Source organism: Nipponia nippon, unplaced genomic scaffold, assembly GCF_047370975.1.
Source record: "Nipponia nippon isolate SJK-2023a ecotype South Korea unplaced genomic scaffold, ASM4737097v1 scaffold_2, whole genome shotgun sequence".
In the NCBI taxonomy this organism is placed as follows: Eukaryota; Metazoa; Chordata; class Aves; order Pelecaniformes; family Threskiornithidae; genus Nipponia; species Nipponia nippon.
Window position 1 is genome coordinate 63008192 of NW_028262336.1, and position 144179 is coordinate 63152370.

Sequence of the window (144179 nt, forward strand, 5' to 3'; positions counted from 1 at the left end):
ACTCCGGGAGCTTTCTGGCATGACACTGCAGAGTAACCTTGTATGTTACAGGGATTAAAGGGACTGAATCATCTTTGCATGCAGTCTGTGACTTTCAAACAGATATAAAGAGCTTGCATTTTATTTGAATATACTTCTCCAGGTCAGAGAAGCACCAAGCAGACACTCCCGAAGCTGTCATCAGTAGCTTGTTATTTTCTAGAAATTCCCTGTTTATTCAGTCCTTCTGTAATATCTGAAAAAAACCCCAAACAATTCCTCCGAGAGAGATGCACCTTTTAGACATTTATCCACCACAGAGTCTTGTGGATGCTTAAGCAATACATTCCTCTGGCAAAGAGCTGACCAGAAGACATTTGGACCCTTCCCAATCTGGTTTCAAGCTTGTCAGCGCTGGTCTAAAACAACACAACCAACCTGACACAGATTGACCTTGTTTTGAGTTGGGCTTGGACAACACGGTCTCCGGAGAACCCAGCCAGCCTAAATTTTTGTAGCATTTTAACACCCATTGGGAGGGTCAGGTCCCACTCGAGGCAAGTACCACACTGACTAGGCAGTATCTTCAGGGGGTTACTGGCAATTACAGGCAACGGTAATGCTGTTCATGACTGCTACTGGATTTTTAGGCACTATTATTATCAGCCTTGTTACCTACTGAAAACCTGCTGTGTGTTCAGCCATCAGCTTTCTGTTGGCAACCCTGGCCTCTGACCCTCTGCTGTCCTGCAGCCATGGTTGTTGCAGTGAACTGGGCCTTTGGGGCTCTTTTCTGCCAAAACTCAGCTATGCTCTAATTTGCCTTGGAAGGAGTTGCCATCTGGATGATTAGCGTGGGCCATTTTCTAACCACTGTCTGTGGGCAAAACTAACCAAAGCCACAACTGCTTTTTTTTTGATGCTTATTGCGTTGTTTTTCCTTCACGGACTGGATGGACGGTCGGGAAAATGCAAACCAGGGCTCTCCAGGGTGTATCTCCTGCTGGCTGAGCTAATGAAGCGATGTTTGTTGTGGTAAGGTTTTTCATTCCTTTCAGCATCATGCTGCACTCCAACCTTTGCATCCCAAACACCCTCTGTAAGAGCGTCCTGAGCACCCACCAACGTGCCTGCAGCCTTTGCTTCAGCCAAAGGAACAAACTTGACCTGATAGGGCTGTAGAAACCTTGTCAGGTGAACGCAAACCTGAACTTCAAAACAAGAGCCCTTCCCTGCAGCTCCTACTCTGTTGGATTTTCATGCTGGTGGCTCTCCAGCTATGCAGTGCACAACCTGCCTTCCATCCAGTAGATGCCTGCAGTGTTACTGGTGCCTACGCTGCCTGGCTGAGGGCTTACCCTATCCTCTACTGCCTGAGCACCAAGATGCTTCAAGAAGTTTGAGCTGAGCTCAGGCATAAGACACCCAGGATTCTCCCCAAAGTGCCTGAATGAGGAAAAATAACACACCCATGCTTCTGATGAGAACCACTCAACCATCTGATCAGTGTGTTCAAATAGCTGAAAATCAGGGAGGAACTAGCCAAACTGCACAAATTTTGCTTCTGCATCCTTCTTTCTGACCACCCCATGAGTTTTTAATACACAAACCAAACTGGAGAACGAGCACGTTCCCATTTGTTACTTGGCTTTGAGACATCAGATAAAACCACAACAGTACAATACTGTCAAAGCCACGCTTGCACCTAAAACCAAGTTGACTGAATGGCACGTAGCTACCACTCAACAGTCTTTACAATATTATTTCTTTATATAAACTTACTTCTGGCTAAAAAATGCAGCAACAAAAAGAGAGGTGAAAATATTGTTTGCACAAACTCGAAACAAGCAGCAAGTCCTGATGATTAAACAGCATATGCAAAGAACCAAGTGATTTTTAGCACAAGAGCAGTAAAATATTGAGGTGACAGATTCATTCACATCGAAGTTAAACCATGGTTTCCGTGAGGTGTGTCCATTTTATAGTTTGCCAAGACAACCATCACTTCCACAAACTGCACATGAGAGAGAAAGGGAGAGGGACGTAGCGGGCAAAGGACACACCACCCCCTCAGGATGCACAGGCCCATGCCAATACATAAACCTAGCAGTGACCACTTCTCCCCCTGCCTGGTTACTGCCACATTCTCTTAAATTCCTTCCAGTGATGGTTTTTCAGGGCTGAGAGATATTTCATCCAGTTTTCCCATTTCTCATTACCCAAAGGCCACCACTTGTCTACACTTTCTAGCCAACATCCTCAGTACATTTTGGCCACGTAGGGGATTTCCCCTATATCATGGGCAGGGAAGATGCAGGGAGAAAAGACCCAAGCACATGCAGAGTGGGGCTGGAGACCAGCTGATTTAGGTCACACCTGCATGTCCTACACACACATTCCTCCCTCTTCTGTAATTGTCCTTTGCATTCCTCCATCACTGCCTCCCCTTAGAGATAACACCAGCTTCCTTGGCTTACCACAGCCTCCTCACCAGCCCTTACCACCCTCCTTTTCCTGGGTTTTCCTCATCAGCAGGTCCTAAAGTGCCACTGTGGTGGCCCTGGCCCCTTCTGCTGGAAGTGGGAAGAGGGGGACACCTGGCCCTTTAGCCCGGAAGCTTGCTCTGAGCTAGGGCGATTATTCCCAAGCAGCGAGGAGAAAAATGAGGAATGCCGGCTCCCTGCTGTAGAGCACATAAGTGCCAACCTTGTTTCCACATTGCAGGGATATAATAATCCCCTTTTCCTGGGAACACGGGCTAGGATCTGGCAGTAACTTTGCTTTTGGCCTCCTACGGTTGAATTAGGGGTCTGTAGTAATAAAAATAAATACCATCCCACCTTGGTAGCACTTGCACCTTGTTTTCCTTAAATTTGTTTTTACTAAAGAGTGCCCCAGTAAAGAAGCTGCAGATTAAGCTCACTTTCTACCTGGTCCCAGAGGTGCCTCTGCAAGCAGCATCCACTTTTACTGCTCTCAACTACCAGCCCATGCTCCCAGATAAACACCAGCCCTGTTTCGAGGTCTTCCGCTCAAAACGTTTTAGTACTTCTGTTTGCATTGCTGCAGGATGCCCACGCACCCATCGCTGACCAGACTCCCCATGTAACCATGGGCTTTAATCGTGGAAGGGATTGCTTTGGCTACACAGAGGCAGATCAAGCTCTTCCAAATCTGTAATGGCAGTAGCCGCTTTCACCTCAATCTGTAAAAACTCAGATTCAGTCAAGAAGAGGTAAAAACAAAGTAAAACTTCTTCCCAGAAGCAAAATTCACTAGTTTTTAAGAACACCTGTTTATCTCCATTAATACCCTCCACTTGCTTAATTCAGCCTTTTCATCCGACCACCTCTGTCAGTCACCCAGGTGAATCCTCTATTTACCCCTGAAGAATCTTTCTCCTTCACTTGGCCATTCACATCCCAGGGTTTATATATCTAGGAATGACAGAAACATAATTAAAAGATTTTTTTATTAAAAATCAACATATTTATACATTTGTACATTCCACATACTGCTGTATATGTTCACCAACATAACCATTAAGTCAGAAAGCATTAACAGTACAGATTTCCATCCGAACAAATTTACTGCAGGGGAACTTCAGTTTTGTAATCAATCAGACATTACAGAATGTCATTAACTTCTTTTCCCTTTAAAAGTAGCAGCACATTTAATTATCAGTGCTCACAAGGCATAAGCCCCAAAGTGCTGTACAGCAAGAGAAAAATTAATTAGTAAATATAGGCAATAGGAGGAAAGCTCACAATGAAAATGTATTAGTTGCTGCCTATTACAAACAGCAGGATGTTAATAAAACACTTAGAGCTATGCTGAATAGAGACCGCAGCAAATTGGGAAGAGTAATAAAATAAAAGGTTACTTCTTGATACAACTGTATAAAATAAAATATTTTTTACTGTCATTCAGGATAGGAGTGCTGCAGAGAACAGACGTTATAAAGATTCAGCAGAGTCAGGATAGCGCTTGTGTTCAAACATGCTATAGAGGTCTCGGAAAAGACAGGCATACGCCATCCCTACCACAGCTGACATTATTAGGGTTTCATGTGGTTGATGTGACATTTTATTGAACAAAGGCAGATGTGCTCAGGAGTCTACCCAGAACTCAAGATTTACACCCATGTCAATGAAGTGCCAGAAGAGTGACGTTAATCAGGTAGCAAAGGCTGGGAAGTTTGTGGAGACTGGGCGCAGGGGGAGGGCAGAGAGGAGTTCTCGTTGTAACGCGGGCCCCGGTGCACACCCGAGCCACCGCAGAACGGGCTGCCCGAAGAAGCCAGTTCGTAGGTACCTGTGGTGCGCTCCGAGCACTGCGTAACAAAACCCAATGGCTTATTTTCTCCAGACTCTGAGATCGGTATTCTTGTAATGTTATCAATGTGATAACTTATCCATTTAAAGCAGAGAAATGAAGATATAACTGAATTCTTTCTCATAAAGGTACAGCCATTAATCTTATTTCGAGCAGAGTGCCAGATTCTGGGCATTTTTTTCTCATTAGTATTTTTCCTCTCTTTTTGACTTAGAGAGGGGAAAAACTGCATATGATGACATATATACATCATAAGTAATTTTTATGTGAGGAAGCGTGGAGATATGGAAGAGTAGAAAAGGGTTTAACGAGTGCTTTTTGTATGTATCAGCCACTGTAACGGAGGATGGCTAAAAATAAAGGTCAGAGCTGCAATATTTCTGTAATTAAAAGCTACATGTTAAGCAAATGTGCCTCAATATCTGCAAAAGCATCTGTGTGAGAGACTAATCTCATTTATTATGTCCTGAATCACAGACACACTGTCACATTAAAAAAAAGATCTGTACTACTGCTTTGGTTTTCACACATGCAAAGTTGGAGGAAACTCATTGGAAAAAAAAAAAGTGAGAGAGAAATTACAAACACAAATCATTTAGCAAGAGCTAAATTAAGAACAAATATTCTGACAATCTCCTCTCTCCAAGGGCAGGTCTAAGACACTACATTCCCTAACTAAAGAGACAAAGACTGCATCAAGCTTAAACTCCCAGAACCCATTTAATTTCCAAACTGGAAGGATGGCCAGAGAAATGTTCCTCCTTCCTGCCTCTCCTCCTTCACATATCCAGTCGGCAATTACGAACCAGATTACCATTCATTCCCTCCGTGCTGCTGCAGCCATACCAGAAGGATTCAGCACAGTAGCAATGCTGCCCCAGCGCTTCAGGTACACAAAACAAGAATGAGCAAACTGCCAGTCTCCAAATAAAAGAGGAATGAACTCAGGTTCTCCAAGGTGAAGTTCTCTTACCCTAGGGGTGTTGTAGTTGTCCTACCTAAGGCAATCTGAATGCAGACCTTTCATAAATTTCCTGGTGATAAAGTACAGAATACCACGCACCACTCTGACGTAGGCTGCCATCTCCTCTGGTCGAGCATTATCCCAATTGCTCAAGCGCTGTACACACGCTGGAAGAGCACCCTCCACCTGCCACCACCTCTTGCTCTACCTCAGCCTCACATTGGGTTTTTTTGCTTTTTCTTTTTGTTACCGTGGGCCTTCCGTATTAATTAATCCAAATGAATTCTAATACAAAATTTAACAAAGAAACAGGTAACAAAAGTATGAAAAAATGACAATATTTTGTCAAATGACAATGTCAACATTTTAGGGGGGCTATAAGAATTAGATCCCCCAACTCAAATATGAGTCACCCTTTTGGTCATCTATGATTGCAAATATGCTACCTTGCATTACTCCGATTTCTGCATTTGCTCTGTATGTACAACTATTGTTACTGCTGCATTTTAGCCAAAGTACAAATCTGAAAAAAATACCAAATATTAATAAAGAACTGTTTGATCTTTTACAGCCATACCTTTTCATGCAATAACAATTAAGAACTTTCTTGTGGTCTGGAATGGTATGCTCTCTACTCCATTGCAACACTAGTTGACAAGACTACGTTCTTAACTATCTAGTGGCTAGAATTAGTCTTAATCATGGAGAGTTTTAGATGCTTGTTTTAGTACCTCCTTATTAGACAGGAACAAAGCATACTGAGGATGCTTGCAGCAAAAGAAAGTATTTCTTATGAATCGCATGCTACTGTATGCAAAAGGCTTATCAGGTCTTCGTAAAATCACTTCCTCTCTACCAGCAAGTATTTTGAGGGCAGGGGACTCCAAATTCGTCTATGCCATCATTGCCAGTTGTATACACAATGTTTGCAAACCATGAATACAAGATACAGAAGAATCTGCTCATTCCAGTGCAACACAGGAGGATCACTTGTGCCTCAGTTAAGTCAGAAATGCCCACATTTGTCTTTTTTGAAAGTGCCCTTCACTAAACGTGGCTTACATGTCTTAGTAGAAAGCGCTACAAAATTCCTGCCTTGGATTTTATTTATTTTTTAAAACTCAACACAACAGCTATACTTTTCTAATTTTAAACTCAGGAAAGAGAAAGATCCAAAGGTCTTCTGCTTCAAAGACAAAGAAACGGGTAGTTTTTTCCGTGGGATGTTGTCTGGTTGCCCCTTCCTGGAGGCCGCGCTATGCTTGCAAGCCTGTTTCACAAGCCAGCCTTTCCGTAAAAGGAGACCTCTGCCGAGACTGCATCTAGAAGATCCCGTGCAGATACCCCATTTTGCTGAAAGTCTCCGCTCTGATTTGGAACGCTGAAACAGTGAGCAGCCGTACTAACTCAACTGCATGCTGGTCAGTAAGCTTGGTATTTATTAGAGCTTTACAGAATTAAAAGAAATGCTTTGACTTTGATATACTTAACGTTTATTTAAAGTCATCATTTTTGAACATCTCTTGCGGGAAGCTGCTTCTTTTAAATGGATTGCTTTAAAATGGTTTAATAGCAATGCAAATACTTATCAGGGTACTTAAATAAAGGGGTTTTGCTGTTATTTGAAAAACCTTAGTTTACAGAATGTTTTGTAGAATATTACAAATGCAGTACCCCTGTAGTGCACCTTCGTAGATTTCTTCCCAATTATACCTTCTTTCCGTGATTTTGATTGCACAAAGTCATCCACAAGTATTAAAACCTCTTCTTGTGGAGTTCCAATCTGCTGAAGTTATGTTATAGCAAACATTTAGCACATAACCTGTACACTTACGTATTGGCTACATCTTTATCCTCCAAAAAACTCTAGAATGACAGAAGATCAATTTATTCAACTGTATGTACAGTATATTTGCATATTAATAAATAAATCAATCCATATTAAAGTTAAGGTCTCTTCCCCCATATAAAAGTGACTACAGTCTGATCAGACAATCTTTGTTTTTTCTCTTCCAAGCACAGCTGTGTGACTGAGGCTATCAGTTTCCACCCAGTTTATTACAGTAACTGTAGGACTAGAAACCTAATGGACCAGCGCTTACATTTAAATTCTATATAGCGGGGGGGGGGGGGGGGGGGAGAGAAGTACTAAAAAGTGCATCAAAAGCCAACAATTTGTAGAGCAAAAAACAAGTTCACACTGTGATCCTGGGGAAGAGAATCCAGCCCAAAAGAGGACACGCTGCAGCAAACATTATAACCAACGCACATTTTTGTCTTGATAGTAAGCTGCATGATGCCAGTCTTGTCACATAATGTTCCAAAGAATTCCAACTCCAACAGATGCCATCTCCACCTCTACAAATTTATCAACACCACATTCAGTGCAAAGTGACATTTCTTAAAATAACTGTTTGTCTTGTCTCCATAACATTCATCCTTACTGTGAAGAAAAGGCTCATTTTCTTTAACTGTTCATTACTATATACAGAAGAGCCTGTATTTGCACCTCTCCATTTCTGGTAGTGAATTTCCTTTTCTATCTACATTCATTAGAAATCAAAAAGATAAGTGGTGATATTTCGTATTTACTGGAAGTCTTCCCATTAACCCAAAGACTAGCCATTCATCCTGATTAATACCTAAAGTAGCTGCACTTTGTTCTTTTTTCCGGCCCACTTTCAATGGGGTATAAGTCATGGGAACCTGTGGGACCGGAACGTATTTCAAGTCTGATTGCTGGAGCTGGGAGAGTGATGAGTCACGTTTGAATTCAGATGTCTGTTTGCAGCACAGTGTGTGTGGACCATACCCCCATTTGGGTATCTTACAAATACAGGCTCGCAGAAAGGATTTTGGCACACCTGACAGACCTTTTTGTCCGAAAGAAGAATTGGAGTTCCTTTTTGTTTAACCTAAAGAGAGGGGAAAAAATCCAAACATGAATCTAGCAAGAAAAGAAGGGAAATTCCGAGGCATATCATTTCAACTGTACCAAGTGGACAAACCTGGTCAATGATACAGGCAGCAGTAAAAGACAGCTTGAACTATTTATCTTTAATTCAATTTCCACATTCATACTCATTTATTTTCATGCTTCCTTTTAAGTACTGCTTGTTTCTTTTTTTTCTTTGTTTGTTTAATGAAGAAAAGCACTCACACATTTAATGCAACTGAAAACCTGATGCAGCTTCCTAAACAAGGTCACAGGACAACTCCACAGCAAACTGAGCACTGATGCATTTTTATTCCACGTTCTGCTGGATATACCGTCGTTAGGGTTAAACAGATTGAAGAATCTGCTGGGAGCTTTAAGCAACACAGCTCTAGCTAGGAATAGACGAAAGCTTCACAAGTGAATTTACCACTAACAAAAGCTACTAACAAGCTTCAATTAATCCTAAGTGCAGGGTAAACTTTTTTGCAAATTATGACAGGTCTCAATCCTAGTGAAAAGAACGCTAACTCACATTTGTTAAAGTTTCTGCAAGAACTTTTTTAACCTGTAAATCCCAGATTCACTTTCATTCAGCCCAGAAGTTCACCAAAGTTGTTCCTATTTCAAGGCCCCCACCTTCCCTTTTGCTTTACAGAGAAAGCATAAAATTAAGTTTGAATCTAGTAGTCATGGCAAAAAGCTAATAAATACAGCAAGTAAAATTGCCAAGGACATGAAGACATCTTTGTCCTAATTCTTCAAACTTCTTCTGATTATTACATATCAAAGGACTTAATTGTAAAGCTTCAAAGTGCCTCTATTTAAAAATAAAAGAACCAAACCAACCTACCTTCTCATGTTTGTAGATTAAGTTTTCAGCTTGTGCTAACCCAAGTGCAGCCTGAGTCATTCTTTTTGTATGAAGGCTTTGCCTCACTGCTCCAGCCAGGAATGGGGAGAGGAGCTGCACTGACCAGCTGTCAGGCACCAGCTGCAAAACTAGAGCCGCATCAAATTCAGCAGCGTGGTTATTCAAGAGATCCACAGCAGCCACGACTAGTGCACAATCCGAAGTGCCTGGATTTAGATACACTGACAGCAGCATATGGAAAAGCCTCCGTCTGTATTGCATGTCTCTGTTCTCAGAGTTCCATATACAGTATTCTTCAGCAGCATGGAAGTCCTTTAACTCATGGACAAGGATATGCAAAGCCTTCTCATGTTCTTCTAGTTTTCCATATAAAATTGCACTTTCCATATGAAGGTCCATGCCCTGGATTTTGTCTGTTAAATGAGAAACAAGGCAATATTTGCTTAGTGGAGATGACAACTACTCCCTCTCCCAGAGTCAATGCAAACAAGCCCACAGAAGTCAGCTCCTGCTATTTTTGCAGGGGTGGTGGCAGCTATAAAGAGGACAGATGTTTATAAGTTCAAGAATGCCTAGATGTATGGAAACACATCTCTAACAAAAGAGCACCACAAAATACGGGAAAAAGAAATTACTAAATAACAGGTGATAAAACCAGCGTCACTGCCATCTTTTAAATTCTAGCATGTCAGTCTTGCACATTTCTGCGCACACTGCTACCATGTATGACAAATTGTAAGACGAAGCCACAATATTTTTAACCTCTGCTTCTCCCAATATTATAGAAAATTAAAGAATAGTTTAAAGTCCATAAAAGACAATAAAGATCAAATAGTACTTCCCTTTAAGAAAAGGACACTACAAACCCTTAATCCAGTCTGACAGTTTAAAGTTAAAGTGTCAGCGACAGGCAGGGGGAATGGCAAGTTCATCTGGCATTTCAAGATAAAGTAGAAAATCCTGTACTTATTGTAAAGGTGATAAAAATTTGGCATAGGCCTCTGTAAAAGCTATGGAAATACAATGTTTTTCTCCCCAAAATATTTTGGTTATCAAGGAGGAACAAACTAGTATGCATTGATCTCACCTTCATGTAAGGTAAGAATTGTCATGTAAGAAATCCTGTATTTTGGAGTACGTGGATTTCAAGAGAATAATCCATCTTGTAACTCTTGCCCTTAAAAATTTGGTTAAAAATTAAAAGATGAAAAAGAGCAAGAGTTTCAATGACTATGTTATATTTGTACATTATCTGTCATATAATGTTTTGCTGACTGAAAAGGCAAGGGGATATTAAACCTTGGTAAATTATTTTAGTTGCTACTTAGCTATTTTTATTTCCACATCTGCTGGATTTTTCCACTGAATTTAAGAAAAACATTTCATATCTTTCAGTACAATAACATGTTATTTCCCTTTCATCCACTCGTTCAGTGGATGAAACATTAAAAATTAGTCATTACAAGCACTGGCTGAGGAAAAAATTTAGCTCAACTGCTGCTTGCCTTATACCAACAGTAAGACGTACGTTGCACTTCTCACCCAAAAAAGATGCTCATGTTTTTGTTTAGCATGAACCCCAGCTTTCAGGGTGAGAATGGGTTATGGACAACAAACAACTCCTTGGTAATCAGATTCCTCAAAGCTTTGCTTCAGTTCACTGAGGAACAAACTGCTTAAGAAATAAACTTCTAAGTCTTCCATTTCCAAAAGATTGTCACAAGTTACATGCTCACCATTAAAAAGAAACCGACTATAAATTAAGAAGATAATTGTATGAAGATATTTTTTTCTAGCTAGTTATGGTACCCTGTCTTTGGTGCAGTGGCAAACATACCATTGTACCTGATGAGCTATGGGAGATGAAAGACAACACTAACAGATATGCTTTCTAAATTAACTTGTGTCTGTTAGAAATACAGATGGTAAGCCTATCAACCAAATACACCTAGAAACCTCAGCTCTCCGTTTTCTAACCTTATGAGGACTTTCTTTCCTGCTGGAACTGACATAGAGCATTTATAATAAACAACATGCATCTTACCCAAAATAAAGTGAATCCTATAAAGATCAGATTTCTGAAGAAGACTGCGTAGTTTAAACAGCAGTTCAGTTGTTTCTGTACAATTATCTGTGGTCACAGATTTTAGCTGAAGTATTGCCTCCAAGTACAAGACAGCTAGATGAGTATGGTACTTTTCTTTCTACAGATTAAAAGAACAATGTTAGCTCAGTTTACAAAGACAACTCCTTCTCCCCACCAATAACAGTGATGAATATTTACATAGAAATGTTTTTTAATTCATTTATTTAATTCAGATTAATCAGAAAGTCTTTTGTTCATGCAGACAACTTATTCAGACCAGCTTCACAAAAGACACTATACCTATAGTATGGGATTCTCCGTTTCATTAATACAGATATTTCCAAAACGTAGACATGAAACATCTTATTCCTAAACCCCTCTTCACCTTAAATAAAGAAACTCTATAAATAGCTTTTCTTGTTCAAAAACTATCTCCTTTCAAAAGTTCACCTAAAGAAAGTCAATGCAGTAAAGCAGATCTCTCTCCTTTGAGTACAAGTACGATCTCCGCTGTGTCTTCTCCTTTTGTTTCCCTTGTAAAATGAGTAATTTTGATCTAACTCATTCTTCCTCATATTCAGGTATGTTCTTTGACCTTTTCTATTTCTGCAATAAAATTTGAGAAAGCCACCAGAGGCAGACAAGCACTCTGAAGGCACAGTGCTTTTTGTGTTATCCGCTACCCAATATTCATCAAAACAAGTTGATGATTTGACTGTTTGAAACATTCTCACTAAAGCATTCACAATAATCTAGTACTTTCTAAATACCAAATCAATTTATAACCCAGCTGTGGTAATGCATTCACTTGCCTGTGACACCAGCCTTTACTAGCAGGTAGATTTAATTATAAGTTATTTTTGTTACAAATATTCTATACAAGGCACTATGTTTAACTCAAAAAGTTTGAAAATAATTCATGACATCAGAAACTAGTACATGCATCCATCATGGTGTCACACACCTTGACGTATTTGCAATAGCGTAAGAGGGAAACCATTGATCTAGCATGTGTTTTTGAAGAATGTGAACTAGTGAACTGGTCCCCAGTTCTGCCAAGTTCTTTCAATGTTCATTTTCTTGCTTTATTTGCAGGTTCAAGTAACTTCTCCTGTGCTTAGAACGCCTTGTATCCAAGTACCATAATGTTTGGCTGCTTCTGTGTTGTGCTTAGAAACAAAAGGTACAAATACGACTTCTGAACACATCTTTTGGCCATTCAACATCTAGAGCGGTTTGGAATTCTACAGTGAGAGGTACATGGTTTAATTCTATCATTAATTGCTCAAAACACTCCAGAAGGCCAGAATAAAAACATACTTGTAAACCACTGAATTAGCAATATTAGTATATTGCTGCCACAGTGCAATAGGATTAGTAGTTGCACAACTGTTTTTCTATGATCTTACCAGATGGGAGGTTTGAGCCTCATTGGTGAAACAGAAAAGTATGCAATAATCAGATGTAAAAAAACCCAAACAAGCAAACAAACAAACAAAAAAAACCAAACCCACAAACTCTGAAGGGAGGTAAGCAACTGTCTTGCCATCACAAGAGTTGAAAAGTTAAAAATAATGCAGATATTGGCTCCTCATCTTCTACTTTAATCTTAAAACCACTCTTTCCCTACTCTGAGTACATCTGAAAGCCTTCAAATTATGCTTATTTCTTCTAGACTTTGGCTTTTTTCAGACTTGTTCATCATAGTCTGCATTCTGAATCCTATACCTGTTTTTAGTATTCTTGTAGGACTCACCTCTATTTTTCTTTCCAATACTAGATGTTCTAGATATTTAACACGTGCTTTAGAATATTTGTTAAGGCAATTGATGATGTCATCTGGATTAATGTTGTTTTTCTCCTGTTCTTCCAAAGGCCTTTTAGTGAAAATCTGTACGCCAACCTAGAGAGAGTTAATTGCATTTAGGAACTCAGTGGCAACCATTTTATTACCTTTTTATTTTAAATACTTATTTAATAGCACTATCAGATTAATTAGGACATCACTCAGGAAGATAAACAACACAAAACCCTGCTCAACATTACTCGGTGCTTATTGTGATCTCACTCACTCCTATCTCCACTGCCTCAATTCATAGCCTACACATTGTCCAGCCTATAAACCTTGTGTTGGGCACAGCCTCCACCAGCCACAAAAAGTATTGAACAGATCTGCGTAACAGCAGAACAAGAGACTTCAGCCTTTGCGGCAGGAAAGCGTAAGTTAGAGACCAGAACGTTTACAGCCTTATCAAATGTGACGATAAACACAGAGAAAGAGACTTCTATAATGACCAAACCAAAAGTTTAGAAATCTGTCATTGCATGTAATAACTGAGGTTTAAATTAATACAAATTAGGCAGTGACAAGTTCCAACAGCACAGACTGTCTGATACAGCAAACATCCCATTTAACAGCACACCACACTAATGGATGTTACAAAATTATTTTTTTAATTTTGGTGGATTAAGTTAATTCTTGTAGCAATGAGGTTTTGCCTTGAATGAAGCCTATTTACTTCACATCCTAGTGTACATAGCTATCACCTGTTCCTGGAATCCTTTTAAAAATGAAACAGCAGCAACAGTTAACCTGTTAGGTGATTTTTTAAATTTTTTAAGATCTGAAAATTATCTTGCTTAATATGGAGAAAAAACAGAAGACATGCTGTATCTTTCATTGTACAGAATGACCTACACTTTGTTTTCAGAAGAAAAAGAGGCAATTATCACTAGCACTTGTTAACAGATGGACTTAGAAGAATTGAGAAACCTAGAAGTTTTAGTCATCTGTTGATCACTATTTAACTGGCATTAAAAATACTGCAAAAATGATCCAATTAGCTATCAAGATGGAACAATGTTAACACCCAAACACCAGTGCAGGGAAATACTTTATATTTATGATGTTCTGTGAAAAGTACATCACACCAATCACAAACCTCTTCATTTTTTTGTAAAACCCATTCAGAGTATTTCCACACTAGATCTTGGTCTGAGCAGAATGTAAGGAAGTCTACTATATATTCGTAGAGATCTGAACGTGTAGAATCTTGAATGTCTCCATCAACTATTTTCACCCATAACTGCAACAAAAACACACACAGATTAAAGTGCTTAAAACACGTATTAGCTCTTCCAACTCAAAATTTATGTGAGCTACTACAACACTTAGTATTAGCTACTGGTACTTGTGGAATTAGAAAGAGCTCCTGGGAACACCAATGGCAAGGGATCTTGCTGGTCACTAAGTTTATGTCTCCTCTCCATCACGGGCTTTTCTTGCACCTGCCATATTCAACTAATTCAGACAACATATCATGTAGGTTCTCATTCTGAGAGTGATTGGCTGAATGCTTCAGGAGGAGGCACACTAATCACAAAGAAAGCTTTTGATAGAAGTTCTTTTCTCCAGTGCATGGTATACTTTTCATGTGTTCTGTGTGTGTGCAAGATTAAAAGCAAATGATACAAACAATTTCAAAGAAAATCTGATATTTTTGCTCTTCTTTCATTTTGACTGAAGAACTTTAAGTACTGTGTGAGATTATTTTTATATACATTATAATTGGAATTAACAGGTGCCATATCTAGCAGACCAGGTTAGCAATAAACCTTGTTCCTTGAAACAAAGAAAAACATCTTGCACACGACAAAGGTACATACTGGTTTTGTTGTCCTTACTGGTTTTCTGCTCAGGAAATTACTATTTGCACAGCTGACTTGAATGCATTTGACAGTGTTACTGTGATTAACATACTCAAAAAGCCACACAGTAAGGCAAACTACTTAAGGTATTGGATATGGTGCGAGACATACATGCTATTTACTGATCAAAAACATATTAATTTTTCTAGATGAAGTTTGCAGACAGGAATAACAAAATTATTTAGTCTGCAGTCTACAGACCACTGCTGGTCTTAGTGACATCAGAAGGGCAGGTCCCTAAAGGGATTACTAACCCAGCTGAAACCCACAGGTCTTGCAGAATGTGTTCACTGTCCATCATCAGATAATGAAATAAACTCTCAGTTGCTGTCAGTGTCTGCCATGAGATTACAATACTACTTTGCTGTGTGTATACAGAGTAATCAGCACAGAATATGTTCCTGAAGTTCCTCAAACACCTTTTTAAGTGATCTCTTGATTATTTTAGCACTTCTGTCCATCTTTTAAGAGTACAAACATATGTTCTGGTATACACAGTTTTGCTTAAAAACTAGCATACAAGCCTCTAAATAGCTGTCACCTTCAGTAAGCTCTTCAGGTTTTTCCATATCTAGCATATTAATTTACTTGACAAAGCCTCAGCATAAGTTTCTCTCATATATACACATCACTACTTTTCAAACAGGTAAATTAGCACCTCAGATTTTTATCTCAGAAGTAAACTGGGATTTTGGAATGGTTTACAGATGACACTAAAAGTTTTATTCTAACCTGAAGTGCTGCAGCATCCTGGCCATTGTAGTGATACAGGAGACCAAGGGCAAAATACCTGTATAGAAAGAGAAAATAATATTAAAATCGCTAGATCTTTCCTACCAACTTCATTATGGTTTGATTAGCACAGAATATAACAAATAATTGCTTACAGCCACATGTCTGTAAGCCACGTCTACACTTGAACAAATGTCTGTAAGCTCTTTTTCAGAATCAAAGAAGAGAAGTTCTGTCCTAGAAATGTGTCTGTGTCTAAGGCAGTTTCTAGTTACCAGTTCCAACTTAAAGTATGTGTCAAATTACAGATGATTCCTGTACTGTTCTTTGAATTTTATAGACAGACTTAACACATGGCTCCAAATAGTACATATTCCTCCAATAGTTAATCGGGTCTCATTAAATCAAATTTTTATGATGCTTTTACTTAAAACTCTGTTTTACCATCAGAAACATTTTTTTTCTTTACTGCAGCATGAAATCAAGTCAGGCAAGGAAGAGCCTTGTACAGTGCCATTACAGAGGTTTTTTGTGTACTGTAATAAAAATACAGCTAAGGTTCTGTAACAGCTGTTCTCATGGAACGATGTTCTACCATTCACATTTGCAAAAGTTTGCCATGCAAACCATACTTACCAAGAGGATTTAACAAAACACCTGAAATAAATGAAACGACCCTAAATCTAACCACAATTAAAGACTCCTTCTCACCACTGTAATTGCTACTACTGCACCACACAGTTTAAAGAAATTAAATCCAAGACAGAGACGCTACCTACAACTGGAATTTGTATTTTACACATTTACTATCTAGTGTTTCCTGCTTAATGACAGTCAATTCTCCACCTGCTGGCATTTCCGATTTGAAGTCATCTGAAGTCATCGTAAGCAACCTACTTTTGGTGAATCAGTGGGAGCACAGAAAGTATGCAATTCAAAAGTAAGATCTCTTTCCCTGAATAAGCAACTACGATTTTAAAGCCACTAGCTGGTTAATAGCTTCTACCTAAGGTAGTGCATGCTTTAAGGCATCTTTTCATTCTGTCCGAGTACCGCTACTGCGTCCATTCAACTGTCACAAGGGCAAACAAATTTTTCTTCCCCTCCAAATTTGTACCAATCCTTTATTTTGTGTTGGACACAGAAACTTTCATTGAGAACTCTGTATTTACCAGTGTAAGACAAAATGCATTTCCTTTACCTCAGACTGTCAACTAATACCTTTTCATCAACATTTTTAAATGCTGACAAGTCAGGCCAAGTTGTCTTTTGGACCTCAGAGCACAGAAACTACAAGGATTTGAACACATTGCTCTAGAAGCCAACAGCATTTAAGACAACTTTCCCTCTGGTCTCAAAGGTGCAATACTCAAAAAATCCACTCACTTTTTGTGTTTTTCCAGCCAGGCAGCACTATCTGTTAAAAGACAAAAGTTCTCTGAAACTAGCAGATCCAGCAGGCTTTCATGATTTGCCTCTGCGTACAGCTTGAGTAAAGCTGTGTCAATATCTTCCTTGTAGCCATTTGCAACCTCAGTGCTGCGGACTTCATTCAAGTAACTCATGAGGAATCGTTTGCATTTTGTCATCTTCTCCTGGTCCCCTTGGGTCAGCTGGTTTAGGTCCGCATACTCATGCAGAGGGGGATGAGACCGTATAAATGAAGAGGAAGTAGGCAACAGGAAGGGGTAGAGAGAGATCAGCTCCCGGACATCAAGCTGGCCGCTTCTGCAATTACAGTGTCAAACTAGATGAAGCAAAAAGAAAGAAAAAGTATACATAGGCACAAAAAAATAACATACTGGGAATGTGTGCGCACATGTGCTTAAGAGTCAGGACACTAACACCGTGTCATGGTTTCTGAAAGTTATTGCCTTCTGTGCTGGAAAAATTATATATAGAACAAATTTGGAATTTTTTTTGCTATTTCTAACCAAACTTGTTTATCATTCTTTTTCCTCCTCTAGATCTTGAAAGCTCTGAGAATTTGGAGACTGGCCAGCCTTTTGCTTTTGACATCCCACAGCTCTTCTGTGGCACAGACAAAAATCAGCTGAATAGCCTTACTGCAGTCCTTAAGACTGTCCTAGACTTCATCCATACATAATGAGAGCTAGTCTTCTGATGGAGGCAAAAAAAACCAGAGAGAGTGAACCTTTTTAGGCAAGCCACAAAGACTGTGCAAGAGTAATTCTGTAGCAACAGCAACTTCCTGTAGAAAACTAAAGCTTTCAGAACACATGTTTGGATGATGAAAATGTTTTCCCCAACCCTGAAATGCACCAGATTCCTCCTTCAGCTCACTTCTTAAGGACATTCTGAAAATGAACCATGGATACTGATTATGCATCCGTCTAACCAATAAGTAGCTGTCTACTGTACAGGCATAGGTCTTGGGTGTACATCTATGTCAGATACTATGGAGTGGCTTTTCCACTTCGCATAGGAAGGGCACCTATACTTTATCCAAGAACAAGTTGTAACAGAGACATGCTACACAAGACATTTTGCTTTCAGCCCAGACTGAAGAAATTCCGCCAGCATTTGAAGAATGCATGTTGTGACAGAAGAATAAAAGGAGAAGTTTTTTCCACACATGGTAAACAACAACTCAATTTTCACAGCTAGAATGACTCCTTCTCCCAGACCTTGCTTTAGAAGAACAGCAAGAAATTAGGATTTATATTTTATTTCACTGTCAAAGTCATTATTCAGAATTAATCTTTAAAGATAAGCATTCCTGAAATGCAGGAGATACTGTTGCTGAAAAAAAATCAAAATGAATTGACAGTTCTCTAAGAGAAACCCTGGTTAGTTATCTATTTTGTTGCAAATAAAACTTTTAAAAAATAGTTCTTATCTATCCGGTGATCAGCAACCTCAAAAAGACTTTCCCCTCACAACCTTGATTGCAAAGAACTCCAAAAAGAAACAAGTTATAACCATGGAAATAGATGAAGCAGCAGATTTCTGCAGGCAATAAAGTGTGAAAGAGCCTCACAAGCAGGCTCACCCCTTCCCTACTGTTATAACGTAACTAAAGCAGCGGGCCATGCCCCAAGTTGCTCACTTCTTGCCAGAGACACAGTTCCAAAACCATCCAGGAAATATGAATTAGTAGGAAGCATCACCATGGCAACACCTGTTTGGAACTTTTGCAAAAAATACATACTGTCCTTTGGCTACAAACATCTATACCAGAAGAATGAAATTCTGAGAGACAGCAGCAACAGCAAATTTAAAAGCAGCAAGTATCCTGTTCCAGAACCTAGTGACTGCAAAGCATGGGAATAGCAACATGAACAGTAGAGGACCACAACAGAGAAAAATTTGAACCTGGGAAGCCTTCCTGTGAGAAGAGGTTTGAATAACAAGTTCTTCCGATTTGCACACGGAGCTCCTACTGCCTAAAAACTACCTCTACACTAGAAAGGTCAGCCTCTAACCAAGAGTAAAGCGTTCATGTCTACTTTGCAGATTTCTGCAGCTGAAATTTCCTTTTAATCCCTCTTTTCAGACTTGATATTTGGTTTTGAAATTCTTAGATCTATATTATGATGGAACTCACAAGTAGATGAGGGCTTTTTTTTAAGAGGCAGAATAATCAAGAAGTAGCAAGTTCTGTCAGCGGCGTGGCCTGATGGTTCAAAGAGCATTTGGGCTTTCAGTATGAACTTGTTACAGTAATCCAACTGCAGCTTTGGCTAGTCCAACTGCTTGTGAAAGTTTAAGACCTGAGGACCACCAGATAAAATATATTACGAGATATATTACACTAGAAAATTAACCCTATTTAAAGAAAGATTTTTTTTTCCCCCTCCAAGGTTCTTCACCAATTTGTTTTAGAACAAAAGGTAACCCGTAACTCGAATAACATCAACAGGCTACTCAAAATTAGCGCAGAAGCAAGAAGTCTTGATAAATCCACAGAAATTCAAGTATAAACACTGGTTCCCTTGCTGGCTATGCTGTCAAGTATTTGGAGATGGCCTAAGCTTGAGATGGAGGCTATGACCATGGAGACAGATGAAGAAGTTAAAATTGCTATATTTAACATGCCACTTTTAATAAGATTTAAAACATTTTCTAACTTCTACAGTAGCTTCTGCATTTTTTCATCTTACCATCCAACTTTTCCTAGATGAGGAAGTAGTCAGCTACTTCGCCTCTGAACTTCACTGATTCTGGCCTTAATGACCATCTGTTTCCAAAAGGAGACTCAAAGCCAGCTTCCAACTCAGGCTAGCCCAAACCCTGGGCTGTGAATCACCAGTGGTTCTCTCAGCAGGTCTGACTCAAGCTCACGTTGTACAGTTTTGCTCTCCCCACAGCAATGCTAATCAACAATCAAGCAGTCTCCTGAAAAGCACAGTATCATCCAGAACAAACATCTTCAGAAGAACACCAAATACTAAACAAGAACCCCACCTGCATGAATGGTTAACATTAATCTCAAGGCTTATGGCTCCTGGGATCTGTGGATGTCTTGTGGCTCTTTCCACCACATTTGGAGGAAATGGTTTAGGAGCAGCTACAAAGGACCTCATGTCTCTTGAAAAACACATTTGAGTCTTCAGCTTCTAGCATCTCAGGTTTAGCAAAATATAGCTAGCAACTTATCACAAAGCAGAAAACAGGCTCTTAAGACAAGTCAAGCTCTCAATGTTAAGAGGCAACTTCCCTTTGAGTAATTCTGCATTAGGTCTTTCTGGGCTTCATACATACAAACAATGCAATAGGCAGAATCTACAAGTTTTCAGGAAACTTAGGTCTAAATTCAGACCCTTAAATTTACAGATACCAGAGATGTCAAAGAAGCCTACATGATTTAGCTGTTTTGCCTAGATCCCACTGGCTGTAACAGAAGCTTATATTCTTGAATCACATTTAAGATGCAGATCTCACAGAGTCTTACTTCTTATGTCTCCAGGTATAAGTACCAGCAATTTTTTAACATTTCCAGTGTAGGAGAGACTTCAGCTACAAGTCTCTCTATAGCCTTTCCCAGGTGAGACAACACTGTGAAAAGTGTTAACATTTTGATTTGTTAAAAAGAGCAACAAAGTTTAGGAAAGTTCCAGTATCTGGCATGTCAGGTTGCAAGCAACATCTAACCAGTGAAAGGATGTAGCCAAACACACTGGAGAGAAACAGTTTCACTGTGACAGCTACCAACATCTCAGCAAGACACCTAGAATTCAAGGAACGGCCTGCTAAGCACCACTGTTTGGTTTAACTGCGTGTGAGCCTCCAGCGATAGCATATGAAATAGCAAAAATGTAATATATAAATCACAACTACGTAACAAAATCAAAATTCTGTTATTGCTTGTGACAGAGTTTATCAGACCAAGGAAGCCCCACTGTGACAGCTCACTCAGTTTAAGGTTAACAGATCCAGCTGAAGGAAGTTCTCCTCCCTTTGTGGAACTATTTGAGTTTCAATAAAGCCACCACTTCCTTCCTTTCTGTCGACGTTCTTCAGTATTCAGAAGTATCAGTATAACCAAAAGGAACTTGGCAGGAAAGTATTCCTCTTAAAGGTTTCAGTATTTAAGAACTATGAAGTTAAGCATGTTATAACTGTATCTTGACAAAGTTATCCAAGAAGGATTATTGAAGCAAGAAAATGAGAGCTTTAGTCCAATATAATAATTTCCCCTGGTAGCCTGTAACTGACAGGTATTTTCTGGGGAGTGAGACAATCTCACTTCATATTTGGCCAGAAGTAGACTCATGTCACATCAAGTTATTGGAGGTACTGCTGCCACTCTGTTTCACTGCTAAATCCATCTTTTCTCAGATAGGTCCCAAGTTTCCCTTTGCCATTTTAAGGCTGAAGTTATTTCTAACTAACACTTCCTTGAAACACCTGCAGAGCAACACATGGGGATGGGAGGAAGTGTTTGCATAGACTGCCATTATCTTTCCCGTTTTTCCTCTGAGCATCAGTAAGTCTAAAATGAACAAGATTGACTGAGTGTATATTGGGGCATAACCAGATATTACTGGAACTGGGTGTGCTCACCAGGGCTGAAAATCAGGGAACCTGGATTCCATAAGGAGTTCTTCAGAGTCACCAAAATACTCTGAAATGACTATATACTCTTATATGTGGCTGGCCAGAAGAAAAGCACAGAAGCCTTATCTTTGCTTTCTCCCCCAGCAGACCTCAGCAATTCATGAACAGTTGTTCTGCTTTGGAGTCGCAGCTTTTAGAGGAAGGGAACACCCTGGGATGCCGACTCAGCTCCAAAATTCATGCCTGGACAGCACGTTTTCTCATGAAGCACGTTTCTTTCTATAGAGGAGCTCCCACAATCCTATTCATTAAAGCTCATTTGTCAGATGGACTGCTAGTTGGATGGAGGCTGCATAACTGATCTCTGTTCCTTCCACAAGGTGCTGGAGCTCCCTGCAGGATACTTTTCCCCCTTTTCACTGCTTTTAAAAGATCCTCGGGCTACTACCAGCAAGGCAGGGCCCCCAGATTAGAGCCCACAGGGAATTATTGCCAGGCAGGGTGGAATAAAATGATAGAAAAAAAGCTGAAGTGTCAGCCATAGTCAAGACAGCTGCAGAGCTATACAAGCTTGGCCACCTAACCACACCTAGACAACGAAGACACTTCATAGCCAGTACAACCTCAGCAAGCTATTTTACCAAAGCTGGCCACACTGAAAAAAAAGTCCACTGGAAAGCCACGTGGAAAGGCTTTGTGGGAATGCTGTAAAGGATTCCTAGCTACGTACAGCTGGTACTTCTACTTGAGATACACAACACAGCAGTGATTCAGTCTGGTGTTTGGAAGATTACAGGGAAGAAGAAGATTGCAAGTTGGTCACTAATGCCAAAAATTACAAGGTGATACAGAAGGTGATTGTGGCCAAAACAAATTGCCACTAAATGCTGTTCAGGCCTTTCCTGTCGTTTCCTAAGCTTCACTCAGTGTACCCTGCCCATTCAAGCCCAGTGTCTCCCATTATCCTGGTGAGCAGGAGGCAAAATGGTGAAGTCCCTCATCACGTAGTAACTTTCCCCAAAGCTTTACTTTCCTTGATACATTTCTATAAGCCCAAGGACAACTTTTTTCCTATACTGTACACTGTACAATATACAGGAAATTGTCTAACCTTAATCCTTTTCCATAGGCTCTAAACTGATTTAAAGTGAATTTCAGCAGATAACAAGGAGAGTTATTTTATGTGGTCAGCACAGATTACTAACTCTGGACAGTACCCCATCACAGAATGAAGCATGGCTAGCAGAAATGAAATTATCAGGTAAAATAAAGGTAACGAGCAGCATTTTTTGCATGAAAGTGGAGTACCAAGGTCAATTTATAAACAAGTGACTGCTGAAACAGCTAAACTGGGAAGGTTAGTACGGACCTCAAGAACAAATAATCTGTCTTCTGGAAAAGGCCTAGCAGAACAAGTGTTAAAACAAATTCAGCATCAGCATCCTTGAAAAAAATAGTGCAATTGTGTTAATAATATTTAAATTGTAACTTTTTGTTGAAAGGTTTTTTTTTAAAAAAAAAAAACACAACAGGCAACGTTCATGCTGTAAATCACAGCACAGGCTCAATAACACCTTGACCTTCATGGGCATAAAGTAAAAAAATCTCCACACATACAACACTCAGATTACAGGATTACAGCTTTAATGTTACTGTATGTTAGCATACCAAAAAATCAGTTGCATTAACTCTTCAATTATAAACTTGTTTCAATGTTACTCTGTTTTTATCCCCAACAAAACCATTTTATCACAGTGAACTCACATTTGCATCAAAAAACATTCAAGCGATTATGTTTTTAAAACCAAGAACATGAACTCCTTATTTAAAGAAGATAAAGGAATAAATTTCTTGTCACACAATTACCTGAAGAGCTCTTTTGCTTCAAGGAACTGAAGCTGTGCAAACTGTATAAAACCTGCTTGCTGCAGGATTCGTTTGTACATTACCTATGAAAGAGAAGGGGGAAAAAAGGTTTATTATATTTGTGAGGAGTTATTTACATAGTGCTAGTCACTGCTGTAATAACTACCTGCCAAAAACACTGAACACATGATCTTCCACCAGACCTGTCAAGGTACATGCAAAATAAAGCCTTGATCCTCTATATTTTAAATTGGATGTACCTGAATATACTGGATCTGCTGCCCAGACTCAGGTTCTTAGATAAAAGTGTGTGAATACAACACTGTTCACAAGTACTTACTAAAAGCAAAGTCAACAAATAGCAAGTTTAAGTTTTCTTATTCAAATAATGACTTATCTGACATCAATCTGATTTGCCTCAAGTTTTTACTTGTGGTATTTGCAAATGTAAAAGCCAGTGGTCATCGTTGAAGTTCCCCATGATTCAGCAGACACAAAAAAAGATTTAAACTCAAGGGTGGCCCCGCTTGACCACACACAGCCAACTTGCTCCCCGTCTCACCTCAACCAGCAACCCTGCTGGTGATTCTCATGGTCTCATCCCCAGCTGATCACCATATTTCTGACTTTCTGCCAGTTTGGTGGGTTTTTTGTTTGTTTGTTTGTTTGTTAAGTAAAAATACTTCCAAAGCAGTTCAACTTATCAATATGCAGTACATTATACAATGTACATAAAATACAGTTAAAAAGAGGAGCACAAGCAAACCATATGAAAAACTGTGTTATGAAGCTTTACTGTTGAAGTCATGCCTAAACAGAAAAAAGTTTACAAAAAGTTCACTAGAAAAAGAACACAAAACTACTGTAAATGCTCACGAATATACAGCTTTTGTTTGTTTAACAGCGTACATGAATGCTGTATTAATAACAGACTCCCATTTTCAATGAAAATACCCAGAGAAACTGCAATACATTAGCAACGTATTCCAGGCAGGGACTGCTAGAGTGTCAGGCCTCAAGCAGGATAGACTGATATTCTAATCGGTGATTTTTCACCTTGATTAAAGATTGTGGATTTACCAAGAGAAAAGCTTGGCTTAAGTCCATTTAGCCTGTGCAAGCTTTGCTAATGGATTATCTTAAGGAAATACTTAATCTTGATCATTAGCAAGCCATTAAAACCTATTGATTTGTAAGGTTGTGGGACTTTTCTTGCCTCCCCAGTGTGGGGGAGAGAAGGGGAAACAGAGGGAAATGCTATCTGGCACACCTTTTCAGACAAACATAATATAAAAATAAACGAACAACACTTCATGACATCTTTATATTAGTTAATGTTACTATGCTTTACATCCAAGTGTACTAATTCAAAATACAGTTAACTAAAGCTAAAAGGGAATTTAATTACAGTAATAAAGTAAAACTACCTCAGGTGATTAATTCATAAAATATCAAAAATATTTGTGATTTACCACTGTGTTATGACATCAATAAATGATCATCTGTGAACTGATGAATACCCATCTGGTCACATTCTTAAGGATGCTGGTAAAGGATTTCAATCTGCAACTATCTGCATCTTGTGGCACCATAAAAACTTCAAAATCTGGCCTCAAACTTTCCAGGGAGGGTTGAAGTACAAATATTTCTCACCCGGCTAACTAGTATTGAAAGTAGGTTGTTTTTTAAGTCTGTTTTCAATCTTTGCAATGGAGTGACCACTAATATTTACATATTTAGTGAATTAGGATATTGGAATTAAGTTTGAATTGATCTAAGATACTGAAAATACTGCTTTAATTGTACAGCTTAGTCTGTACAGCAATCTTTTCAACTAAAAGTTGAAAAGAGCTTGTTGATAATGTAAGTGTAGGCCCAAGGAATTGGTTTTAAATTTGAACTGATTAAGTGGTATTCACTTTCATTTAAATATTGACATATCTTCACTTGTCCTTAAAGTCACACAACAAAACAGCAGTAGAACATCTACAGACAGATGCTTTCCCAACTTTTTAAAGATGCAGTGATGAGATAGGGAGTATCCAGGTTGATTTTTAGCTGACAAGATTAACACTAGACATTAAGATGTCCTGTGGTAAAGATCATGGAAGCAACAGACCAGACTGTCTGTGGAATATTCAATATCCTCTCTTTATCACGGGTTTTTAAAAACGGGCTAGACCTATATGCCAACCACATGCAGTTAACTTTTGTTTATGAGAGAAAAAACATCTTGAGTTCTTCCAGACCTGTTTGCCAGAATACCGCAATAGGCTTCTTTTAAAAAGGTACCAAGTTACACACAGTCAAAGTTCAACACATTGTTTATTCCCCTATAATTTTTGAAGAACCACCATAGGACTCGTAGTGCCTTAGGGAAATTCTATATTGTTGACTGAATTCACATTAAAAAACTAGCTACAAAAATATGAAATAAGATTTGTATTAATTCGTATCTGAAAAAGCGCTAGAAAACAGAAAGATGACTGCTGAAGCTGCAATAGCTATAGTGAAGCCTTAATTTTCTTAACTGCTAGAAAAAAACCTTTCTAAAATGGTCAGAATTACCACCTAGATTGCCAAAAAGATTTTCTTCTAGAAAGTCACTTCAGCCTTTGGTCAGGTTTGCGTCCAGTTAATATGTTTTTTGAAACTAAAAAGAAATGAGAAGGGGGGAAAAAAAAAAAAAAAGAAAAAAGAGAGATACCTATGCAAGATGTGTGTCAATCTAATCAAGGTCTTCTCTACCATCAACCATGATTTCTGCAAACTTCAGCTGTCCTGAAAAATTAATAAGTAGTATTCAGTCATTTCATGGTAGTATGGTAGAAAGGCCTTTGTGTACTTCTACCAAAAATGATATCCAGCAAAGCCGTCTCCTTGCAACACTTTTCCCTGGTGGTTTTTACCTAGCAGTAATTCTTGATGCTCAAAGACAAAGTAATTTTCATCTAATATGGCAGAGATAAATTTGTAGGCTGCAGGGACCACGGGTTAAGTAACAGGTTAGAGCTAGTAATGCATGACCTGCTTCTTTCCAATAACTAAACATTGGCTGTACAAATAATTCTGAGTACAGTACTTTACTGTTTCAATCCCACTATCATTCTGCATTACCACCATATATATATATTTATGCTGACATAATACTGCTGATATAAAGAGAGAGAGCACGCACCTGTGTACGCATGCAATGACAATGCAGTATTGAACTACAGGAAGAAAACCCATGTAGTCAAGAACTGTCCTACAATGCCATGACTGAGTTCAAGTCACACATAAGATGGCAACAGCCATTGCAAACTGCAGAAATTAAAGCAGCATGTGGAAAAGGGGGCACTATACTACATGTACCAGACAAGTACTCTCACTCTTCTGTATGGATAAATTATAGTGGCTGGTTCAAGTGCCTTAGTGCCAAAACTATGCGTTCTTTCCCACTGCTCGTATAAAATGGCAAAATAAGGCCTTGAAAGCGTCAGATACTCAGGAATCAGTAAAGTTTGCAAAATAGATATCCAAAGATATCTATTAGAAGACACCTATTATCTATCTATCTAATGTCTAAGATATCTTCAGATAATAGATAAGAGTTAGAAAGGGGTAACTACGTGATCAGTTAAAGTATGCCAAAAGAAATGTCTCAAAAGACTTGTGTAAGGCTTGTAATTTGGTTGAACTCCATCGGATTTATATTATGCAAGACTACAGTAAAAGTAAGTCTGATGTGCTTGTAATAAACCTGTAACGACAGCATTAAGTATCAGAGGCACACTAGAAAGCAAGCTCAATGTTACATTTCCAGCTACAGATAAGCTCTGAAAAATTGGCCTAACGACTCAACAACTAAGACAAGTTGAGTCATTTTAATAAGCTTGTTAATATCAGTCTGTAAATACAGCCCAGAACTAGAACAGGCTATTTTGCTTGCAAGTAATATGTTTTCTCTTTTTCAGCTGTAGCACTGACACAAAGTAACTGAACACCCTTAAAAGCACGTTAAGTTAGAAAGAACTTACAATATTCTTGGAAACAGTAATTTCAGGAAGACAGACATTGTGCACATAAGACACGTGTGAACAGAAAGTAACTTATCCTAAAGACAGAAAAATCCTAAATGCAAGAAAACTTAGGAGGAATGAGATTCTACATCACGTATTTTAGATAATGAATTGCAGTTCATCCTGTGGCAAAACACAGAAAGACATCTCCCACACTAAATCTACAAAAACTGGAAAGAAATAATTGGAGAATTAGAGGTCATCATACACAGAAGACATTGCTTAGATCATGCATCCTGTCCTCACAGCAGGATTTTAGTTTGCTTCTTTAAACAGCTTGCAAAGGAAAAGTTGGAAGTGAAGATGCAAAGCAAAACATGCTGGAACCTGAACTCTGTATTTGCCTAAATACTTTTCAACTTCAAGTACTTCAGATAGTTGTACCTTAGCAAAAGGATGGAAACACTTTTTTGGCCAAGCTTTTTACTTCCAGCAGCCTCCCAGCTCTTCATTCAACAGAGAAGTTAAGAATCAAAATGAAAGCTGATACAAATTTCATTTAATTTAATGACTACTTTTCAAGGGCCTTAAACAAAATTTAAATGATAATGAATTAGAAACTTCTTAAAAAAAAAAAAAATCCTGATAGACTGAACCATTTTGGACCACTGCAACTCTGTAATTTCCACAGTCATGTTCCAAACTTTACATCTTCCTAAACAAACCGTCAGTAATGCAACAGATACCATTTTAATGGCAACAAAATGCTCCAAAGTATATTAAAAAACCCAAACAAACCAGATTTTGTGGGTTACAGATCAAATTTTGCTTTTACAAAAGGAAAGAAACTAAGTCAAATATTCATTCACCTACTTCGTAAGTAGAGATTTCATGCTACTTTTTCCACGTTTCAGTCTCTAAATGACAAACAGGAACAAATACAGTAGAATATGTATTGTAATATAAACCAGAGGTAGAAGGAAATGAGTATAAATCTCTAATCAACACACTAATCGAAGAGTTACTAAGACACTTTGCCACCCAAAAATCTTAAAGATTCAGTTACACACCAGTACAAGTACTACTTGCATGAGTTTGGAACTAGGATGTATTTGCTTTAGATTTCCCATCACTTAACTTCGAAGTTGTACTACTGTGGAGTTTAGGCTATGGTGAGAATCTCCAATAGAAAAAATAAAACCTAAAAATTCTGATTTGAAATAAAGCATACTTTTTAAAACAGCAATAGCAAATAATAACTGAACCTAGTACTAAGAAAGCATTGCGTGGATTTTCTATTACTAGTTTTTCGGTTTTGTTTTGTTTTCAATTCAAGTTACACACTTGAAAAAAAAACCACCACCAAAACCACAGCAGAAGAACAGCATTCAACCCTGCCAACGTCACAGCCGTTACAAGCACCAGCCAATTCAGCAGCACATCTATTTCTTCAGGCTGAAACCATAAAAGGCATCAGATTTCTCCTCAATGTAAATTCCTCCCCCACCCTCTCCAGTCACTTGACCATTGGTATACATGGCCCCACTGTGACATTTATATTTTCATGAAAATTAAAGGAAGGACAGACCTGAAATTTCTCTTTTGGAATATTCCTTCGAGCTCCTTTTGCTAGAACAAGGGCTTCTTCCACTCTATGGCTAGCTAGAAGATCCTGAATCTGTTTTTCCAAAGGTAGCGGCACCAAGATATACACACCCTTATTAGTAGCAACAATCACCTTTCCTGGACAAAGCAAACAGACCTATTCAGTTTACGTTCTCCACAGGAAAAAAAAAAACATTTCAGAAATAAGCTTTAAGATTTACTATTAAAGATAAAAGAATCTAAACAGTGTTAAAGTTCCAAAACTCATCTTTGTTGTTACCATATTTACTAGACAGTACAGTTTACCTGTAAATTGCACCTCAGAAATACAGAGATAATGGTAAATTTATTTATTTACAGCAGGTTTTGTTCCACTCTGAGTAAATGAAACTGGCTACAATCTCTCATGATGAACTAAGCTGTCAAGGCCACCACTGAAACTATTGCCCAGATTCCAGGGAACAGGGACTTTTAACTGCCAGATATTTCCACAGGCTTACATTAGAAAATTGTAAGCTATACCTCAAAGGTAGCAGGTACCATACAGTTCATAGTGATAGAGTTTGTAGCTTTCCTGGAAAAAAAATAGCAATGCAATGTATGCCACACTTAAGAGTTCTTAACTGAAGAACAGATCAAAAGAAATTTTTGTATTCTTTGTTAAACAATTCTTTATGAAATATCCCCTTTTAAACCTCTTAAACAGATATTTTAGAAAGGAATACAAAAGAACAGTTTTTAAGATGTTAGAACTTTGTCAGGATAGCCAACGGAACAATACCTGTAGCTCACAATTATTGACTCGTAGCATTAAATTAACGTTGCTCCTTTGAAATAAATAATTAAGTTACAAGAAAAAGCTCTAACCCCACAGACTCCTACTCAACAATTAACTTGACAATTAGAGCACATTTAATGAGCACACATTTTGTAGAAGCATGGAATTTTCGATTACTAAAGTTTTCCTATCATAGTTTGCAGGAATCTAATCAGGAAAGCATTTACAATAAAAGTTTCAACAGTTAACGTGCTTGCTAGATATTTTGTTCAAAAAACAAATGGAAGTGACTGTGCTCACAGTGGTGGTTGTTTCAGAATTACTGATGCAAAAAAGTGTCCTTTTTAATACCTTCAAAGTCCTGTAGAATGTGACCTTCTTTAAAAGGCAGTGTTTGCTTTTGCTGCTGGTCCAGCATGCTGTGCACTGTAATGAACTCATCATCAAGAGCAACCACGTAAGGAAAGCACAAAGCTGCTCCAATCACGTTCTCTGACCAGTGCACAGGGGCACGCTGTGAAATGCCGTCTACAGTTGCAAACATGCCTGCAAAAAGGGAAAAACAAAGTACGAGGCTCAAGCTAGTTGAAGACTGTTGTTTTCCCAACACAAAGCATGGGTACCAAGGTACAGAAATAAAGTCTCAGAAGAACAGATGCAGTATCAGGTTGCATGATGACAGGACATCACACCTCCCTGGACCTTACAGAGCTGTTGGTTAGTTAAGTTCAAATTTTTTTTTTCTTTCTCCTTCACCACAGAAACAAACACCTAAAACTGAAAAGAGAGGAATACAGAAAGAAACTAGCAAGAATCATTCAAGTTTAGTAAGTTTCAGGTTTTTTTATAAATATTGTAGTTTGAATTCATTTCAAAACACTAATATTTAGTGAGACCCAGCATTCAAACAACACTGCCTGGGTAGGAGCTGCAGACCTGCACTGCCTGACCTATCTGGCAATACAGGCATATTTGTTCCTTGCAGTGTCAAATGTCTAAAGAGCATTTTAGTCAACGATCATTTACTTATACTTCTTCACTTTTGCTACAGCAAAATTTTCACACAATGAGGGTCCAGCTCCTTGGGATGAGTCACTTCCTTTGTATAAAGCATATTTTATTAAGCATATTAAGCTCTTCATAAAGCATATTTACGCTTTGTATAAAGCATATTTTCCCAAAAGCCAAACACAGAGTAAAGACTTTTTTTAATATTCCAATGATACCTCCTATGCTGTCCTCAAAATAGCCATATTAAAAACACAAATTAACTGAAGATTTCTTTGCCACTATCTTTCCTCCTGTCTATTCTGTCCTCCTTCCTTCTCCTAGCTTAACAGAAGTTTGACTTGCTATTGGACCACACACCACTGGTTCTGTTTATGTTACCTGGTATTCCCCACTTGTTCCCGAGACATTAATTGAAGAAAAACTCCAGTCAAAGTTTTCAGACCTAGTTCAGTAACCCTTTGCCAGCTGCGCCATGCTGAAGCACTATGTAAACTTCTGTTCTAAACACGAACGCATACCCCTTGAAACCAGTATTCTCATGCCATTAAAAAGACACGCCCATGAAAACTGTTCGTCGGCAGGCATGAGCCACTTGACAGCTGGTAGAATAAGTCTGAGCTCTAAAGGACAGAGGAGATTAAAAGATTACGTTATTCAATTTACAAAATCTCTTCCAAGCAGAGGATAATGAGGTAAGGGTAGCTGGGTAGGAGGACCATCTTGGGGCACGGGGGATAGGAAAACAGAAGGCTGTAGATTTTTACAGAACTACAGGTGTAGAGACTAAGCTTCTGCATCCTTTATAGCAGCCTTGAAATGATCAGCCCTTTCCTTTGACTAAGGATGCAACACAAAATCAAAATTTCACATCTGACTATCAGGAAGTGATGCTATTTATCACTATAATGATCAGCTTTTCAATCAGAGACCCTTAAAGAAAATACTTTTTTTTTGCCATAATATGTAATTCCCAATTTCCCTACTATAGATCTTGATATTCTTACAGATCAGAAATGGTATTTTATGCCAGGCAGACTGCACTATCCATTTTTAATGCCTTCCAGTTGTTACTCTGTACTATAATCCCATTTCAAAAAGTTGGAGAAAACTTGAGTTAAATCCATAGTAAAACCAGTAGTAAACTCAGGGCTAATTATATTTGAAATACTAATTCTCAGAATTTTCTATTTCTCTGACAGACATTCTCAAAAAATATTTTAAAAACCTGATTCTAAAACCTTTTTTTTTTTATTTTTTAAATGACAGAGCTCTTTTTTAGGTATTTTTAAAAAATCCTTTATGGAAGTGAAAGGGTATGCAGAGCAATGCACAGTACTTTCCCAAGTCAATGTCTTTCTACATCCCTCTGCCCTCAATAGCTAGGGCTTCTGAGGTAGAATGATTCATTTTCTGTCTTCATCCAGCTCTCACCTAAGGATAACAATAAACATGACAACTACAATCACAAACCATGGCCTTTTTATAGTACAGGAACGTGTTTGATGAAACTGAGATGAAGCCAGTAATCAATTCTGTATTAAAAATGCATACACTCTTCAAAGGTTACAAGAGCTACCCAAAACACAGCTACACTGTTTTCAGCACCAATAGATCTAGAAATTTATAGAATCATAGAATAATTTAAGTCAGAAGGGGTTTCTGAAGGACATCCAGTCCAGCCCTCCCACACTCAAAAGCGGGACCAGCTTAGACCAGGTTACCCAGGACTTTGTGCAATAGACTGTAAATTTTGTTTATTTGTTTAAAACAAAAAGTTTCTCAGTGAAAATATCTGTAAAAATGCAATAAAACTTCTTTATTATTATTATTACTTGTTTAAAAAGCAATATGAAAACTTTCAGTTCTCAGAAAAGTTGACAGCATGAGGAACACTACAAGTGGGTGAAAACAAGAAGGGAACATGCTGGTTACTGTTGACTACCCTGCTTTACGCAGTGTCATCAGCTATGAGAAAAGGCACTGCATAACCTTCTATGAATCATTTTGCTTAGTACCTGTGCACTTGTTATAAGTTATAAGGCTCAGTTCTCCAACTCCATTTGTAATCTACTCAATCACTATACAACTGTTCCAACCATGCACCACTGAGAAGAGTTTATTCTGGAAAAGCAAAAGGAATAAACTAAAATTAGGTATTTAAAATTTGTATTCTTTTACTCATTAAAGTCATGGAATAGTTTAAGCAGGAAGGGACCTCTGGAGACTGTCTAGTCCAACTTCCCTGCTCAAAATAAGGTAAAGCAGAACAGGTTGCTCATGACCTCACCCACTCAGGTTTTGAGTATCTTTGAGAACAGAGACTCCACATCCTCTCCAAGACCCGTTTCCTGGTTTGACCATGCTCACAATGAGGAATTTGTTTTCTCATGTTTACGTAGAATTTCCTATATTTCAGTTTGTACTGACTGCCTCTCATCCTTTCACTGGATACAATACCACTGAGCAGTCTGGCTCTGTCTTCTTTACCCTCCCCACACATGTTGATAAGATCTCTGAAGGCATTTTCTTCTTCAGACTGAACAGTCCCAGTGTTCTCAGCCTCTCCACATGAGGTGCTCCAATCACTTAGTAGTCCTTCTGGTCCTGCAGTGGATTTGCTCCGGTAAGTCCATGCCATTCCGGGAAGCCCAGAACTGGACCCAGCACTCCAAACGTGGACTCACTAGGACCGAGGGGAAAAATTGCCCCTCTCAACCTGCTGGCAGCACTTTTTCTAATAGAGTCATTTAGGTTGGAAAAGACCCTTAAGATCATTGAGTCCAACTGTTAACCTAACACTACCAAGTCCACCGCTAAATGTGGCCCAGTAGGCTGTCAGACTTCTTTGCCACAGGGGCACATTGTTGGCTCATGGTCACTTTGCCCACCAGAGCCCCTAGGTCCCTCTCTGCAAAGCTGCTTTCCAGCCAGTCAGCCCCCAGCCTGTACTGGTGCATGGGGCTGTCCCTCCCTAGGTGCAGGGCTTGACATTTCCCTTTACTGAACTTCACAAGGTTCCTGTCAGCTCATTTCTCCAGCCTGTCAAGGTCCCCCTGAATGGCAATACAATCCCCTAGTGTATCAGCCACTCCTCCCACTTTTGTATCATCTGTAAACTTGCTGAAGGTGCACTCTGCCCCACCATCCATGTTGTTAATGCAGATGTTAGTACTGACCTCACTATGAGCCCCCTGGGGTACACGACTAGCGACTGGCCTCCAGCTAGACTTTGTGCTGCTGACTACAAACCTTTGAGCCAGGCTTTCAATCCACCTGTTTCTCTAGTTCATTCTTCATCTGTTTGTCTACATGGGAGATAGTGTCAAAAGCCTTGTTGAAGTTCACAATATCACTGCTCTCCCCTCATCCACCAAGCTAGGCATCTAATCATAGAAGACTATCAGGCTGGTCAGGCAATTTCCCTTTTGTAAATCCATGCTGATTACTCCAAAGCACATTCTTGTCATTCATATATTTAGAAATAGCTTCCAGGATTTTCTCCATCACCTTTCCGGGGATCAAGGTTAAGGCTGGCCAGACTGTAGTTCCCTGGATCCTTTTGCTTGCTCATCTAAGGCAGAAGTGAATGCATTTGTTTTCTTCCAGTCCTGAGGAACATCCCCTGATCATCATGACCTTTCAAAGATAATCAAGAGTGGCGTCGCAATGACATTGACCACCACCCTCAAGCATTCATGGGTGCACCCCCATCAGGTCCCACAGATTTGTCTGTCCAGTTTATTTAAATGTTCCATAACCCAATCCTTCTCTCCTGAGGGCAGGTTTTTGCTGCTCCAAATTTTCCCACTGGTCGTAGGGGCTGAGGATTCCTGAAGGAAGGTCATGCCAGTAACAAGTGAGGTAAAGAAGGCACTGAGCACCTCAGCCTTTTCCATGTCCTTTGGCACCAGGTCCACTGCTCCATTCAGCAGTGGGCATCCATTAGCCTTCCTTTGCTGCCAATATGCTTGTAGAAGGTCTTTTTGTTGCCCTTCATGGTGCTCAGCAGAGTCAATACCAGATGGACTTTGGCTTCCCTAACCCCATCCCCACATGCTTGGACAGTCTCTATATTTCTCCCAGGTCACCTGGCCCTGCTTTCACCTCATTTACTTCCTTTTTATATTTGAGTTTAGTCAAGAGCTGCTGGTTCATTAATGCAGGCCTCCTGCCACATTACTTGTTTTCCTGCTCATTGGGATGGACCACTCTTGAACTTGGAGGAGGTAGGACCACACCCCGTGACCAAAGTCTGCTGTCCAGGCTTGTGGTCTTTTTGCGTTGTTCCCTTCTCTCAGGATCCTGAACTTCACCATCTTATGGACACTGCAGCAAGGCTGCTCTCCTGACATTCACATCTCTAACCAGGTTCAACAGAGCGCACCCCCTCACCAGCTCCTCGGTCACTCGTGTCAAGAAGGTAACACCAATGCCCTCCAGGAATCTCCTGGACTGCTTGTGCCCTGCTGTGCTGCCCCTCTAGCAGGTACTGGAGTGGTTCAAGTGCCCCCTAACAACCAGGGCCTGCAAACATAGGTTTCTTCCTGTTACCTGAAGAAGTTAGTCTTCTTCCTGATAAGGCAGTCTGCAGCAGACACTCACCGCAATGTCACCTATGTTAGTCTGCCCTCTAACCCTAATCCATAAACTCTCAGCTGCCTCCTCCTTTCTCCCAAGGCACAACACCACACCCTCCTGCTGCTCTCATGTAATGGGTAACCCCCACCTCAGCTGTTAACACATAGCTGTGCTGATTTCCCAGAAAAAAAATGAGAGCACTTTCACCATCATGTTGTTTTGTACGCACTTTTTGGTGTGCACATGCCTGAAGCAGGGCCTCTTCAGCCCTGTTGGTTGATTACGAAGTCTCTCATCCACATCACCCTGCATTCTTCGTTTGCCAACTCAGCCTACAACCACCATGCCTAGCTTAAATCCTCCTCATGAGGTTGGTCAGCCTGTTCACAAAACCACTTTTGCCTCACTTGGCCTGGTGGATCCCATCTCTTCCTTAGATAGGGATCGATAGTCATAAAAGCCAAATCCCTCATCACCACAAGCTGTGCAACAAGTTGGTGACCTGCACAATCCACCCACTCCTCCTCAAGCTGTTCTTCCTCACCAGCAGGACTGATGAGAAAGCCTCCATCTCAAATATGAGGGAGTCTCCCACTACCATTACTCGCCAATTCCTCCTGGTGCTACTGCATTGTACAGGCTCAGATGATTTGTTGGACAGAGCTTCCTGCTTCTCATCTGCTACCAGAGCACTGAACGTATTCTGTAGATGTAGATCTGCAGGCAGAGAAGGAGAGTTCCTCCTTTTACAAGAAGTCACATGTTTCCAGCCTTTGCCATCACAGAACAAGCAGAGACTCAGCCTGCCCTTCCCTGAGTACAGTTGGGGGTTCAGGCTCATGCCTGGGTCCTGGAGAAGATTCCATTTCCTTTTTGTCATCTCTCATGCTGCGCACTCTGCTGACCTCCTCCTGCATCTCCTTTATGTGGCAACACAAATCCTCAACCAAGCACACATCTCCTGCAGGCAAGGACAAAGTTTCCCCCTGCCCCAGTCTCAGCAAGAGGCACCAGGCACTACCTTCAGCTCGAGACCTGAAGAGCCGCACCCTCCCTGGGAGCCTGGTCTGAGTCCAGGCCTTTGATGTTTTGGGGTAGTTGCTCCAGCTGGTGCTAGGAAGCGTGCCCTGTGCCAATAGGCAAGAACTGTTTGCTGAAATTTTAAAAACTTAAAGCCTCTGTACAGCAGGAAATCTGATTAGAAACATGCAACAAGAGCTTCACGAAATGAAAAACTGAATTTTGGTAAGCAGAGTTTCATACATAATCAGAAAGAATTGATTTTCAATTCTGAATGAACTAATTACTGGGCAGAATGAAGATGCATCAAAAATGAAGTTCTTCCTTGCTTTCAAAGAATGAGCTACATACTAACTGCAAGCGGAGCCAAAAAAAGTACCAAACAGCTAAGTCTATGGATCAACTGTGAACAATTCTAACAATGAGTTTTAAATGCAAAGAGTCCAGGTAAGGAAAAAGGTTACATACCCAAGAAACTCAAAGATGTTTTACTTTATGATTACCATTTTAAGCAGTTGCTTTCTGCCATTCTAAATTCCAGTCTTAACTCAAAAGCAAATTAATCTAGATAAATGTCACTTCAAACACCATAAAGCCAAATATATTAATGCAGAATACATCCACATCAGTAAAAGAGGCTGAATTTAGCACAGATGCTCTACCAAGTGCCAAATGAATATGTCTTAACCAATAAGACACAGAAAAGCAAACTAAAATTAGAATTGAAGATTTACATCAAGCCTTTTCAAGTTCATTCACTTTACAGCAGAGGCCTACCTCAAATGCCAAGATACACAACGCTTATATATTATAAAGGTGCTCAATCATCTTCACAACTTCAAAAAGAGACAAGTGTTAAAGACACTAAGAATTTTACTGAAGAACAGCAAGATGGATAATACTAATCAAAACAACAGTGGGGAGAGAATAGAGAACAGATGATTAAAGAAAAACCCCACAAGCTGAATTACACAAGGAAAAACTATACAATCCATAGCAAGCAGTCTTTGTTAAGGTTTCTGAGCTAGTACAAGGTAGACTTTGCCTGTATTATGAGAAAAAGGGAAGTTTGTAGTATGTTTAGAGCTGCAGAAGTGCATTTCCTTAAGATATCACATATCTGATATTTTAACCCCAGGACAACCTACTTACACAAGGATGTTGGATTTTATGTGTAAAAGTCTTATTGCATAGCTCACTTCCAGGACACCAGACAAAAGCAGAAGTCGGACTAAATAGAATTCTGCTTTCTAACTAAATACAATTATGCTTTTGAAAGTGTATCTATTCTTCTTAAATCAAAAAAGAAATGAACCACTTGAACAGAATCTGGTTTGACATTCCTAAAGAGATAAATAAAGATTAAAGTAAGAACAGGATCTCCTTAGAAACACGTCAAAAGGGAATACTTCCAGACAGTCAATTCACAAATTTTAACTCTCATAGCACTACTACAATGGTTAATGTCTACAAATACATGTCGACATTTCGAGTAACTAACAGTTTTAATAAGAAGTGGGCAACCAAGATGACTTAGAAAAGCCCTAAGGCTGAAAAAACAAGTTCATCTTTGAACATCTTAATTTTCTTAAACAGATATTCTAATGAGTCTCTACTTGTTTCAAGAAAAACTGGTGAGTTGATGTACATCTCACATTCTGGTCACAAGACAAAACGCCAATATAAACAACCGATTGCACTCTTGCTTTTCTTTGGAATGTATATTAAAAAACAAAACCCCATGCAGATTCCTGGGTTAAGGACCTAAATAGTTGTGATCTTTGTGTCATGCTATTCCTAATGCGTCAGGGAAGATATATAAACCGCATCTCCTAAATGGAACAGCATGAAAGCATTCTGCCTGTGGCCTGTCAGCTCTGCGATACTGGAGCTTTTCCAAAAAAAGCTCAAGATTACTGACCTCGCAGCATATTGTTGATTTAGACAGATTACAGCAGCAATAGTCCTTAAAATCATCTGTCTATTAGACAAGAGCATTATTTCACATGATCTAACTTTGGTTTTGCAATAAACTATCATTTTCTGTAACATGGAGCTGAAAAATATTATTAAAAAAATTAAACAAATGGGAGCATAAAAACTGGGTAGTATCTGACAACACCTACAGTTAGGACAGAGTTTACTTCTACAGGAGTTAGGATACAGTTGACTTCCACTAACATTTCTTACTAGCACTGTAGTACAACATACCTATTTGTCAATCTGTTACAATCTATCAAATGGACTTCGCATGAACTCCTCTGAATAGCAACTGAGGAAAAAATTAACTTGTCTACACTAGTTTAACAATTTTATAGCAACATGGGGACCCTCAAAGCCAGTCACTACAGAGAGGCTATCAGCCTCTGAAGTTTCACTTGGTACCAACCAATTTTTTTACTCCGGGCTGCAAGATACTACTACCGCTAGCTGTCTATACAGAAGTTAAGCTTTCTACAGACACAATTAAAATACAAATAATCAGATTTTTGTGCGTTAAATAAAGCAGGAGAGTTATAATAATACCTAGTACCAAAAATTTACCATCTACCTTTTTATCTCAACATCCCAGTATAGCCCTGTGAAGAAAATTATCATTATTGTGCACAACACTGAATTAGTTAAGCTTTGCTTCCTGAATTGAGAGAAATTAAGAGAGAGAAGTTAAAAAAAAAAAATCACAAAAAAAATTTACGATCCTTAGTCTCACCTAGGCCTCCGGGGCCAGCCAACAGAAACTCTTGTCTGCCTATCCGTTTCACAATTGGCCGTTTCTCATCACTGCAATAAGGAAACAGATCCTGGGAGATGCCAGTATTATAATTCAAAATGATATACTGTGTAGTAAGTGCAAGACATAAGTAATAACCATCTACAGCCACAGCACAGGGTTGCTCTGGAGTAAACACCTCCTTCACTATCTGGACTCTGTCTTCAAACACCATGAACATTTGAATGGTCCGCCGCTTGACCGAGATAATGCAGACTTCAACACAGAAAGGGTCCCCACTCACAGGGTTTTCATTTAATGCAAATGTCACGGCTCCCTTGATTCTAGCACCGGTGGGGACAGGTTCCAAGTTCATCATGTTAACTAGTGTTATTGTGTTGTCACAAAGCACAAGAAGCCTGGTGAGGGCAGAGGCTGCTTTCAACTCACTCACAGGCTTCTTCAAGCCCAGGTATTTATGCAGTTGCTTGGTGGCAGCAAAAGTTATTTTTCCAGCCGTTGAGATCTTTTCATCCAACAGAAAGTGATAGATAAAGCAGTCATTGGTTCCAATATAGAGGTTCTTTCCGCAACACTCAATGCATTCGATGTTGATGTAATTTTTGTCTCCCATTAACATCTCCCGCTCAACAGCAGAAACGAGCTTGAAAGCTTTAACACTCATTGTGTCTTCTGGGTGATCTGATCAAAGAGGAAAAAAAAAAAAAACCAGTATTTACCTCCACACATATAATCAAATATCAGAGGTAGTGATTTAACATTCACTAATACAAAAACTTCATTGTTGCATTCTTTTAATAGTCTATACTCTATTTCCAGCCTGATTACACAAGCCAGAATGAGCACATTAATAACCACAGAAATGAATTGAATTGTATGCTTCCACTTCAAGTCTATTCCGAAGTAGATTCACAACAGCACTCAGCTATTTTGAAGTGATGCTTTCTCCACAAGTAACCAGCATATTACTGGCTCTCTCAGATACTTGGCACTGCAAGTGGTTCCTGCCAGTACTTAGTGATTCACAAACCTGTCACGTACAGGTTTATATCACCTGCACATAAAAAGATATAAGCTTTGGCTCCCAGATTTCTAGAGAAGCCACAAGGCACTTCGTGCTACAAGTTAACATCTCGTGTTGCTTTACACTCAATTTGGGCCTACTAGTACATAGTCTCTTAGAAAAATATCATAGACATATTCCATTTTAACACATACTTTACGTTCCTTACTCTCCAGCAATCAGAAACACATAACTTTCAAGCCACTTAAATAATAATTTACACAAGGTATCATCCAACTCATAATAAAAGTTGTTGGTTTGTAGGGTTTTTTTAAGCATCTGCAGAGTGGCTGTCTTATTCAGTGCTACTTACACATTCTCTGTATTGGACTATATGCACCAGCAATTATAAAGCACAGTCACACAGCAAATTTGGAAGCATGGTCCATAAAGCATTCATTAAGCTCAAGATACAATATCAGGGAAATTAAAAGAGTTTCTGCTATCTACTATCACAGCCATTCCAAAAGTCTGCCTTTAAGTGCTAAGCAGCACTTCTAATATTCATTCTACAAACTATACCTACCATTTTGCAATCAAGCACTGTCAAGGGACAGATACAATTTATGAGGCAATTATTAGTGTTTTAAAAACAGTCCGTGTAATTTTACTGTACTCCAGACTTATGTTATTTTCATAAGAAACCGGCAGGGAGCTGTGCTCGACACTCCAAAGAAGAGCAGATGAGAAATTGCTGACCTTGTTTAATCACCTTTTAATTTGTCATGACTGGTCTGTAACCATCACTTAGCCAACACAGGGGAAGACACAACACTGAACATCTTGAATGGATTTAAGAAATAACATATACAGTTACTTCTAGTCCACATACACATGGAGACAAGAAACATCAAATGAAATTTCTGTGGACCAACAGAGAAACCAACCTCAACAAGATGTTCTTGTAAACAATCCAGAAACTAAACATAATCAAAATGAATTTAGTTTCAAATTATTACATCCAAAAAAACCCTTTGCTTTTGCAAGAGAACACTAAAAATCATGGCAAAAAATTTCCAAAACTGAGTGAAAAAGAGTAAGGTACACAACTCACAAGTAACCACTAAATAAAATTAGATCAAACTAAGAATATAGCCAGAAGCAAATCACGTTACAGAGAAATAGCAGTGATCTTTTTTGCCAAGAACTTCCTACTTTTTTTCAGAAGTTAAAAAGATTTTAGTTTGGGCTTCCATGACATTTTCAAATTGCATCCTCACCTGGGGTGTAAATTAGCGTTCTGACCTTCAACAAAAAAAACCCAAAGCCGGGAAGTACTAGAGAAATAGCCTAAGGTAAAATGATAATGCAAGTCTCTGGCAACACAGTCATGTTATCCTCCAACGTTATCAAAAGAAACACGGCACATTAATTTAAAGAGGGCTGCCCAAAGGTTGACTGGCAAAAAACTCTCAACCATTTTTAAGAGCCTGTGTGTAGCCAGAAGTGATAAACTCTTGCCTGGAGAGGTTAGGCAGCTTTCGTACCTGAAGCTGTCAACAACTTAACGTCCTGTAGCCCAAGGTAAAAATGTTAATGTATGCCAATGGGGGAACTGCAGATTTTTGCTCTTGACCAAGATGTGCTAAAAAGCTCCAAAAAACTTACTAAATGAAAGTACATGAAAAGTATAAAAGAAATCAAAATAGATACACAATCCCTGACCAGAAAGAACAAAAAATAACACAGTACTACATAAGTCTGGTAGCAAAGAAATTAAAACATTCATGCTAGAAAAAAGCTGTGAAAAAAGCTTTTAAGAACAACCAATGTCAACACACATAATCTGCATGTGATTTTTTTTTTTACATTTATTTTTTTCTCGTTTAAAAGAGCTTAGAGGCCTACGCGCACTGCAAAAAAACAGGTTCTGCAGAACGTGCTGTTCCCTTAAAGTGCAAGAGGCCCCCCCGGAGTTACAACTGGAAGTCAGTACGCTACTTCTTAGATGTTCAGAACTCCGGAAAACAAGATAATGGGGATGTTTGCTGTCAAAAAAACAACCAATTGGCAAGCAAATTACCAGTCCGCTACACGTTACCTCCTGAAGTGCCCCAACAACCCCGCAGGGGCTCACTCGGGCACGAAGTGGCAGGCAGCTCTGCCCCGCTGTCGGTACGCGACCCCTTGCTTCGCACTTAGGTTTTGCTCGCCGCCGCCCTGCAGACCAGCACCCGACCCACCTCACCCCCGCACCGCCCGCTCACGTAGACACACTGCTACGCCCTGGGCAACCAACTGCCCGCCAGCCCTAACCGCCCTGCCCGTGCGATTCCACAGACCCGAGCTGCCGGCCCGCCCCAGCCCCCGGCAGGACGGGGATGCGCTTCGGCCCGGACGCGCCCGCACCCCGCCCGGCGCGGCGGCAGAAGCGGCGCCGTTCACTTCACCCCCGGCCCCTCGCAGGCCCGCAGCCGGACCGGGCGGCGCAAAGCAGGCCCGGCAGCGACCGGCCCCCGCGCCTCCCCGGCGCGCCCGCCTCCGCCCCGCCAGGCGACGGAGCCTCTCCTCCCGCTCGCCCTCCCCCAGCACCTGCCAGCGCCAGGCGCCGCCGCCACACCGGGAGCCGGGCCCGCCGCTTCCAGGCCTTGCGGTGCGGTGCCGGCGGCCGGGGCCGGGCCGGGCGCCGCCTCAGGCCGCGCTGTCAGCGCCCAGGCCTCGCGGCGGGCGGGACGCGCCGCTTCCGGTGTGGCTCAGGCCCCGCCCTGCGCCAGCGTCACCGCTTCCCGGAGGGGAGGGGCGAGCAAAGGGCGGGGAGGGGGCGCCAGGGCCCTTCCGGTCGCGTGGGGGAGGGCACCCGCCGTCCCGGCACCACGGGCTGGGGGTGGGGCCTCAACGAACCCCGCCCATCGCGGGCGTGGCGGCGCCGGCGCCGCCGTCAGCGCGCTTTCGGCGGCGGTGTGAGGGGCCGAGCGCCGGGCGTCCGCGCTGCGCGAACAGCGCACGCCGCGCGCAACGTGGGCGGGACCCCAGAGACGCGTTTATTGTTTCCAAACGCTGCGGCTCAGTCGCTGCTGCCCGCGTCCCGCCCTGACGTCCAGAGGACGAAGGCAGGCGGAGAAAGCCGCCCTTCCCCCGGCGAACCAGGCCGTCGCGGGGGCTGCGGGAGGCGGGAAGGAGGCGCGCGCGGGGCAGCAGGCTGCACCGGCCGCCGGCAGGCAGACTGCGGCGCTGGCCGTCAGCGTTACTGCGTTGCTTGCTCGTACGCTTCCGTGATTTCTAAACGTTCAAAATCTGAATTCCTGTTCTCGGAAGCGCTGCACGCAAGGTTACATGGCCACGTACATGCGACGTGCTCCACGGGCATGTATTTTTCTTGCGTCACGCGTGTTACTTGTTGCCTGTGCCTCGTAATTCTGTAAAATCCGTCAAGTATTTCAAATTACGTTGCGATTTTACGTTGTAACGACGACACGGTCAATTTACCAACGAAACTGTTTGTAATTCCCTGTTCTGCTTCGAAGCGCGCGAGCAGGTGACTAACTCAGGCAGCTGTTTCACTTTGCAATTACGCAGCAGCTTTCGTTATTGCCGATGACGAAGCGCTAACTGAGAGTTACCCCTCGCGCGGGCAAGATTTCAGATCCCCTTTGTTTAATTCGGTGGCACAGCTCCTGCGTGCCGCCGCGCAAACGCCCCCTACTTCTGTGTGCTGGCAGAATTATAACGGAGGAGATCGGCCGTCCCCGCCCAACGGCACCAGCCGGGGGATGACTTCACCTCACCGGCAAGGCGAGCCTCCCTGCGGCCCGCCGGCCGGCGGCGGAGCCAAACCGACCGGGGAGGGCGCGCCCCCAGCTTTGCTCTCCCCGCGTCAGGCTGCTCACGTCGTAAACCGCCTCCCGCTCCAGAACATGACGCGAAAGCATTCTTTGGGGCAGCGCGGCTGACCGCCCGACGCTCTTTTACCAACGGCAGAACCGGGACAGCGCCCGCTCTGCGGCGCCCTGAGGTCACGCGGCCGACGTCACTTCCCGCGCGAGCCCCCGCCCCGCGCGCTCCGTGCGGCATTGTGGGAGGCCGGAAAGGGGTTGCCGGGGGAGGAAGATGGCGGCGCAGGGTAGAGGCCGGGCGGGCGGCGGCAAGGAGGAGCGGGGTCCGGGGCGCCCGGAGCCGGAGCTGCTGCTGCACCCGGAGCTGCTCTCGGAGGAGTTCCTGCTGCTCACCCTGGAGCAGGTGCGCCGGGCGCCGCGGGGAGCCCGCCGGCCCCGCAACGGCGGCCCCTCAGGCGGGGCGGGGGGGGGCGGCGCGGCGCCCGTCCCGGCCGGCGGGAGGGGAGGCCTCCCGGGCCTGCGGCCCTGCTCATTGTCCTGCCCCCCCCCCCCCCGCTGTAGCTGCTAACGAATAATGGACCCAAGTCAGCGGGTCCCTGCGCCAGGGTCCGCAGACAGTAAAATTATCCGTAGAAAGACGATTTTACTCTGTTTACTCTCAGTTGCCACGTTGATACCCGGTGAATTAAGGAAGTGCGTCCTACATAATCGGTCAAGCTAATGCTTTAAGTATGCAAACCTGAAAAAAATTGAGTTTGAAAGTGAACAGTTTTGGACTGTATGAAGCTTCAGTTGATGTGATTTGAAGTACTTGTTACTGCCTTGCCTGAAAATTTCAGGCGCGTGAAACAATAGTAATCAAAGTTTTAGGTTTTTGTATGAGTTCTCTGAATTTTTGTATGCTCTTGTCCACGTAGTTTGTGTGGACAAAAATGTACAGGTTTTAGGCCCACCTCGGAAGTCATGAAGTGTTGCCAAAACCAGTAGTGGCAGAGACTTGACCTGCTTTCAGTGACCTCTAATTTGTAGGAAGTTAGTGGGGTTTTTTTCTCTTTTAATAAATTTGGCAGAAGGTACCAAGAAATTTTGTTTTCGCAACCCTATACACAATTAGAAAGAAAACTGGTGTTCTGTTATAACTGACAGTTACTGGAAATCTCCCTTTGCAGCTTATTCTGTGGGAACTGGGGAAGGAAGCATAGCTCTACATCTGTAAGTTTGAACTGCGTTATGTTCTAGTTGCCTGTTTTTTAGAAGTGTGAAGAACAACTCTGGTATTGTAGTTGGATTCAGGGAAGTGTGTTTAAGAGTGCATGAAAACATCAGTCAGCAACAGTATGTCTATTACAACTTTTTCCTTTTTTTTTGCTACTATTTTTATTGGGAAAAATTGCAGGGTTTTGGATAGGGAGGGGCTGCAGTGTTGACCTGTGTGGGCAAAGGTGATGAACTGCCCAGTATTGGTCGCAGCTGGATCCAACTGTCTCTGACACTGATGAAAACAGCCGATCACACCAAAATTTGAAGCAGAAGAGCTCATGGCACCTATGCTCAAATGCAATTAACAAAAAGCAGCAGCCACCAGGATCAGGAGGCACAAAAAGACGCACAGGAAGAGGCACGTGAGGAGATATGTGAAGAGATGTGCCTGCAGGTAGTGGAAAAAGAAACCAGTATGCACTGACCCAAACATCCCTTATTTTCCGTTGCCTCGCTGAAGGGAGGGACCGAGTGTAATCCACACGGAAAACAAGGGAAGTTGACAGTAGGAAGGCGGGAGACCAGGCTGTCATCGGCACAGGGCAGTTCATGGCCTCCCCACACCGGTCACCCCTGCAGCCCCCTCACTTCTGAAACTCTGGCATTTATGCCCAATACACTATCGTAAAGTGGCTTTTGAAAAAAGAAATTATGCCACTAAGATACTTGTGCTTTGAATTTGTCATAATAATAACAACTTTTTTTCTGTTCCCCACAGAAGAATATACTAGTCGAAAATGATGTAAAGATGGACAAAGATGGTCTCACTGATCTCTATATTCAACATGCCATTCCCCTGCCTCAGCGTGACTTACCAAAAAGTAGATGGGGGAAAATGATGGAAAAGAAAAGGCAGCAAAATGAGTTGAAAAGTGAGAATAAAAGGTAATTTAGCTTTTATTGGGCTAGACTTGGAGAATTTAGGACAATGCATTTAGTTTAATCTTTGTTTGCCTGATTAATGAAACTGGTACGGCTTTTGGACATTACTACAGTTTACAGAGAATGCTGTGTCAGGTCTCCTGTGTCAGAAGTGTTAGATTCTACTACTGCAATAACAGGAAAAAGAGGAAGATAATCTTTTGTTGTCATCCAAATGTTATTAATGGTATCTAGCTTATAGTCCTTCTTTTCATAGAATGCCAGAATGGTTTGGGTTGGAAGGAACACTTAAACGTCATCTGGTCCAACACCCCTGCAGTGAGCAGGGACATCTTCAACTCGATCAGGTTGCTCAGAGCCACATCCAACCTGACCTTGAATGTTTCCAGGGATGGGGCATCTACCACCTCTCTGGGCAACCTGTTCCGGTGTTTCACCACCTTCATTGTAAAAAATTTCTTCATTGTGTCTAGTCTGAATCTACCCTCCTTTAGTTTAAAACCATTACCCTTTGTCCTATCACTGCAGGCCCCACTGAAAAGTCTGTCCCCATCTCTCTTATAGGCCGCCCCCTTTAAGTACTGAAAGGCTGCAATAAGGTCTTCCCGGAGCCTTCTCTTCTCCAGGCTGAGCAACTCCAGCTCTTTCAGCCTTTCTTCATAGGAGAGGTGCTCCATCCCTCTGATCATTTTTGTGGCCCTCCTATGGACCGGCTCCAGCAGGTCCATGTCTTTCCTGTGCTGAGGGCCCCAGAGCTGGACGCAGCACTCCAGGTGGGGTCTCGCCAGGGCAGAGTAGAGGGGCAGAATCACCTCCCTCGACCTGCTGGCCACCCTGCTTTTGATGCAGCCCAGAATACAGCTGGCCGCCTGGGCTGCGAGCACACCTTTCTGGCTCATGTCCAGTTTTTCATCCACCAGTACCCCTAAGTCCTGCTCTGCGGAGCTGCTCCCAATCCCTTCATCCCCCAGTCTGTATTGATACTGAGTTATTGGTACATTTCAAGATACTTTATAATGAAGAAAAAGTACTAATTTTTTGTTTCACCTTGTAATTGTTAAGTAATAATCATATTTACAGTGTTTAAGAAAAGTACCAAAAGCATGTTTAATTATGCTTCCTTCCTGGACAGGATTGGTCTATTCTAGAGTCGGGGTGTATGCTGCAGCGGTTTTGCGTGTCCAATTCAAAACTAACATCTACTTTCTGAAAGAAACATTCTTCCTTGTTTTTAAAACCTTTGTACTTGGTCAGAAAGCAAAATCTTCCTTAAAAGTTTATTTTACTGAATCTCTTCTCCTCCCGACATTCCCCCTGCCCAAGACTTTGACGTGTGATATGTATGGGCAGTGTTCTGATTTAGCTTCAGCAGCAAATGCTAAAGGAAAGGTGGATGGAAATTATTATAGGTTTGCAGTATTACAGCTTGTTGATTTCTTAAGTCTGTTTTAGCTTTACTGAGGTTTCTAACTGGGAAGAGCTAAACAAATTCTGCCGAGTGTTTTGTTTTTTTAAGTGGCTAGGGCACTGAGTTATCTTGTTATGTCAGGTTTTTTTCTCCTGTGTGCATAAAAGGTTATAGTACCTCGGATTGTTTACAACTTGCAACTTGAGGATGAAAGAATAAGGTTAGTGTTGGAATAATAAGAAACTGTTGGTGTGCTGAAATAGGTGCAAAAGAATTTTTTGTCAAAGAAATAAAGATAGGTTGGATGTTTTTGAGGGAAGGAGGCAATGTTAATATTTAGATGGGAGAATGACTTCATCAAGAATTTATATATAGAATAAGTTTAGGTGCTCTTATTTTGGTACACTAAAATTCAGTAGTGGTTAAACTTATGTAGTATTTGCTGGGCAAATAGTAAGTAAAAGGAGGTATGTTTCATTTACCAGTGTGCTTTTCTTTATCAGTTGCTCTTAGCACTTAACATCTAGCATGCTAGGCTTAGTCTTTTGCCCTGTTGTTAGACAGTTTTAAGCTTTTCCAGCAGTTACTATTTTTGCTTGTATTACATCTTTCATACTTAACAAATATGCTGGGAAAATACTGTCTAGAAAAGTTAATCTTTTACTGCTAGTATTGCTAATGCCAGAGAAATGGCAGAAATAGACTTTCAGTAAGTAAAAGTTGCACAGAGAAAACTTCAGTTTTAGTATATTCACGGAAAGAATCAAAGAAGTTCAATCATCTTTTTGGATGTTAGAATGTTACAGTTTTCCTCATAGTTGTGTGCACCACTGAAGCAGAACTGGCACGATGCCACTGTGCAGAGGAGGAAGTAGAACTTGGCTTTCTTGTTTTTAAAAACAAAATTCCTAGGTATTGTGCAGCTGTAAGTTATGTGCGAGTCAGAGGTGGGAGCTAAGCGCTCTGTTAGTTCGGTCTAGAAGTCAGATAAACTGATTGATCGTATGAACAACAGGAGCTTTCTGATGAGTTCCTCTGTGGAAAGCACAGCTTTGCAACATGCGCTGGAATTAACATGAGGCTTGGAGACTTGATCAGCATGCCTCAGTGTGTGTTTGCATGCCTCTAGTAGTTACATGTAGGAGGTAAAAACACACTGAAATTTAAAAGTCAGTGTTGAATATCCTGTTTAGTTTTACTGCTGGTGATTGATGGCATGTCCTAAAAGACTTGCTGTGTATCAGCTGAGCTGCAATAACATGTTATACCTCAATAATACAATCAGTTATCTGCGGTCACAGATGATGGTTTCTATGTCTGATTACTGAGTATTTCAGCTTGCAGACAATCATATCAAATAAAACCAAATGTAATCTATCCAGCTTCAGACATTTCAGAAAGTATTTGTGTTCGGGGACAGTTAATTTTGTAGATCTATAAGCTCATCTTGCCTGCTGGAAGAAAGAGGATGGTATGAATCTCAATGTATATGTAGTTTCTGAAGTGCCATCGAGCCTGAAGACTCTCACCTGCAGACTCTGCAGGAGCACTGTGGCTGTGCGTGCTCAGCTGTGGCCTTGGCAGAGCTCATCATTTCTCCTTAGTTGCCTGAGAGGCCACTTCGGCATCCTCTGAGAACTGCTAATGTGCTGATAATATTGAGTTCAGTGTAAAATATGGTACTTCTGACCAGTTTCAGACATTCACAGGTGATCACCTGCCTGTTTTGGTAGCAGGTGAATATTTAGTATACTCAGGGGGTGGCAGCGAAAACCTACACTTCTCTCTGGTTTTAGGGTCCTACCTTAAGTACCAGCCTAAGCTAGACAAGAATAGGAGGATTTTTCATTAAATTGTCCTCGTAATCAGAAGTTTCTCGGAGGCCAACCTGACTACATGAGTAATCATGTGAAACAGGGGAAACCCAGATTGCTCATGTAGAGAAGCTTTTGCTTCCTCTAGTAAATCTTGTATTCTTTACCATGCGCTACAAAGTAAACAATAGGATTAGAGCATGCCCTCCATCCAGCCAGGCCCAAAGTGTGGCTAGAACATTCCTCTAGGATGTAGGAGATGCACACTGAAATCTAGGTTTCACAGAGAGTGTCCTGCAGGAGGGAACACAATCCCAAACTGGTTCTTTTCAGCTGTTAGCTAGCATCAGTGTCCTCCCTCAGAAGAATGCTGGCTAACACGAGTCCTGCTCTGAAGCTTTTAAGCTGCCTGTACTTTATAAAAAGGAAATGAATGTCACACCCAAGGTTCTGTGTTCTTCTGTGAGCCATGTATCTAAAAATTAGATGTGACAGTTCTTGATGATACAGCGTCCAAATTTCTTTTGGAACTTTCCCAAAGTGTTTCTCTGGGAATGTTATCTGTATTATAGCATGTGGTCATTAGTACAAGTGCTACAGTTATAAAATTCAGTTTAGAACAGATAACAATCCTCCTAGAAGTGCAGTTATTTCCTGATTTGCCAGTCCTCACCAAGCTGAATTAATAAAAAAAAATCTCCAAAGGAAAAGCAGACTTCTTATGTTAAGGAAGGTGACTGAAAAAAGGCATAGATTTCTTTTCTTTCACATAGTTTGTAAACTAGCTTTCCAAAAAGGCTGCTGGGGAATGTGTTCCTTGTCAGGAGTGTTGAATAAATTCTTGGACAAAGCCAAAGTGAGCAAAAAGTATCATGCTTTATTTTTGAAGTGTGTCAGCTTTTTAGACTTTTCAAGTGAAATTATGCTCCTTAATTTAATGGATGTGTTAAATACTACTGTTGTTTCAGTAGTATTTAACTGAAACAACATGCCTGGCTGAACATTCCTGGTCTTGGAAGCTAATCTGATTTTGTAGAAGCTCTCCTGGAAACGGCATCTACTACTATTAAGCCAAAAAGTTGTGTCTGATCTCTTGACAAACAAGTCCCAAATGAATTGAAGTTCTCTCTTTGTCTCTGTCAGGTCCGGGAACCCGATGAATAGAAAAAGATGAGGATTATGTGACATATGTTGTTGTCAACAGATAGTAATGTAGAAGCAAATCTGAATAAAAGCCGAACTTTCTCTTGCTCTATGAGCTCTTAAAAAAAATTAAAGGAGTCACAATTTAAAGCAACCCCTGGTCTGGACAGAAATTGTGCAAGCTATGTGTAATTTCTTAATATGTGAGGTTTATGAGCAGCTACTAATCTAATGTCATTCCAAGTCAAACAAGTGGAGTCTCTGCTTATGGCTTATTTTAAAGGCTGTTTAGATACCTAACATCAATATTGTCAAATTCATTAATTACAAATTAATGAATATATTTCATTGTTGAAAACAGTGTAGTTCAACTTTTATTCTCCTGTTTAATATAAGATGACTAAACAGTAAGTGTGTACTGAAAACTGAAGTTTCTAAACAGGAATATTATATAACTTAGTGGTGGTTTGGTTTTTTTTATTTGTTAAATCTGCACTTTCCAAACACTTTCTCTTTGTCATTCTTGAGCAATGCTTTTTTTAAAACTCTAAATTTGTGTAGTGAATGTGAGCTATGATAACCTTGTGCTGTATTTTTTGGCAGTCAGGATGTTTTCTGATACTACTGTTTTGATATTAGCTGGATAGTATTCCTTTCAGTTGCTACTAAATTGGCCAGCTCTGACTACACATAGGCTTAAAGGCACAAACTATTTAAAAAAAAAAAAAAGTCATTAAATCAGCTTAGGGTTCCTGTTCAAAGACAGCTTATTTCAAAAACAGGCATGCTTTTTTTGCTTAATGTTTTCATTCCTTGTTTAACAATCTTTTCGACTATCTTAACGTTATGATTTTGAATAAGAGTGGAAACGGGGAGATTTAGAAGCGTCAGAATATTAGATGCGGTTCTTGTAGATGAGGTGGCACACATTTTCTCAAATATTCACCTTTCGAAATACTTAACAGCTATTACCTCTTTAGTTATTCTGGAATAGCTACAGTGGTATAAGCATACAGTCTTTGGTCATACAACTGTAATTGTCTGCCTGGAAAGTTCCTCACACAACCCTCTTCACTGAGGAACGCTGTTCCTCACACAACCCCCTGCCTGCTCCCCGCCCCCCCCCGCCTTTGTATTTTGGAATCAATTTCTGTTTCCTAAGTTTGGAGCAGCTAAGAGCTTAACATTAGCATTTTGGGATATATTTTTACTTTAGGCAAGACTAAATTAATTTTCACTACTCACATCTTGGATATGCTATTTTTAGACCATTTAGCTTGTCTTTCTGAGAATTTTATAATTTGTATTTTCAGTGTTACAACGGTGGAAGGTTTAAGGAAACGGCCATTAATTGTATTTGATGGCAATTCAACAAGTACAAGCATAAAGGTGAAGAAGACAGAGAATGGAGCTGCTGATCGCCTAAAACCTCCTCCAGCTGGAAGCACCACCAACACTGTTAGAAGATTATCCGTTCCTTCAAATGCCTCAACATACATTTCAGCCTCCAGTTTATCAGAGGACGCTAAGCTGGGAATGAGGAATAGTGAGGCTAAGCAGAACAATATTTCAAAGACTAACAGCAGTGTGTTGGCTAGTCTGAAGGTGTACCCTTTGTCTCCAGTAGCAGGAACTACTGTTGTGAAGTTAAAGAGAGCCGTTCCAAAAGAAGAATCTGATTTGCCGGTATGTACATCCAGTATCTTGTTTTGCAGCTTTTTTTTAATTGAAACTTGCAGGAGCCAAAGGCAGACCTTTGTAAGCATTTTCAGGATTATTTTACTTTGGAGTAATAGTAGAATCTTTATTTAGAAACAGGCAAAAGAGTAGCTGGTTTGGGAAAGATGAGAAGGAAAGAAATGAAGTACTTTGTACTTGTCCATGGGAAACTTCTGTGTGAGAGAGGTAGCTTTGTAGGAAACATGCATGTAATTTTAAAATGAGTAAGTAGGTAACACTTGAGGTGGTGCTGGGAGCAGTCAAATAAAACACAAATGAAATAATCCTACTGGTAGGTCTGAGAGAGAGAACAGGTATTATAGAACAACATGAACAGGCTTAAAGGGAGGACAAGTGGTCTGTTTTCCGTAGTAGGGAAGAAAAAAACAGAATGATAACATTTGTAACAATCACACTTTAATGGTTGAGTAGAACAAGCTTTCATTTGTCAAAGTGAAGGAAGAGGTATTATGGGAACTGCAGTAAGATGCTGAGAGCCGTAGAATATATCCTTGGAGGAAGAACGCCATCTGTTTTAAATCTCACATAGGAATTGGCAAGATAGAGGAAGAAACTCGGTGTGAAAATCTGGAGAGCTGCCTAGATTGTGGGTCTGAATGAGAAGCTATAACAACAAACCATACTAGTTGAAGTGAGAGGCCAAAGGTCAAGTGCTCATTTTGAGCCATGGTGATCTTAATCAGGTACCTGAGCTTCTATAAGATGCTGAGAAAGACATGCTGAGATCTTGAACAGAGGGATGCTGTTCTCAAGTAGAAGACTGATAGCGAGCTGTTAACCATAAAGGTAAATAGTTATCTTCTTTCTGCAAGGTAGATTTAGCTGCAAACAAATTTTCTGTAGAGAAGAGATCTACACTACAGACGGGGGCAGAATGAGGCTGATGAGCTGAAGTGATGAGAGAAAAGCTAAGGCAGGATATATGAATTCAGGAGGGCGTATCTTTGAAAGTGTAGGTAATGGTGCCAAATGTAGCTGCCAGTTGGGGAGACGGAAGAGTGGTTATTTTTGACAAAGGTGTGATTAGTCTTTAAGGGCTTGTCAGTGAGCAAGGAGTGATGGATCATCTGTTTAAAACATGCCACGAGGTAGGGATAAGTCTTATATTTGTGTTGTATTCCTTCATAATACAAATGAAGGAATTTTCACATTTCCACTGGAGTATGGGAATGTCTGGAATAAGTCTTGGGCTTCAAAGAAGAAATAAAAATACCTGTTCTCAGTTGAACTGCAGGGGGAGCTTTAGATACACAGTGTGCAATTACATTGATTAACATTTTCCCAGGACACCAGACCTAACTTCTGTTTTCTCAGTATTGCCTCATGAAATGCTTTCTATTAATCTCTTCTTAAAAAAACCCTTTCATGAAAGAATGCAGGTAATATCCTGGCTGCATGGATTGGTAGGTTCCATCAGACTTCTGTTAAACATGAGCACCTAAACACATGGCTGTTCTGAAAGACAGCTTTAGCAGCTTTTACAAGAATCATGGCTGAGGCCCCAAGTCAAATTTATGCTAGAGAAGTGTCTTTCCTACTACCAGTATCACTACCTTATTTTAATTTTTAAAACTCTTCTAAGTACTGGTCAGGTTTGAACCTACAGAGCTTTTGAAACTTGTTTAGTATACATCTCACAGCTTCTTTGTATTTAATTTTAATGTTTTGTAGACACAGTGATGAACACTTTTAAGTGACACTGTATAACTGACACTCAGAAGCTATGACCTCTGACACTTGACTTTCTGTCTTAGCCACAGTTTATGTTGTTCAAGTTAATACCGGCAAGTTCGGTCATGCCTTGGTTAATGACGGTGAGACACGTTTGAAGTTAGGCAAGTGTGTTGTATGGATGTTATTTTACTGTCTGAGATTAAAGAATGTGGTATTGAATAATAAGTGATGCAGCCAGGAAGAATCAGTATACTGGGCAGATGGCCGTAGAGTGTAAAGCCTGATATATTTTTAGTATACAGTAATGACAACTGCCTTTTCAAGCAAGTGGCTGTTCTTTGACTTTCAAGAAAAACTGAAGTTCTTGTGCTGAATAGCACAGAACTATCCTTCTGGGTCTAAGTCCCTTAAACCTTTCAGTGGTTGCAATCCACAGGATTGCTGTAAATAAACGAATACTGAAACTCTTAATGAGAAGAGAGATCTCCAGATTGTTCTCCCTAAAGCAGTCTGTTGCAGAATGTTCTTGAAAACTCATATACCTATCTTTACTCTGCTTGTGTGAGCTATTAAAGCTCTAATTTCTCAGATTTTTTCTTACTTTAGATGGTGAAAAGGTAATTATTTCACCACTTCAATCTCCCATTGTTTTACTTTGGGCTTACTTGATTTTTTTCTGGTTTCTTGGGATAGGGCTTGAAAGATGAATTCATCTGAGGCTTTGGCAATTATTTCACTTTTTTATACAGGTCATTACAAAGGAAGACCAACTTTTCCTTCTCTTTTTCCAATGTTTTTACTATTGGACAGAAGTAAATTGATTTCCTAGTTGTATGTTTGTTTTTTCTTGTACGATCCCATTTCAACACGTATTTTAAGATGGCAATCTGAAATAACTTGAAGTATGTTTTGACACTCCAATATGTACCTGTTTCTAAGCTGCATAATTGAAAGATATTTTTGCATAACTAAGTGTAGGATTAAGAAAAACCAAAAGACATATATGATTTGCAGGTAGTTAAATTCATTGGCTTTATTTTTCTCTTTAGAGAAGTTCTGTGATATTTAACTATATCCACAAGATGGCAATAGAAAGCTGTTGTAGTATCATATAGCTGAGCATACAGCAATAGTAAGTACTAGATTTGAATATGGCAGGTTAATAACTAACTTCCACTTGCACAGTATGTCTAAGAATACTTATGTATTTTCTTGCATTCCAGAATGACCTGAAGCCTACGGAAGCAAAGAAGAAAATCCAGCATGTTACATGGCCATGAAGTAGCTAATGGTGCTTGAAACATAAATGTTACTTCCATATTTTCAAACAGATAAGTCATATTTAAACAGTTTAAGTACAATTCTTTTTAAACCTTACAGGGATTCAGATTGCTGTGAAGTTTTAACAAGTTTAAAAGTTCCCTGTTGTAAAGCTGGAGTCATTATCACCGGTCACCTTAAGAGTGTCTACTCTTGTACACCAGGTAGTTCATCACTTCTTTAAAAGGTGGTAATATTACAGTATACTAAACCCCACACTTTTAGTTTTCAAGGTTATTATAGTTCATCTCCTGCATGTCACTACGATTCACACATATAAATATATTTTTTTTTTTTTGTTTCAGTAAGATTCAGTTTTGTTCCACTTCTGGTTAAATAGTTAAAATAGCTATTGAGATTCAGAGTGATCCCAAGAGCCTTCTTGGCTTCAAAAAGATAATCCATTTAGATGAGAAAACTGACCATTCTGCTGATAAGATAGTCTGAGACAAAATTTTTTCCTTTTTGTTGCACAGAACAGGAGTGTAGAATTTACGGTGCAAGTTAGGTTGGTAATAAGAGATGAACTATTTAACAGCATTACTTCAAATTGAAGTTTCTCTTATTGATGTACGAAATAAGAAATGCACAGATGGAAGTATGTTTAATTAGACTGTTTGATAGGAATCTTTGAGAGGAAGTAGTGAATGGATTAGTGCCACGTTCTCTTAAATACACAGGCATGTTTTACACATGTATAAGTGTAAAAATGTGCCCATGTAGCAAATTTGCTTGTTTTCCTCGTTACAATCATGCTAATAAAATACGGCGAAAACCTGTGGAATGCAGGTCAGTGCTTTCTCAGCTTACTAACAGTTGGAGAGGGACAGGAAGACAAAGAAGTACCTTGAGACCAGTAGAGTATGTAGTTGCACTCAAAAAAAAAAAAAGCCAAACCCACTAACCTGTTTTCCCTTCCTTTGATAATTTAAAGTGGATGTTGGTTTTCTGTGAAACTTGGTGTTTCCTGTGGATTATTGGTAATGCCTTATAAGGCAGAAATCCAGTTAAAATGATGGAAACATTTTTATTAAATCTCAGCGGCTCAGGGTGAAGCCAATTTAGATCCATTTTAGATATAGGTGGTAAATAATAATAACGCTCCCAGACTTAGTAAAACAGAAACAAAAAAAAGAATCGACTTCTGAATCCGCTTAGTTAACCCACTAAAAGAAGCTGTCAGTAGTGATCTGAAAGCTTGTTTACATTTTTAACATTGGTTAATATTGAAACCAAAAACTGTAGCGTAATTCATTACTGACAGAAGTTCTCCATTCACTGTTATGACATAAAAGGCACTTCTCGAATGCTGTAAAATGGTAAGAATGTGTGTTTTGAAATATTGTGTGCTGTTTCCCTTTTACTAAACACTTGTGCAGTTTTTGTACTTGAGTACAGCAAACTTTAACGTAATGTACATTTTGTATGTAAAAAGTTGTCTTTTAAGTAGCCTTATCCTATTTAAATAAATTCAATTAAAAGCGAACAACGTAGTGCTGACTTGTTTTTGTGATGTAGTTAAGCTTGTTCATTTTATATGATTCTATTTCAGTGGACTTGAAGTGATTAGAACTTAAGAAAAAGCTTACGGAGTAAAAGGCTCGGTAGCTACTTCGGAATTTTAGCAGCAGTTACTATCATGTGAAGTGCTGGTCCTTGCACTAGTGTGACAGTCTGGTAGGAGTTCTGTTTTGTGGGTGGCTTCTTGGCAGTGGTTTAGAGTCTAGGCTATATTTTGTTGTAGTTCCAGTTGCTAGGAGGACGTGTGTGTTGGTATGCGTTAAGGAGTGATATGCAGAACTGTACTGGAATAATAGCATGATGCCGCTACTGCGTGGTAACAGTCTTGTTTTCAGGCTGGTATGCTTTCCAGCCTTGTCACGTTTCACCTACCTTTCCCCAAAGCTGGGACCATTTTGTCATCTATCGTAGCACTTGTGGGGGCGAGGTGCAAGCCATGCTGCTCTTACTATTCCAGTACCCCCTTAGCTAATAGCAATCCTTCTTCTCTCAGCAAAGTATTAGAGCAGAGCTGCAGTGTGCTGGGTGATTGCCAGACCCCAGAGGAGAGAGTGAGTGAGTTGCTTGCCCTGCTTTGGGAGGTGTGGATATGAGGGGTTTTTATGGCTATTCTTTACGATAGCCTTCATCATAGAATGAAGTCAGCAAAGGATAGAATTTAGTCATTCAGTGAGATCAGGTTAGCACGGTGTGCACTTCAAAAATGTCAGCCAACTAAGTTCTTCAAATGGTGTACAGTAAACCAAATCTGATCTGATGCATCTATTTCACTTGTTGAATTAATGAGAAAGGAATGACCTGAGAGCACTTTACACTTGGTACAAAAAGAGACAAATTCAAGAGTGGTGGCAGGAGCTAGGAGCAAACTTTCCCTACCCAGTTGCACACAGAGTAAGTATATTCCTAATTCTTCTTTCCACATCTGAAGATTCCTGTCGGGAGTGTGACATTACTTTCCTCCTCTTGCTAGATACAAATAAATTCCATCTGGGAGGTGTACCAGGATCGTACATTGCATAACATGGCCATATTTCTTGAAGTTTGCTTTGGGAAGAGAGTTATCTTCCTTTGGATTGTTTCCTCTTGATTTTATTGTCCTGCCAGCATGCTGCCGCTAACAGTTGCCTTTGCAGAAAACAATTAGCAGGAATGATGCTAGAGCAAAGGGTATTATGTGTTGCAATACAGAACAAAATTAAAGCATGCCTTGGTATAGAAGTTAAGCTTCTGACTTTTGCAAAGATTAAATGTCTTTTGAGTTGTCTTGACCTCCTTGCTTGCTGAGAACAATAATGTTTTGGTTTTGAATTTAGAACCGATGAACACATTTTTATCAGCTGCAGCCAATTCAGTATTTTCATACAGTTGTTCAGTTTTGCTGATGATTTTCCCACTGATTTTGGTTAGTAGAAGACTATGTTGTATCAGCAGGGCCCGTATGAGCATTGTGTAAACCCCACAGTTTCATGACTGAGTGCAAAAAGGGTTGTGTTTGTATGGCTCTTACATTGTGTTTCTTCAGACTGAAAGCATTTTATTTGTAAATCTCTACCATGTAAATACAATTAAAGCACAATCACAATTTTGTTTTAAATGTTTTTATTTTGAAAAATACAATGTGCAGTGTGTAATGTCAACTAACTGTAATACCGACACTGTCTATCAGAACTTGTACTTCACACAATGATCAGCTAGTCATGCAATAAAATATGTACCTGTTATGAAGCGCTCCCACCTCAACTGTTTTACCATTCTCTCTTTATGGCATGGCACAAATCCTTCTACATTGAAACACCCTCTACGTTCGCAGTCTTTCTACACACTTGACAGCACACACTGGTCACATAGCTCAAGAACACTGAAGTGAGACCGCAGCCTTACTGAAATTGAATGGTGTTTGCCATAGATTTCAGTGGGCTGAGGGTTTCACCCTGAATATCCATCTATGAATGTATTGTGCGTGGCCATTGTAACCCTTGAACTATATCACTTGCTTGTAACTGAAATATTTAGTGGAAAGAAAAAAAAAAAAAGTGTGTTATGTCAATAACACCCAAATGGTTTTGCATCTCAGGTTTTGCATTAGTTTTGGTTAGCTGTAGAAATCTTAAACACCAACACCGCTACTAGGGATTTTGAAGTTGTTTTCCCTCCAGGTTTGGAGAGCGTGAAGAAAATGGTTAAGTAATGTTAACAGTACAGCGAAACACAGAGTGGCAAAGCTAGTTCCAAACATCCGTGTATTTCAGACTATATATTGCAAGCACGGCTTTCCTCCCCTCTCCCCACCTCTTATTTTGAGCTTTAAATATCCTTCCCGCAATCAGGGCAAAGGATGTCATCCCTTTCTGTGAGGAAGCCGCGGCCCACTAGTGAGAGAGAGCACTTCTTACAGTTAAAGCAATCATTATGCCACTGCCGTTCTTCAAAGGAGATGTACTTGGTTCCTCCGAGTCCTGTTTGAAAACCAAAAGCATTCTGTTACAAGAAAGGAATAGCACATCAGCCATCGAGCGATGCTATGTCAGACTACCCTCATGGATTGCTGCGGAGATCCGACGTACAGCAGTGAAAAAAAATGCCATTGTGACAAATCTGTTTGTTGCTGTGCTAATTTTGCCACCCTTATTCTGTAGCAAGTAATATTTTCATCCCCAAATAGTTCTGTTGCTTTCAGCTAAGTTAGCGAACTAGGCTGTTAGCTGGTGACGGATGATGGCAGAAATGAACTTTCAAGGGATGGCACTATGATATACAGCAGAAGAAAAGGGAAGCAACTGCCCCTGAACAGAAGTCTGATGATAGTTTTTTACAGAATGTTTTATGACATCCGAGTAAATTAATTTTGTTTTGTAAAAATGCATTTTGATTCATAGCTTTGAAAGAGGGGTGCCTCAAGAAAAGAAGCAGGTCAGCAAACTGCAAAAAAAGCATTCAAGAGTGTGAGGCTATGGAGGCTATCATACGGGGTATTGAAGTTGTACAGGAAAAAAAGAGAAAAGGGACAAATGTCTCTTAATACTAATTCTCTCTTGCTTAACCTCAGAAATGACAAGCAATTTGAATATGATGCATTGGAATGACTAGCTGGAAGTCAGTGAAAAGATTCACTTGGGCATATCTCTTACCTGATGAGAGGGGGTTTGGTTTTGTTTTGCCTTTAGTAGCAACATTTTGAAAAAACAGCATATGATAGAAAAGACTGTGATATTCAAAAGACAAATTCCTCTTTCACACGAACAGAAAACAGTACCAGTGGTGTTATGCACTGACTTTTCTAGGAGCTATGCAATCGAGTAGATGTTAGTGAGGGACAGGCGCAAGGGCAGAGCAATGACAAGAGAGAAGATGGTCCAGATATAACTCAGATTTGCAGTCTTGGACTGTATGGATCATGCTGTTAAATGCTGATTACGCCAAGGAGGAGGTTATATTTTTATGCTAAGTGTTTCATAGTAAAGCTGTGAGCAGTTGCTCCTTTAAGTACTTTTGTACTGGAAAGCAGTATCTAAAAGCCTTGTGATTTCTCAGTTGCTGTCCTGAAAAGTCAGGGAAGAAATGTGCTGTGCTACAACAGGAGTAAGCCAGTTAGACACTTTCTGCTGGCGGAGGGACTGTTGTTGCTGAGGTCAGGGATCCCTCTAATGAACGCAGGTGGGATGAAGTACAGAACATGCATGTCCCACTACACGCGTAGCTCTGTTACTGTGTGTCCACCATGTTCCGTGAAAACTGGGTGAAAAGGAGGAAACTTCAATTTAAGGACCTCTTCCATTCTTTTTGTTAGGCACTCGAAAGGCATCATAAGTATTTAATTTCATGTGTCTTGAATTGTATAGTGTCTTGAGTCTCTCAAGTTATTCAGAATGAATTATCAAACCATTTTTAATATTAGAAGCAGTTCCTTGGAAAAAAAAAAAAAAAAAAGAAACCAACATTTAAAGGCGCTGGCGATAAGAGACCTACCACTGATGGGGTTTGTGCATCCAGCACACTTTTTGGCGTAGAGGTTGCAGAAGCAGCTCAGGCAATATGCAAACTCATCCCTGGAGGTAAAGCGTTGTCCAGACAACTGCTTCTTGCATCCAGTACAAACGAAGCACTCCTTATGCCATGGCTGCTCCCGGTAAGTAACGCCTCCTGTAGTGATAGCCTGTTTTATGGAAAGTAAGACAGAAAGTGTTTTCTTGAGGGTGGCAAGTTTGTGTCTTGATTTGGTAGAGAGGAAGGGTGATGAGGTTTTTGTGGGTGGGAGGAGGGAAAGAAGGCTTAACAGCAGCAAAGTCATCCTTTTAGCTAGAGTTGACCTTGAGAAAAGCATGCAAGTGATTCATTATAATTTCCTAATTTATACAAAGAAGCCCCATACTAAAAGTTCTTTATTCTCCATATATTGTATAATCTCACTCTCAGTTGTTGTCTTTGTTTGTAAACTAGTCTTTGTGTGTTGTTTTCGTATGCATGGGCTAGGATTTGTCTCACCTCTGTTCCTTCACCTGTCCCGTTCTTCATGGTGAAGGAGCTACCGTATGTGTTTCAACTTCCCTGTTACTTTCCTTGGCAAAGACGGTTTTATTTCAGATTTTAGTGGAAGTCTTTGCTTTCTGCTTCTCCTGACTTTGTCTGGGGTTTTTCTCTTATAACAAGTTGTTGTCTACAAAAACAGCTCCCCTGATGTTAGACAAACTGAACTTGTTTTGATCCTTTGAGTATTCCTAAGAAGGCTGTAAAATTGGACAGTTTAATTTTTCTTCTTTTTTTCCCTAAAGGGAGATTCCCTGGGAACCAGGCTTGTATGTGATCATGCTCTCTAATATGTGTATTCATCCGTGTCTTTGCCTCTTTCCCAAGTGTTTTTGAGCCTGTTCTCAAATGTGGTTAAAATTGGACACTAGACAGAGTTTTTAAGATACAGAACTCCTAGAAGCTTCAGAAAATTGATGGATGGATAGGAGGTAGTAAAGGTAATTAGGTATACTTTAGGTCAAAGGCTGAAAGAAAAATTTAGCCTTTACCTACTTTGTTTTGCCTGTGCAGCAGCAGCAAAGATGCAGTCGGTTCTGGCCAGCGAGTACGTCTGACCAGACTGCAGCTTTGCTTGCCTGGACGGGCAAACGAGCAGGTAGCACACAGGGAAGAAAGTCTGGGTAGCGCGGGCACAGGTGGTGGCTGGAAATACGCAGAGGGTAAAGGGAGACAGAGGAAAGAGTGGCAGCGGGAAAGGGAATTTACTGTGGATATAGCCATGGTTTTGATTGTCTTTGCCTATGCATATATCCATAGGGAACTGGGATTTGTTAGTTCCAGAAGTGATGAGATGATTCTTTTCAGGAAAGAATTCTAAAATTCTTATCAGTGTCTGTGTATGGAATTTAGGAAATTCACAAATGAAAGGTCCTTGGCCTAGAAAGTCGTACTCCTGAGCATATCGAGTTTACTAGTGTTTATTTCAGGAACAGCATTTGCTCTGTGTAAAGCTTATCTCTCTGTCTTGAACTTCATTAGAATATTAAAAATTATCAGTGTTAGCTCATCTTCAGTCCAGTTGAAATGTTTAGGTATATGATATATAATGGCTTGTATTGGAATGAGGTTATTCCACTGCAGAGTTTTTATGTTGTTTTGGTTTGTTTTTTTAAAACGTGTTCTCTGTATGCTTTCAATACAATGGGATCTTTAACCCTGAGTAAGAGAATTCTCGTCATAGTAAATGCTGTGCCTGGTGCAGGATGGGAACTGAAATTATATCTCTTAAAATCAGTTGATTCTGAATCTTTTAACACGCATAGAAAAATAAGATATTCTACCTACTTGGAGGTAAAATGGGATGAACTTCAGTCCCTTAGGTTTTAGGTAAGTGAAATAAGAGCACTACCTTCTTGCACTGGACGCACTGCATGGCAAACTGCTTTTCATAGCAGGGTACGCAAAAGTTTTGATTGTCCTTGGGGATGAAGCTCTTTGTCCCAATAGGCTGTTGGCAGCGGTAGCAGATAAAGCAGGTCTCGTGCCAGCTGTTGCCCTTGTATTCCATCTTCCGAGTACCTGTAATGAGACCAGAGCATCAGCTGAACTTCTTCTGGCTGAGATGGATGCAATTTGTAGCTCTTGTTTGCCTGACAGCTAGCTGGCTGTCAGTCGATAAGCAGTGGAGCTATGAGCTAGGGGCTATTTCGTGTTCCTACCAGCTTTGCATGGTACGGGGTACCATTTTAAGTTTTTGGAGAGTGAGTGGTTCTTCTCTTCCTATAAAGAAGAGAAACATTTACTGCTAATAATGAAGGCTTAGGACACCTTTTTGTGGTATTATTAGAGTTAATAATGAATTCTAATGCACAGGAAGATTCCGGGGAATTGGCGAGACACCAATAAGGCCTGGTGTTTGTGCTGAGTGAAGGTAAGGCCATTCCTCATTAAAGTTTGACTTTGTTCATTCCAAGTCCCTTTTGTTTCTTTTTCAGACAGCTGCAAGATACCTGGTTAATTCCTGGCAAGCTTCTTGCCTCCCTTTCCCAATAAAGTATAGTCACTGTCTGAGGCAAAGGATTATTTCATATCTGCTCTGGGGCCTTGTTCCTGTCCTCATTGAGGTCCACTATAAATTTGCAATGGTTTCCAGGTCTGCAACACCTATCCTAAATGTTTTTCTGTCTCTTAAAACCTTCACTAAGAAAGAAGCTTTCTCTCTGTCCTCGCTTGTATTTAAACCATAGTTGGAATGTGAAAGGAAGAAAAATCTTTAAACAATCCCTTACTGAAAAGCAGAACAGTGGTATGGTAGTTAGGAGCTAAATGTACTTGTCTAGAATGAAGTTTTAGGGTACAGATACTGTACGTGGCAGACTGAGTCCACTGTATGACAGGTGGACCCTGAGCCCTTCCAGGAAATTGAAGATGCCCTATTATAGGGACAAATTTCTTTGCACGCTATATAATTTCCTACGTACCAGTGAGTCAGAATATTTGACACTGGCCAGAAGGGAAAACAAACAAATGATGCTCCTACAGTTCTGCATTACTCTTGAAGCCTGTAGCAACAAACGTGTTGTCAAGTGCTTGGAAGACTAACAAGCTGGTCGTGGTGGCTAATGATGAAGAACTACACTAACTCCTTTGATGCCAACTCTCCCCACCCCCGTTACTGCAGGGTGAAGTTTTACCATTTTTCCCTTCTCAAGCATTAATTCCTCTTTGTTTACTAGTTGCGTATTTTTCTTCTTTTACTTTTTTGGTCTCATTAAATTCTGCCCAGAGGCATACTGCAGGATTTTTTTTTTTTTTAAGAATTGACTTGCAGGAGTGTAGTAAGTGAACTGTTAATTATCTTTCTGCCTGATGCTTACATGCTTGAATATTTCTGATCCATTTTATTAATGGACACCGTTTAAGAATTATGCCCTCTCTGTGCTGGTAACTTTCTATATCATACCAAGGAGCAAATAAATCAGCCCTTGAAGGAATGATGTTCTGGAAAAAGGAGATGTGGATAATTTTCTCTTAATGGTCTAGAATTTTATTTTCGCATTTCTAGCTGTTCTCTCTTTGGGATTGTGTTGTCACTGAAACTCAAGGCAGGGGGAGCCTTGTTTGTTAGCTGCTAAACTGAAGTCAGTGGGAGTTTAGTTTGCAGAAGGACTGAAAAGATCAAGCTTGTAATTACTTTAGTATTTAATGGGCATGTCATGATAATGCTTTATTAAATCTAAATTGTACATTTAGTGGAGCAAAGCAAAGGGCAAGTGTAGCATTAACAGTCTCCATAAAGGGTATCCAACCACTTGCTGGTTCTTTCAAAATGAATTATGCTTCAGACGGTGATCATAGTGCTCTGGTGTAGCTCCCGTACTAACACGGAATGCTGTGTAAGTAGAAAATACATGCTGGGTGTGCTGCTCTCCAAATGTGGTGACACCACGGCTATCTTGAGTAAGATAGATGCAAAGCTTCATAAAAATGGATTTCTTCTGTTTCAGATTATAAGAGAAGAAAGGGTTCTCTGAGTTGCTGTATCCAGCCTTCATTACTACTTATCAATCTATAGCTGGCATAATAGGCAAAAAGAGATCCGTTCGGTAAATAAGCACACTCATCATGGGGGTGAATCTGATGAACAATCTTAAAAATATATACATATATGTAGTTCCAACTTTAAAACTAGCACTGGCTATTCCCAAAGATGTCAGTTGTTAGTGCTGTATTGGTAAAAACAGATGCACATGGAATAATAGAAGGAGATGCCTAAACTCAATCATGAATGGATAGGGCCATCTGCTTTTAAATATCATTATTGTTTCTATTTATATGTCCTATTTCATCATCAAGCCATCATTTTTACACCTTAGGTGCACAATGTTGTGGTTTTCAGCTTTTGTCTAAGATGACCCATGTCAGAACCAGCCAAGGAAAAATTTTACTGGAAAAAGTAACTAGTAATTGTTATGGAGCATGTACATGCATTCTTCAAATTGCCTTTTAATATTTTATTTCTGGACCAATATTCCTTCCACTTTAAGCCCTCAAATCATCACAGAATGCTATAGTATTGACATGAGCAGATGAGGTTTTAGCAATCTATTACTACAACCTCATGTTTCATGTTGAAAAAGAAAATAGCTCTTTCCTGTTTCTTCATATCTTTGTGCTCAAGAAAGACATTAGAGGCACTTTGACAAATTTTTCATTTTTATGGTAGAAGCTAAATTTAGAGTAATTACATAAAAAGCTAAATCATGAATTAAGTAAGCTGTTAAATTTGCAAGGTGCTTCTGATCTTCAAGCAGTGGAAGCCAATCAAGACAGAGTACAAAGTTGGGACTGGACAGAAAGATCAACTTTAGTTGTCCAGCCATCAAAAGCCTTTTAATGAATACTGCTGTAGAAAATTATAAATCCCATTAATAAAAACACCAAATGAAATAAATACTAATTTTCAAGAGTAATCTGCTTCATGTGAATAACAGTTCTATCATGATCCATTATGAAAATAACATGTTCTGGTCATGGAAATGACTTACAGTGCACCATCAACTGTATTTTACAAAGTTCACCATGACTTAGCAGAGATAGTCAAAGAAAAATATTTATCACAAATGTTGCTGAGTTTGGGCTTGATATTTAGCCTAATCTTTTCTTAATCCAAAAAGTGAGCATCCTAACCTGGCATAATAGTCTTCTTGCACTCTTTACATTTGGAAGAGTATTCATTGGAGTAGCAATCAGTACAAAGTAGGTGCTCCTCCTTTGCAGCAAAAGGTTTGTCCACCAGTGAATTCTTGCACTGGAAGCAGTGGAAGCAGGTTTCATGCCAGTGGCGGTCCTTGTAAGACAGATCCTGTAGAAATCCAAAACCACAGAGTAAGCAGAATGAATAGTTTGCGCAACGGGAAGCTCAGAGAATGCAAACACATCCAAATCTGAACCACAGCCAGGAGCTGAGGTTAATTCACACAGCTCAAGAAAACAAAATGTTCTGATGAAGGTGAATTTATTTTCCTATGATAACCAAGAACAGCTCATGACAACTATTGACCCTTTTCCAGTTCAAGGTAACCTTCATTTTTTGTATGTGGCAGAGGAACAACGAGTTTCATTCAGGTATTTCCTTTGAGAATAAAGCCCCATTTTTGAGTCAGATTAAAACTTGTTAACCTTATAGGTATAATAGACTTCCCCTATTTGTCTTAGCTGTTGCTGATTTCTAGGTCATTTCATAGCTGTTCATTGCTGGACAGAAATCCTTTTCCCAATTACTTTCCGGTATTTATTCAGTTCAACAGATTTACACTAAGGGTGGAATTGATCTGACCTCTGTTCCTTTTTTTTTCCACTGCAACTAATTTTTACCGACTCTTGTGTTTTGGTTTACCTACGTTTCAAATGTGGATCAGACTGGAAGACGAGAGATCACATTGTACCTGCAGCCAGTGATCCAGAACACTCTGGCCAAGGGATTAGCATGGGCACCTAAGTATTTAAAATACTTTCCGCAGTGGTACTTCTATTATTTTAAAAAAACATTCCTTCTAAAACTTGTGACCTAAAGGGATGGATTGTGCCTTTTAAAATTTAAATTAAGGTGGCCTAATCATGTAACACTTGAACAGTGTCTTTGCACTTCAAACAAAATGGAGCTTAGATCATTACAAGAAAGGGTGTCTACCCCAAAATATATAGGCCTCAGTTTGAGGTGGGAGTGTGAGGGGCTAGTATTGTCATGAATGAGGAGCATAAAAATGTGGCAGAAATAACTTCTCAGGTTCTAGCTCAAGATCCACTATGTATTAATTACAAGCACTGAATTTATCTGGTTAACTGAAGGAAAAGAATGAGTTGTAGAATATCAGTTTTTTTAATTGTGGAAATGGAGGCATCATGAAGTGTTCAAACATCATCTGGCCTCAGCTGCTCTGTGTCAGTCAGTCCAGTCACAGGTAACTCCAAATGTGCAATCTTAGCCCAGAGCAAACAAAAGATACTGCGGATTTAGGCTAACCTAAAATAACCACACGTTATGTCTGCAGGAGCCTTGTCCTCATAAATAGCTAACAGGAAACACTGAAAGAGTTTTGCCTAGCTCAGCTGATGTGTGGTAGCTTGTTAAACTATAATAACTTCAATCAGAATTTGACCATGCAATAAAGACTTTTTGTTTGGACATCTGCACTACTCACCTGAATTTCTTAAATCACTGTGAGTAACAATTGGTGCCCAATGTGTCTTTCGTCTCAGAGGCTGCACTCCACGATAGACTATCTAAGCCTTCTACTTTACAGCTTTTGGACAGTTGTTTATTTAGCTTGTCTGTTCATTTCAGCTAACTCCTTTCAAAACAACCCGAATTTCTGACTGTAAAATTTTAATCTTTTCTAATAGCAAAATGAAAAAAACCCTTCTTTGGAAGTTATTTAATTTTTTTTCTCTTTAAATGAAATTGAATAGCCTAGATCTGATCTCAGAAGGGGAATAATATTTTCAACAGAAAAATACAACGTACAGCCAACAGAGTTTTCCAAAATGTGAACTTTGCCTGCTAGAGAATAGAATGACAACAGATCTGTTTTTCTTTCTCTGGTCTCTTTCCCACTTGATGCCTTTCTTCTCTTTTTGCAATATTCTGCAAGCTATTTTTTATCTCTAAAATTCATATGCTGTTATCTGCTTTTGTTTTGCCTTGTTTTATCAATAAAATTATACCCTGGAGAAGGTGTGTGCATTTTAGAAGAGGAGTAATGAAGACAAGGATTAGGTGTCAGTGATGAAAGGTTTGATCCTTGAGTCAGTTATGGCAGCCTGTATGGACACTAGCTGGTAGGTGAAAGTAGCAGATATTTCATCATGGCAAAGCCATGAAGTGCAACTACAACCCAAAGTACCCAAGATACAGACTGACTTGAAAAACCCTTAGCTACCTGGATGATTATAACAGATATTGACATCAAATGCAGAGGGAGCCCAAGATGTCTGGCTTTGACATGCCTGCAGCAGAATAGTAGACCAATGAAATGGATATTGCTTTCTCTCTCTGAATCTGTCACATCCAAAGCAAGGAAGTTCAAGGTACTGATGAAACTGTTTCTGCATCATGATTGTTCTTAGGTCAGTGTAATAAAGTCACCAGAAGTCAGGTTTGGTCTATGTTAGTGTGTTGTGTATGTAACCGGAGCCTTTGGCTTGTACAGAAGCTGTGGCTGTATTGATCTGGAACAGATTCTACACTGGAGAAGTTGCATGTGCAAAACTGACTTCAAGCTTGTCTGACTGTTAGGCTGGTCCTCAGTTAAGCTGAAAGAACATTAGGTTTACTCTAGGCATGTGAGCTCTAGGTTACACTAGCTGATTGTAACCCAAATAAATCTGTTCCAGCAGAAGGTACAAGTGATATACAACTGATTCGTGTTTATTGCATGGGTTTCCAGGAAGAACTAATGACGAAAATTACTATTGTGGACTCAGAACAGGAGTGTATCCTTAAAATATTGATGAGCATGACTTCTCAGCCGCTTTATGCAGCCTGAGGGCAATGAGTCCCTGGTGCTACATATTTTAACTGTAGTTTTAAATGCAGATTCCTGTTGCCTAAAGGAAATCTGGAGAATGACTCTTTTTCGATCGATCCATGCATCTATCTATGAAAACTGACAGCCACGTGCTCTTGTTAGATAAAGCACACATAAACACGGATAAGAGACTGAAGAATTACCATAGATGATTGAAATTTGAGAAGTGGAACAGTGCTTACACATATAGAGGTGCATGCACACAGATGCTCATGGACATGGTCTGTCCTGTACAAGTGTTTTGCAGCTGAAGTGCAGAGAGCACCAGACCAGTTCCAGATGTGCTACTAGTGAAAAGAGAAGGCGAAGAGGGCAATGCCTGTCTCTGCAGAGCTGCAATAAATCCTGCAGCAGAATTTGCAGGGAGAAATACTGAACACTTCATTCAGTTACATTTCTTCTGAACATGGAAAATAATCCTTCCCTTACCTAGTTTCATTTGAAGATAAAAAGTAGCTAGATTAGCAAAACCTGAAACTACTCAAATTTGAATGGGTGCTTTGTTCAGCCTGATCTGAGAGTCAGCCTCAGCTGAAAATTTCAGCTTGGCATTCCCTGGGACAACCAAATGAATGGTGGATGTTTCTCAAATGGATACCAGAGAGTGGGGCAGGTGGAGGTCCTTTGAACATGCTCAGATGACTGACTGTAAGAATATGGTGCAAGCAAAACTTAATGCAGATCCTATTTCTATCCAAAACTTCAGAGTCATCCCCAAACCCAAACAGGTGTGAAACTTATGGTTTTGAAAAGCCTTTAAGTGCTTTTTAAACAATTTTCTTTTCACTTATTTTCATGATGTCATCCCCAAAGAAAACTTTGTCAAGATAACTGTTTTCAACATTGGCAAAATCACATTTTACAGCTCCTCCATAGTTCTCTATAGTTTTGATCCAACATGGTTTATTGGGCCTCTAGGATGGGACTGCCAGTGACTCCTTTTGCTTTTGAACTAGAAGAGCTCCAAGACTAGAGTTACCAGATAAGTGGGTTAAGCATGGACTCCTCATGCCCTGCAACTGCATTGCCTTCTACTCTGGCTTTCTAAGTCTGAGTAAACTTAAGCCATTATGTATTACCTTTTCTCCTCAACTGGCTTTCAACAGGGACCCAACAGAAGAGGAAGATTAGAGAGATTGTTACCAGAAGAGTAACTGTATACGTTTGTCCATGAATGAAGACTACATCAGACGTTTTTGCTGGCCGCAATGCTCTTTTCAGAAGGTTAAGCAGGGGAAATGGAGTATGACAACAAAATGCTGTACAGATTTTAGCCATGTACACCCTGTAGCAAAACAAGTATGTTAGACCGGTACTTCCCTATCAAAAGCATGTTTAGAAATGGTAAAAATAAGTGATATTGTGCTGAACCCAGCACCTTAGGTATATGAGAAGAGATGAAGGTATATGCCTCTTACCATTCCACTTCACAACAACTAGTCTGATGTTCAGTAATGCACTGAAAAAGTGTTGCAACTCATGAGAAGGTTTAAACATTAAAAATTTGAAGAACAAATATTTTCTCCACTGACCCACATTACTGGAGGCTTTATTTTTTTATTTAGTTTGAGTGTAAGACCGACCCTTTTGATTAATTTTTGGCCTGCGTGCCAACACAGTAGCTTTATCTCACAATCCACTTTTAATTTCATTCTTACATTTTGCAGAGAGTTTTCACCCCCTCCTGCCTGCCAAGGCCGACTTGTAGACTGCATTAAACACTAGATTACTGTAGGTATTTCCTGTATTTGTGATGGTTTCTGTGCCACAGGGCCTGCAAGGAAACTATTAAAAAAGCCAAAATCAACTGAAAGTCACATTTCAGCAGTTAAGCAACTGAGAACATAATGGATGGATTTCCAGAAAGAAGCGTGAAACTGTAGGTGTGGTGAGTGTTCACCAGGGACGTAGGCGATGAAATGCCAATTCTTTTTAGAAAGAGTAAATTTCTATTAGAACCTGTTGGCATATGGATAATGTGTAATAGCTGCGAGAGAAATGGCATCGTGTTTTTCTACTGCCTGCCAGTGCCTCCTGCCACTCAGTATGTGATGCTTTTAATCTGTCTGTGAAAGTTTCACAAACATCAGCTAGAATTGTTTACAGCTAACGAAATGGCCTACGTCCAAAGGTGTCGTTCAGACACATGTTGTCATTCAGGTGTTTTTTTAATGCAAAAAAGCATTTAAAATAAAGAACAAATTAGTTATTATTCAGTTACATTCACAGTTACCCATAAATTACCATAGGAAGACTGAAAGATAGTGAAGCAAATTCTCTCCTGATTTGAATTCAAAGAAAGCTTGTCTTCAGGATAGTTGTCTAACGGGCTCTCTGTGCCATAGCTAAAAATCAAGGTGAAAATCTGGCATCAGTTTGGCCCTCTCAGAGCCCAGTGCTGTCAAAGTTGGAGTATTACCAGTGTCTGAGCAGGCTTAAGCTCAGCTCAGGTGAGATGATGCTATGCAGCAGTGCTGATACACTGCAGTAGGGTCAGAGGCGGAGAGCTGGCTGTCCTCTTGTTGACAACTGTTTTACTTTGGTGTACTTTGATTGGTTGTTTTTGTACAGTATGCAATGTGTAAAAAGATATTTATAAAAAAGACATACATATGTCTTGTGTATGTATGTATGTGTATATTTCTTATGTGTTTATATACCTATGTATATATATGGTTTAATGAGGAGCAGAAGCATGATTTTTTGTGGCTTTGTGTTGCATGGCTGAATTATGCTGAGTCCTACAGTGCACAAGCTTTGACTGAAACTTATCTTGTGGCTGAGGCACTTATAAGGGCTCTCTAAAATGTATTCTCTAGCATCTATTACTGTCATTGAAAAACTACTCTAGTTTTCCTCTCAGTGGGAACATTAACAGGATCTCTTTTTCTACCCAACCATGTGTTTTTTTCAGAAAACTTGTAGGAATTTAAGTTTGCAACTTTTATCCATCTGGCAGAATTTGGTTAAAATTGGTCAACGGGTTCAAAGCTGCAGCATAAAGCATGGACAGGCACAAACAACAGTCACAGAAACAAAAAAGGACACATTTGTTTCTGGTACACTTTATAGCTCTTTAAGAAATCTTTATTTACTATCTTATAGTTGTGTTTTCCACATATAGTTCTGGTTCTTTACATATATAAAATATTCTTATACTGCAGACAATTAGGGGCTTTTTTTTCTATCTGCTATTGGAGTGTGTCTTGCTTAAAAGTACAGAAGAGCAGTATATCGGATAACACCCACACTCCCTAAATCCATAAATCTGGGTTGAAAAGTTCAGCCTGATTAATTCCTGAATACTTTGTCCGAGATTTGTTGAAGCTGGTCCAAGTTTTTAAATTCTTGAATATCAACACATGGAAATATCTTCTCAGGGGATTAGAAAGAGACCTTAAAACAAAAGCACATTCTGGAATGGGGCAGAAATATTTTGCTTTTTCAGGTCAGGCCAGCTGTATCTCTTCTCTAATCTGAATATTTATGAGCTGTAGGAAAGCTGGCAGTTTTCTACCCTCTTACAGATTATTGCCAGTTCTCTGTCATGATGGTGAAACATTCTCACCTTTTTAAGGCTTCTGAAAGGGGCTTTCCTACTGATTTGCCAATAGGGTGGGATAGATCAGTTCGGAAGATATGAGACATTTATTTTTCCTAATCTGAGTAAGCACATATTTTTATATCTCTGAACTAGTGACAGAGTGGTAGTATGAGTAATAGGGACTAACTGGTCTTCTAGAGGTATGGATCAGCAATGTAGGAAATCAAACGTCAGACCTCCTCATACCGGTTAAGGAGCCCATGGCTATGCAATGCAAATTGCTGTTCTAGTACAAACTCTTGTCAGTGAAACTCTTGGCCAACTTTGAACAGGGCAATGTTGTGCAAGGAGGATGTATATTCGATGAAGTCTGTCTGTAGCAGTCCAACAGACGCTTCACTGGATGGCTCAAATATCATCTCTCTTCATTCAGTCAGAGTAAAACTGACATGAACTCCAGTTTTTTTGGTTAATTTAAAAGAAATGCAGGTGGTCACACCTTATTTGTACCAGGTAGGTGTTTCCATGCGGTGCAGCAGTGCATAGCTCAAGCAAGCAAGGCCTCTGCTTTGTCCTTTCCAACCTTTAGTTAGCCTCCACTATCATCATTCTGTATTTAAAAGGCTAATTATTCTGTGTTCCCACTGACTTATTACTTGGGTCAGCATTAGCCAGATTTTTGTGGTCCATGAATTGGCAGCTTTTCTTGAGTATGTCTTGTCTCTTGATGACAACTGAATTGTGGTCACTGCAAAGCCAGCAGTGGCTTAGCTCCCTCTGACCCAAAGGTAGGCAAAATCAGCTTCTGCCACCTTTCCAGATCCCAGCTGACCCCAAGGACAGTAGGACTCTCCTAATGAATTAGAGATACTTTCCAACATCAGATCATCCAATGCCTTATGGGAAGAAAGGGGTGTTCTTCTATTTCTATTTCTATTTCTATTTCTATTTCTATTTCTATTTCTATTTCTATTTCTATTTCTATTTCTATTTCTATTTCTATTTCTATTTCTATTTCTATTTCTATTTCTATTTCTATTTCTATTTCTTTCTATTTCTATTTCTGTTTCTGTTTCTGTTTTTATTTCTATTTCTATTAATATGCCTGGTAAAGAAGGGTTTGTCAAGTGAAGTGGTGAAAAGCAGATACAGGGGTCCAGAAAGCATGGTATCCCACCCAAAGAAACCCCTAGGTAGCTGTTAAGCTGGACTCTTCCAGGTGATAACACCATGTCTCAGAGCTCTGTATCCAGGCTACTCTGTCAAGATTTCTGTAACAAGACATGAATCTGGCATACCTTGCAGTCAGCGCCAATAGGTTTTTTGCATTCCTCGCAGGTGTTGGAATAAAGGTTTTCATAGCATTTCACGCAGTAGGGGCTGTCCTCCCTTAGGATGTACTTCTTACCAAACAGGGACTCTTTGCAGTAGTGGCAGTCAAAGCGTTCAGTCATGTTGGTGTCTGGAGTCCAGCTGTCCTGTCACGAAGGCAGAAATAGGCACGTGTCAGACTGAGCTACACTTGACCCAATTCCCCAAGAAATTTTGTCAATTCCAGTTTATCACATTGTACCTCAATTTTAATTCACTTTCAGTCAGAAAAATGAATACAATGGGAAGAAACTGGACTATAAATTTTGCAGTGCTGGGTAATGAAAATAGCCCATCTACTTTAGCCATCCACTGACCCATCTTTGACCAGAGCTAGTGTTGGAGATGAGAGAGTGTAGTAAATCCTGAGTTTAAAGAATTGACATGGGATTTGTGAATGGGATTTGACCAATAGGTCCGAAGCAAGAAGCTTTCTCTGTAAGGGATGGAGGGAGCCAAATACATTAAGAGGATAAGCCAGTTAATCTTCAGAAGGAGCAACATCTCCTCCATAAGGCAAGACAAAGGTCTGCATTGATGGTAGAATTTAGTCATGCACAGGCTATTGGGCACCACTGTTATGTGCTTCTGCTCCTTCCTTCTCTACATTCTCAGTGAGCCAATGCCTGGCCATCACTGCCCTGCAGTGAGAGATCAGCGCTCCATCTCTGCTCATGCACGGGACTATGGCCACTGTTAACAGCAGGAGATGAGGGGTTGGTGATTGTATATCTGATTCTTCTCCAACGCAGTTGAATGAGTTATCTAATGGCTGTAGTGTACTAGGACACAAATGGGAGCTAGCTGACTTGGTTCAGGCAAATGTCAAACAACAATTACGGAAGGGGAAAAGCAAGTAGAAGAAACTGCTTACGATGTATCAGCTTGTCTGAATTAGGGACAACTGCTGTTTGCTCCTCAGGTCTTGTTATGTCTCCAGCATTTTCTGGATGCACACACAAGCAACGATCACACAAATGCCTTCGATTACTTGCATGAATGGTCATTATTGCCTGGGACAATTTATTTTGGGTTTCGTTGGAGTCATCAGCTTCTTTCTTAACCTGAGGCTTGCAGCATGTGTTGCACCTGAAATCTGTTTGGAGGTTACAGCTGGAGCAGGGCATAGCTGCCTGCTTAGGAAGGGGAATTTCCCAGGCGGAAAGCACATTCCACCTGGACTGCACAATCTTCACTGCCTGCCAGGCCCCATCTCCTCTTTAAGCCACATTTGATCTATAAAGCCTTAAATGTTTTGGGTACAAATGGCTTAAGTGGCAACCTCTGTCTTTCACACACAAGTGACATTTACAGCAGCTGCAGTCCTTTTGCCAACTTCAGCTCTCAGCTTTAAACAAAAAGTTGTTACTTGCTTAGTGTTTTTGGCACAGGTTGCTTGATCGTGCTTGATCCTCTCCTGGCTGTGGCAGTCACCCTTAGGGCATTCTGAAATCCTGAGTTCTCCTCCAGGATTTCAGTTTTTATTATTATCTTTTATTCCTCATAGCTGGGGTTTGATTAAGGTTTTAAGGAAGTCTGAATGGGCAAAGTTTGTTTTGATGGTTGGAAAGCCTTTTTTTTTTTTCCTTTTTTTTTTAATGCTTGGTCAACTGCTGGATTGTGTGGTGACTAGCACAGACTAAGGGGCGAGTGCTTTTATATGTGTGAAGAAGGTAAGTGATGGCTCAGCTGCTGGGAAGCCTTTTGAACTCCAAGTAATTACTAAAAAAGAAAGAGAGACAAACTACCAAACCCCAAAATGTGCTTGGAAGAAAAATCCTGACAGCTGGTCACCTGTGCTACTGACAACCCAGAAGAAGTAGCGGTCCAGCTGCTTTGACCCTACAGATGCTCTAGGAACTAATTAACTTTCTTATCCCAAAGGGGAGCTAAGAGTGTGTTAGGTTCTCTTGGTCCTTAAGGAGTAGAGAGGATCATAAGGATTGATAACAAAAAGACGGAAATTAAGAAGACTTATGCTGCAGAGAGAAGTCCAATGACTACCCAGACTTCCCCTCTAGCCTGTCTCCAACAGCAGTGACTAGCAATGAAAGTGTAAGGGAGGAGAACAGGGCCGGTACAGAGCGACCTTTCCTTAATAACCGCTTCCAGCAAGTTGGTCTCCTCTTGAAGCAGAGGTGCAGTCTTTACCACAACATTTAAAAGGTGATGGTGAATTTATTTTCCCCTCCGTTTTGAGTCTGTTTATACCCCCAAGCTACATAACACCTTTGTACTTTCCCATGAAAGAACTAGAGGGGACTTAATTTCCTTCAAGGAGTAATTTCAGCAAAATGAATGGAGTCAGACCAGTATAAACTGGTGTGTGTATGTATCACTGAGTCTGAAAGGAGTGGTAGTTACAGTCCAAATAGTCTGTATTTAGGACAGAAATCTGTACTTTTTACCAGACTTTATCAGCTATTTTTTCCAAATTATAAGATTTGGTTGCACAGTTAATTTGCATTATTACTGTTAAAGTGTGAGCAGGAACCATTTATGAACTCGCATTTTTCACCTTTCTTCAGAATTAGTTTTTTCTAGCCCTGAATTAATAGATGTGTGATACCAAAGAGTGAAAAATTTCTCTGCAGTCAAGATGTGTAAAAGCAAAAAACATAGGGTGTGATTCCTTTACAGGTTTATACTGTTTCTGTCCTCCATCCAAAGTTGCTAAATGTAAAAAATACTAGTTTAGTTGTTTGTGACTGGAAAAGGACTCAGATGTGGATGTTCTAGTCTCTTGGTCACAGGAGGTTTCTTTTGAGTGCTGTATTATTTTCTGTGTGCTTTTCACAGGGGCAGAGGCAAGCATTATTTAATAGAATAGTCACTGTCACTATTTTAGAAAATACCTGGGCATTTTCCTCCCTGTCCTGAAAGGGATTTAGTTTTGTTAAATGTGGTCTAAGATTGTCACAGTGGATATCCCCCCCCCTTGCCCTGAGAAAGGAGAGGCGGACCTGATTTCTATGTCCCAAACAGATTTAGGGGAGAACTCTGCTCTATGAAGACACTGAAAGGTCAGCTCTGGATGGGGTTCGAGGCACAACTCCAGAGAGCTGAGAAATTAAAAGACAAGAAAGAAAAGTTTCCAAGATCTGCATTTTGGTTTTAGTTGCGCGAATCTTTTATTGGATCTGGCACTAATTTCAGATCCAAGATCTCTTAAAGCGAGGAATTCAATTTCATGTGGTTTCATTCAGAAAGCTGGAATTCAGGGTGAAGCATCCCAAATTCCAGGCTGTTTAGATCTGGGCCTTGGATTGGCTCTTGCAATCTATAATGTGATATTTTGAGGATATTTGACAGCCTTTTTCTTCTCTGGAGAGAAGAAATTAAATGTAAAGTAATCACAGAACCTATCTACTGAAGAATTAGCAGGCATGTTAAAAAATTCATTTCACTATTGTCTTACAAACAAGAAATGCAAAATCACACTGAGCAATGTTTTTGCCTGTCACTTGGTGCACATGGTCCTCTGCATTGCCAGTCCATTGGTTCCTGTCACATACAAAAATCATGCTTAACTTAGTGCAGATTTTATGCACCCCTTTGGGCTTTAAGAAAAAAACAAAAGACTTTCACAGTTGTGGATGGACACAAATTGCAATTCTGTGTCCTTGCCATTGATCTATTTCTTCCTCTTGTGTTTGATACTTGTTGACTGTAAAGCTTTGTGGGCCAGAAGCTCATCTTTATTATACCTCTTTGCGGTGCAAGGTCTTTAGATTTTATCGCAGTAGTCATTTTATACTTAGGCTTTTTCAGATTGCTCTCAACATTATCATGAAGGAGAAATTGATTTTTCTGCCATACAGTCTCTCTCCTACAACATCAGACATAACAAGTACATCTCCAAAAGGAAAAGAGCTTTCCATTGCATGCCCAGAAGAGAAGTTGCAGCTTATGCCAAATGTTAGCACTACCCACATTGTGTCTTCCAGGAAGTAAGAATTGGCAAGCAAACTGCCAAAAAGTTAGTAGGCTGACTTAAAAACTATGCTTCTTTCCCCTTCTTTGCTCAGTCAGTCTCATTTTACTAGCAGTAATTGTTAAAGTTATCATATTACCTCATAAAAATTAGGGCTTATAATGTCATTAAGAAATCATCTGGCGTTCCCCCATCCCATGACACTGTTGAGTACTGGAAAAGGGGACTAGCTGCCCCAGACCTTGCCTGCTTCTTCAACTATGTCTGCAAGCCTAATAAGAGATGTTCTGTGCATCTCTCATTTCAACCCCTTTTAGGGCCTGTTGGACACTGAGAGGTACAGATGCACACACACAGGGGAGAGAAAGAAGCCAAGGGGCACTGTCTAAAAAATGTAGGAGTTGTTTAGTTTATTCAGTGAAGTGAAGCTCTGATCTCCTGTTGTAACAGTATCTGGAGACACAGAATTAAGCCCCTGTTGATGCCAAAGGGGGACTTGCTATTGACCTCAGTTAGGTCAACAGGGCTGGGGCTCTACCTGTGCCCCTGGAGCAGGATGTTCTGTCAGCCACCTGCGCAGGAAATAAAAGGTCTTCGGAGACACCCATCTTCCTCCAAGATGTACACACATTTCTCCCACCTGACTCTTTTCCAGAAGAACTGTGCACATGAAGAATTTTCTCTCTGTTTATTTTCCTTCCTCTGAGAAAGGAAGATTTGTGTCTGGCAACTCCAGTGACATAAGCCATGCAGGTCTAGAGCATCTGGAAACAATTTATGTTAATGTTCCAAAGGGTAAAATGCAAAGATTTATGATATACTTTGCAACTATGAACTAGCAGTTCAAACTATGCTGGTCTTTCTGGCAAGAGGTGATTATTTTCCTGTAACTTAGCAGCTATTGCCACATTTGTTATCTATCATCTTGTTGCAGCAACTGCAAGCCACTCTTCTAAGAGCTAATAATTTTTTCCAAACCAGGCCATAATGCCATGCAAGGGGAGAGGGGGGAAAGCTAATTTTATTTCTTTTTAATTTACTTTAGGAAAAGAAGAAACAACCATTTGCCAGTAGCACTGACAAGAAGAAAAAAGAAGTTACATACAGTCAGAGTTCACCTGGACTTCAGAAGTCCCTGGAGTAGATGCGCACCACAAACACCCAAAGCATACACCCTGTGTGTTTAGATTTATTAAAACACATTAAGAGACAGTAGCCCTCTTTCTTTGTCTGGGCAAGTATAGCTTACGCTTTTCTTCATGGGATCAGTGCCTGCAGATACCGTGACAGAGCAGAGGGAGAGCAAAGGGAACCTGAGCGCTTGGAAGGTCTAGCTGGCCATAGGGCAGGTGTTGCTTGCATCCTTGACACTCCAGCAGCGGGCTCCTGGCCATGGGGAGCCAAGCCAGCTGATTCAGAACAGCCAAGTCTCCCTCCATGGGCCACAGAAGGACATTTGCTTCCTTACGCGAAAGATAGCCAATGCAAAAGCTAACCAGGTGCTGAAAGGCAAGTGATGCACAGCTCATCCTGCAGGAACTCCAGCCAGCCACTCTTCTCCTTCCATAGGCCCTCTGTCCCTGCCAGTGGCTACCAGGTCACTGCTGCATGAAGGTGCATTTCTTGATTAAACAGAAGAAAAGGAAAATACTTTTGCAAGGTTATTGAGATACTGAAGCTTATTGCTACAAATGTTCTTCATGCCATCATCTTTGTGTAGGTCCTTAAAAAGGGAAGTCATGATTACTGTAGGGAACAAGTTGTTGGGTATCCCTGTATCCCATGATCTGGGGTTTATGATAAGCTTGTAAATACGACAAGGATGCTTAGACAGATGCAGCTGTACTCGTTAATTTTTTAAGTTGAGAAGAAAGTGGAAGCCTTTTTCTCTTGCTGCTGCTTCTATGGAAGAACAATCCTGTAGTAAGCCCATCAAAAGAATTTGGCGCCCTGTCTTCAAGAAATCAAGACCTTATAATATGTCATTGCTCTCTCAGAACAGCCCTGTTAACAAGCCCAGGCTGTTTTACCAGTGGCCACATTAAGGTTAGGATATTAGAAGTATCTAATTATAGAGGTGTTCATTGCTGCTTCTGAAGGTTTTAAGCTCAGAGTAGATATTCATAGATCTCCTAGAAGCTCCCCAGCAAAAGTCAGGAGAACTTGGTTTGATATTTGAACATAATAGTAATAATAACAACCAACAAAAATCAAACCCAAGTAAAGAAACCTCTTCCTAAATATCCCACTCAGGCCTTTCTATATACATGCTAAATATTAAAAACTATTACAAAAAGTTCGGGTTTTAATGGACTTTATTTAAAGTTACCTTTCTTCAGAATCACAGCTAGGTTTTTCCAGCAACTCAGCTTCCTTGTACATGGCTGACTTATTTTGCCTATGGTATAACATTCCCATGTCTCTTTTTAAGTACTTTAGAGCAATTTTCTGAGCAGATGGACTGCATTAACACATGCAGATAACCAAAGGATACCTGGTTCCTGTCTAGATTGCAGTCAGCCTACCATGAATTGCAAAGTGGATAGTCTGCTATTTAAGACTGTTTTCCTTAACATAATATTAATAATTAAAAAAACCAAACCAAAACAAAAATGTTTCTCATGTAGTAAGGCTCCTCATGCGCCTGGCTAAAGTAATCCCAGTTATAGTAGTGGAGAGGGAACACTGCAGTTGTGGTTTCTCTGTGGTTTGTTGTGTTTGGCAGTCAATAAGGATCTTCTCCAGTTTAGAGCCACTCCAGCAGCGGTAGAGCAAGCACCAGTGGTAGTATCTACAGGGGCCACAGAAGAACTGAGCACTGACACTTTGAATGTGTACCCCACACAACTTACACTATGATTATCTGAGGTTGATATTGAAATGACTGGAGGATGTATGGCCTTACCAACATTCCTGCATACATTTCAATTACAAAAGGAGCCTATTGAAATAACACGGCTCATGTCTCTTAAATCTACCATAGCAAGGAAAAGCACAGTTCAAGCGGAAAGGCTTGCTCTTATTTTCCATTTTAAAGCCTTTTGAAACTGCTGTCTTCCTTCTTTCTCTTGCAGAATAAGCAAAGGCTTACTCAAAGAGAAAGACCAAATACTTGATATTACTTAAACATAGAAATTTATATTTCTAAAAAGAGCATTTAAGCAGATAACAGAAAATGATAGAGGAGAAAAATAGTATAAGATTAATAAAATCAATTGTTATCTCTGGCCCTACCCTACAGGAATAATGTATAAGCTAAATGACTGCAGACACTAAACTCCAATGGAGGTTTGTTTTGCTAGAAAATACTTTCTTTCTCTTACTGACACAAATACTGCTAATCCCAGAAAAATTAGGCCCTAAGATAAAAATATCCAGAAAACACCACGTGCTACCGTGCAGTGACATTTCTGAATTCTCCTACATTTTTGCAAACCTGCATAACACAACCCAGGGCACAAAACCAGAACAATGTCCCAAATATTCTATGTTTCCTTCTTTCTAGAAAGAAGCAAAACTAGAAGGACCCTATGGAGGAAGAATGCTTTGTTATTTGTCCTGGCCTCTAGCAGAACAGCTCTGTGTCTCTGCCTGGTTCTGTTTACAGAGGCAAGACCACAAAGCCCCTTTCTGTCTAAGATAATTGGCATGCATGGTGATTTGAAGGATCAGTTAATGTACGTCTTTCAGCTACTGTATAAAACTACTGTAGCAGTGAATGCCTCAGGGCTGTGAGGCATCCATAATTCTCTGCTCGGCTGCTCTGCCGTTAGCTTTCCAAAACGTGGCAAAGGAGGCTATGTAAACCTTAGAGGTACCCATTCAGCTGGGCACCTTAGCAAAATAGATTGATTACACCTGGGTGAAAACAGTTTGGTCCAATTTGTTTGCTGAGGTTTGGGGCTGGAAACTGGACACATAGAGCAAAGAGATCAGCTATTAATGTTGAGTCAAAGTACCTGTGGTGCATGAGAGATGCGGGAGCAAGCACAGAAAGCCACAGAGAGCCTGGGGACATGGGCATAGGCAGTCTTTTTGCAGGTGAGATCTTTTCTAACTGAAGAAGGAAGATGTTGGGTCCATGGAGATTCTACCATGGAGAGATGTGTGGCATAGTATGGAGGAAGAAGAATTCATCGGAGGTGCAGTACTGGTCTCCGAAGATACTTTTGGTCTAAATCTCAAGAGTGCTTCAGAGCAATGACAAAACAGGGGTAGGGAAATGCTTACAGATATTTTACGGTTTTATGCAACTCACTACTTTTATCATGCAAGATGAAATAAGGAGTGGTGTATTTTGAGCCCTTGTGCCTGTGCTTGCCAAGAGTCTAGATCTCTCTCCCACCACCAAAAGTGCAACCTTAGGGCTTGCTCTGCTGTGGTTGATAGATTTGCAACTTTAAAGTTGAAAATCTGCTGTGAAAGAGAGAGATGAATATTCTTATATCAGTGTTATGCTCACTTACATTCCTCTTACAGTGTATTACTGTATGTACAGTAGTCATTTAGCATCCTCGTTAATATTATCCAATTTAATATAGAAGGGTATGTGAAAAGGAACAAAATGAGGACTGTAACTTTTTCACCTGGCATGAGTGTTACGGTGTTCAGCCTTAAAAGAAGCCTCGAGTGGTTTTTAATCAAACTCTCTCTATATATATATAGCTAATTAGTATTGTTGAAATGTTAATGCTTCAGTGGCTGTCAATGTATCCAAGATTTATTTCCATGAAACCTGTCATTACCCTGCCATTTCACACCCTCACTTGAGGTGAATCTGCATCACAAATAACTGTGCATATGTAAATGAAGCATTAAAATTACACACTTAGAACTAATCAGTCTGAAAATGCAAATTATGAGATCGCCAATCTCTGAAGCAGTACCCAAGTGAGGGAAGGTGACTGCCTACAACACTACACCATCCAGAGTTTCTCTGAAGATGCTCAAGACCAATTTATCTGTCAGAGAAACATGAATGAGCCTCAGACCTGCTTGTAACTAGTCTGTGGGGACCTTGCAAGAGTGGCAGCGTGCTGGCCAGCAGCAACAGGCATTGCTTCAGTTTTCAGCCTGATTTTCATGGAGAAGAAGCCATGTCCTCTGGCTAATGGTGTTAACATTTATCTGACCCTCCCTTAATTCTGAAGGCCCTGACTCCTGTGAGGCAAGGCAAGCAGGTGAGGACAACAGCAGGTAAGACTTGGCTTTTGGGCTCAGGACTCAATGCCCTGGAGAACTGAGCCAGGAGTCAGTCATGTGAATATAGGTCTTTAAGCCCTCCTCATCCCTTTCTTTTGGGATGAAAACTTGAATTCACAGTGCAATGCGGCAGAAACTCTCACCAGCCCTTACAATTGCAGGAACTGTACTTTGCCACCAACTTTTTTGGGTTTTTCGGCTCCTGATATTTAAAGTATGATGGGATCCTGGAGGACTGTGTTTATGTGATTGAAAGAGTTGTCTAATTTTTTTTCTAATGCAAAGTGTGCCAGCTGGGAGTGCTGATGTCTGCCTGCATAGATATGAAAGATGTGATTTCAGACCTCCCTAGACTTCCTTAAAAAACCATATAATTGTAGGTAGGAAGCAGAGCCTTATCTGTATCCCAGTACTTTCGTTGAGAATCATCATTACGCGCTCTTCATGGCAGGAGTTTTGCATACACAATGTCTGACACAACATAGCCACTGCTATGTGATAACAGATCTCACAAAAATTAGTAATAATTTTTCTGTAAAACCCAACCACCTGGAAGTGACTACTTGGTGCTTGCATGCGTAGCCCTGATGATTCCTTCGGGAGCACATTTGGCAGAATGATGAGAGCCAGAAATAAGTATATTCTACCCCAGCACTTCTGCCATCTTGGGATCTTCTAAGCTTTCTCAAAAGGCCTCAAGAACTGGTCCATCCCTCAGCCTCAGGTCTGCTAGTCAGGTGGAGATGTCAGGTGGGAGCCCCAGGTAACTTTCACAAATATGATTTCTCAGCAACAGCGGTTTGTGTCCTTTCAGCTGCCCTGCTCACCACAACCACCTGTTGGCTTGGAAGCCAAAGATCATTATCTATGCTATGGCTAGGGTAAAAGATAGTTTTATTAATGCTCTGGTCAGATTTTGCATAGAGTAGTGCCGCTATGGCACTGTTTGGAACTGAGTTTTCAATAAATATAGTACCACATATCCTTTTTTTTTTTGTTTTCTCCAGATGTGGTCAAGAATATAAACAGCCTCTACTGACAGAGCAGCCTTTAAAGTACATCCTTTCCCAGTTTTATGTACAGGAGCAGAAAACAAACAGAATTTTTTTTTAAAGAAAATAATAAAAAAAAAGACTATTTTGCTACCTTCCACAACCACATGCCTGAAGCAATCATTTTCAAAGTTTACCATCTGGCTGATAAAAGGCACAGAAGATTTTAGCCAGAGAGCAGGTAGTCCCATAAATGTATGAACTGATGAAAATAGGGTTCATAACAGAAACCAAACGGCGACCTTAGTTATAGCATTCCTTCACATTCGGATGCATGCGAGTATCTAATAACACACACCCTTCTGTTGGTCCATTCTAGGACAATTCCTATTTAAGACAGCGTACAAATATGTATAGCCAAGAATAAATGTTATAGCTACTGACCATGGCAATGTCAGTGTCAACCAGCAATCAGCAATCTTAGTTAATATGCCTCTAGACAGGACTCAGGGGAGTAGCAATAACAGACTGATTGCTGCTGGTATCTAGATTTTATAAGGTTTGCTTTCTTGTGACTGTGTGTGTGTCTCTGTACACAGCAAAGATGAAATATGCAGGTATCTGCTGAACTAAATAAAAGCCGTGTCCCTTTAGGGAAGCAGAAAGTTTAGAACAGCCATTAATGCAGACAATCAAAGTTAGTATTTCCTTTATTATGTACACAGAGAAATCCATGATAGATGGCATACATTAAGGACCTGGGTTATTGTGGCTGCACACACATGCACGCAGAGAGAAGCACAGAAGGAAGGAATTCAGAGCTATTAATTGGGATTTGCATTCTAATCTATTCTCTCCACGTAAAAAGAAGAAATACCATGCTGATGGCTCCCCGTTTTTCCCGTACATAATCTGTCTCCAGGGTTTGCCTGCAAAAAGGAAAGGCTACCTTTGTTTCATGTGCATCTGCTCTTGCTACAGTGCAAAAATGCTCCTTTGTTGAGCTCGGCAGCAAGAGTGCGCACAGAGGTGTAAGGAATCTAAGACCCCAGCTTCTACTTTTTATCACCTTCCCAGTGGATTACACACGCAGCACAACACAGTCATAAAAAATAGTTACACATGAAATGACCCAGCACCTCATCAGCTCGCTGATGTGTCACTATATGGACGGACATGCAGCAGTAATTGCTCTGATAAGAAATTTGTCATTTTCTCCTCTTCACACCCCTTGCTGTGTGCTCAGGAGAACGGGGAAACGGCAATCTCTCTCCTCGCATCCTGACCCAACAACCCACTGGGGCATTAAACAACCCTCTCCTCCTCTCTGCACCCTTTGTTTAAAGCGACACCTTCAAAGATATAGTCCGCTGGTAGTGGGGAGGGAGGGGAAAAAAAGGGATATTTACTTACAGAGCAGTAGCGGGCAGTTAGTGTCACCTCCTGGACCAGGGACAGGGGGTCACATCCATTAACAGATACCTAAAGAGCACACCGGCCTGCTTGCAGAGGAGAGCTGTACAGCTAGCCGGGGCTTTCTGCTGCCTGTGAAGAGCAGCTCTTCCGATTTCAGCTCTGCAGTCAGTGTTGTGTGGAAAGAGGCTGCTGCCTTCCCCAGCCTAGTGAAACCCCTCTCTATCATTTTACCATATAAGGAGACAAAAGCATCGGAGACACTCATTCTTTTAGGCGCTCTGCAGCTGGCATTCGACACTTTCTCTATTCCAAGGGTGTCGATACTTCCCCCTCCTAAACATCTTGTCTTTCTTGGCCCCCTTCCTAAAATAAGGCTCCCCTCCCCTCCTCCAGCCTTTGTTTCTCTAAACCCCTGATGCTTATTAATAACGTAGCTTTGCTAAATCCGAGGGATTGCGCTTTACAGGAGGAAAGGTTTTACAGCAACTCAAACCCAAACATTTGTAAGGCTCTTCACCTGGCTGAGAGAATGAAGTATTTGGTTAAAATTGGTATGAAGCTTTATAGGCTTTGGCTGTTTTGCCTGCTGTGACTTAGTGCCTTGCCCAGAGAAGAGTGAAACAAGCTGTCTCTCTTCTACTTCGTGGAGAGGTGTGCATTTTTCTGAGGAGCAAGTGTGCAGGCGTTTCTTTATGAGAGCTCAGAGCCCATTCTTGTTTCACTCCACCCTTCTTTCTTTCCAAGTTCCCCCATAGAGAGGAGGAAAAAGAAGAAAAGCAGGGGAAATTAATGAAACCAAAAAACCCCCTTGTGTAAGAGAAAGCCAAAGGAACAGATTGTTTCAGCACATGCTCAGGACCCAGCAGAGAGCCCTGCCAGTGGGCACATGTTAGAGGGGGAACCATTAATCCTCCTATAACCAGGAACTAATTTTTCTGCTACAAAATCCAATTTCATCTATCAACCATTCTAGCAGAAACACATTCTGTTAATCAAAACAGTGAGGGTCCTGGGAAACCTCCCAGAGGGAAGAATTTGGATCAGAAGCACACGGGAGATGTCTGCTTTCTGCCATTTGAGAGGTAGGGTGGGGAGGCAGTTCAGAGTGATACTTCAGTAACGACTGGTGCTTGCCAAAGGGAGGTGCTTTAATTGGAATGCTTTCAACCTTAAGAGAAACCAGTAGGATAAAAATGTAAAGCCCATTAGCCCAGAGACAGTGTTGCTGTTGTTTTGCATCCAGACGAGGTGAGGGAGTCCAGCGTCCGTTTGCGTTGGACACTGGGTGGTGGTGTTTGGGCAGTGGTGCAGGTGTGCATATGGGCTGAATAAGGGTTTCTCCTGCAAAACAAACTTATGCCAGAACCCTGACCTGTACTTACTGTCCTCTTGTGCACCTGAATGGTAGTCAGATTTGGAATGGGGATGAAATGTCTGTCTCAGCTCTACTGAAAATCTACAAAATCACAGACAGAATAAAATGGTGGGAAAGGGCCATTCCTAGTTCTTCTACAAGGAGCAAAACCTTCTTTACAGATGTGAGTTATTTTGATGAGCAGCAATGCCCATGGGTCGATCTGGCTGCTGCTGCAGCCTTTGCAGTTACTCTTTCAAAACACAGGCATTGTGCACTGGAGGACTGACCATGGACATGTGGGATTAAGGAATTTGATTCCATGGCAATTAAAGCTTATTTAAATCAAAGTTGCTGCACTCCCCAGCCACATGTCCCTGGCCTCTGCCTTGCATTTCCAGTGGCACTGGAAGATGAGTTAAACCAGACAGTGAGCAATTTTCAGTGAACCCTTAAGCTACCATGGAGCTACACCTGTGTCTTGGGAGAGCTGCTGGTTGGGTTTCCAGCCCCATCACTGGCTTGCTGGATGCCCTTGGACAAGACATTGCATTTTTCTATTCTTTAGTTTCACTGTCTGTACATATAGAACTCAGGACAGTCAAACTCTTGTGTGAGTTGTTAGCAAATTTACAAAGGAATAGTAAGTGCAGAATAATAATAACAAAAATTATAATGTTTCTTTTAGATTAAATTATTGAACAGTGACAACAATAATCATTAATTTCCATCTTCGTTACAGTTCTTACCTCAGCTCTGATTTAGAAGTGCATGAAAGAAGAAAAATGGGCCCTGAAGGCGATTAGATTTGGACTATTTGAGTCAGTTTATTTCCAAACCTTTCTAAAACAAATTAAATATTCCAAACATGTTATTTGATTTTTTTCAATTTCCATGATATTTCCATTTCCCTATCCGTCCATTGACAGCCACTGCAGCAACTCTGCCAGAGATTTTTTGATGTGACCTGGTGGAATACAAGTGTTTTCCACAATTACAAGTTAAAATAAATACTGGTTCCAACTGAAATGGTTTAGTTTAACTGTTTCAGGTCATGGGTTGACTTTAGGAGATAAGATCGGTTTTGTCTGATTTAACCTAACATCTCTGACTCCTTGAAGGCAGAAGAGCCTTTGCCGATTTAAAACCCAACAATCTGTGGGCTCACTATGCGACTTGATGCTCAGGAGACACATCAGGACTCCATGGAGCTGCGAAAGGGATGAGGGGGAGTTACCAGGCAGCTCCTTCCCTCATCCCATGATGTGGTGTGTGCACTCCATCAAACACTACTAGGCATGGCAGGGGCAACCTCTGACCTCTTATTCTCCTTCAGTTGGTCCACGCCTGCTCACTTTTTATCTGACGAGTAAATATTCACCAGTAATTGGCAAAAACCCCCACACCCTCTTTCCCACCAGCATCGAATCCACTGAGGGGAAGAAAACCAATTTTCCTTAATGATAATTAAGGAAAAGGAGATGGGGAGGAAAGAGCAAGGGCTTTTTTCACTGGCAAATTTAATGTTTAACTAAGTAAGCCAGCATAGATCAGCCATCTTCAAGGCTTCAGAGGAGACAATGAAATGAAAACAAGGGGCAATGTTTCTAACACAGTGCCTACATTTAAGGTTGAAAACGCAAGTACCATTCAGTGCCATCCTGTGATTTAGAAACATACCCTATGGCTTATAAATTTCTCATCTATGTAACATTTATGTAGCATATAATGCTTGCTCTTCAGTGGCCTGCGTGCTTTAACAGGTTTAATTCTAATGTGGTGAAGGCCATACATCACATATGGGAAACAAGATGGAGAAAGTATCATTTTCACAGCAGGATTTCTCAATGGTTTTACTAATCCTTCAGAAATCTCACTTCAGCTACTGGGTTGATGCAGGAATAACTACCATTTCAGCACTTATCTCCTTTTCTGGCTGAAAAGAATGAACAAAGAAAAATAGTGGAAAGAGATGGCTGGAGGTGGAATATTTCTATTTCCCCCAGTTTGAGTCACAGAAAAATTTAATGTCTCTGAGAGGGCAGGGGAGGTGGAAAGCTACACTTTAATGTTTGAAAATGGCTAAGCTACTGACTGATTCCTTCCACCACTATTTTATCCTGGAAACTGTTAAGTTACTTTATCAGAACTCAGCAAATCCCTTTCTGATGCTGGGACCTGTATAATACAAGCTTCCAATGAATATGAGAGGATGCATTAAGGGGAACTGCTATTTTTGGCACTACTGCTTAGGAAGTAGTATAGACTCATGCAGACATTGCATTTTAATTCATTAAACCTAAGATAACAGCCAGGCAATATTACTTTTTACTGAATTTTCATTCTCATAAGATGTTCTCAGGTACGTAGTTTTCCCCAAGCATATGAGGAATATACAAAGGGCAAACAGATCTTTTTTAATGTCTGTTTTCTTCCTTTCTTCCCCTTGGTGACTAGATCCTCAAGTAGAAATACTCAGCAAGTAAGAAGTATCAGAGTTTCACAGACTCTGATGAAGAAATGATGGACACCTTTGGACAACCCATTAAAACCCCTGCAGTCAAGGCAGCTAGGGAACTTTACATGAAATGAAAGTCCGTGTGTTTTGGGTTGATGCAAAACTACTTTTTTTTTTGGGGGGGGGAGAATGTTTCTTAAATCGATGCAAAAAGCTTAGTGTTTTAGAAACTCCAGTCTAATCTGGAAAAAAATGTTTCCATGTTTGGTTTCTTAATGTGTTTGAATACTTTTCACATACAGTCTTAAAAAATTTCCTTCAGTGAATTTAGAGAAAGTTGCCATGGCTCAGTAGCACTGAAGAACTTCTGGTTTTGTACAGGAAAAGTTATCTTCAGAAGGATAATATATTGCTATGTGATAAGCTACACAATACTGACTCAAATTCAAAGCTGTTTCTGTGATAGCATGTTCTTGGGTGGAACTGAAAGCAGTTTAGACTGCTATGGTCAGTTTGAACAAAGATTTTGTTCAGTTTTTAAAGTTAGTCAGGACCTTCTTTTCTATCCAGTTAGCCCCAGTTTCATTCAGAGAAATCTAGCTCCTGAAAAATATGTCTCCAAGGAAACGTGGCAGTGAGACACCAGTCAACATGTGGTCCGCTGCTGTCTGTGTAATTGCACCTATGCCCCTTTCTCCATGGACAACTGAGATGTAGAGATAGTTTGCAATGGATGACCCAGGCAGAAAGACAGCTACGATGTCGCTGCTGCTTTCCTCTATCTCAGCTCTGGTGGCAAACAGCTCTTGACGCCTATGAGGGGTCGGGCATGAATTGAGGGGATCACAGGGGAGAAGAGTAGTGGTGCTTGAGGAACGAGGGGACAGAGCACATCAGAAGAAGCTTCAAGGAGCAAGCCAGGGTTTTAAGGAACTGGTATCTGCTAAGCAAAATCTCTCTTGGTGATGGTTGAGTTTTCAACAGCTTGGAAAGCTGAGGTACCACATTACAGAACTGACAGGTCCTTCATTGGGCGAGCAGCATTGTCAGAAGAGACATCCCAGGTCTTCATGGATTAAAAGAAGCCATAAAAGCCAGCACAGGATAAAGGAAGCTGGTCAGACATTTCCCCAAGCAGCAGGTGTCTGTGCCATGTGGGCCAGCCACCCTGGAGAGCCCTCACCAGGCTGCTGACCAAGTGAAGAAGAAATCATGAAGAGCTGTAATGAAGTGAGTGGAAAGCAACAATTCTTGTTGAATATAGTCTTCTCCTTCCCTGCTTCCACAACCATTCTTTCTCTTTCTTTCCTCTCACTAGAGCACAGACGATGCCTCTACTTTTCAGGAAACTGAGGTGACACATTTTCTTCTGTGCCATCCTCATACCTCTTTGGACTCTACGCATTCCCTAAACTGCTCGGCTCCATAATTTGTTCATCTGTAAACAGGGATAGGGAGCCTGCTGGCATGTCTTTGGAAGTGCTTTGGGATCCAGAGACAACCTCTGACAAGAGGTGAGTGGACTTTAGAAGCAGTGACTCTAAACAATGATAGTGCAGAGACCTACGTAGAGGAGCTGTTGCTTCTTTCCTTTAATCTGGATTCAGCTTGATTGCCATGTGGGGCCCTGAGTATGACAGATGGGAAGAGGTTTTTGGGTTTCCTACCCCTGTGGGTGGAACCTGGGATGTTAAATTACTACAGAGTTTGCAGTAATTGCTGGTCTTCTGAACTGGCAAATACTACCCCTTAATTTGGGATTTATTCATTTTAGTATAATGATGATTTATGGTTCCCTGTTTCAGACACATGAAACAAGCACACTGTGATTGTTCCAAAAAAACTAACCGCTCTGTGGATTTGATAGCACAAGAGACATGCAATTCTGTACAAAATAGCTCACATACCTAGTATTCCCTGCAGTGTTCTCAGCACGCTCCAGTGTTTTTAGGCAAAGTCCCCTTTCCAGAATCCTCCCCCTCCCACTGCTTCACTGCTTGTGGCTTCTTCTCCAAAACATTACTTCTGTGTGAATAATTTCCTTCTGCTCCCCTTAACGCTTTTTCTGCCTGCATCTCTGACATCTTATGACCCTCCAGAAATAGTTGACAGCAATGTTTGTAACTGCCATTTCCCCTTATCAGCCAGCCAGAGGCCCAGGGAGTTTCTGAGCAAAGAGAGGATTGTAAAATTGAGCAGTTGGCAGACAACTCAAGAACTTATCTAACTCATTTCCAAGGCAGGAGTGACAACATCTAACTCGTTCCTGGAAGATCTTTGTGTACTCTGCCCTTCAGGATTAACGTTAGGACTCCACAGCCTCCAAAGTCAAATGAACATAAGTTCTGTCAGTCCAACACAGATGGCAGAAAGACAGAAAAAGACATTCAGACTAGACTTTTCAGTATAACATGAGTGCTTGTAAATGATGACTAGTGTCAGGCAGAACCTGCAATTTGTAGGTATTCAGATCATGCCATAGCAATATGAGAATCATTGAGCAGAAGGGTTCCTCCAACTTGTTATCCTGTTCTTGGGGTCTGAGAAGTGACTTGGGAAGAAAACGAAAATAGCCTGTAATGATACCTCCTCATAATACTCTCCCAGCCTCTGACAACTTTTGTCTCAACCTGGGATTTCTCAACCTGGAGGCAGTATCCATACTGAATATCACTTCCATGAACTTATACAGTTCCCTCCAGATCCCATGACAGGAAATTCACAGTTTCCTGTAACAGGTAGCTCTACTCCATGTCATTGAAGAGTGATCGCCATGTGTTCGTTTTGAACATATTACCCACTAGCTTCATATGATGCCTCCTAGGTCTTACACTTGGAGACATAATGAGCAACTGATCTTTATTCATACTTTACAGGCTGCTCACGTCTTTGTCAATCTTTACCATAACTCCTCTCAGCCATCTCGCTCCTAGGCTGGAGAGTCCTGGCCTACCTAGTCACTCTGTATGAAAGTCACTCCCCGTATTTTATCATCCTTCCCCAAACTTTTTCAGATATGACAATTTACTTTTTCAGATGAAGCAGCCAGAATTTTAACATTCAATATGCTTTTTGGCTGCTTTTTTGCACTGAGCAGGTTTTTTTTGTAAACCTATATAACCCCCAAATTTCACACCCAGGTGGTCAGCTCAGAACCATTACTTTATAGCTAAAGTTACATTTTCCCCCCATGTGCACTGCTTTATGCTTATCTACATTCAGTTTAAGATGCTGTCCTGGTGCCCACTCATCCTATTGCCTAAGATCCTTCTGTTTCTCAGCCTCAGTAGAATTTCTGCTATTAATCTCTTATTAATCTCCCTTTCCTGTAAGAACTGCCTGTTTATCTTTCAACCGATTTTATGCAATCCATGCAAAGATCTTGCCTCTTATCCTGTGGCTGCTTACGTGTCTTTAAGGGTGTTTGGTGAGGACCTTTACATGAATACATGGAAAAGTACAAATAAGTAGATGCTGCCAGCTAAAGATCTCACAGGAACCCCATGGATTTGTACAGCATGATTTCCCTTTAGAAAGCTGTATTGAATTTCCCCCAATGTATCGTATTTATCCATCTTCTCTACCCTGCATAGTAACTTCTACCAAATTTACCAAACTTACCAGGCTCTAATTCCCCCAGTTTCTCTTGGAACCATTTAAAAAGGCTGGCACCATATTAGCTACTTTCAGGTGCTCAGTTCTAAGCCTGTTTTAAATAAGAGTCCATGCACTACTATTATTTCAGCTAATTCATCCTTGAGTCCCTTTAGATTTCTTGGGTGAACACCATCTGGTTCTAACATTTTCTTCCTATTCATTTTCTTTATTTGTTCCATATCTCTTCTACAGACACTTCAGCTTGAAATAGATCCTCTGATGATCCCCATAAGGAAGTGTTCTGCTGCGGGAAGTTCTCCAAGTTCCTCACAGAGAACACAGGAGCAAAAAAAAAAAAATCATTTAATTTTTTCTGTTACAGCCATCTCTTCCCTGAGGATTCTTTTTGTACCCTGGTTATGTATTGGCCCTATCGTTCCCCAAACCATTCAATTTACCTTGAATTCAAAAGAAGCATAGAGTTGCACATCACTTCCCAGATTACTTCAGACTCCTACTATTTTGATGTAAGTAAAAACAGTCGCCCTCTCCCATCTGAATATGACTGGGGACATCCTGTTTTGCAGAAAGATCATTCTGTATGGCAACAGTTATTTTTCTGCTCAACTACTGTTTGTACATACTACATATAATCTAAGAGGGTCTGAGACGTAGGCTCAGACATATATTATGATTGAAAATAAGAGCTTAGATTGTGCACTTTGAAGTAGAGTCCTTGCTGTTGATCCTCTTAGGCCTGTGCTTACTTTGAACTCTAGAAGCGCTCAGACCCTTTAAATAATAGGATTAAAGCAATCTTTTAGTTGCTGATGTGAATTTCATGTCTAACGCTTCACACAGAGCTGAAAAAATATACCATCCATTGTCAGCCTGATAGACATATGGATTGTGTTTGTCCCTGCCGAGTTTATATTCACATGGCTGTCTAGTGGAGTTGCTCTCTTAATGTGAATGAAATTCAAATGTTGTGAGTAAAATGAAATAAAGGCTTGTAACAATAGCTTGCCTTGAAGATAATGTGTCTCATACTGCAAGATAAGTAATAATTTTGAATCATTAGAGAGGAGTCAGAAATCACAATATGAAGCAGTGCTAGTCCTTTCATTTATCCCTAATGGCTAACCATAAAGTCTAGTGAGTCCTTGCTGGGTTGCTACAACACAAATGCCTTACATGACTGAGCACTGCCCGTCTGGCTGGCTGCTCCCAAAAGAGCACCCAGTCCACAGTGATGCTGGCTCTTCCCTATATCCAGTAGGGTTTCCAGGAATCCAGACCCCCTCATTTGCAAGGAAGAGTTCCTAATACTTGGATGTCCAGAAAATATTTGGGGAAGGGGCTGGCTTGTCTGGCAGCAGACACAGCATTGGCAGGCAGCAGAAACTTCACTTACAGGAAAGAGCAGAGGAAGACCTGGGAGGAAGGCAGGCTGCTCTGCTGCTCATGCCCACAGCTCTTCTACAGCCATACTCACGCTGCTTCTCCTGCTGGCTTTCTATGTGAGCATGCCTCAGACCCAGAGCTGTTCGCTGTTTCCTTTAGTAAGCTGCATATCCACCCGACATTTGCATTTGTAAGGACAAGGGGAAAAGGCAGAAAGGAGGCATGGCTGTAGGTAGTTGGGCAGGAATCCAGGCTGAGAGTCTGGTCACAAATCCTCTCCCAGCAGCCGACACAACCCCCTGCGTAACCAAACCCTAACCCATTCCTGGCACGATGAGCTGGACATGCCTGTGCCCTTCTCGTGCTAGGTCTCTGCTAACTCAGCCGCTCTCATTCAACAAATGAGGAAACCATTACCAAAAGCAGGCAACTGGGAGGAGTGGGAGACTCCAGTAGGAAGCAGCGATAACTGGGGGAGGAATGGCTGAGACAAAGGGAAGACCATGCATGGACTCAAATGATCCCCAGCATGCAAGCTGGGTGCTCCTGCTCATGGTGGTGGGAGAGGGTGGCCCAGCCACGCCACCTCTGTGTGTGCATTTTGCCACTGGAAGCAAAGCGAGGGCTGCTGAGAAGAAAAGGATGGATGAACAAACTGCCCTTGCATACTGCAACCCCCGGCAACCTTCTTGTGCCAATGACAGGGAGATCTTCTCAGGCTGACTGCATCGCCCATTCCTCTGGCCCCACTGCCTTCCCTGCCTCCATCTATAGCAGTAGCTTGTGTTGGCCCAAACACAGCAGAGGATGGTCCACACTGTTCAACTGTATGTGCAGCCCCTGCTCTGGTTGAGCCCAAAGCCCCCATTGCTCTCCCAAGAGGTCTCTAGCGTGGCCCAAAGGCTGGCCTGCCTGAAGGACTGCTCCTAACAGGAGGGTGGATATGTCCATCTTTTTTCACCTGATAAGACAGTATAACTGTATGGACACCAGCTGTGCCATGCTAGTTGGCCTCTGGGCCAATATTTTGTTATAAACCAAAATGTTTCTAACTGAGACAAAACTAGCTAACAGAGAAACATGACAGTATATCAGGTCTACCTGTTTTCCACAAAGGTGTCCTTAGAAAACCTGTTCCTGAGATTTCTATGTTTGGTTGATGTAGTCTGTTCCTCTATCTCATGCACCATTTGTTCTGCAGGGTTAAGAGAAAGCCTTTTTGGCCCACTCGAGTCCATCTTTCTTGAATCCTTTGCTGCTTGTAGTTCTGTGGTCCCTTGATCTTCAGACCTGGCGGAGTGTGGATGTAAGATCCTTGAAACAGAGTTTTGCTGGTTGTTTTTCAAGTGTGTTGGGGTGCCAACATCTGCAACCACTGTCTTCCTCACTTCTGTCTGCCTAAAGATTTTCTTAAGAAGAACAATATGTCTTTTTACTGCGCACATCATATATTATGTTAATGTAATCAAGTCCATATTATTATACCCTCTGCTTAGCCACCACAGCAACAACTAATTGCACTAATAAATCTAGATCCTCCTTAGTTATGAATCTGCAAGTTATTGAACTGCAAGACGACACAACAAATAACACCATGCCTTTATTTAAGGTTGTGGTCTACAAAGAAATGTGAATATTATTACCAGGAAGCTCAGAAATGTTTCTGCAGCCAATCTTGGAGGCCTCAGAGTAAAATTCTTAGTGAATATGAGGAGATGGAGGGTGAAGCAGTTTACAAATGAATGACCTTATCAGTCCTGATAAGAAATTGTAATTGTTTTTCTTAATAGGTTATTTATGATTGGATATTTTCCCATTGATTGCCTAACTAACAAACTTACATAAGCACCTTCCACTATTAGGAAAAGTTCTGTTTTTTTTCTTATTTTAAATGGTCAGTCTAAAATGAGAGACAACCAGTGCCCTAGCTGGCTGATTGTCACTGTTACCACAGTCACGCTGATGTTTTTCAGAAGTAGTTCAGTAAAAATAATTAGGAATACAGGTCTAACTCATAGCACCAGATCAGGAGAGTAACAATCTCAAGCAAAAGCTTTTCTTTCCATTCAAGATTTCTACAAAAGTCTGTTAATGTTTCCGTTGCAATCTCCAATTTTTCAGAGACCTTCAACTTTGCATAAAAAGGTGCATTGGATCAAAACTTTTCCAGGTAATGTTGGCTGAAATGACTATTGCCATTACAAATTTTCAAGTAGGTTTGCGTCATTTTCTCCCTGCAGATGAGAATGGATGGTCTAGAAAACCCTTACTGTTCAGTCCCTCCTCCTAACTTTCTATGCTTTTTCATAACCCTTCGCTCCTGAATAAACTCTTTCACACCCTTTTGTTTTGAGACGCAAAGTCATTTCTGCAGAATATGGCTCTCTGTTACAGCCCCACCAAGCGAGGAAAAACTCCTAACAAAATATTTCCACTTCCTACACGAGTTCTTGTTTCCACCAGAAGCACTTTCCATTCATCTGACGTGTTCCTTCTGTGCTCTGGGTCCCACTTTGCACCTGGAAGCAGGCTTTCAGGAGTTCCTACAGCACCAGGATAGCCTTGGTTCACCTCATGAACCTCCAGAGAACGTCCAGAACAAATCAATATACAGGGCAACCAATATAAGAAATAAAAATGACCAAGGAGAAATATGAGAAGTAAGCACAACCCAGTTCTTATTAGAGACAATCTACATTACTAAAGCACCCTGGTTCATAAAAGTAGAAAGGAGGGGAGACTTCGCAAGTAGTAGTCAGGCACTTGTGAGAACAAAGTCTGTTCCTTGATCAACAAAATGTTTTGTGTAATCTTTGCAAATAACCTATAGTGGCATCCATCTCTCCTCATTTTAACTGACCAAATGTTAGCTGACCCAAACAAGCCATCCATGATCCCACTATAGTAGATGGAGAAAGAGAGGTGCTTGAGAGGGGTGATTTGTCAGACACCTATTGAGGATGAAATTAAATGCCCTATAAACGTGATTTTCTTTCTATATTGAATCTAGAGGGAATCCAGCTGTCTAGTTCAGACACCTGACTTCGGATAGCTAAAGCGCGGCAGATATGTCCAGGCAGAATTCACACACCCGAATTCAGCCACTATATTCCCCCCTACTTAATTGAGCAGAACTGGACACAATGTCACTCGTTGACTAGAGGATTTTTAAGGCAGATAAAAGGAAGAGAGGGGAGAGAGTGGAGAGTCTCTCTCTAAGACTTATTTCTTGGAGCCTTGGGTCACTGCAGCCCTGAGCTGGGTCTCACAGCCTGCCAGTCCTCAGCCCTCGCCGCACTTCAGCACTTGAGTCTGCCCTCAGCTCTGGCCCTTACTTCTCCTTTTTGAATTAGGAAAAAGTGCTGCTTTTCTCCCCTAAAAGGATGTTGAGAGAAGAAATACTTGACGATATGAAATGCGGGCCATACAAGTATGTAACAGACAATGTGTTTAACCTGTGGTTATATGAATTCCTGAGCTGAGGCTTACACCCAGAAATTGAAAACTACAACAAATAGAGTTTGTTCTGATAGCTTCCTCTCTTTTATTGTTCTGTACCAGGAGTGCCATGCTATACAGTGTTGGCGCATCTCTCTCTTTGTATTAATCAGTGTCCTAACCCCTTGAGTGTCCTGCTGCCTTCTGCACCCAACGCCGGAGGCTGTTGCAGTCAATGGACTTCATGCATAGGAAATTAGGACACTCGGCATTTAAAAAATGGGATAAATGACAGAATAATGGGCTTCTGTGTGGTGGTATCTGTGAATTGTAGGTATTCCTGTTTTCGTATGGTAATCTCTAGGCATGCCAGGCTTTGCTCCCCTAGCTGCAGACTACCAAAAAGGAGCACAAGCCAATGTTACCTATTTCCCGCCAACAGAAAGCATGCAAATTTCTAGTGAGACTTCCGTGAAAATCCATTGAGCTTGACAGGGAATATGCTGATCTGAAAGCCCACTGGCTTTGTTTATGAAGTGTGTGAAACAATTTCTGTCCCCACATCTGTGCCCATTCTACTCCCATGACAACATGGTGTGATAGGGTACTTATTTTCCTTTTGTAAAGGAGAGTTTTCCTCTCATTTGTTGCGATACGGAAGTTTCACAGACACAGCAGGAAAAAAATGTTATAAAAGAGAACCTGTACAACTGGCTTCACACAAAATGTTACTGAAAATATAAAGTGAAATTGAGGGAAAATATTTTTTCTTTTAGCTCTTTCAGTTTCACTCATTCTTGGTGGCATGTGTTAACAGTAGCCAGTAAATCAGCCTGCAGCAGAAACATTTTGAATTTTATGAAGTTGATGGCTCCCTTTAAAATGTGTACGGTAGTGCTCCTTCCATGTTTGTGCCAGAGTGAGCTGAGCAAAACCAGGCAGAATTGCTCCAACTGCTTTCAGAAAAACTAGGACTCTGTGTAATACGACCTATGCTTCTCAAAGCTAATCAGAGTTAGATGATGAACATTGTTGAAACAGCCGGAGATTTATCAGCATGAAACTGTACTCACTGTGATATAAAGCCAAAGATAAAATATTGCAGCCAGTAATAATTCATCTCACTGAAAAACAACTGTGTCTGAGTGCCTATGCTCTGATTAGACAATACACAGCTACAAAAAAGGAAAACTGTTAAGGAAAAATGTGAAAATGTGCTTTTGTGGTGCAAATCTACACAAGTTGGGCACTATTAAAATTAGAAGGAAAAGGAGGAGATCTGAGCTTTCTTAAAATCAAGGGACGTTTCTGAGAAAACTCCCATTGATTTCAGCGGGCCCAGGATTTCACCCCCAAGTCAGTATTCACATTCCCTTCCTTCTCTGGTTTTCTTCCTTGTAAAATGGCCTTTTACATTTTCTGTATTAAAGAAGTGTTTGAATGAGTCTGCCCCCTCCCAGCCTCTTGCCAGCTGCAATCAAAGGTCTGCCTTGTTCTAGTGGCTTGCTGTTTGGAAGGGAAAGAGTAAAGTTATTCATCCATTAATCATATTTTCAAATGCTAGGTAAGAATAAAGTATTGTTGTTGGAAAGACTGCCTTTAGAATGGGTTCACTTTGGGAACAAGCTTTGCGTCTTTTTGTTTTATTTGACTTTTAAATTCAAATCCAGTGAAAAATCACTGCCTTGGTATGTATGTTCCTGCATTTTTTCAAGCTAAAGATCTTTGGCCAACATATTTTTTAAAAAAAAAAAACTAATGTTTTGCTGCACATGATTGGAATGCTGCTTCTGCTTCTTGTTTTCAAGAGGGAATACTGTCAATACACCAGTGGCGATACTTTAACACTAAGTGCCCAACCAGAACGATTAGCCTGAGGCTTGGATGATAGACGAAGAATCTGAGGACATGAGAAAATTTCTAATATGGGAGAAGTGAAACTACTCTATAAAAAAATACTAGTTTCGTACATGATTTCTTTATTGCACAATTTACTGCAGAGGCACATCAGTTCAGCTTAACAGCAAGATCTTGGAAAAAGCAGACCAAGTGGAGCAATGGGTCTGGCTAAGGCAGCTGCCAGCTCCCGCTGATGGCCTGCTAAGAGTCAATGCTGTGCTCTCTGGTGGGACACACTACCTTTGGGCTCCAGCCAGCTTACAAAACTCATCTCACCAGTGCTGGGGAGCAGAAGATCGGAGCTCTGTGCAGATCTGAACAGAGCAGACCACGGTCTAGCGACAAGACTGTTACTGCTGGAGAACAGAGAGATATGCAGAGGCGCCGGCTACGGTGTCTGAAGACATTAAGCCTTCCAAGGCATCTGTGCGGGGACAGTAAGCCTTGAGATAAGACAAGCATGTGTGCAGACGATTTGGTATTTTACATTCCTTTTTTCTTCCAGTTAAGTTATGTACTGTTCTTCACATGAAAGGTGGAGCAAGCTTGTTCTTAAGCATGCTGTCTCAGCTCTATCTACACTGATGGACAAAGCCCCCACCAGCATAAGCTTGGAGAGCTCAGCCAGACAAGACATGTTAACTGAGGACGTCCACCATGGTAGTGGGCCTCCAATGTGGGTGAGGTTGGACATGTGGGGGCACCCTCAGAGGCCATGTCTGTACTCATAAATCAGACAAGACCAAGGGATGCTCCCAGGCACTGAGACTCAGTTAACCACGCTGGTCAGTCGTCCAGATGCCGGCTAGGGCTCTCCCACCTGGTCATGGCTTGGGGGCAAATCCTGTCCCTAGGAAATGTTTTGGATGTGGCCACTTGGTTTCAGAGGCCAGGAGGGTGTAATGGCTCGAGCACGGCCCCAGGGCCACATCTCCCGCAGGAGCATTGCCAGGCACATTGCACACACTGCCACGATGGAGCCCGAGGGCCAGCCCTGGGACGGGACCCAACTTCTCCATGTCCACTGGCCTGATCAGCACCTGATGTAAACACCCACCTCTCAGCTAAAGTCGGTGGATCTCCAGCAGCTTTGGACCAACAAGGACCTACCCTTTTGCCTTTGAAATACTCACTTAGGGACTGAGCCCAACCCCAAACACTTCGAAGTGGACTGACCTTTCCTACAAGCCTTGGCTTTGGGTCAGGTCTAAGGAGTCCTGCTCCCCGGGGTGCCCGGGACCTGCAATCCTGTCAAAGCCCATGGAAGAACAGTCACTCAGCATTTTGAAAAAAAGCCTTCTTTCATTTAATTTCCTAAATAATGGAATAGTAAACAAACTCTAGTGCAAAATGTGATTGCTTTAGTTCTCAGGCTAAAAGTAAATTAAAATTTCTTACCTTTGTGTTATACTTTGTGATCCTTGGATTAAAAAGCCTTTCGTTATAAGAATGTTTATATTAAAAATGCATGCATAAATGCATCCAAACAAATCTACACACATGCACAAACAATCTTATTTTTCCAAAGAGGTCTTCTTTTATTGGCTTCATTTGAAAATTAATGCTCTCATGAGATGAGGTTAAAAGTAATTTAATGTAACAATAGCCTGATAATTGGCATTTGGCAGTTATTGCTAACGCTATTTTACAGGCTAGTTCTGACGAATTCCTGCTTTGACACCCAGTTATGTTTCACTGCTTTGCTTTCTTTTCCCTTTTCACACAGCTGCTATAATCCATAACAAGTGATTGTTTAAACATGAAATCAACAAGCATCGCCTGTAATTTGCCTTTCTTTCTTCCATGGCCACTAGGAAATGGTCTGAAAGAGGGGAAAAAAGTAAAATGTTCCTTCTGTCCTCATTTTTTTTCACTATCTATTCATTTTCCAAATATTCATCATAAAGAAGAAAATGCTGATAGAGGAAAAAAAAAAACCCAACCCTAATCAAAAGCTTTCTCCCTGAAGTCATTCAGTTTGCTATTCAAACCAGGAAAGTGTCTATACTTAGGCATGGTTGTGTTCCTTGGAACATAAAAACATGACAGCGTATTATTAGTGCAGAAACTAAAGAGCAGCTGTTATTTAGCACCTGGTTCCCAACAGCAGACTGGAAATACAAAGAGAGACGCTCTGTGTGCGCCTTGGCAGCAAGAAGGGAACAAACATCTTAAAATCCACTCCTCCCGTAAGAAAGCAGCGCTCCCCTCATAATGTCTACACAGAGACCTGAGAAATTGTTACAAAGGGAAGGTGAAAAGGAGAAAAGGGCCCAAAGGACAGTGAAACCCACAATAAGTCACTGTCTTACCTTGCTGCAGCTTGGTGCTGCCTCTGCTTGTGAGTCTGCGAACGAGAAAGGACAGGGACAGACTCGCTGCTTTATTGGATTGCCCAAACTATGTGTTTAGTAATTAGACAGTTAGGCATTCATGCTTCAGATGAGCTATAAATATAATATCTCCAAAGTACCAGCCATCTGCAGGAGATAAGGACCGCAGCACCTCTGTGCTACCAGCCTTTTAAGGCATCATAGCTAGAGTGGCACAAGGCTGCCGATGGAAAGGGCTGCCGCGCTCCTGAGCTGCCCCGGCCCTTCGTTCTGCTCCATTTGGGAGTGCCTGATCTTAAAATACACTCACCTGCTGTAGGGAGGTCCTGTGAGGGACCCCAAGGAGCCGGTGTTATTTCAGGGTGTGACGTTTTTGGCTGAGCTATAAGCAACTCTAATTTCTCAATCAGATTATCTGTCAGGGATCCAAGATTGGCAGAAATGCCCTAGGAAATGCTGACTGCTCTGTGGATGTAACAAACTCCAACTCCCCTTTGTCCATCTGTCCATCCCAGGTGTGCAGCCCTGTTGCAGGGGAGTCTGTGCCTCGTGTCCTGCCTTGTTTTACCCCTGCACCATCTCGTGTGGGGGGAAATAGTGCCAGTGCCACCATTTCACAGCAAAAAAGACAGCAAATTTAGAGACTAGCCTGAGGTCACGAAATAAATCTGCGTGGGCAGCGGGGCCGTAGCTCAGGAGCGAGCTCTCTGCTCAGGGCTTCCTTCCCACTGAAACGCAGGTGTGATGCTGGGTGAAGGGGACACTAGTACATGTAAGCAGCGAGAGATTAGAGGTGGAAAAAAGCTTCTCTGGCAGCTCCTGTGGTCAGCGTCTTGCTGGCTCTGGGGGAAAACCTGCCCCAGCAAAGCTCAGTGCAGAGGTGGGGTTACAACCTGTCCATCTCCTTGCCAGTGCTGGGCTCAGCTCTGCATTTCAATGCACTTCTGCAGGGAAAGTTGCAGCAGAGACACAGCTCTTGACTCAAAGTTGAACTATTTTAACGTGTTTTTTCAATGGGAGGAAAAGGAGAATCCCTCTTTAAGACAGGAAGGTGAAGAAATAGCATCGGGCAGCCTCCACGTGCAGGCAAATGACTCTCTTCATTACATAGCAGCATACTTCTCTGAAGAAGAACTGTGCTGTTAAACTGAGATTGCCTGTCGTTCCTCCTCCTCGCTGAAACAGGAGTATTTGCTGAGGGATTTGATTTCTTTGCTGGATTTATTTATTATTTCCACGGTCCTCAAAAACCCGCATTGCCTTCATCTCCCTCTTCTCTCTCTTCAGAGTGCTGGTTGAGTAATAGTCTTTAGGAGATCACGTCACCTCCCAGCTTGTCTCTGAGATGTTCATTTGGATAGCAAGCATGGGTCAAGTTGTGGGGACTGGATGCTAACACAAACCGTGTGCCAGGCTTTCTGACAGAACAAAATGATTTATGGCTTGACATGGAGCCCAGTCAGGCTTTATGGTTTTAACTCTAAACCAATGAGAAGCTGGCATCTGGAGGGTTCATCCTAACATGAAAAAGCTCATAGCAGCACGTCCTTGGGCCCTGCCAAGCAACATGATTTGAAAGCTTGAGTTGAGTCTCCTGGAACAAATGACTTTCACCCATCTCATTTTGTCCATTGTGCTGGTTTTGGCTGAGATAGAGTTAATGTTCTTCACAGTAGCTCATATGGGGCTATGTTTTGGATTTGTGTGGGAAACAGTGTTGATAATACGGGGATGCTTTAGTTACTGCTGAGCAGTGCTTACACAGAGTCACGGCCGTTTCTACTTCTGACACCGCCCCACCAACGAGTAGGCAGGGGCTGGACAAGAAGCTGGGAGGGGACACAGCTGGGACAGCTGACCCCGAATGACCAAAGGGCTATTCCATACTATGTGACATCATGCTCAGACTATAAAGCTGGGGGAAGAAGGAAAGGGGGACATTTGGAGTGATGGCATTTGTCTCCCCAAGTAACCATTAAGTGTGATGGAGCCCTGCTTTCCTGGAGATGGCTGAACACCTGCCTGTCGGTGGGAAGTAGTGAATGAATTCCTTGTTTTGCTTTGCTTGTGTGCACAGCTTTTGCTTTACCTATTAAAGTGTCTTTATCTCAACCCACGAGTTTTCTCACTTCTATTCTTCTGATTCTCTCCCCTATCCCACCAGGGGGGAGTGAGTGAGCTGCTGGGTGGTGCTTAGCTGCTGGCTGGGATTAAACCACGACATCCATGCCGAAATGCCCAGCTTCCAAGTGCCGTGAGTGAGGAGTGTGGCCTAGAGACTCAGGTTAGGGAGATAAGAGAAATGTCCCACAGATTCCTGGTGAAAATATTGTTCATCCTAGAGCTAGCGGCCTTTTGCCACATGTTCCTTTAGCTACTGTGTAAACAGTCTTTTCTCATTTCCCAGAACAATAAACAGTTATGGAAAGCTGTATAAGCAGCAAAAATGTGGTAGTTAGGACATATGTTTGGACAGCTCTGGAAAGCCTCAACCTCTTCATGTTAGCCAACTTTTTTGTTTGCATGATTCAAAGGTCCGGGTGACTTTGTAGAAACAACCTGGATAAAAGATGGTTGTCCCCAGCCCCAGTCCAGGCTGTTCTGGGCACTAATGACATGTTTAATCCCCACGTGTCAGCGCCATTACAGAGCACATTTGGATCTGGTGTAAACATCGAGCAACTGGGGACCAGCTTAGGGTAAACGTGGCCTCGCAGCACACCTCATCTAACTACTTGAGAAGGTGGATTACAGATCTGTTAAAGCAAACATTACTGCTTTTCTCTCTGAAAAAACCAAAAGTCCTGTAAAGCTTGTTGCCCCCCACTGTCCCTCTAATTAAACTGTCCCAGTTTCATTTTGGGTATTGCTTTACTCTTTGATGAGGCTCACCAGGGAAAGGAGGGCTCCTTGAAAAAGGATGCCGTCAGAACGCTAAAGCATCAGCAACCAGTCAGGCTGCTGGGCCTGATCCTGTGCTCCCCGCAGCAGGTAGCAGCTGAGCTGCTTCCTTGAGACAGGCAGGGAAATGCCCCCGTACTCAGGGCACCAGCACTTCTGAGATACAGAAAGGTAGCAGGCTAATGATGGAGGAGAGGTATTCCTGTGGATGTTGTCAGGATTCTTAGCTTTATAGCAGCATTGGAATTTAGCCCTTTAAAAAGAAGGTCAGTGGCTGAAGGTCTGTGGCACAAAGCAGCAGCGGCATGGTGGGCCCCTTTGCCATCTCCATGGGTCTGCAGCACTGGATCCAGCCCTGCTGATCCCACGACCAGGGCACGGGGAGGAAGCAAAGCAAGACTTTCAGCCAATTCTCTACTCCAAGGCAATGGGAGGTGCGTGTGCTAGAAGAGCTGCTTTAGAATCACAGAATCATAGAATCATTTAGGTTGGAAAAGATCTTTAAGAATATTGAGTCCAACTGTTCTTTTGAAACACAAATGAAATGCTGCAAGCTTTAAAGCACAGCCCCCTGTGGAAACCATACCAAGGCCCTGTTACCCATTCGTCACACTGAGGCTAGAAGTTTTACCATTGATCCCTCACAATCAGGATTTGCCCTGCCATTCTCTGCAAGTCACAGAAGATGCCAGACTGTGGGCATTGGAGAAGGATGTAAATCTTCAGGATAGCTTTAACAAACAAAAGCTCACCAGCTTGCACCGGTACTGCCTTTTCTAAAGGAAGAGCTCTACTGACAGATATTCATGGGAATCTGACCTTACTGTCCTGACATTTGTGTTCATGGTAGGTAGCGCAGGGATTAAAACTACGTTATGATGTTCTTGAGCCTTTAATCTAATTTGGGGGATTTAGAGGTAGATTCTGTACATATGATATTGACTGCCAGAGACTTAGCAGCAGAGCCAGAGGGGAAGAGGGAGCCTGTCGAGATTTTGCTGGTAGTCAATATTTTGCAAACACTTCACACCCAGGCCCTCACAGTGAGGAAGATGGGATTAGCATTCGCCGCTATGAACTGGGGATGCGGCTGTGCTAGCAAGCCATCAGCCCACCTGCTTCTTCTCGCCCTTCACAGTCACAGGTCACACCAGTACCTTCCAAATAAGACATTTGCACATGAAACCCCAAACCCAGTTGCTCCACACCTGGAGGAAGAGCACGCACAAACAGTGACCTCCATGCAAACCCACAGGTACGCAGCCTTTTGCCAGGAAGCACATGGGGCATCAGGAGCATTGCACATCTTCAGGCCTTCCCATGCCTGTGAAAATGCTTGCAGCAGGCAGCAGTGGCCTCAGGGACGCCAGTGACCTCCAGGCCCCTGGGGATGGAGGAGCACCTGAAGGACCCCAGCCCCAGCTCCCTCCCGGCAGGCAGCTGTCCTCGCTGCCACCACTGTGCCCAGGCTCTGGAGCACAGATGAGGTGGAGATGCCTTCATATGAAGCAACGAAGCGTGTGTGATTTCCAAGGGCCTTGTCTCTGCCCGGCTCCCCCTCTTGCTGTGTGTTTTGAGCTGAGGCTCCAAGAAGATGTCATCACTGCAAAGCTACGCACAGGCTTGAAAGCAGGCTGAAGTGCTTGGAGCTCTGTGACCTCTGTGTTTTCCATGGGCACTGTCATCAGCAGTTCACCTCACCTACTTCTTGCCATCAAAAGCTGGTATCTAGTGTAAGCTGGTTATCTGTGTGCTTTCTTTGGTGGTGGAGGTGCCTATCTCCCACTGCTGGCTGCAGGGGGAGAGGAGATGACTCACACCAGACAGCTAACCTCTGGTGCCTGAAGTTATGTGAAATGCACCTCACTCAGCTGAGATGCCCTTGCTGTGTGTAGTGTGCCACAAAAATGCCTGTCTTGAGCCAGATGTAGGTTAGCCTAGCCCATTTTCTTGCCTCCAGCAATGGCCAGTGGCTCATGTTTGGGAATATATATTCCCCAGAACAATTTCCTGAATTCCCACAGGTGTTATCTGAGGACTCTCTGAGACAGAAGGAAACTATATTTAATGACCTTGATGGATTTTTTTTTTTCTTTCCGTGAATTTCTCCAGCTGTTTCTGAACCCGAGTGCTCAGGGTGTTGGCCTGTCCCATGCCCAGTCTCTGCATCTTGCACCTCCCAGGCCTGGGGGCTGGCAGAGGCTCAGAGCACAGGCAGGAGCTCTCCTTCCAGCACAAACAATGCCACATTCAGGTAAATGATGCAGATGAGCCTTAGTTTGAAAATTCTGACACCAAAACCTCTAAAACCAAACTTTGCATGGAAAACCTAAGGAGCTTTCCCTTTCTCCCCCTTTCCATCCCCTGTCCCACTCACACTGAGGGAGATGAATGCAGTCCCCAGTCTGCACTGTTGCCTTTCTGCCCCTACTTAATGGCCCCATATCTCAGGGTTCACTTTGCAAATCTAGTGACACAGCACTGACAAATACCCTGAGTGAAGAGAGGACTGGATGGTGCCTCTTTAGCCAGAGGGAGCTCTGGATATATTTTCAGAGTGCAAACAAGGTTGGAAAAGCAAGAATCATTTCTTCTTCACTCCTCCATTTATCTGCCCAGCAAATGTTAGAGCTCACAAAAGGCCACTGCTCTTAGCAGCTGTTTTGTGGCCCCACCTCTGACCTTTCCCATTTTGGTTGAAATACTTGTTCACTCCTCTGTAGCTGCTGGTTTTGGATCATGCTAAGACTTCTTCAGTCCAAAACTAAATCTACCCTCATAATCCACCAAACTAAGTCCTGATAAAGCTAAGCAGGCTTCACTTAACAACAAGCTGAGATGTAACTATTTGTGGGTTGCAGTGACAAAGGGATCCAAGTGATTGCCTGAGTTCAAAGCAGATGGGAGAAGCAATCCCAGTAACACTGAATTTCAGTGCCCCATTTACACACTTACCTGCCTGTTTGAATTAATGTCCTTAACACACTGTACCTAACTCCACCAGTGTGTATGAGTGCATGTGCAAAGAAACTTTCAGAACTCCTTTTAGGAGAGATGCATTTTCTCATGAGATAACTGTTATCTGAGAGAAGTACAGTGCTGTGAATTCAGTAGTGAGAGTCGGGAATTGCAACCAGCAAAATTAAGTAAGCAAGAGCCCAGTCTGCTTTGACTGCCCCCAAGTACAAGGGTGCTTTTATAGATAAGGAATGTCAGCCTAAGCAGTTTTATTTTGGCATGTATAGAAACTAAAGCAGACTTTTGTAATAGAAGCTGTAGATTGCCTTAAGCATAGGTGTAGTCACCAGCCCGCCCATAATAAGTAATAATAATCCCAGCTCTGGCATTAATTCATTGTGTGACCTTGGACATGACACTCACATCCACATTATCAAACCTGGCAAGTGCATGCAAGTCCCACGGAAGGACAGAGGGGCTGCAAGTGCCAAGCACTTACAAAAAAAATCAAATAAAGCTCCCTGGGGCTCAGGTTTCCCACTTATAGGGGAAACTATGAGAGATTATTGCTGAGAACAAGACCTGAAAAATACACTGATATCATAAAAAAACCCCAACTCTTAGAGGACTAAGAATCTCCCAGACCTCCACAGCCGCTAGAAGGATCCTTCTGGCAGGAGTACATTTCCCAGCAAAAAGCCCCAAGACTGCCTGTGACCGCCCTTTCCCTACATCTTCTGCCTCAGGGTTCATGCTGGGTGGGGGCCACACGGTCTCAAGTAGAGGTGCTCCGGCACCCCAAAATCGACCTGTCTGCACACACCACATCACAATTGACCGGCTGTTCTTAGGACACATTAAGTAGGATGTCAGTCTTTACTGCTAAACTAGTATGACATTATAGTACCTTCAAAGGCACTTCCCAAAACAGTGCAGAAATAGAAACTGGGATAATGCAGCTGGCAGTGATGATAAATCTAAAATCTTCCACAGAATGTTTAAGCCTTGTATCATCTCTGCACACCGTGGAATAGGGCAGTGGCCCCCCTTTTTGACATTGCCTTGGTGTAAGCCTGGTGGCTCAGGTTAGCCTGCTGAAGGCCATTGTGTGCAATTTGAAACAAGCCCAGCAATATTAAAAAGTTATGTTTATAAAGAGCAGCTGTTGGCGTTACGGTGTATATCCCTCCCCTGGAGACATAATCAGCTGCATAACTGGTAACTCAATCTTTGCTATCGGTTTGTTGCGCTGCTGATAGAAGTGCAGCCCAGGGCTACCGTGTACCTTTCAGGCCATTTAGCACAATGCGAAAAATTTCACTGGGGAGCCTAGATTAGCCTGGACGCAAGTGCCAAAATTAATGTCAAACCTGACACTTACTGTTTCCCCTTACCCAGATTCTGCACGTGACTATGATGATCCTCAATTGCTTGTTTTCTCTCTTCGTTGAGTCACTGATTTGCCTTTATTCTCATCCATAACATAAAAAGTCTTCATCTGACTATATTAATACTTCATCTGTTTCAGTGATGCCTTTTGTGAGAGCTCACAGTGATTTTGCTGGTGGCTGAAAAAAGCTATGTGTATTAAAACTGGCACCCAAATTTTATGGCCCAGTTCGACAGAGAATGTGACGTTTACCAGGAGGATAGCTCTTTATGGTTAAACAACAGAGCTACTTCTATCATCATCAGAGCTGATCAGATTTTTCAAAAATGATTCAAAGACAAATAATCAGTTCTATGGCCTTGCATTAATTTGAAAGTCTTGACAGATATGTTTAGCCATAAAGTTGTTGGAGCGCAGAAAGCAAAACCAAAGCATGCTGAACAAGGAAGCGACAGGTCTTTGCTATGTGTGTCTCATCAGCTGAGACCAGCTAAATTGTCAGTTACACACAGATCAAAATACACAAAGAGCTCTCTGATTTTCAGATTGTTAGGAAAAAAACCACAAAGCCTTTTTCATGCTTTAAAAAGATACACACAACATAACTGGAGGATAGTGAGATTAGAGCCTTTATCATGCAAAATCTGCATTCTGTTTTTGCACATATCCTGACTATGAATTTGCTGATCTTTTTCAAATTGCCACCTGTATGCCTCATAAAACCATCATCCAATGTAATACTAGACCACCTTAGCATTACCATCATTTTCTTTGCGTTTTTTCCATGTGCTACCATCTGTTCTCCTCTCGGCTGTTACGGTTGGCACGCCACATCTCTCCCCGGCTTCCTTTCTGCCCTGGACATCTGCAGTGTCAGTGCGTGATCTGCCAACCTCCCTTCTCCACTCAAGCCACAAAACCTGCAAACTAATCCTCTCAATCTCCGCCTCCTTAGCATCCTTGCCACCACTTCTTTCCCCTCAAGGATTAGCAGGTGCTTCCTCCAAACACCTGCAGTTTTCCCCCTTCACCTCATTCCCCATATCTCCCCATTTAACTTTATGTCCCTACGGCACATTAGTCCTCTTCGTTTTCAGTTGACAAATGTTCTCGTGTTATTCCTCATTCATCAAGCCCCGCACAGGCATGCGCGTCTGGCACCGTTTTGGCAGGGCACGCCAAACCAAGACGAGAGCTGAAGCCATCTGTTGCAGCTGTCATTTTATGGCTCTTCCACCACACTGGAGCATGCCCCTGCCTCGCAAGCAGGAGTCTTGCGGAAAGCAGTTCAAATCAATTAATCACCCAGACACGCAAGGTATGCCCAGCACAAGCGATAAGGGCAGCTGCTGAGTGTAGCCCAAGCATCTCTTGGAAAACACTTCTGTAAACAAATCTGCCATTTAATTTTTGGGCACAAGCATTAAATATTCTGGAGAGCACCCTGCTAAGATGGAGATGAGAGGTTCACACCACTCTTTGATCTGTGATTGCACTAAACTTGGCTCCTGCTCAGCAGGCAGCAGCACTTCTTTCTGTCTTTTAGGAAGAATGTGCTCCATTACAAGACTGTATTGAGAAGAAGGCATTTTTCTGAGTCCCTACACAAGCCCCGGGCATCGCCCATGGTTTGTAATTGAGCTTGGGCCTGAAGGGGTTCAATAGCTTCCAAACCTAAAGGAGTATAAAAAGAAAGGCCTCCTGACACTGAAGAGTCTAAAACAAAGGAAGATGAACAAGTTGAAAGACAGAGAAGTTTTTATCTCTGCCTTGCACGCTGAAATGCTTTTAGGGCATTCAACTCTGTGCATCATCACAACAGACCCTAAAATGACACCAGATCCCAGACCTGTGGGCTTTCTGGCTCTGGTCCTGCTTTGGTCCTGATCTATCCTTGTGTAAACGAAGGGCTCTGGAGACAACTTTGCCTTTGGGAGACCAAATTTTTAGAAAAACAAATATTGAATTGTACAGAAATACAATAATTTCATTAATAGAATCTAATAGGTTGGGGGATGCTATATCTTAAAAAAAAAAAAAAAAATCTGAGTGCTGCAGAAGAGATGTGAATCTCCATTTACTCTACGGCTGGGTACCAAAACAGCACAGCGGATGCCTGCTCCTCTGCAAAGCTGCAGGATGTGTCCAGGATGGCTTGTGCAGAGCCATGGAAGAGCATTGGTAGGAGCTCACCCGGGCATTTAACCAGCTCAAATGCTCTTTTCATTCCCCTGATTTGTGGCATCCAGACCTGACCTGAAAAGATTAAGGAACGAAAGCTAAGCTCTGTGATAGGCGCCCCTAAAAGCCCTTCTCATGGGGCCTCCCACTGCCCCAGCCCCAGCAGGAGAAACCCCTCATTCCCCAGCCTCTGCTGCAGCTTCCCTCCAGGTCCAGCACCTGTGGGACTGCTGCCAGCCCAGGAGGAGCTACTCTGCAGTCATAGCCATCTGCCACCAAATGTGATGTAAAGTCGCTGTCCTGTCTATAAAAGAGGGTTCCACCACCTCCATTACACATGCTGCAGGGCACTGTGACTTGAGGGAGGAGGAGGAGAATGAAGGTTTGGTAGGGGATGCCCAGGGGATCCCAGAAACACAGCTCCCAAAGTCCCCTTTCTGGCACAGTTGCGTTAAAGGACTGAATAGAGAAGGTTTTCAAATGTGTGACCTGTCGCTGCTATGATGGAAGGTGATTTGCACCATCTCTCAATGTGGCTGTGAGTAACAGAAAATTTCTACTCCTTTTCAAACAGGGTATCATGCTAGCAGCTCAAATTGCTTAGCTAAAAAGCTTGGTAGCTTGGTAGATTCGAATGCTAGAATCTTAAGGACAACTCTCCTGCATAACAGCAGCCAGCCAACAGTGCTTGTGCAAAGCAAAATAACCTGTAGGTCAAAATCATTCTTCACAGGGGTGAGATCAGGTTAATGCCAAATGACCCAAGATCATTCCTTCTGATGTTAATGTGACAGTGGCAGGTATATCCACAGTCCTTACAAAAGAAGTAAAAACTTTCATACATTTGCCATCAGTGGCCAGTTTTGGAACTTTGTAAGTGAGGATGGGCACTAGTGTCACACATGAGATCCAAACACAGGGACTGCTTGATGCAAAGCATTGGCTAACATGGATCCTGGATTTGGGAGAACAGATGGAAAATAAAACTGTGTTAATAGAATATGGAGTGCGATAAATGACTTTTGGTTTTAATGTTTACCAAAAATCTTTCATCCAGTACATCCATACCTTCAAAGGAAGAAAATGTCCTTACAGAGTATTGCAGGGGCATTATTCATGCCAAGCATGTTCATGTCACTGTCATCCTGAAATAATTTGGTTACCATTAATTCTTGTCTCGATGCAGCCAAGATCTAATTAACTACATGCATTATCACTGTTTATATGTTTATATCTACTATGATTGTTAGCTTATGCATACATATGAGCTAGTGTTTTGAGTGTATAAAGAATTCATGCAAGGAGGCTTGAATCCTGCTCTGCCTTCGAGGAGAAGCATTCCTTCACAGTCAGCATGCATTAAGGTAAGCACCAGGATGGTGATATTTTTTCCCTGTCTGGGCAGGAGGAGATCCCACCTGTGCAGCAGGCACCAACACTTTTCAGGTCAGGTATTGGCATGAATGGGAGAGGTGTGAGGGGGACCTGAAACATCCCAGAGGAGAAAAGAGATGTGCAAGGACATACATATCCCTGAATCAAGATCTCTTCAATAAAATACATGCTCTGTACCAGGTCTTGCTTAAAGACAGGTTTCCAGCTGAAAGGTATGTAAGCATGCTGAGAGCTTTTAAACTGGATAAAAGAGGGAACAGAGCTAGAATAATCTGTCTGCAGCTGTAAGTTTTCTTTTATTTCTGCACAGCTGCCTCTAAATAAGGAGATCATACTGCTGATCTTTGGATTCCTGAATAAATTCCTTACGTTATCTGCAAGACTGTCTGGCAGTAGGAGTGATTTAAGGATAACTGGCAAATCACTGTCATTCCATTTCCAAAGAAGTGACGATTCAGTAACTGGGGGTGTTGGACCATTCTCCTCGAAAAGATACAAAGCCAGAGGTAGCCAGATGTTTCTCCCTGACTTGCATGGGACATTTTGGAAGTTGATAATGAGGTTTGGAAAGGAAATCTTCTTGTGACAGAGTCTGTCTCTGGAAAGCTAGGAAAGTGCCTCAACATGGAGTCTCCAGCACGTTCATGGTGTTAGGGTGGATGAATCTGGTGAGCTTCGGGATGTAGGTGAGGTTGCTGCAGTTCCATGTTCATGGGTCCAGCCTGTGGCGAGGCTGAGCATGTATCCCTGATAGGCAAACACGCATACAAGTATGCGCACGCGCGCACACACACACAGTGTGTACATCGCTGGTCACGTGGATCAGCACAAAGAGGAATCCGTGCCTTTATCGGCACAGCCAGCCCTCACACAAACATGAACAGCACGGACAGCCCCATCCTGTTGCCCCTCTCTGGGGAATCAGGGTTGAAGTCCACTACTGGGATATACACACAATGTATGCATGGGTCACTCCAGGAGCTGGTCATAGACACTCTGTCCTCTACTTGGCACCTAGCTCCTGGTCTCCTCCAGCTGCTGGCACTTGGATCTATGAGCCCCAGAGGTTCATAGTCCCCCTCTGAGTGCTGGTACTCTCTAACCCTACTAGTCTGGTCTGAAGCTTGGTAGCTCTCACACGAATTGACTCAGGACAGAGAATGCACCCTCACAGAAGCCAGTTAGAAATAGGATTTAGTGAGAATACAGGATAGATGGTGGTGACGAAGCGCAGGACTCAGTCAGGCAAGCGTATTCTCACCTGGGCCCTTTTATCTCCTTTTCCCCTCTATTTCCTCATGTTTGTTATCCCCTCAATTCACCTTGATGCCTCCATCTTTCCACCTCTGGTCCTTCCCATAAGCATCCTTTTCTGAGATCCACACATTCCCACATTCCCCTGAAAACCTCCCATAAGAAATTTTATACAATCCTCAGATTCTCCCTCCTGTGCATACCATGCCAAGTCCTGCATCCTGTTAAACGGCAGTATCTCCTTTTCCTATGCATGGCTGTCTGACCCATTTTGCTGTCCCATTATGGGGTGTTTCACACTGGTAATAGTCTAATCCTTCTCCTTTGATGGTTGCAGGGAGTTGCCAATTCAGTGGGCCCTATTTTCACTGCTCAGGTCACTAGGCTGCCTCCATCTATCACTGAGCCTTGCTGGTCTTACTGCTTGCTGTGGTTGCCCTTTAGTCACACAGCTTAACACATCATAGAAACGTAACGTTGCTCTTTGGGTGGCTAGTAAAAGAGGAGGCCAAGCAGAGCTTCCCATACTGAGCCATGCTGTCTTGGCATGCCTGGCTGCACGGAGGATGTCTAAGCCACTTAAAAATACTTCTTTAGCACAGAGGAATAGCCGGATCTCCAGCTCTCCTTGCATACATAACACAAAGTTTGCATAAGTGAGCTTGATGGCTTCCATCTTGGAGTGTCCAACTTGAAATGTGTGAAAGGAGCATGATTTCTAGAGGATTCAGATGCTAATGAAATTCAGTTCTCTGAAAGCTTCATCTTCACACAAAACAGAGTCTATCCCCTTCCCTGAAAGCACAAGTGTCAGGTTTATGCTCAGCATCTCTGCCTCAGATACTCCTGGAACTGAAATAACCCCAGTTGCCATAATTTAATTAAACTGTCTGTTTGAAATGTCTGAGTGTTTTATTGAGACTGTGTGGAAAATATGAGCACAGATAATTGTGTTAGCTAGGAATAATGAGACAGCTTGCAGTGTAAGGCTAGAAAGGCCAGTGTTCAGTGCGATCCAAGCTGACAAATCCTGAGATTGTGGCATTAGGCTAGTCCTGTTGTGGACTGCTGAAGAACTGAGACTCTAAATGTTTATCCAAGGGCGTGTTCCGGATCATTTGTTACTCCCTTGTGTGATTGTGTGTATTCCCTTAATATCCACTATTGATATTAGCCCAGCCAGTGCTTGATACTGCTTGAGCAAAGCCATTTGTAAGAGGGAGAGTGTAAGAGCTGGACTTACTGTTGGCAACATGTAGATCACAGAGATGCTTAGAGACTGATCACAGCTAAGGAGGCTTTGGCCCCTTTTATTTATGCTCAGATGGCTTTTTTCTTTACTGACATTATGTTTATTGGCACATTGCTCAGACTGAAGAGCTCTCCCATGAGAAAGAAGAGAGCTGTAAGGGAGCATCATGGCAGCTGCATGACGCTCTGCCTCTGAAAAAGCCACTGGGTTTATCAATCCCCTGTATCCCGGGTGGGGGGCTACACCACATGGTTTCCTCTGGGCTTTGCACTTTGCTTTAGCAGCACAGAAACCTGTGACAGGGCTGTAGCAATAGCCTTCTGCTCCGTCCTGCTGGCCACTTCAACCCTACTGAGGGGTCTCCCCATCCTCAGCCCCTCCTGGCAACTCCTGCGCAGGCAGGCGGGTGATGCAGCAGGTCTGATGTTTGGAGGGATGCAGCTGGAGGTGGCCATTACTGGGGAGAAAGCAGCACCGTTATGCTTGCTTATCCCTTATTGACATGCTTTGAATAAAAGACCATAATGCTTGGTGGTTTTATTGACATACATTAAAAAGAGCCTCTGCCAAGAAATTGTGAAGTTATGGCAGCTAATTAGTAGAAAGGCCATTAAAAGGCATTTTATCTTAAAAGTAGCAAGGTGTGAAAAGTGTTTTTGTTTGTAAGGCTGATCGATTGTGCGATGTCAGTTCCAAGGCTGGATCATAAAGCAAGGCTGCTTAAGGTAATCATTAAAAAGTAAAAATCTTGATTTTCCGACTGTTCCGAAGATGTTATTTTTAGGGTGTGTGTTCCTGTTAAATGTATCTGTGTGCTCCTAACCAAAAGGATGTGAAAGGAAACAAATGTGAGACTTTTGTTTAACATCAGCAGCCTGGCTGATAGGGCTTTCACACCGGGAGCCTGCTCTCTGGGCTCTCTCAAAAATGGAAAAACAAAGCCAAGTTCAGCCAGAACACAAACCAGAGCATTAAGACTGACTTTGGAACCGGCCCAGACTAAACAAGAGCATGGCTCACGTTAGCCCAGATCAACCCCCTATCTTTCCCGGAGCTTGCTCACCAGCCCATGGGATAGTCACAAGGACTGTGGTGGGTTTGTAAACTCTGCTGTCAAATCTATGGGCTCAGGGGTCACCCCGTTATCTGGTGCGGCTGCACCAGCTGCCGGTTACCTTCCACCCTCCACGGCAGCATCTGCCCAGCACAGCTCTGGGGAGAGGACATCCGAGCGTGGCTCTGCAACCTTGTCCTGCCCCAGTGCCCCCCCTTTCCCCAGCCCTTCAGAAGCCCTGGCTGCCAGCCGGGTCATGGACTGCGTTTCTCTGCAGGAGCTCCTCCTGCTCCATTTCAGCTGCCTGCCGGGCTCTGAGGCCAAAGGCCCTCCAGGCTGTTCTCCTTAGAAATCACAACAAGAAGAAGAATGTAACATTAAAAACAATCCAGGCATTAGATTATGAGCTGCTGTGGGGAAGAAAAACCCAACCAAACAACAAAAAAACCCCCAACAAAACCCAAAACACTGTAATATCCTGCTTCTCTCTGTCTGAACTATTTTTCTGGATCTTTCTGGGGGGAAAGTCAGTTTATCTTTTCCCCCTTCCAGGCTGTTGGGTAGCTTTCAGGCATGATCCAAACTCCACTGAAATCAATGGAAAGGTTTCATGGTCTCTGAACCAGGCCCTGAATGCAGGGCGGTAAAAAGTGTGAGCACCCTGCCTTACACTCAGGGTGAAAACACACACGTCCTACAAGTGTCACACGTTAGTGCTCTATAAGTAGTCCTCTTCTTTTCCCTCTTTCCCCATCACATGAACAGGTCTCTCCAGTGATATGGTAGTTGAACCTCTTCTCTTCCTTTTGAAGAAAGAGTCAACCAGCAGAAAGGAGGACAGGTCTGGCTCCCTTCTAGCAATGAATTTGCTGTTAGCAATGGAGATGCGCATCACAGGAGTGGTCCTTCTCCTGGTCCTTGACTGCATAATTTCACATGAAGCCCTGTGGCTCTGTAACCATGCGACACTTTATCTGGTAACACTGTAGGTCTCTAGATAACGCACCGTCTGCTTCGGGCTGAAGCACTCCACATGATCTGTGCAAATAGTCAACAGACTGTCCATTTGGCCCAGGCCACCTGTATTTTAGACTGTCAGCCTTTAAATTTTATTCTCTGATATGACAACAATCTTAGATAGCAAGGGTTGACTTTTCAGTCAGCCTAATAGACGAGACATTGGTTGATGCCATGGATGGATAAACTTCTACAGACTTGAGTGCCTACTGATGTGAGCCCTTGCACCAAGGCTATTTAAGAGGCCAGGTGAGGGTTTGGCCATAAAAACAGTCCCACATGCAGACAGACAGAGCAGTAGAGGCTCAGATGACAAGAGCTGTTTTAAACCCTGTGATTCGTTTGAACTACTATGAGTTAGACTAGCTCTGCTTCCCAGACTGTACTTTGCAAAGAGCCGAGGTGAAGGCTAAACACTTATCAGTGACTACATAAGCTCTGTTTGGTACAGCTTTTGTCAGGCACAGCTGAGGACGAGGTTTACCAAAGCCTCTCACCAGGCCCTTTCACAAGGGTATTGAAACTTGTAGCAAAACCCATACACTCCTGTCCTCACTTAGCACCATTTTCTAGTGAAAATGAACATCTCAGAGCTGTAAGGAAAACCTCACATCAAGTGAGTACTTGTTACAGCAGCTTGACTTTTCCAGAAATGATGTCTCAGGCAAGTTTCAAAATTTAAATTTCTGATACCTTTCTCATTTCCCCAAAGCTGGTTTTTTATTAACTTTTTTTCCTAAGTTATTAGAGCTTCCTGAGAAATTTGGGGTCTCTGTGGCTTCCTCCAGCTTTTGTCCTCCTGATCATGGGACTCACTGAATACCACAGAGCCAAGAAAAGCAGGGCTGAATCCTCTGTCCTTGGGCAAGATCAGCTGCAGGCATACAATTTCTGAGAGGTGTCCTGACAAAATGTTAGCTTGTTCTTAAACACCTGTAGCACCTGTGTGATATTCAGCAGCCTTCCTGAAGTGTTTCAACCTTTTTTACTCATGACTGACTCAAGCCTTTAGCTCAATCCATCAATAAAAACTCATGAATCTTGCTGTGGTCGGTGGAGGCCCCGGAGGGTGTGGACCAGAGGTGGCTCAGGTAGGGGTGCATGTCCCCCAGGCAGGTTAGGTTAGGCAGCCTGAATACCCTGCTATGTGCATTTCTGCATTGTACCAGACTGATTTGGAATAAAACTCTTCTAAGGATCTTCTCCCAATCCCCACGGTGTGGTAAAGGCAAAAAGCGTGAAGCACATCTGGCCAGCTGTGCTGTGGGCACTCAAAGAGGGTGACCAGCGGCAGCACTGCAGGTGGAGACACGTAAAGATAAGCAAGAAAAGATTTTTTTTTCCCATGAAAGCTGTTTGCCAAAATTCCTCTTTGTGGTACCAGTTGTTATGAAAGCTGCCCATACATGCACACCACAGCACAGAAGAAAATGGCAGTCTGATCTAGGGCTAGTCCTCAGTCACCTTACATCTTCCCTGCTATCAGAGTCTGGGCTGTTGTGACCTCTGCATCATATGGCAGAAGAATCATTGTCCTTTTGTCACTACAGTGTTAATGCTGGCAATTTCAGACAAAGTAATTGTGATTTCTTTGTGGATGGGTTAACTACACCTGCTTCGTCATGGAAGAGGTGGAAAAAAAATTATTTCCTGAGCAAAGGTTTTGCAACGTACTTGCTGGTGTACTATGATTTCCCAGCAAGCTGGCAGCATCATACAGGACCACACTGAGCTAAATATTTCATAATGTCAAGTAATTTTGGGTGCCTAAATGATCTTCAGAATAAAAATATTTTGTCAGCCTGTAGGTGAACCCAGACAAGATACCTGTGGAAACGGTGTCGATCCGTAGGGGGATGGTCTGTTTCTCCATAGTACCATGGCACAAAAAGCCTCTGCCCTAAGCAGTGTCCCTGGCTTTGTTTAGGATCACTGCTGTGTACTCAAGGAAAGGCTCTTGGTTTAGATTGTCTGAGGGGGGTTATTTTTTTTCAATTATTATTTCACTACTTAGACTGTACATGTTTTCACAGCCTACAGAGACTTTGCAGTGGATCTTAAAAATATGCAGAGCTGTTTTTTTTTTTTTCTTTAACAGGCAGTCACTTTTAGGGATCCTGCACTGTACAGCGCAGTAAACAAGGAGGTAAGGTTGTGGGGCAGTGAGCCTGCTGCGGGCAGCCCATGCTGCATTGATTAATTATTGTTATTATTATTGTTGTTGTTGTTATTGCTATTATTATCAAAACTGCTAACAATGGTAATAAATATAGCAGCTGTTTTAGGTTAGCTTCTGTCAGCGTCTCCCTTTTTAGTGAAGCAAGGTTCTCGCTGAAACTGCTTCCTGCTGCAAAAGGTTGTTCTGAAGCACGTCTTCCACCACGCTCACAACAGACGCTTTCCAGATAGTCTAGCTCACCAGACACTCCTTGGAAATGTCAGATATGTCTTTTGTGAAGAGCTCCTGTTTTTAACAACATATTAATATTTCAAGCAAATACTTGGCAAGTCTTCAGATTTTGCCAGTGGGTCCTAGTATCTTTGGAAAAAAAGGAGATTTATGGGATGTGGTGGTGGGTGGAGGGGTGGACATCAGGCGTGTAAAAAGCATACCTTGTGGCTTTAGTGATGCATGAATTATAATCACAGATGGTAGTGGGGTGCATTCCAGTCACTGTGACAAAGATAAAAGGCAAGGTGAAGATTTGCAATACTAATTATTTATGGGAGCCTGGTGTTCAACTATGCAGCACTGCCATGGGTAGAGTGCCTTTCTGAAAAAGCACTGTAATATTAGCTGTCCCCCAAAACATCCACTCAGTTATTTTTGCATAGATGAATAGCGACATGGCAGGAGTACTGCTTGTCGCGCAGGTGGGACTGGAGTGCAGGGCACCTGGGGGTTGTTCCCTGTGTGCCCCAGGTAAGTCACCTTTTACTGCAGAGCCTCCATGGAGCAGGGATGCATGTGGCTGCCCAAGAAAGAGGGACTCAGCCATTGTGCTACACCCAGGGCGAAACTCCAGATGGGTACAAGTCCTCTCCTTCCTGCCCTTCCTTTTGCCCTTTCTCTCCTCCCTCTCCCCTCACTCCAGATTACAGTCTGGCCCCTTTTAATGTGTCATCTGCCAGGCACCTTTTAGCTTACTATTATCAGACAACTATTGCTTTGCCCTCATCTTGGCTGCTGATTCTTACCCACAAACTACCTCCCACGCTAGGCTGAAATAAGGTGGGATTTTTCAAAATGTTGTCCATTTTTTTTTTTATTTCATCAGGATTGTTTGCTAGGTCTGGCATGACAGCAGGAGCCAAGCTGTGGGAACAGGGAGAGGGGATGACTTTATAAGCCGGGCCCTGCAGCAGGGCTGCCACATGTGGAAAGCCAGAGACCTCCTGGGGGGCAACATGATGGGCTGAGCGGAGCCCTTCGCCCACCCCACTCTGCTGAGTGAGTGGAAAAGCAGTGTCGTCCCTAAGTATTTCAAATACCGAGGGAGTCTCTGGCTTCAGCTTGAGGTTTTTCCTGAGCTGCCAGGCATGAAAGTGGGGTTTTTATGGTGTAAGTTTGGTTGTCCAATGCAGTCATTTTATTTCCTGCAACCTGAAGTCAAATGTACACAAACACAGAAGGGAGGGTACCAGCTGAGGACATATAGATGCTACAGCTTAAGTATCTACATCTGAGTGAGTCACCACAGGCGCCATGTACAGCCCGTGGAGTCCAGAGCACCATTCAGCTTGCTCGAAAATATGAGGACATCCACACTTGTTTAAACATCCTCGCTTGTTTGAACAGTGAGCACTGCTAAAACATAACAAAACCAAAACCCAGCTGTTAGCTGTAAAGGCCAGTTCAGAAAAACAGCTGCTCCAAGTCACCCTCCAGTTGGAAATCAACCCCTGGTGTTCTTCTGAGTTAGCAGAGATTGTCTTCAGAGCTGAATTCAGAGAGGGAGAAGGGCAGGAGAGCCCTCCTGTGACCCACAGATACCTTTTTTCATTTTTTCTCTTTTGCCACTCAGTGCTTTCCACACAGCTGTAGCAGCTGCAGCAGCACAGCACCAAAGAAACTACCACACCACCTCCTAAAATGAAGACAATCCATGCACACGCTGGGCTGGGCTGACACAGGCTTACAGAAGAAGGTTTTAAAGCGGAGCTGCTTAAAGCCTGCTAGCGGACGGCAGGTTATTTGCATGTCAGAAAACACTCTGGGTGAAGGCAAGCAACCATAAACACAGACCCTTTACAAGCCTGCTTTCATGCTCAAAGAAACCTGATGCTCAGCCATGTGGAGGAATCATTTCTTTCCTCTCCATAGCAGAAAGTTCACTGAAATGGAAAGCAGCTCTTACAGCTGAGTGCTCCAACTGGAATTATTAACTATATTTTAATAGCTGGCAAAATGATGTATTCACTTTATCTGTTATCATGTAAATACTTTGTACTAAATGCACTAAACCATCTTTTGCAAGATTAGATTGGATTAGACACATACTATAAAAATTATTCTTAATGAAAATGTTTAGGTCTGAAAGAAGATTTAAATATTATTTTCTATCACTTTAGGGCCTTTGTATAAAGGAGAATCTGGTCCTTCATGTTTAAATGGTTTAGAGCATTCGGCTTAAACTGTACTACTCAGGAATTTCCGTGTTGTCATTAATAGCCCACTCTAAATTTGAAGTACAGAGGAAGAATAGTAATCAAAACCTGAATTTCCAGGCATTTTCTAATTCAAACCTATCTCACTTTCCTGTATTTAAAGATGTGATTTATATGCTAAGTTAACAGACTCTTAAAATAAGACACCAAAAGCAGAGGTTATAAAGCACATAGTTTACCTGAGCTGCCTTGAGGAGTCCTTCTATATCACACGCTGGACTGGGCTGAGCCTTTAAGGCTGAGTTAATCGGGATTTAACAGGAAAACATTGCCACAGGCGTAACAGACAGGGCTCCCTGCAAGGACGCCCTCCTTCTCCGTCTGCGTCACTGCTGTCCCTGCAGACCACGGTGGCCTCCTTCCCCGGATGAGGCTCACCCAGCCCCGGCCAGGTGCCCGGCGGCTCCCCTGCGGTTTCTCCTTCTGCCAGGGTGGCCGAGCCCGATCTCTGGGGCAGGAGAAGGCCCTGCCTTTGGGGAGGGCAGCTCTCGAAGCCAGGCCTAGGTGGAAATCAGGTGCATTGCCTGCGGGAGCCCTGGCGAGGCTGCTCCGGGTGCTGTCCTGCCCAGGGACTTCTGTGGGTGACTTCCTCTTCTTCAGCTCACCTCCCTTGAGCTGGAGCTGGGTTTTGTGTTATGCAGCCACATGCAATGGGGGTTTGGTAAACAGCAATTTAGCTATCAGATGGACAGACTGCACCAGGGACAGACACTTCCCCACAGAGGCCATTGTTTTCACGGGTCTTCCTTCTCCTCCACCCTCTCTCTGAGATCAAACCTGCATCTTTGCCCTGTCACAGTGGGCAAGAGGTGCCAGGGGTTGGCTCGGAGGGGTAAGGGAGGTGGGACGAAATGTCTATGGTTTGCAGTACAAGGGGCCCACTATATTCTTGGTACCTGGATCCGTGCCCACCCCACTCCCCCCCTGGGATCAGCTCCGAACCCTGGCTTTCGAGCCTGTGACCCCACAGCCCCAGGAAGACACCTAAACCTGTGCTCAGCTCTGCGAGCTGTACATGCTCATGGCGTGTCTCAGGCAGTTGGACATTCGCACAGGTTTGAATCTTTTCCTGACCCAGGGGTCTTAAGCATTTGCTCAGAGATTAGGGATCAGTTCCAGGGAAATTGATTTCATAATTTGGAAGCCGCTTCCCAGCACAATTCAGACATTTGGTCTCCTTGAATTATTGATACTCAGCCTGATGAGGCTCCTCAGGTACAAGTTTGGGGTGGTCTGAAAGATGTGACAGGGGGCAACCACTGAGATGTTCACATTTGGCCACAGCCCTTTTCCTTTCAGAGCAGAGGGAGGTGGATCTCCGCAGCGAGGTGATGCTCCCAGCAGGAGCTCTTCAGCCCAGCTCGGGAGGGCACGATCCTGCCTCCTCAGTCACAGCAGCACCGCCAGGTCTCCCCCTCACCTGTGGGCACGTGTTGTGGTTAAAGGTGATTTAACAACCCTCAGGCCTCTGCCAGGGTTTTTAGCCTTTTACTGGGGAATCTTGGCACCCTTCAGTACATTTTATTTTGAAAGAAATTAAACCACTTCCACCTATATGCTTAGGTGATTTCAAAATGTGTTTTTACATTATCTGAACAGTCAGTTAATACTGTACAAGATTTCATCTTCTGGAAAAAAATGTCTGCATTTTTCACCAGCCATTAGCCCTGAAATGACTAGCTCCCAGAGCTGTAAGATCATTTTATAAGCACACAGAAAGGCGGCAAGCCTGGCTTTTGCAGAGGGAGCTGCCTGCACCCCTCTCCTCTGTAACTCCGTTAAGGCACAGCAGCATGCAGGCAGGGAACAAGCGTTACAGCTGGGGCCATCCCTGCCAGGTCTGGGTGAAGTGACCCCAGTGTTTATACGGGTGATCACACTGTCCCATCTGCTAGGCAGCGAGAGAAGAGGCAGCAGAATTTTCACCCACACACTTGCAAAAAGGCCAATGCTCCCCACTTGTTTGTTTGCTAGCGAAACATGGGTTGGCTTGGAGAATTTCAGCTGTAAGACAGCCCGTATTTGGAGAATTATGTGGGCTCTCTGTTTCAGCTCTCTGTATTTTATTTTTGCTTTTTTCTTCATTTCACAGAAGTTTATTGAGAATACTGGATTACCTGAGGGAGGTTTGGAGCTGGTTTTGGATTGTTTTTCAGTCCCTTTTGATCCAGAGACATGGTGTCCATATCATCAGTCCAAAACAGTGATCCAAACAAACCCCAAAGCCTCTGCTCAGGGACTGCCTTACATACCACTCCTGGATCTACTCATTTGCTGTGCACTGTATAGCTCAGCTCCTGCCTGCAAAGATCCCTCCTTTCCCAGGGCTTAAGTCTGGGTGTTAGGGTCAGCTGCCTACTGCTGACCGCTGAGTCCCTGCCCTTGCAAATCTCTGTCCCGTAGGAGAGCTAACCCTCTGCTCACAGTTCTCCCCTGCTGGAGAAGCTCATTTTGGTCCCACCACCTTAGGTCTTAGAGGTGGCACAAGCGAGCAGAAAATCTAAGCTGCGTGAGCTGTGTGTGGGTCACGATGGTCACAAATGTGATGGGGAAGTGCCTGTTTCAGAAATAGGAGCCGAGCATGTCTAGTAGCCTATAAATAAACAACTTTGGGGCCCAGGCTTTCGGACATATGTATGTGTCACAGAAATGCCTGTTACAGCTCTTCAGCACTTTAAAACTGAAGTTATAGCTACAGGCCCATGACAGGGAGCAAGAGTGTGAGGAAACCTGAGACATATAGCAGGTCACATATGGCATTTGTAAATTATGATAGAGCAACATCACACCCACAGGCAAATGAAAGAGCTTGCAGAAGGCTACCTGCGACCCTGGTCTAACCTGTCAGGCTACACCCGTCTTATTTTGGGCCAACAGGTACTGCCTCTTAAGGTGGCAGCTGTAACCTAGTCTACAGTAATCTGTCATACTCTCTAGCTGCCTCAGTTGCCCTGCCTTTTGCATCCAGAAACGCAGCCTTGGGTGCTCCCAGTGACCATGTGACTGAGGGATCAATCACTTTCCATGACTCTCAAATAAAGAAAAAGGGATGGGTGAAATTGTCATTAAAAAAATGCAGCACAGGTGTGATTGTAGCATTTGTCAGCTCAGTCTGTCTCATGTGGAGCTAAGCAGTATAGGTCCAAGGTAGCCTGAAGGTTAGATGCACTGCCAATGCTTCATTTCTCCAGGGATGTGCTCTAGATGAAGTGTACTCTAAATGACAGTCTCCCCTGCCTCTATGTAAGAAGCTAGCTGGATTAAGCAAGCACAGGTATGCAGGCTCATGCAAGCATCACACCTTCCCCTTGCATGAAGACATAGTGCTAGGGCTCGCTACCTCAAAGGCTTGTATATCTTATTTGTGCAAGCCTAGACACTCCTGTTTGGTATATCTTGACTTCCCAAAAAGGAAAGCTTTGAGCAGGTTTTCCTGAGGTAGTTCATTTGCCTTTTTCCAGTCTCCTAAATACATTCCTCTGCTCATTCACAGGATCATTTCCCTTCACAAAGTAACATTCACAGGTAGAAAATCTAGCCGATCTCTTCGGTGTGGTGAGTGTTTCCATGGATAACGCTCCCCATGGCCATGCCACTGACGGCAAAACCCACTCCATCTCTCCTCCTGCCCAAGCATCCAGACACTCACTCCTGCTACTGCAACACAGAGCACAGCTGGCCCAGCTGGGCTGATACAGCTTCACCTGAGTCGGTACGAGAAAGCTGAGCCACCTGAAAATACTCTTTTGAAAAAAAAAGATAACCCAACCAGTTCCCCTGCTTGCTTCAGCATGTGCTCCCCACAAGCAAACATAGCAGTGCAAGTAAAGTGCGAACATGGCATTGGAAACTACTGGTGAAGGTGGGGAAGTTGGTAGAGGATCTTCTAGCTGAAGTGGCCACTGAAAGAAAACCTGTGGTATCACAGAAAGCTGCCCGCACCATGGGAAGCTGCCATGATCAGAAGGTTTCAGGCTAAGTCTCTGTGTTTGCAACCATCTTGTCTAGTGTATCACCTCTAACACCACACAGAGCCACAACTTACACCTCAGATCAGTGTTATCTGGTGTGGGAAGGTGGCCAAATGACCAAAATAAAGAGGAGAGCTCAACAGAAGCCCCTGCTTCATCTAGGTTGTAACATGATCCTTATTTCACCTTTTTTCTCTTGATAAGAGGGCATGCAATCTACCTGAGAGACTCAAGTAACAAGAAGAGTTCAGTCTCATGATTAAGGGGAACAAAGTATTGGGAATCATCTGTGCATGGGGAGCAATACTATTTTGAGCACAGTTTGGGAGGCTGCTTGTTCAGTTAACAGATAAGTCAGTCAGTGGACAAGCCTTCAGATGAAACTCCGATTTGTTCTTCAGAAGAGAATCAGGAGGTGTGTATGGAAGGAGGAAACCACACAACCCAGAAGAGAATACAGGAGTCTTTCCTCTAAAGTCTTTCCCTTGTAATTTTAACTGAGGCACATAACAGGAGACATTCTTTAAACGAATGCAAACCACAGGATTACTACAGAGGGATGGTTATCCCCAGCTTAAAATGTGGAGCAGGCTGGCATTTAACTGTGTGGGGAGATTCTGAGTGCTCCTTTTTGCTTTGTTTTTGCACAGTGCCCAGCACAACTGAGCCATTGACCTGGCCAGCTCCTGAGTGCTGCAGTAATTAAAAATATTTGTTTAAAAATCAATGTGGCTTTTGCTTTTCAGAGGATTCCAGTTAGCATAGATTAATTCAGCATAGTCTCATGTACTGTGGGAAAGCTCCTGAAATATTTTTTTTATGCTGAAGGATAATTATGAGACTTATTAATGAACGTGAATCTTTGCTTAAAAATTTCCCTGTCAGCCAGTTAAAGGATGCTAATGCTCCTTATTATTGTTGCTCAACATCTAATACATTGGCAAATGTAGAGGGCTACTATTAAACTGTGAAATGGCTTTGTGCAGACCAGGGTCTGCCATTCAGGACCTCTGGCATCAGGGGATCACTATCCCCTTTCACGTCCTGACCAGTTCAGTCCAGGGAAGCGTACCACTTTGTGCCCAGCCTATTCTTCTGGTTACCATCATGGCCTCTGAACAGCTGGCTATTACTTACTTTGGTGGTTGAGTCTTTCGAAGCCCTCCAAAGGGTCAAGAAGTCAAGACCCCTGGTTGCTAAACGTAAAACAAATAAAAGGTGAGTCCAGAATGGTGAACCTGCTCCCAAAGTGCCTGCAATCCTGTGTGAAAGGGCAGGACAGTAAAGTGGTCCCTTTTCGCTGAGTTCATCCTGGAGACAGGCTCTGCCATGCTATTCCCCTGTTTCTTACAGCGGCTCCCTCAGCATGACAGCAGGGGACTTTGGCCCCTGAAATGCCTTCCTGACCTCAGGGCTGCTTGTGCAGAGCCAAAGTTTGCCGTCCCTCCCCAGGAGCTGAGTTTCTGAGAATGCTCTCTGCTGCCTATCAGCCCCTCTTCAGAGGTGATGAATTGCTGCTGATAGTCCTCTTCAAGTGAGCCAAACAAACCAGGAGGAGCTGTGTAATGCTTTGACATTGCTTAAGGTGCGCAGTGGTTATCCACCATCATGTGTCTGTCATTAGCTATTAATTAAGCTAAGTAAAAGATAAACATTGGCTTTAGGAGCCATTCCCAGGCATTAAGAGTTTGCTCTTACTGTATATCCATACCCTAGCACCTGCAGAAAGCAAGTTAAGTAGCTCTTAATTACTCTGGCTGTATGTGCCAAACAGTATTTGCTCTTAATTTTAGAGAATGTAATCTTGCTTCTGGCATGGCTGAAATTTTATGCCATGTTGAATTTTTAGCAACCTGCCTAGTGTCAGCCTACACCAATGACCGCAACTGAAGCTGCCTGGGAGTCATCTGGGAGTCTGAAGAGGATTTCCAGGAAAGTCCTTGGTAGGATGATACAGTGCATTATTTGAGTCGGTGCTGGGCAGTCTTCTTGGCTCTGAAGCCAAATGCATATTGTGGCTGGCATGGGGCTTCCCCCACAGCCGCTGCTCCTCACCGCTCCTGCAGTGCCTGTGATGGCTCCCAGCGGTCCCTAGGCTGCGGGAACCCGTTGGGAACAGGCTGGACATATGCATATGCCCACATGAGCACCTTCCAGCCCAGCTGCCTATTACTTTTATCCTCACCCATTGTCTCCAGTCCCCAAGCGCAGAGGTGCCCATGGCAGCAGACTGAGCCAGGACATGTGGGTGGCAGTGCTAGCACTGCGTGGACTCACTTACCAGCCTGGGTCTCACTCAGACTTCTGCTAATGGGCCAATACCTCTGCCCGTCCATCCCAGGAGTTAGAGGGTGGCTGAGCCATTTTTGCAGGTAAGCCATCACCACATGATCCATCTGCTTGTGTCCAGCCATGGAGATGTTCTCCTAGCCAGTCCCTAGCAGAGGGCCTGACTTTCTCTGGCTTTCTGCTGCCATGCCAGTGGGCTCCCTTCTGGTACCACTGACCATTACTCTAATGTCTAAAAGTCAAGCATCTCTTTTTGGGCCATGCTGTTCCTCTTCACTGAGATATTAACATCAAAGGCAGGCAGGGCGGAGAGGGATCTTGGCCCCAAGAAGCAGGAACTTCTCCTGTTGTCTGGCATTCAGACAGCAATCTCAGCAAGCATTATATGAGTTTAATGTGTATTTTTGATATAGGCATTCTTGGAAAATTCCAAATCTGCAAAATTTGCAGAAAGCATTCTATGGAAAGGAAATAGCTGCTGATTCAAAATGATGGTGTGTATTCAAGTAAGAGCTGCATTTCTCAGGAGCCAACAGAGGATAATGCCATTGCCTTAAACCTGAGTAAAACCAAAAAATGATGCAATAAGATTTACCTTTAACTGCATATCATCACAAAACACATCGTAGTGATGCCTCAAAGGAAAATTTCATCTGTGCCTTCCTTATTCTCTACTCACAGGTCCTTTCCATACTAATTACTAAATGTTCCTGGAAGTCTGAAAAGAAAAACATAAAAGAATAATTTTATTTTTTAGATGCACCACTCTTCTCTATTTATTTGCAACCCTCATGCCTTATCTAAGCATGTACAGTCTCTTGTTTAATATGTTTAGCCAAAATAGTATTTAAGCAAAGAAAATGTTTTTAACATTGAACATAATGGACATCTTCATTTCTATTATCATGGTAGATTCAAGGTACCAGATGTTGTAAGATACTAGGTTTTGAAACCTCCATGCTCTGAAGATCCTTGAGTCCAGGATATGAAACAAGCGGAGCTATAGCTTTCATCTCAAAGAGTTTTAACATAAATAATGTTCAGAGTTGAGTTTTCTCAGACTGTGCCTTCTTATCTCAAAGACAGAGAGGTCTTTTCTATCTTTGTTGACTGTGAAAGAAATTCAAGCTGCAACCTAAACTAGCACTATGAAGACACAATGTAGATCTCCTGTCTAAGACTCACCAGATGAAGCAGTGCTCGCTCAAGTCTAGCAAAGGCTCAGCAGTAGCCACAAACCATTTCACAGCACAGGTTCTGTATTAGAAGTGAAGGAGTGAACTTTCAGCTTCGGGGGTACATCACTGCTAAGGCTCACGCATCTCCTCTGCCACTTTGCTAATAGTGCCTTGGAAAGCAAAATAGCTGGAAGGATTTTGAAAATCAAAAGTAGCTTTTGCTGTTTTGCTTGATAAATACACGAGGCTTTGATTTAATGTATCTGTGCCTGTCTCAACGTATGGTATCTAACCACCCCTCGTCTTCCTAGCTTTTCCTAGACACTCCTTAAACAATTCCTTTTTAGAGTGTCTTGCTTTGTGCCAGGCACTTTGTTTGCCATCCGCCTGAGCAGATGGAAATATGCATGCCTCTAACAAATGTGACCTTGTTAGGCTGCTCGTCCTTCACGTCTGGGTGAGAGAGAGATGTAAAACGTTACACCCACTACCTTCCAGAGGGCGAAGAGACTCCAACGGCGTGCGTCTGCTGTGCTGCAAGGTGTCTCCTGGTAATACTGCCTTGATATGATCAACATTGCAGCTACTGCTTTTCAGTATCTTGGCGTTGTTATAAAGCATATGCTCGCCCGCTCACGCGTGCGCCAATGCTTGCTCTCTCTTCACCTCCTGGAAATCGCACCTGAGGGCTAAACGTGGTGCGCCTGGAAGCAGCCATGGCACAGTGCGTGATATCAGTAGCTGTCCTTTTGGCAGTCGTTAAAAAGGGAACTTGAGATATAAGCACAAAAATAGAAAAGTAATGTGTGAATGGAAAAAGAGGATAAATGGAAGTTTGTAAATTATTTTGATCTGTGACTTGATCCTGAAAGTAAGTTCTAAAAAATGACTGCAGTCTACGTTGCCCACACCACATTTTGCTGCAGTGTAAGTGGGATTTCTCTCACTTTATACAAGATACAAGAAAGTTGTAAGTAAGTCTAAAGTCTGTGGGCATGACCAAAGAAGTGAAACATGAACCTCCAGAGGGCCATTCATCTGACCTCCCTTAGATGCTTAATTGTCCTCTGGAGCAGCCTATTCATTCCTGGAAAAAGAGACTATATTAGTCTCAGCCCTCAAGGGCTCCAGGCAGTTGCCCACAGGGAGATGTCTAGTGCCACTGGATACACCCTGGGGTCTCTGAGACACCTGTATGGGGCAGGAGGGAGGACACAGGAGCTGGAAGTGACCCGTGCTGTTATGGCTGCCTGGTGTACCCCAGGGCACCACACAGCGCACGAGCCACCTCTGTGTGGGCAGCTGAATGAACTCCCTAACTTGCAGGTCCTTATATCAGGGCTGGTGAAGCTTCCCACAAATACACTAAATAACCACACTCAGCTCGTTGCCTTAATAAGGATAAAAAGTGTTCCTTTTATAACTCCATGAACTTCAGGTGGCCAAGCCCCACCCCTGCTCCTCTGCCAAAATGCACCATAGGGCCGAATGTGAGGGCCAAGGACTGTTCCCAGTGTGAATCACAGCTGAGGGCAACATTTCAGTGCCTTACAAGTTTCCTTCCCACCTTAAGCATCTCTTTAGTGGAAGAGTGTTGCAAAATGGTGGGGGGATCCAAGGGAAGGGCTGCAGAGACGTAAGGCTCAGGAGTGTCGGCAGGGAGCGAGGAAGGGGGTGCAATTCCCTTTGGTCCATCCTAAACCCTCTCTCCCCTCTTCCACACCTCTGTATAACTTCTAAACTCTCTTTGTCTACTGCTGGCACCTCTTTCCGAGTTCTGTAGCTGCTGCATACAAGGGGAGGAAGAATATGCAATTAGAATATATTAAGATACCATTAAGGATAAATAGAAATTTTTGTCTCTATATTCACATAAGATGCAGCTGGCACTACAGTCATTTGAAATGAAATAAATCTAGGCCTTTTCAGCACGTTTAAGACTGCTGAAGCCTGACAATGGGCAGCAGAATGACTTGGGTTTAATCCTCTACTCTTTGTCATTGGTAGCAGGATCCCACCGATGCAGTGGAATAAGGATTGAGCTACCAAAAACTTCACGTCTGTTTTCCAGACCAGGCAGTGTGGGTGACCGATAGCAGCTCTTAAGAAGTATTAGCTCACTGAGCAGTTGTTAGCAATAGACAAGCAAGACTTAAAAGACAGACAGCCTAAAAATCAGAAACAAGTTAGCACTCAGGACAACTTAAAAGCAGCTACCGATACCCTATATCTTTCCTTTGTTTGGGGTGGTGAGGAGGCTGCCAGCTAAAAGCGTGTTCTCTCCTTTTAGGGTGTAAGTCCCTGCTGTTGGCAAATTGTTTTCATGTTTGGTAAACCAGCCAACTTGTGACCTATTAGTTGCTGACAAGTGAAGAGGATACTCTCCTGTCCTTGGGACAATAATCAAAAAATAATAGGCCAGATTCTCAAATCAGATCTGGCACTTCTGTGGTGTTCAGGAGGTGAAAAGGAGCTGGCAAACATCCAGCCACACATGGTCAGCCAAAAATGTCTCTCCCAGTCACCCCACCTCACAGGGAGCACAAAAATTGAGAAGAAGCAGGTGGAGATCTGCCCCACATAGAGCTAAGCTTAACCCAGGTCACTGCGTCCATGTGAGTGAGGTGTCTTAACCTACAGCCTGGGTAGAGACTGCTGAGATAACCCAGCTGGCCTAATCCTGGTAGCCATCATTTTGTAGATCAACCTAGAGCAGGCTGTAGGTCAATCAAATTACTCTGATTACAGCTTTCTGCCCAGCAGCATTTCCTGGGGCAATCCGTGAAGGTATAGTGCTGTGCCTGAGGAGGGGAGAAGGGAGGTTATCAGCACCTTCTGAGTTACATTTCAGCAGGAGCGGAAAAGAAAGGGAAAAGCTGTTTGGAGCTCCTTGACTCTTTTCCCATTGCTCTTGACCCACAAGAAAATTGTAAACTGCTGCTTTTCCTTCCTTCCCACCGGAAACACCTCTCCTGAAAGGGGCATGAGATTTCCATCCTCCTCCTTAGCTGCTCTCCCCATAGGTAAGGGAGGAAAGGCAGCCCCAGAGCAGGAGGTGTCTCCAGGCTTCGCTGGCACTCCAGAGAGGAAAGAAACATCTTTCCTGGCAAGGAAAATGTTGGCAACATTAATCATTGCCAATGCCAAGTGTTAAGAAAAAGACAAACAATGAGGCAGATTTCAACAAAGTAGAGATTAAAAACAGTGCCTCTGGCTTGTGTTAATGGCCTCCTGATGCTTGAGCTTGTGGTGTAAGGAAAGGTTGGATATATGTGGGAAGGATTAGATGTTACCTTTACAGGCTTTCTTTATCTATCACAAGGCTTGAAGGTGTCATTTTAAAAAATGAAATCTGAGATTCTTACTCAGTCCTGCGTCTTCAGGATCTGGAGCTTGAAGTAAAAGATCAAATATTATTTAACCATTGGACAAAATGATAAATGGCCATCACCATCAAAGCGCAACACGGTCTGGCCTTCTTCTCTTAAAGACATCAGAGTTTCTGATGAAAACACCATACAATAATCCTCTGCCACAACTAAGACCTGGGAGAAGCATGCAGTCTTGCAGCAGTAAATGTCTCAGTTTTATGTTTTGTTGCTGTGTAGACTCTTGCTTCCTTTGGCCAGATACTGGGAATCACAAGCCACCCCTATAGGACAGATACACTCATTGATCAGGTTAGTCCAAAATTTTCCTTCAAAATTATTTTTGGTGAAAACCAATGAAACATTTTTCTTCCAATTAAATATTTGCTTTCTGAAATGAATGTTTAATTTATTGAGAAAACAATTTAAATTAATTGAAACCTTGACCCTAGGACCTTATGAAACCTGTGGCTCAGTAGTTCTCCTCCCTCAGCTTGATTCCTGCCCTGCCCCACCACTTCCCACCACTCGCTTGCCCAGCGAGCCTGCTGTGTGTGGAAAGGATGGGGATGTGAGAGAACTAATAAACAGCTCTCAACAGTCACTGCAGAGGCATTTCTAAAATACTTTTCTTCTTGGTGGTGTTTTTTTTCTTTTTTTCTTTTTTTAAACAAAAAACGATAACCTAGAGGTTTCTGTTCTTTTTTCAGAAAATCAAATTTTCCTTGCAAAGGGAGGGGGGAGTATCCATTTTCTGCTCAGCTGGTACAAACTGTTTTTGCACCTGTGCCATTTGGCACTAGATGCAGTTATTATTTACCTGTATTGCCATAGTGCCTAGGAGCCCTGACAGAGACCAGAAACTTGTACAAACCAGAACATTTGTTTTGTGAAGCTGAGGTAATGGATTTTTTAGCTGACAAATAGCAAATCTTTACATTTGTGTGTCAAAACCCTTAGTACCGTTCAGACCATGATGAGAATTTAAAATACAGACAAATTAAAATAGGGATGTGTTGAGGTTTTTTATCTGTAAGACAATAAATGTGAAAAAAAGCCAGTATACATGCAACATGTACACCAGATAAAACTAGAAGCAGAGACTTTTCAGCAATTAAAACCAAGAGCAAGATCCTACAGCTCTATACAAATACAAAATGGAAAAAGTGGTTTTTTTACGGCTTTGTGTTAGATTCAGCGTTATCAAATAATGCACAACCTCAAACTGAAGCCTCTCCTTTGTTTGGGGCCTTCGGTGTGGATTCTCTGATGGCTAATGAGGAGACCACCTCAACCCTATATGCTTCTAGGGTTTTGTTTCTCTAGCTAGCTGCTTATTTTCATGACTCTTGTAGAAAAAAAAATATTATATTTGAGAGCCCTACCCCTCTAACAATGTATATGGAAATTATCAAGGGGTTTCAATGGTTGTTGGGTGATACACACAGACACACACACATACACAGAATAAGACTGAACAGAAAAACATCTGCAGCAATGTGCCTGACAAGCTGCTCTGCCATAAAAGTCAGGGTTTTGCGGGGTCCAGCTGCCTGAAAACCTTACCTGTCAGGCTCCTCTGTATCAAATTACTTAGGAAAAGCATTTGGAAGGCTATTTTTGCCTTCGTGTTGGCATTTCAAAACTTTCCCCAGAACCAACTCTAGTGTTTTAAAGAAAATGCCATGTGGGAGGGGAGAAATAGTGCTGAGCAAGAGCAGGAACAGCACGGGAAGGCTGTCTGCCAGGGTTTGCCTCGTCATCCTGACATTCAGTTTTGAGGGAGTTGTGAGTCACTTTCATGGGTATAAAAGTAGAAATTTGTGCAAACCCAAGGAGAGCTATGGGCTTTTATTTCCAGTTCTCTGCTGGCTGCTCAGCTTTAGATTTTCTTGCCTGCTGCTCCATCTCATCCCTGGATTTTTGCAGCCCTCATCTGCTCAGTAATTTTCTGTTTTATCTCCACAGCCTTGCTAGCTTTGTCACTCAGATGCTGCAGGCAAAACAAGCACACTGATGTCCAGAGGTGAAAAGGCAGGGTGGGTAGTTCAGATCATACCTCTGCCAAGTTCATACCTGTGCCGTGGCTGATCTGCTAAATTGACTGAGGGTGTCTCCCCGCTGGGTGCCCCAGCCAGTCCCAGCCACCCCAGAGGAGAGGCTGTTATCTCTCCGACAGTGTCCGGGAGAGAGGTGTGGAGAAAAAGGAGGGGAGTCTTCAGGCAGAAGAGAAAATGAGATGGGAGATTTCCCTGTCTCTGGGATTAATGGCCTTCACTGGCAAATGTTAAGTCAAGTCCAGACAGGAATTCTATCCCTCATTCAAGTGTTGAGAGAGAGAGAAATATAATTAATTTGATATGGTTGTTTCTTTGAGTGAGGAAGAGTCAATAGTTCCCGGAGCAGATGCAGATGGGTCAGGCAGCATGGGCAGTGTTGGTCAAACACTCATCAGCCATCAACAGACCCCAAATCTCTTCCCTGATCAGACCATGGCCAGGGCGAAAGCCACACCTACCGTGGAGTTCAGTTATCTTCTACCTGTGCAGAAGACACTAGTTCCCAGCCTGTTTGACTTCAGAAAAAAAAGAGCTTGACCCTTACTCATTGCCCTTTCAGATAATAGTGTAAAGGCCTCCTCTGGTTTTGATAGCTATTAAAAATAAATAAATGAAAAGGTCACATGGACTGCGATTTATGGTAAAACTTTGATCATTGTGCAGAGCTTCGCTGTGTCATGGGAGCAAATGAGGGAACTGTTCTTGGCCTTTACTCTTTAAATTCATAAGGGAGGATATACAGGTTTTTTGTTCGTGTACAGAACTGATTTAAATTAACACATTGTGGAAACAAAACATTCTATATAAAGATGGGTTTACTGAACTACTGAATCATATGATTTGTTTTCTCCTGCTTTTACTGGGTTTTCTTTCAGGTTACAAAGCATGGTAACTGAACCTTTTTATTTCTTACAGTTCTACTGATTTCTCTTTTCCTTCTTCTTGCTTCTTCCATGAAGTTTGCATAGCAGTCAGTCATCTGCACCACCTCGGCTAATTATATGACAATGTCTTAAGACTTCTGATGAGGGATAAAAAGTATGATTAGGGCTTTCTGCTTAGCTATTTCTGACGCTCATTGTTATACCTTCACTAGCAAATTAGAGGGAATACACACAAAGGTCAACATACAGTCCAGAAGTAAAGTCAGAAGTGAACCATGCATTTAAGGTTTTTGAATGGATCATAGGACTGAATTTTAGTCAGTAATTTCACCTAAGAAATGGTAGCTGATTGCAGATTAAGCTAAATGGAAGTCATAAAAATTTCTGCCATACTATGGCTGCTCATTAGCCATTGTGAAATAAAAAGAGTTTGATCCACCCACAACACTACCTCAGGTTATCCACGTGGGAAAGGTACCCAGAGAATAAGGCTGCTGTACTACTGATGTAAATTGCCAAAACTACAGCTACTTTGGAGAAGAGTGTTACAAAACTACCCATAATCAGGGTCTGTCCATGTTTGCTGTTATATTTAGAAAACAGCTTTCTTTCGGGGGGAGGAAACTATAATGACATATGACTAAAAGTCCAGTCATCTTGGTAATCTCCCTCCAAAAGTGGCTGAAAAGAGATATGTAGAGATAAGAACAAGAACAGGAATCCTCCCCCACAGTATACTTCCAGTATCCAAAAATTACTATCATCACATTGATCTTAAGAAAGAAAGGTATGGTATGTCTAAGCAATAAATTAAAAAAAAAATGTAAGAGGCTACAGTTAGCTAAGTTTAGATGTGCTGCACTGTAGGAGTAGCAGCAAGAATGACAATTTAGCAGGAAATACCCTTTTGGTCTGCAACTTTCTGTACTTCTCACTACAAATCATGAGAAGCAAAAAAAAGAGTCTGTTTGAGGAAGCCTGCTTGTGATTAGGCATTTATAACATTTCCATAGGCACATCTCCCCTACCTCCCCCTGATCCTATAGCTCATTTCAACAACCAGAAGGCCACATTTGAGCGCCTGCCGGATGGTGAACAGTGAGCATCTTCCCCCTGTGCCTGCTGAGAGTCAGCAAGTACATCTCCAGGAAAAACATCTTTATTTTTATTAGTGCAATCACTGTCCTGTGGCCTCTTCTTGGAAATTTGTTGCTGAGTCTTTCAACAGCTGTAAACATCCACATGTCTCTCATCTCAACGGAGAGAGCTTTCTGAACAGTTTTCCTAGCCTGTGCTTCTGCAGTTCATAACTCTGACATGAACCATCTTTTCATGGGATAGAAAGTCATTTCATGCAATCAGCAGGCCAACATTTTGTGGATTATTAGGCAGCCCAGCACGGAAGGATTGTTTTGAGGAACATAGGGCAAATGGAGGGTAGAGTGATGGACATTTTTACTCTGGCATACCCTAAATCCTGAATGCTTGAATAATTTATGCTTATGCACAAATTCCTTGGTGAGAGGACAAAACAAAATCTGATAATGTTTCTTTTAAGCAAGTCTCAGCAAAATCATAGCTCTTGCTTGCCAAATAATGAGGCTGCTGTTTTTCCTTCTTTTTTTGAAGGCATTGTATGAATATTTGTAGTCTTGGGTTATTGCCTTGGGGAATGGCCTATAATTTGAGTGACTGAACATACTGTCTTGGTTTTGACTTTGAACAGGGTTGGTTCTAAACAAATTATGAATAACAAGAAAAACACAGCAAACAAATACGGAAGCATCCATGTGACCAGCCCAGACAAGACTAGCCTTTTGTATCCAAGCAAATTGTGTGGTGGGAAGTGGATCAGCTCACATTGCAAGCAACAATTAAAAAATCCTAGTGATGACCACAAACTTCACGTGCTTATCATGCAGATGGTTTGTGTGCTTCCTTACACTTTTCATGGTGGGCTTTCTCAGGCAGAAGGGAAACTCTCACCTGCAGTAGGAAGGTCACACAAATTCAGACAAGGAAGACATATGAGGCCTTCAGCATGAGTGAGCCATTGCAGCCACCTACACAGAAGAGTAGAGGGCACGTGAAAGGTCACAGGGCGTTCAGGCCACCACAGGCGTATTCCCTTACTGGAGGGGTGGGAAGAAGATGGAGACCCGGGGCTAAGGGCAAACTTCTTCTGGAAAAGAATCAGCAACAGAGTCTCTGGCAGTTGTGTGGGCACAGGGTTGCCCATGCCATGAGACAGACTTGCTTTTCCCAGTTGGCACATCTGTATAACTTGTGGCTTCCCATCATTTCAGGACTTCCCCCTCTTTGGTCAGCTGGAGAGGGGCTGCACAAAGTGTTCCTCTTGGCCACTGCAGAGCATGCTTCCTGCCACTATGGCATGTGTACCCACAAAACATGGTCCCTTCCCTCCAGGAAGGGACAGAGACAAAGAGATGGCTCCGTGTATGTCGTGGCCACCTTGAGGGAGAGTTTCCGCGCTTCCCTCCTCTGGTTTCATACCAAGCCTGGCAGCTGCAGACTCAGCAGCTCCAGCAGTCCCCAGGCTGCAGATGCTTCTGGAACTGATGGTTGGTATGAACAAATATTTAGGAGATTAAAAAAGTCAACTCTAGAATAAAAAGAAATATTTCTTTATTAACTTTGGCCAAGGCCTACAAACTTCAAGGTAATAAGAGCTTTATCCCTGTTTTCTGCTTCAGAACTGATCCAATTAGGGTTCAGTTCTTTACTGGTATAAACAGAATCCTGTGCTGTAAATCCTAATATGTAAGTGATCTGCTGATGTGTGGGAATGAAGGGATGGGCTAGAAATATAAATACACTGAGGGGAATCCAAAAAAAGGGGAAATATAAGGTAAAATGATCATTTAAATGACAAAAAAAAGTAAGCAATAGTTTGATTCACACAAAGTAGGCAAGGAAAATACTTCAAATATAATTTTTATCTTTGCTATATCTCTCTGAAAATTACAAAAATGTTTGTAGCTGGATGAAGATCCTGTGAGAAAACATCTACTTTTTAGCAGTGTTATCTTCTCAGTCTGTTCCTATGACTTCTGTGTACTGCTGTTGTGACAACAGATCCGTTACAGCTATTCCAGTTTCCAATTGAATTTGGATTAATGGGTCATTTTAAGGTCTTCTCTAAATCAACTGCATGCTCCACATAAATTATATGTGAGTCAGGGTATTTTGGAAGTAAAGAAAATGTTTTCTAAAGCCCATACATTGCTATAGATTTTTTTTATTAGCTTTATCGTGCCTTTTTCCTTTTTCCATTGGAAAACGGAGAAAAATGTAGTGCAGGATACTGTACAAGCTTTCTCTGTTTAGCTGTATGGTGTTAATATTTCATTTTAGTTCTTCACAGTGTATAAACTTGAAGCTCAGTGAAGTAAATGAGGTAGCTGGACTTCACAAACATAGCTGCAAATCCTATTAGCAGTTAAACACAGCAGGTCTGAAATGCTCCCTAGTGTGCATGAAATCTACTATGCAAACACAAAATAGTCACTTTGGGTTGAATGACATTTGCAACTTATAGGTAAAAATACTTAGAGAAATTATTCTGTTTAAGCAAGTCTACCTTTTCCAGAAAGAGCCTACTAAGTCACTTGAAACTTAACATCTGATAGAGGAGGGAGAAAAACAGCCAAGATATCTTGGTCAAGTGCAAGAGTTGGGTTGTGACAACAGACGGGGCTGTTACGTGGCAACTGAAGAAAAGCAGGAGTGTGTTTAGCTTCCAGCAGCAGTAAAGTAAACAGGTAAGAGCGTGAGGCTGGATGGGGATGTGTATCTGTCCCGCACTGGAAAGTGCTATCCGGGTTATCTAAACACAGTCCCGGTGCACGCTCTTCCAGCCAACACCTGACTCCCACATCCGTGCCCAGGTCTAATTCAGTCATATAAGCAACCTTATCCTAGCTGCTATAACACAGCCACCATGTGGGAAGGAATCCAGTCCATTTTTAAAATTAAGTATCAGCCCCAGAGGCCCAGCAGTGGACACTGCAGTGACATTTAATGGACTTGAGTACATGGCTATGACCTGCGCTGTCTTCGTAGGACCATGTCCTCTATTCCATCCTGATGTGTAGAAGTAACTTCTCGTTAATAACACATAGACTTTAAAATCTGACCACCTCTCTCGTCTGCTTCATGACAGAGGCCACAGTGCCATATCTTTCTGGGAAAAAAACAAACCAAGGAAAAGAAAAAGGTACAATTTCTCCAGAAAGATTTATCCTTACTCGAAGACACCTAATGATGGCAAATGCAGCATTTTCTTTTGTACCTTGTTCCAGCAACTAGCAGCCTCACAGTTGAAAACGTCTGTCACTGTTTCTGATTTAAATGCACTTGGATTTAAATTCCAGATATTAAGACTCTTTTTTTTCTCCCCTCACACAGGAAATTACACACAGAAACTGAATCTCCCTTCAGTTTGTTTTTTGAAGAATTAACAGATTCTTCCTGTCTCTGAGTACACGGCAGTTTTTCCAGCCTTCAATTCATTTTGGCAGCTCTTCACTGCAGTCTCTGTAGCCTTTCAAGTCCCTTTGAAAATGGGGACACCAGAATTATGTGCTAGTATCTGTGTAGACAACAGAGCTAAATTTACCGCACTGCTCCTCTGATTATATACCCAGGATCTCGGCTGCTGGCGCTGCCCTGGGCGACTGTGCTGGTCCTTGTCCGCCGTCACCTCTCAAGCTGCTGTAGGGAAGCTGATATTTCTGAGGATACGGCTCCCGTCCCTGTGGGGATGGCCTGGCTCTTTTCCAACTGTGGTCCTTTGAGGCATGATCCCTGCTTGGCAGCAGTATCGAAGCACGTTTTGGCTGTGACACCACACCTGAGGCAGGGTACAGCCAGAAGTGCTTGTGGATGCTCTAGGCTGCAGGTAGATGTTGAAGCACAGCTTTCCCCAGTGATTGGGGTCATTCTGGATCGCCGCCCTTTCCTCACCACTATGCCTTTCTTCATCATCTATACCTGTTACCAGAAATAATTTTATGTACACTTCTCAATTTGAAGTGATGAGCAGAGTTCAACTCTAATACAGATCCCTGTGGAACATGACTAGAAATGGCCACTTATGAGTACCCATTAGCAAACAATTTTTGGTAGCTGTCATACAGACAGTTTAGGGCATTTAGTGTGTTGTATTGATAACACTAGCCCATCTGTCATGAGGGATTTCTTTAAGGAGAATCTAAGAATACTTCTTCTGCTGTCAAGCTCCTTTATCACACAAACTTGTAATCTCATCAAAAAAGGAAATCATATTTTCTTTATAAACAGATCGATTTTCCATAACGCCATGCGGATCAGCATGAATTAAATTCTCTGCCTTTGCTCCTGTGTTGATTTTCAAGGCCTTTTATTATTGTCTGTTTGCTAATGTCTAGTATCAGGCTCCTTAGCCAGAGCTAGTCTGCTGCTGACACAGAATCACCATGTTCCCACACTTCTGGGATTTGCATGGTGCTCTAAGACCTCTACAAAATTAGTATCAGAATGGGCCATCTTGCTTTTTTGCTAACACTAATACAAATTCCCACTGAATTATCATCTTAAATAGTTTGCCGTCTCCCTCTAGCAATCAGCTGATATGACAGCAATTATTTTGCTCCTGGTAGAATTAAAATTTCTCTAACAGTCTGTGACTCTGGTAGAAGACAGGCTGTACTGCTTCTGAGCAAAGAGGCAGCTAGCACAGCACCAGCAGTGCACAAAAGCAAATGCTGAAGAGAGCTGGTAAGGACAGGTAAATAGCCCCAAGTCCTCTTCCAGTAGCCAGCCAGTGTACTCATATTTTCTCGTGTTTTGCTGCACAGTATATTTTCTAATTCGTATCAATTGTCTTTACACTCCCTACATTCACTTTTATATATCTATATATACACATAGGTGTATACACTGTCACACACATATGCTCCCACTTTCACTATTAACAAGCGTATACTTAAGCCAAAGAGGTACTTTTTAGCGAGGCCTGAGAATACCTTTGGATATGCCACTTCTATACCTTATGCATCTTCCCCGTACTGATCTAGCCAAGGAAATGCAAACCCCAGTTTAACACAACTGATTTGCTGTCTTCCATTGCTGGCTTGTTCAGGGGGCACGCTCACACAATCCTCCTTTTTTCCTCCCCATTGAATGGGTGCAAGTCCTTAGAACAATTTCTCAGCAGCACTGTGGAATATATTGATACAGTAGCTCCATTAATGGCTTGACTGTGCAGAGGTCTCTGTAAAAGGAAAAAGATGACTAATAGATGATAGGAATGTTATTTACTTTATGCACTGCAATAATCTAATTAAAAGCATAAATTATTATTTATTCATCGGCCAAACAGGCATACTGTAGAGAGCAAGCGAGAGTGTCTAAGATGGACTTGCCATTTGGTGACCACACCATATGAGAGCATGTGTCATTCATTTAATTTAATGTATGATTAACAACTCCTGAACATGACTAGCACTTCCCTAAATGTGATTGACATAAGAAATAGTTCAGCAGCCTTTCCACAAGCACAGATTCATTGATTGCTAAAATGGAAAAACAAATACACTTGATCATCAGCGACCCAGCATTTTGGAAAGTTCCAAAGGCTCTTCCAGCAACGTCTCAGTAAATCTCTAATTACGTCTGAGATGAGTGGCTTTAACCATATCCCTGATTTTTTCAAAGCTGGGATTCAGCTCTGAGATGTTCTCCAACAGGTGGCCTTTAGCTGGATGGTTACCAAGTGACACTGGTGACAGCAATATTCAGCCCCTGTACATAAAATATAAGGGATGTGACAGAGTCAGGAGACACCATAAAGTACAAGGAAAAAACAGCCAGATAAACTGTGGCCAGTTCTCTTTTTTTTCCTGGTTTTCTTTCTTAAAGATGAGCTTTTCTGACCTTTGCTCTTCTCTTAAAAAGCCTGGGTTTGCTCTCCCATTCGCTTGCCTCAGACCTTCTCTGAGGGCATTTGGAAGGCAAACACTGTGTTCATTCCGACCCCCACCAAAAGACTCTAGGTGCTACAAGGAAGATGTCTGCTAGAGAGTGCCTTTTCCCTTTTAAAAAATAAGCCTTTTCGTGCTCTTCAAAATTCACAACTTCCTTTTGTTTTTTGGATGGCTTAGTGAAGACACTGTAGTCATGTGACTTTGTATCATTGTAGAAGGCCTTGATTTTTTTTTTTTTTAAAGTTAAATCAAGACTTTATGGGAGAAGGACTGTACTTCATCCACCTCTACTGGGTTGCTTACATCCTTCGGGAGTGTTTTACAGAAATTGCCTTGGCTCCTCCAGCAGTGCTATGACCAGAAAAGCCAGCAGTGTTTTATGAGCCAAAGGAAAGGGGTGCAGTCCTTCTCCAGGGAAGGAGGAGGCAGCGGCCAGCTCCCCTGGGAAGCACAGCACTGGCCATGAATTAACTCTGGAAATTTGCGGAAGTCCTTCTTCCTCCGTGGGGTGGAAGGCTTCTCTGTGAATGAGACCCACAGCCTGGGTCTCCCAGGGTGGCTGCTCCCCATTTCAGTACCCAGAGCGAGCCTGGGAAGGGGCTAGCAAACGCTCCAGGTTCAGACACACTGTCCTTTCCTCTCAGGGAGGTTAAATTCAGGTTTAAACCAGAGCCAGGCTTGCCAGTGCCGAGCGAGCATGCCCCGGGGAAGTGGGGCTGAGGGGACAGCAAGTCACCCATGCTGGGGTTTTGGTTCCATGTCATGCAACACGCTGGAGCCCCAGAGCCCCCAGCCTGCCTTCGGTGGGGGATATTTCCTCCCCATCAAAAGGTTTTGAAATGAAATCTTCAGCCAGCAGAGAGGGGTGGAAACTAGTACCTGGTGTCTGAGCTTCCAACATTGTACTGGGGGAAAGGGAGGAAAGAGGGTGGGGGACAGGATGAAAAAGCCAGGTGTGAACCCTGCCTCTTTAGGTTTGGCAGTCTATTTATTTCAGGCTTGCAAACCAAAAAGTTAGGTTCAGTAACCACAGTGATAATAATATAAAGGAGCATTTATAACTGTGTATTTATACTCCCATGGGTATTGCTTTAGCAGCATAAAAGGCCTTTAGACCATCCCTAGATAGAATTGTCTATTCAGACTAAAACCCTGCCTTACAGCCATGCTTTTTCTATGACATCCAGCCCCAGATGCCTGGCTGAAAGCAGAAGTTATTGGTGAGCAAAGTAGAATAGGGGACTGCTGATGATGAAAGGAGAAGCAGATCTGCCCTCTTGTGTACAAGGCATCTACTGCATCTTTTTCTAAATTAATCTGAAATTAATTTATTCCTTGTAATAATAAATGAGCAAAATATACGAATACTTTGAGTGTTTTAACCTTACCATAAAAAGAAGAACAAGAAAAGAAAGGATGAAAGCTGAGGTGATTTCTTCTCAGCCATTAGTTTGTACCACTGTGAGTAGCCTGGCCAGGAGAAACTGCTCTGAACACTTAGGCTATCAAGCTAGAGACTATGAAAACATGAGTAGTACAAAAACTCTAAGGAG

The 144179-nt window shown here is 42.1% G+C and overlaps 3 protein-coding genes across 9 annotated transcripts; 1 reads left to right on the forward strand and 2 right to left on the reverse strand.

Moving 5' to 3' along the window:
* Positions 1-7413: 7413 nt before the first annotated feature.
* On the reverse strand, positions 7414-43102 carry TGFBRAP1 (transforming growth factor beta receptor associated protein 1). Of its 2 annotated transcripts, none has more exons than XM_087759040.1 (12): positions 42820-43102; positions 39204-39905; positions 30236-30430; positions 29090-29244; positions 23501-23583; positions 17000-17341; positions 15614-15671; positions 14116-14259; positions 12930-13076; positions 11132-11291; positions 9067-9500; positions 7414-8193 (listed from the first exon to the last, which is right to left on the reverse strand). In XM_087759040.1, exons 2-12 carry the CDS (start codon positions 39886-39888, stop codon positions 8005-8007), a joined length of 2592 nt encoding a protein of 863 aa, XP_087615166.1. In that variant the 5' UTR covers positions 39889-39905; positions 42820-43102; the 3' UTR covers positions 7414-8004. The 2 variants fall into 2 exon arrangements, with proteins under 2 accessions (XP_087615166.1, XP_087615167.1); XM_087759041.1 differs by lacking the exon at positions 42820-43102 and adding an exon at positions 42329-42457.
* An 88-nt stretch (positions 43103-43190) lies between these two features.
* On the forward strand, positions 43191-58927 carry TSLIG2 (tRNA splicing ligase complex subunit 2). Its single transcript, XM_087759047.1, has 5 exons — positions 43191-44463; positions 46039-46205; positions 51881-52253; positions 55205-55272; positions 55362-58927. The coding sequence occupies exons 1-4, from the start codon at positions 44335-44337 to the stop codon at positions 55259-55261; spliced, it is 726 nt and encodes a 241-aa protein (XP_087615173.1). The 5' UTR covers positions 43191-44334; the 3' UTR covers positions 55262-55272; positions 55362-58927.
* On the reverse strand, positions 58405-101957 carry FHL2 (four and a half LIM domains 2). 6 transcript variants are annotated; one of them, XM_009472600.2, is made up of 6 exons: positions 101800-101957; positions 73721-73900; positions 65979-66153; positions 62698-62867; positions 60789-60975; positions 58405-59278 (listed from the first exon to the last, which is right to left on the reverse strand). In XM_009472600.2, the coding sequence occupies exons 2-6, from the start codon at positions 73874-73876 to the stop codon at positions 59127-59129; spliced, it is 840 nt and encodes a 279-aa protein (XP_009470875.2). In that variant the 5' UTR covers positions 73877-73900; positions 101800-101957; the 3' UTR covers positions 58405-59126. The 6 variants fall into 6 exon arrangements, with proteins under 6 accessions (XP_009470875.2, XP_087615170.1, XP_087615171.1 ...); XM_087759044.1 differs by having other exon boundaries at positions 73721-73895; positions 101800-101950; XM_087759045.1 differs by lacking the exon at positions 101800-101957 and adding an exon at positions 95252-95267.
* Between the last annotated feature and the right edge of the window lie 42222 nt (positions 101958-144179).

Bases quoted from the DNA above. Each gene is read 5' to 3' on its own strand.
- FHL2 (XM_087759043.1), bottom strand. The intron at 66,154-73,720 runs GTATGCCAGATT...GGATTTCTACAG, and splicing joins CTATTGGCGCTGACTGCAAG to GATCTGTCTTACAAGGACCG. The intron at 62,868-65,978 runs GTTAGGATGCTC...GTCTCATTACAG, and splicing joins CAAGAAGACTATTATGCCAG to GTACTCGGAAGATGGAATAC.
- TSLIG2 (XM_087759047.1), top strand. From the start codon at position 44,335: ATGGCGGCGCAGGGTAGAGGCCGGGCGGGCGGCGGCAAGGAGGAGCGG. The intron at 44,464-46,038 runs GTGCGCCGGGCG...TGTTCCCCACAG, and splicing joins TGCTGCTCACCCTGGAGCAG to AAGAATATACTAGTCGAAAA. The intron at 52,254-55,204 runs GTATGTACATCC...CTTGCATTCCAG, and splicing joins AAGAAGAATCTGATTTGCCG to AATGACCTGAAGCCTACGGA.
- TGFBRAP1 (XM_087759040.1), bottom strand. From the start codon at position 39,888: ATGAGTGTTAAAGCTTTCAAGCTCGTTTCTGCTGTTGAGCGGGAGATG. The intron at 17,342-23,500 runs GTAATTGTGTGA...CTGTAATTGCAG, and splicing joins GAAGCAAAAGAGCTCTTCAG to AAGCGGCCAGCTTGATGTCC. The intron at 15,672-16,999 runs GTGAGTGGATTT...CTTTCTATACAG, and splicing joins TGGCTGGAAAAACACAAAAA to GTATTTTGCCCTTGGTCTCC.